We start from the raw sequence: 144,179 nt of genomic DNA, 5'->3' as shown, positions 1-144,179 counted from the left end.
TCTTGTTTACATAATAGCTACTTCAGTCTTCTGTCATGTTTTCATTTTCCCTTAGGGAGAAAAATGCTACTTTCCCCAGGATTCATGAGAAAAAATGAGGACAGTTCAATTAGCACTCACCAGAAGCAAACATTGAAGTGTTCCGAGTAAGAAGGAGAGATGGAGCTAGTGGGAGAGTTAGTAGAGGCTAAGGAAGAAGTACGGTGAGCAATCCCACAATGGTGTAGTCCAGTAAGAGGGGGGCTTGGAGGAAAAAGAAAAATATTTACTTTCTTTAGGACAGAAATGTGCAGATGAAAACAGTTAAATATCATAGACGCCCACTGGCCACAGCTATAAAATTAAGAATCTTTTTTTTTAAATCAGTCTATGACTTTGCAGTCAAGAGTACACAAGGTGGGTTTTCTACCTATTCCCATATCTCCTGTATGCGCTCTCCCCTTGTCATGTGATCCAAGTCCAACCACATTGCTGTATTTGCCCAAGATCTAAAGTCTGCATATGAGGGAAAACATGGGATTTTTGGTCTTCTGAGCCTGGCTGACCTCGCTCAGAATGATGTTCTCCAGTTCCATCCATTTACTTGGAATGATAAGATTTCATTCTTCTTCATGACTGAGTAGAATTCCATTGTGTATAAATACCACATTTTCTTAATCCATTCGTCAGTGGTGGGGCATCTTGGCTGTTTCCATAACTTGGCTATTGTGAATAGTGCTGCAATACACATGGGTGTGCAGGTGCCTTTGGAGAAAAGCGTTTGATGTCCCCATTCCAGAGGAACTAACACAGAAACCTTAAAGCGGCAGAGGTCAACATGAGAAGGGGATCAGGAACCAGTATAAAGATCAGTTAGAGATGAATCTACCTGGGTTGTAACACATTTGTACATGGAAGCAATGCTAGGAATCTCTCTGTATAGCTGTCCTTATCTCAACTAGCAAAAATGCTTTGTCTTCCTTATTATGCTTGTGTCTTGTCTTCCACAAAATTAGAGATAAGGGCAGAACAGGTTCTGCCTGGAAGTGAGGGGGGAGAGGGGAGGGGCGCAGCGGGGAGAAATACCCAAACAATGTACACACGTGAATAAATGAATAATTTTTAAAAAAAGAGTACACAAGGTGGTTATATTAGCTGTGAATCTTCAGAACAGCCTTTGGAGTAGAACCTCTTGGGGAGTCGTGTCGTAAAAGGTGAAACTCAGTCATAAAAGGCAACAGTTGGTTTCCAGTCACCTCAGTCTATGACTCAGGTAGTGAGACAACATATTCTGCTGGTAAGGAAGAGTCAGTGGATTCCATTCTCGGAAGTGTTCAATAACCAGCTACTCGCCAGCCAGTACATCCCAAAAAACTAGTGGGGTTAGGAAGCTGGAGACAGCCTAAGTTAGTCAGGGTTAGTCAGGGTTTGTTGCAAGGAAGAGAAATTGACTGCTATATTAAATAGAAAAAGGAAAAGCATTGAATGGCTATGGAATGACTCACAGAAATTAAGGGAAGCAGAATGTCAAAATTAAGAAAAGAATCAAGGAAGTTCTGGAGATGCAGGTAGCAGGAACCAGTCTGTTCAGGCCACTGTCATCAGGATTCATCAGCTCAGTCACCATCCTCTGGATTTCTCCACATGATATCCACATTCTAGGCAGAGAGCTTATTACCAGAGCATCTGGATTCATTCATCTCCTTCTTATTCAGGGAAGATGGGGTTCCTTAATTGGCATCCCTCCAAGCCTAAAGGTGGAAAAGAAAGTGAAGCTGAGTCCTCCAAAAGAAGAGAAGATTGATGCCTGAGGGCAAAATGCCAGGTGTCCTCCACAATCTTACACCCTTCCTCTGTCCGAGATGGCCACCATTACCACCCTCCACCCACCTTCTACCCACTTTCTCCAGGAAGAGTCCTCTGGTCCTTCCAACCCTGTGGACCTTTCTCTTCTGAATGTACAAAACATAAGTAATGATTCATGTGATCATTCATCCAACAAATAGTTTTTAGCCAAGTATTCTGTTGAGTACTCTTCGTGGTTTGCCATTCAGTGACCTAGGTATAACCTGTTCATGGTTTGGAAATATGACTCAAGAGCACTTATTACTCATTTAGAAGTCTTTGATTCTATGGGTAGGTGTTGGTTTTGGGCTAAATGCAACAACTTGGATAACAGCTCTGAAAATGTTTTAATAACCTATATTACATGAGTACTGATAAAGCCAAAGTATTTGGAAATACTTGAAAGATTAATTTGAATTTTAGGTGATATCAAGCAGCTATCCTTAATTTGCACTGAGTTTATAGTCATTTACCCATTCAATAAACATGTATCTATAGAAAGTCCTTTTTGCATAAATAGATACATACTTTATTAAGCAAAGCTGATATTCAGTAGTGCATACTAGTAAGCCTAGAGCCGATGTGCAAATTGTGAAAGCTCCCATGTTGGTTGGAAAGTGCTCACATGTCCTGACCTTTTTACCCTCTGGACTCCTCACATGTAGCATAGGACAGTAAGAGTTCTTCTCACCTGAAGGGAGAAACTAAGTTCTTCAAGTGGAGAAATAAATGTGGAAGTATTTTAAATGTATTAAATTTATTTCATTTAAATTTATTTAATTTAAATAAGTGTGCACTATTCAGGGCACAGATGAGCACTCAATAAATGCTTCTAATCTGCTAAAATTTCTTTCTGGTGCCTCTTACTTTTTTTTTGGTGGTGGTGGTACTGGTTCTGAGGTTTGAATTCAGGGCCTCACACTTGCAAGCAGGCTCTTTATCACTTGAGCCTTGCCTCCAACCCTTTTTTGTTTTTAATTTTTTTTTTCAAATAGGATCTCTCACTTTTTGCCTAGGACCAGGCTCAGACTGCAATCTTCCTACCTAATGTTTCTACCTATACTTCCACATAGCTGGGATGACGGATAGGTGCCCCCATGCCCAGGTTTTATTGATTGAAATGTGGGTGTCTTGCCTTGAACTGCAATGCTTCCAATCTCTGCCTCCCAAGTAGCTGGATTACAGGCATGAGTCACTATGCCCAGCCACCTCTTACCTTTTCATAACAGGCAACACAAATTTTTCTCCTAATCCAGAATACAATGCTGTTTTAAAATCCTAGTCCTTTGCCTAAGAATTTCTGATACATCATAATACCCTAAAATAGAGTTTCAATGTCAAAATAATCCATCTACTTTTCACCACAAACACTGAAGAAACAAAATGACAAACAACTCTTTGGGGAAGCTGAGAAAAAAGCAATGGTGAAGACTGTCCAAAATATATAACCATTTCAATTTTTCCCTGGAATGCTTCTTCTCTAAACATTGCAAGAAGCAAAATTAGTGAATTTGTACAGAGATCTGTCAAGGCCATGGGCTTAAATTTTGTACACAGAAATATTGACACGTTCCCTCTCTCAGAAAAGGGGAAGGCAGGCCAGACTGATGCATCCTCCTTTTTATTTCTCTCCCTCCAGCTGCCTCTCTGAGCAAATGTGATGTTAAAATGAAGTCTGTTTTTTTTCCCACATCCAAAATATCTCTATTTGCACCCTGGAAATTCTGACGTCAATTGCTTACAAATCCTCTCCTCCCCAAAAAAGTCCCAATTAATTGTAGTTGACAGGACTCACATCCCTAATAATGGTAGGCACAGAGCCTGTCAGCACAGTGTCTGTTGCCATAGTTACCTGTAAGGTATGACAAGGACTGCAGCTCCAGAAATTAAAGTGTCAGGGAACAGAGAATGACTGCATATCACTTAGCTAAATGATCCTGCATGGCATCTTAGCTAATCCTTAGAGAAATGTTTTCCTGCAGGTGAAGCTAAAAATAGGTCAGATGGCCTCTGAGCAAAGAGGCTTCTCAGTGTTCCTCTCCTGGGTCCCAACAGGCTGATAAAATACCCCTTGATAACTCTAAAAAGCAATTTTTCAACCTTGACTTTTTGCAAGTTTTAGGACCACAGTGTCACAACGATTGGCCAATTGAATAATTTTAGACTACATAATACCAACTGTGGCCGCCAACAAAGAGGAAAATGTGGTCAACCAAATTGGTCTTTTACCTTCCTTAAATAGCTAGTTGTATTCCAAAATATTTGTAGAGGGAATCCATCTAAGGTATTATAAGTCTAAGTACTGCACATATTTGATGATCGTAAATAAATTAGCTGATAAACCTGTCCAAGCTGTTTACACATGCAGATGGGCCCACAATTTAAAGATTCTTGGCTGCATTTACTGAGCCTGTATCCCCTTCTATCAAATGAGAAATCATCTATGTAAGGTTGACCCATCTTGTTAGAGCCAGTCCCAGTTCCTCTAAGCTTCTTGCAAAAGAAAACAGATACAAGAAAGAGTCAAATCTCTTTAGAGAAATAATGATAGCTTTATTATTTAGCAAGGATGGAATTAAAGTCTTGATGATAAGAGAATAAAGTTCTCCCTATAATAGACTCCATTGTGCTGTTAACACAACACACACCTTCTGTGGTAAGATACACTTGCAGGGAAGGATTACGCTCGAAGTGGAGTACCCAACATCTTCCCAGCAACTCGCTAGACTTGGATTTCTCTTCCCTCCTTGGGATTGACAAAGATTAACATGAGGAAATCTACCTGCAGTGCTCACCTTAAACTTTCACAACGTAGAGAAGGGTCCAAAAGGATCCACACAGGGAAAAGTGGATTTCCCTGAGAAAAGTGAGGAGTGTGCAGAGTGGGATTTGGAAGGAGCTAGAATGGCTGAGAGGTTGAATAGTAAGTACTTGGGAACATCTGGGAGGGTGGGGCTCTTCTTGGGAATTTTACCCAACCCTTGGAAGATATAAGAGACATATCTGGTTAGAAAAAAAAAACAGTTCTCTTAATCTGTAATATTTCAGGATATTTACTCAATCCCTGTGTCAAAGAACTGCTTAAATGTCCATCACTTTCCAGACTATGTTCCATCTGGACGAGGTGATAGGGATTCATCTTGAGGAGTGAATGTTACTCCACTCTGCAAGGGTAGGAATGGCTCCTCCCCGCTCCCATCTCCTGTGTCATTGACAGAAGCAGCCACAGGGGCAGTCTTCTCTCCCCTCAATGTGAGATCGAGTAAAACCCACCCCTGAGTCCCATGCTTTACCCCTAAAAGAACAGCACGGAGGGTCCCTGACAACCTCAGGGTACACCTACATAAAAATATACAAATAAAAAGAAAATTCTGTGCTAAGTCTCAGCTACACAAGAGTGATTATAAACAATAAAAAATGGAAAACCCTAGAGTCTCCATTTTCTCCCTCATCTTTCTCTCATTTCTCTCACTCACTACATGAAAACACATGAAAAGAGAAAGCTATTGATAGAAATTTAATAGCTAAACCCTCGATTTCAAGATGCAAAGAAGATTTCCTTTTCCTTGTCATGAATCATCCTTTTCTCTTCTCCCACACTGTCTTTTCTGTGGTTATTACGTAGGTTTCCTTTTATCAGCTTTGTTTCTCCATATGATCTCAGAATTTCTCTACTTTTTCTTGTCTCCTACTCTTTTTTCTTCTAATTCCTTTCACAACCCCAGGCCTTCTTTACTGCTGAAAAGCACGATGGTGCTTCCATATGTTCTGATACCAGGCAACAACAAAGCAGTGTTTACCATTTCAGCAACTGATCTAAACCATAACTTTTTAAAATAATATATGTCTAGATATGTGTGCTAAAACTCAACCTAGATCATAAATTCATTCTGCATCTTCAGTTGGTCATAGTATATGCCCAATAAATATTTATTGACAAAATAAATGAATAAATGTTTGCTGATTTGGCATTTTTAGAAATTAAAATCATAAGACCTGAAGTCTTCAAAGGAACTTTCAAAGGTATGAAAGGACTTTTAATTTCAGAGTCCCCAATTAGCCTCCAATTGGAACAAATATTGTAGGAGCACAGTTTTTTTCTAGCAAAAATAAATAACAAGAAGTCACAGTTCATTTAAGATGGAGTAGATATAGCCCCTTGCCACTGCTCCCTGAATGCAGTTAAACTGGGAAGGATGCAACGAGCACCTTTCTAACGACTCTGGAACGTAAAAGGTGTCAGAGGGAGGGGGAAAGAACAGGGATGTCATTACTCACCAACATGTAATGGGTATCACATTTACACTCCAGTTTCTCCTGGTCTGGACTCAGAGACAGTAGAAAACCTGAAAGTACCACTCTAAAGGAAGTGCCCAGGTAGGCTTCTAACCCTCTGTGGGAAGGGAACCCTGCTCTTTGGTCAGAGGAATGCAGGCCCAAGAGCTGTGAGAGTGTATCCCATTGCTTTTTTTCTCTCCATTCTTTAACGACCAGGCTACCAAGGAACAGGCACTTGTGGGAATCGAGCAACAGATTGAGTGTGAAAAATAAGCCCTAACTTTCTATTTCAAAGGGAAAGGGATTTTAGTAGCAGAAATCACAGACTATGGGAGTTCAACAAAGTCATACCTTAAAGTAGTGTACAGGAGTAGGAAGGTAGCTCGTAGCAGAGCATTTGCCTAGCATGCATAAGACCTGGGTGCAAGACCCAGCACAGAAAAAAAAAGTAGTGTACAAACTCCTGGGCTGTGATACATAGATCACATGTATCACATGTAATAAATCACATGTGATAAATATCCTGCTAAAGGCTTTGAGAACTGAACAACAGGGAGGACCACTTCCAGATCCAAGATCCAAGATCCAGAACACAAGACAGACACAAATAGAACTACAAAGACTTTAAAGAATGAATAACCACAGAACAGCCTGGAGAAGGTAGATGGGAACTTGCACCATTGACCAAGGCAGGTTGATGGACTGAAAACCAGGAAAGAAAAAAAATTCAATATTCTCCATCAGAGTTAAATAAAAGTCAATGTCCTATAATATAATTCAAAGTGTTCCAAGACACAATCTAAAAATCACTCCATAATATAAAGAGCCAGAATAATCTCAACATCTCAAGGGGAAAAGAAAACAAATACCAATTCCAAAATGACAAAGATGTGTTACTTATCAAAGACGTTATAGCAGCTGTTGTAGGCAGGCATTGAGAAGTAGGACAGCCACTCTTGACACAAATGGAAAGAAGGAAAGTTCCAGTAGAGAACTAGAAGATATATAAAAAACAGAACAAAAAGGAAAGAAACTAAGTTATAAAATATTCACTAAAAGGGTTTAATAGCATAACAAAGAGGAGAGATGAAAGATTCAATGACTTGAAAATAGATTAATAGAAATTATCTATTTTGAACAGAGAGAAATAATATATTTTTTGAAAGGAGCAAAGATGCCAGGAATCATGACACGTCTGTAATCATAGCACTGGGGAGGCTGAGGCTACTCAAACTCAAGTTTGAGGCCAGCCTAAGTTATATAGTGAGACTCTGTCTCAAAAATCAAAGCTTTTGGGAACTGTGCATTAATAACAAAAGATTTAACTGTCATGTCACTGAAGTCCCAAAAATAGAAAAAATATTTGAAGAAATAATACCTTAAATTTTAGCAAATTTGTCAAAAGACATAAACTTATGGACTCAATCAAGCCCACTCAACTCCAAAGAGGGTATACCCAAAGAAATCTATGTTCAGATAAAATTCATTCAAACTTATGAAAACTAAGGATAAAGAAAAATATGCTAAGCAGCCAGGAAAAGACAATATACTAGATATAGGAGAAGAATTCAAGTGACTGTAGATTCCTCACCAGAAACCATAGAGATCAGAAGACAATACAACAACATCTTTTGAAGTGCTGAAAGAGACGGACTGGTCAGCATAGAATTCTATACCCATCAAATTATCCTTCAAGAGAAATCTGGAATATATTATCAGAAATAAATAGCCAAGAGAGTTTGCAGCAAGTAGACCTGATCTAAAAGGATGGCTAAAAACAGTACTTCAGGCTGCCAGAGTGGCTCAAGTGATAGAGCACCTGCCTGGCAAGCATGAAACCCTGAGTTCAAACCCCAGTGTTGCCAGAAAAAACAGAGTAAAGATAGTGCTTAAAACAGGAGGGAATGTTACCAGAAGGTGACTTGGAGCTTCAGAAATGAAGGAATAGCAAAAGAACTGTTATCCTTAAGTTCTTTAAAATACGTAAGAAAGGTGAAAGAAAAATGTATAAACATGACAAATATGGTTTTAAAGGTATATGACAAGACTGTGAAGAGGGGAAGGAAGAAAGAACATAGACGGAAATAGGTTTCTACATCCCCAGGAAGTGACGAAATACTATGAACAAAACCAAACTCTATATAGGTCATTTTTGCCAAGGTAAAGGTAAACATTAAAAAATGAGAGAAAAAATTTTATATAATGCTGGGGATTGTACCTGCTAGGGAAGCAATCCACCACTGAGCCACACCAGCACCTCCAGCCCAAGAGTAAAGTTGTATAACTTGAGGATAAACAAAAATTTCTTTCTTTCTTTCTTTTTTGTCATTACTAGAGTTTGAATTCAGGTACTCATGCCTGCTAGGTATCATTCTACCACTTAAGCCACATTCCACCACTAAAAATCTCCTAAAACAGAACACAAATCCCTAACCCAAAAAAGAAAACAAAGATGTAAATTGTATTTTTCCAGATTTTTTTATTTAGAGAAAATATTTGTAATACCTATATCTGACAAAGAACTCATATACACGACATACATTTTTTTTTTTTTGGCTAGGCAAATGTTCTTTTTTTTTTTTTCCTTTTTCTTTTATTATTCATATGTGCATACAAGGCTTGGGTCATTTCTCCCCCCTGCCCCCACCCCCTCCCTTACCACCCACTCCACCCTCTCCCTCTCCACCCCCCTCAATACCCAGCAGAAACTATTTTACCCTTATTTCTAATTTTGTTGTAGAGAGAGTATAAGCAATAATAGGAAGGAACAAGGGTTTTTGCTGGTTGAGATAAGGATAGCTATACAGGGCATTGACTCACATTAATTTCCTGTGCGTGGGTGTTACCTTCTAGGTTAATTCTTCTTGAACTAACCTTTTCTCTAGTACCTGGTCCCCTTTTCCTATTGGCCTCGGTTGCTTTTAAGGTATCTGCTTTAGTTTCTCTGCGTTGAGGACGACATACATTTTTAAAAAGACATTAGGCCGATCATAACCTAATTTTCAAAATGAGCAAGATTTGAACAGATGCTTCACAAAAGAAGTTACACAGATTGCCAATAAGGAAAATAAAGATATCTAACATCACGTGACATCAGGAAAATCCAAACCAGAAATAATAAAAAGATACAACTAACCCATAAAATAGCTAAAAATTAAAAGGGCTGTGGTGAAAACACATTATCAGTTGAAACTCTCATACATTTTTAGTGGAAATGCAAACTACCACCACCACCAAGATGGTCCAAATACCTTGAAAATTGTTTGGCATTTTCAATTAAACAAATATTTAACCATATAACCCAACAATTATGAGTAGAAATCTTGCATTTTAATTAGATCTCAAAGCAAGACTCAAGAATAAATGAAAGTGTATGTCCACGAAAAGACTTAAGAATTCATGGAAGCTTTATTTGGGACAACCCAAATGTTTATTGACAGTTGGATGCATAAAGTATACCATACTCAGCCTCCTCAGCCATAAAAAGGGACGCATTACTGATACACTCACAATGTCGCAGATAAATCTCAAAAATGTTCTGTTAGGCAAAGGAAGCCAGACTGAAAAGAATACAAACTGTATAATTCCATTTATATCAAATTATTGAACAAGAGTAACTTAACCTATGGTGACAAGAGCATATTTACATGGGGCTGAGAGACAATGAATTGCCTATAAAGGAAAACAAGTGGGTATAATGAAAATATTCTCTGTGGTAATTTGGATGGTGTTTAGATTGAGTGGACATGTTTGTCAAAACTCATCTAACTACATTTAGAATGGATGCATTTTATTTTGTGAAAAATACACTTGAGTAAAGTTGACTTTAAGATGCTTTTTCAATTGCAATTCTCTTAGGGAACAATTTTTTTCCTTCTCTCCAGAAGGTAAAGTTATATTAAAACAGAGCACTGTTTTAGGGAGCACACAGCTTCACCTTCTGAATGGGGTAGGTATTTTTATTTGAGTTGCTGGCTGTATCCAGGAACACAAATGATGGGTACCTCTGCCCATCTGCGCACTCTTGTCTCTGCCTTTATTTGGAAACATTCTCTATCAATATAGAAAGACTGTGTTCACATGGTGGTGAAGTATTTTTGATTAGTATGCATCTAGCCCAAAGATCCAAAATGCAAGATTCTGTCTCTGAACTCCAGCTGTAGATGGGAAAAGACTGGTCCAGCTCAGGTTGCCGGCTCTCACCTTTACCAGCATAGAGATCAGGGGAGTGGGAACTTGTGATGAACCAGATCAGCACTGTGTGGACTAAAACAGGGACAAGGGGGTGGGGTGTGACCCTGCGGTTAATGGTCCCAAAGTGCCACAAGTTTAAAATTCAAGACAGTTAGTACCTCAACCAAGGCATGCATGCTAGACATCCTCAGCCCACAGATATCTACCATGTCTTCCAAGAGAAAGGATTTTCACAATAATGGAATACAGAAATACAAAGAAAAGATGGCAGGCCTAGATTCCCCACCAAACTGCCCTAAAAAGTACAGAAGAGAAACTCCTTTTTAGCCAAGAGCTGAATGGTGTTTTTGCTCTTTGTCCAAAACAAGCAAAGAAAGTGCAGAAGGAATATTATTCTTTCTCAACCAATGCAATATTTGGGGGAGAAAAATTACTCGTACACAAAGATTCACACAAATCTACATAGCATAATATATTCATAAACACTAGTATGTTATTGCAATTTGGTTCCTAATATTTAGTGAGACTAATATTTTTGTTTCTATAACTGTTTCTCAGCAGCCTGGGATACCCTGGATGGCCTCATTTCCCTAGTGGTCTGTGTCAGGGAATATAAGGGAAAAGGAAAGCAAAGCCCTATGTCATCAGCTGACATTGGTGGGGACAGCAGAGGGATCGCAGGCTAAGGCTGGCAACCAGCCCCTTTTTTTTCACAGAGGAAAATTACCAGGACTCTGCTGAGTGACTACGGGCCGCCAGCAGTGCAGCTTGGTGCTGTCTTCTCATCCGAGACTGAGCAAACGCACTCTATAAACAGACTGCGAGAGAAGCCAGGATTACTCCCTGAGGCAGCACAGAACACATCTGACCAGGTGGTCTTCCACCATAGCCACGGACATCAGACAGACACAAGGAACACTCACAGGTAAAAGCACCACGGGTGCTTCCTAGAACAACCACACGTGGAAGGTGAATGGAATGACCCTTTCAGAGAGAGTAGGTATCAGCTTTTCCATAATACCGTTGTGGGAACACAAGCCCCTGAGAAACCCACTCACTGGCTTACCCAATTGTCTGGCAGGCATAAGCCATCCTTGACTGGGTCTTCCACACATTTATTCTAGGATTGCAGAGTTACCAAGACCCACAGGATCCCATGGAAGAAAGCAGAGGAAAACCAAAAGTGAATGAAAGGTATCATGGGGAGAACAGCTATTTCCATGTATTGCCTGATGCTGTATTAGTTATGAACTTCGTGGGCATGCAGACCTTCTGACTTGTCTCCTGCAATATTCCAGTGCCTGGTAGAGGAGCTGGCTCACAGAGGTGTTCAGACATAGACCATGAATAAGCGAATAAGTCATTACCTCCTTTTCCTCTGTAACCAACTCTGTTCATGAAAAAAGCTGATGTGGGGTTGTGTGGAGGGAGTGTTCACGGAATCCCAGCTTCTGAAGTGTGAACATCCAGGGAAACACAATCTTTTGTCTAGTAGTTAGGTGATGAAAGTAGACTATAATCTGCTCCAAATGTCCCACTGGTAGGAGACTCAGTCTAGTGACCCTCCACATAAACCATAGCTTCAATATTTTACTATTTAATTCCTATCTTCCTTTTGTAAGCGAGAACTTAAGCCATCTCTAAGAAACAGCAAGTGAGGACAATCCCACCAAGACTAGCACTCTAGTGAAGCAGAGCTTAAGGCACCAGTGAAGGAAAAGATGCAGTAAACAAAGACTCTCACTTGAGATCCAACTGCTACCTGACCGTCATTAGCCCACTTGTATCCTACAAGCCCATCCTCCACTGTCTCCTTATGAACCCCCTTCTGGTATTTCCTCACCACCCCAGCCAGATGCAGTCGCTCACGCTTATAATCTTAGATACCTGGGAGGCAGAGATCTGGAGGATTGGAGTTTGAGGCCTACCTCGGCAAAAAGTTAACAAGACCCCATCTTACCCAATAAAAGTTGAGCATGGTGATGCACACCCATCATCCCAGGAAATATAAATATAAATAGGAGGAAACAGTCCTCAGAGTCCAGGTAGGCCTAGGCAAAAATGTGAGACCTTATTCACAAAATAACTAAAGCCAAAAGGACTGGGGACATGGTCTGGTAGTAGAATATCTAGCAAGAGAGAGGCCTGGGGTTCAAACCCCAATCCCACCAAAAAAAGAAAAAAGTTCTCCCCACCAACCACATTGCCTTGCATTAATGTTTTCATTCCACACCTACTCTGGAGAGCCTCTGTGACTGGTTTGTGTCCATGTTTCTATTTCAAGTGAGGGGTGAGCACCTTCCCTCACCTTTGTCCCCTTGGAACTAGGATCCTGGAAGGAGGGCTGTTCCAGGACAGAAGAAAGCTTCCACTAAGCCTTCCGCTCCTCTCTGGGCTGAAACTCCTGCAAGTGGGGCATCTTCTACTTTTAGAGCTAAACACAGGAGCAGTTTCCCAGGAAGACAAGGGCAGCCAGGTTCCACCTGGTTCCACAAGGGTGCTTAGTCCCACCATGACATTCTCCTCTTGAGGCAAGCACATGTTCCAAGCACACCTTTCCCAACGGTGCTCCTACGTGCAGATGACAGCACACAGCACTAACTCCTCACCCCAGCCTGCTCCCCATGTTGAGGCAGGTCACAGCACTACTGTCTAGTCAACCACATGGATGGCCACTTCACTGCCAATACAAAGCCAGCGCCCTTCCAGACAGCTATCAGTCACTACTAAAAGACTGGACACCTGGTTCTCCGGCAAAATGAGTCTTTGGTGGAAGACATTTAAAATCTAGCTCTTGTGTTGGGAGCAATGGAAGTTTGAACGGGCCCCAAAGTCCCCTTGGGGTTGCTGGTTTTCCACTGATCTTCAAGCTGAGCAGGCTGAAAGAGTAGATCCCTAAGTACTGGGAGGGAGAACGAAAAGGAAAATAAACAGAATGAAGAGACAGCTGGAGAGTGGATGCCCGAGTCCCTTCTGAACTTTGTACAGGGAGACCTTGCTTGTTCTTCTCCTTTCCCTGGGAGGCAGGGACAGACAGACACTGTGCTGCCACATGTCCACACTGGGAACCCCAGGTCACTTTTTCTCTCTGTTCCTAAATCCGATAGATTGATCTATAGAGGGACACTTTGTGTTCACTTCCTTCTTGTCGCAACTATTCTCTCTCTTCCACTTCAGTCTCTTCTAACTTCCTCCAGCTCCCCATCCACTCACAGATCTGTTCTTGGCCCTCCATCCATTCTCACCAAAGTAAATGGAAAAAGAATTCTCAGGAGGGGGAGAAAAAGAGCAACTTACTCACTACAGAAATAAACTTCTGGTGTTTATACTTAGAAATTATTTTAAATAATGTCTGTGTTTTAATTCATTCAGTAACTGTCAAATATCCACTCTATATCCTGTCTATGTAGATGATATCAAGGTAAACTGAGTCTCCTGCTATCCTAGTATTCCTAGTGTTATAATAATTTGTGTACCTTAAGGTTTTCAAACAGATAGGAGAGAGGCCAGGCATAGTGATTCACACCTATAATCCCAGATACTTGGGAGGTCAAGGTAGGAGAATCATAGTTTGAGACCAGCCCAGGCAAAGTTAGCCAGACCTTATCTCAAACACAAAATTAAAACAAAAGGGCTGGGGGGCATAACTCAAGTGGTAGAGTGCTTGCCTAGCAAGTGAAAGACACTGGGTTCAATCCCTAGTACCAAAAAAAACCAGAAAACAGATAAGAGAAAGGCATTGTGGGAATACCATGAAATAAGGTCTGAGTTGTCTGTTAAAAGATGAATAGCAATTCTCTAGACAGACAGAAAAGGGAAGAGCCTAAGAGGTTAGATAAGTGATTTAACATAAGTGATTTAAATTAAAAAGTATCATGATCAGGTTTGCATATTGGAAAGATTGCTCTGGCTTCAGTGGCAAGGCTAATCCAATTGGGGTTACAGCAGAGGTGAGAAAACAAGTGAGGACGCTGCTGCAAAGCTCAGTCAAGAGATGGTGAGGGTCTGAGCCACGGTGGTGGCACAGTTTGGAGAAGAGTGTCTCCTGTTTATCACTCTGATACCAAAGTAGCATTTTTCCTCTCTTCTATTGTTATGTGGAATCAGCCAATAGAGAACCTGCACCCTAAGGCAGTGAGTGGGGGTTTTATTTGGTTATCTTTAGCATAAATTTTCTTGCCTTAAGTCAGAACTAAAGTCTTCCACAAAGAGTGATGGTGGCTGTCATTGGTGATGAGGACAAAAACAACCAAGTTAGTCTGTGAGAGCAGAGTCAGAACTATCTTGAATTCCGATTTTCAATGTCTGAATGTTTGTATCCCACAAATTCACATATTGAAACCTAACCCCTAAGGTGACAGTGTAAAGAGGAGGTGATTAGATCACGAAGGCTTGGCCCTCATTGTTTGCCTCTTCCATCATATGACAATACACAGCAGGTGTCATCCATGAGTAAGGGGCCCTCACCAGACACCAAATCTGCTGACACCTTGATCTGAGATTTCCCAGTCCGTAGAGCAGTGAACAATAAATTTCCATTTATTTATAAATTATCCAGTCTAAAGTATTCTGTTATATCAGCCCAAACTAAGACAAGATTGAACATCAGGTTTTCCTTCAATAGGTTGCAACATTAGAAATAAGTAAACCGTTACTCGCTGAGGCTGTTCTTGGCCCCAAGTGGGACGCCTCTGAACACCGCTCTGCCTCTAACCAAGGGACAGAAACACCTGCTGTATTTACGAGGTTGGACTCATATACAGAGCAAGCCCTCCTGGTATGCATTCTTACTGACCCGCCCTTATCTCCACCAGCGGGACCTACTCCTGGCCTTTCTACTGCATTGCCCTTCTCGCTAAACATTTAACAAGTTTTTTACACCTTCTTGCCCTGGCACATTCTGTTCCATCTAACTTGAACTCTTTTCCTCTGTCTCCACTGCTTTGGAAACTTCAGCTCCTCTCTGACTTTCCAGCTCAAAGATCATTGCCTCCTTACAAGTCTCTCTGATTCCCAAGTGGAATTGGTTGTTCAATACTCCATGCACCCATGGCAGATTTTAAATGGAAAGAAAAAAATTATTGAAAGAAATTTCAAAATATAAGAAAAACAGAAAAACAGCAGTACAACAAATAATGAAGTATAGATTTTTTAAAAGCTAATATGGCCCAGTGATTAAGTGATTATCGGTTACTAATTCACAGATTATCAAATTTTCAAAGGAATCTAAGAAGCAAAATGTTTAGAAAAATTTATGCTAAAATGAGAATGGGTTAACATTCTAAAAAGGCTTAAATACTTCACTGTATTTCTGTTGAGTCATTTTATTCAATCACATCATGTATCAACAATGAATAGAAACAGCAAATATAAATATATCAATATAAATGCAGCTTTAACTTAAAGGGAAATAATACAATTTTCCAATGGGTTTTGATCTCATATCAGACAAAGCCATATGAAATATTTAAAATCTAACAGAATATAACTTCAGTCATACTCAAGTGTTGTATGATCCCCAAAAAATGAAAGGTTTCAAGGTTTTTAAAGTGTATAAAATTGCATTTCTTAGGGTCCTATCAAATTCAAAGGTTGGGATTTTAGCAGGGAAACGCATGTCTGCATCTTAAGATTTACTCTAGCGGAGCCCTGGGCTTCTCCCGGCATGCAGGAAAATTAAGTGAAGAACATAACTTGAATTCAAGGAACTGAATTGGGTGGACATTCTCACAAACTCAAGGAATCGTTGACATTACAAAATTCAGTTAGCACACACTCTAAGGTCACAAACAAGAATCCAGACATCCCCCAGACCTAAATCTCAGCTGCTTCCAATACAAATTGCAACAAATCAGGTCTTAATGCCCCAGGTCCTTCCGTTCGTCCTCATGAATATGCTGTCTGCAGGTCCGAGGACGATGGGGTTCATTTCAAGTTGGAGTCGATTCTTTTTCTAGCTGTTTCCAACAGTGCTCAGAAAACGCATCACTGCCATTGTCCTTTTGTAGGGAATGCAGGCTGCCAGGCCAACAGCAAACGTCACATCAACATATCTAATCCAGCTGGACAGGCCCACATAAAAGCATGAAAAAAGAGGTGTCTTGTTCCCACAAAGACTGGGCCCTGGGAAACTCTCCTGGGTACCTCTCCCTTGTGAGTCAGCCATGTTTATGAACCACAAACTCCTGGACCACAAAACTGATTTACATGAAAAGTGCCACCAAAGATGAGCTGGACTCTTCACAAATCTTAGTTACCTCCAAAGTCCTTTCCAGTTTCCCCTAATGTGTGCTCTCAAGGCATCCTGACTGACCAAAAGCAAATCTAGAAGAACCATTGTAGACACTAGGCAAGAAACCTCAGTACTGCCAAAGTGGCTCTGAGAACCACTGGGCTGCACCTTCCCAGACAGGGCCTACTTCCCTGCCCCTCATTTTGCCCATCTCTCTGGACTTTCTCTTCCAATAACAGTGAGGAATTATAATCCTTAGAAAGTTATGATTTGACCAACGGAAAATGCAGACATGAATGTGTGTTTTGTATATACACAGGAGGGAGAATAAAGAAATGAAAACCACAGTCAAAAGCTTATGTCATCTATTCCTAAAGCTTAAAAATACTGGGAAAAAAAATCTGTGCCATTTCTTTTAAAAGGTCTAGCTGAATCACTGCATCAACTTTCAGAACTATATTTTATTGCATTGACTGTGACTGTCTTTGCTTTCAAAATGCATATTTGAGTCCCATTTTAGATGCTTACTATGACTCCCTTGAGAAAGATTCAAATCTTTAAAATTAAAAAAATAATAATAAGATGGAACCCAAAATAAGATGGCCTTGGCCACAGGGTTTCCAAGTATTTGCAGAAGTTTCAGGACCTTTTAGCAAGACTGTAACCCTACATTTCTGGGTGGAGAACACACAGCAGCAGGAAACATTACTCCCAGCCCTAGTGGCTGAGCTCCTGGTGTTTTCACCACCCAGTATCTGCTCAAAACAGGCTCCTCTTCCAGGTCAGATTGTCCTATGGGTCTTTGCTACTCAAAATATGATCTCCAAACCAGAAGCCGAAGCATTGTTTGGGAGCTTATAAGACACACACCTGTAATCCTATTAGTCAAGAGGCTAAAGCAGAGGCCAGTCTGGGCCACATGCCTGGAAGGACAGAGCTGGAGCCTGACATGTTCCTGTTTGTCACAAGCATGAAATCAACTTGCACAAGGAAATGGTGCACCTCTCTCAAATGCACTGGTTGTTTACAGGCTTGAGTGATTTTACAAATGCAATTAAATCTCTCTCTATTTCTGCTTTAATGGCTAGTTAATTTTTTCTGGCAATTTACAATATGCCACTATCTTAACTTCTTAATAGGTGCTATACTATGCAATAAGTAGGGTCCTATACATAGAGTCTGATATTGCCCAATTTTGCCAAAGAGGAAGGTCAAGCACAGAGCTCAAGGTCATGAGCTAGTAACCCAGAATTCCTCCAGGCACGGTGAATCCAAAGCTCCAGCTTTTATCCTCAGCACCAATACCACTGCTCCTACCTGAGACAAAAAAGAACAAAACTTATAGTAATACGAATGAACCTCTAAATAACAATGTTAAATGAAATAAGCCAGGTTGAAGTGCCTTCCACTGGCCACACAGGTGGCCTCTGGGTTCTGCAATAGCAAACATTGTACAATTCCACTCATCTGTGGCATCTAAAAAAGTTGAGCTCATACAAGCCAAGGGTAAAATTGTGGTCACCAGAAGCCCAGGAGAGAAGAGGAGGAAAGGATGGAGAGGGACTGGTGAAAAGGTACAAAGTCACAGCCAGGTAAGAGAAATAAGTTCTGGCACTAGAGTTCTGGTGTAAGAATTAGCAATCTTTTCTCATTTAATTCAAAACAGGTAGAAGAGAGGATTTTGAATGTTCTCATCACAACGAAATGATAGATACCTGTGACAATGGATAACCTGAGCCTGTGAAGGGATCACTGTATGAAGTGTAAATGTACCAACACATCACACCACCCCCATAAAGAGATACAATTATTATCTGCCAGTTTAAAATAATGAGGAGGAGATCCAAGATGGCAGATAGAGTAGGGAAGCAGAATTCCTGAGCTCCATGATTCCAGAAATTACACTTTGAGATGTGGGCGCTACACTTGGGTAATTCTGATTGTTTCTAGCCAAAATAATAACTGCCAACACATTAGGTGCACATAATATTCAAGGACTGACCCTTAAAACAGCTTTTAATTGCACCTAACATCCAGGAAAATCCCAGTATGGCACAGACTATAGGGCGTGTCTGCCTTGGGGAAAAAGCACCCTGGCTGTTTCTCCCTTTTCTTTCTTTCTCTCTCTCTTTTTTTTTTCTCAAAAAGCAGAAGATAGAGCATTAATCAGAATCAAATTCTATAACCCATGTAAAGCCTACCTACACCCTGCTACACTGAACCCAGTCCCAGTAAGTGTCTGCCTTGAGAAAAGTAGAGCACCATTTCTCCCTGCTGACCAGTTTCAAAGCTACTTGCATAAATCTGCAGACCCAATAGGTACCAACACGTGCCACACATGGCTCTCCCACCCATCCCCTGGGAGCACAATCCAGTGCAGCCCCTGGGCATATTGAACCTGCTCCCCCTGAACAAAACTGAAAAACATAAACAGTGAATTGTAATCTAACACTGACAGTGGGGTTGGGGTGGAACACTGAACCTGCTTTAGAGAACAGGGTGAGGCAAGGAGCCCAACTCTCAGTGAAGAAAGGCAGGACAAGGAACAAAGGCTGAGAGTGGGGATGAGGCAACAAGCCAGCCTCCCAAAGTGGGGTTGTGGTGGATCCCTGAGCCAGTCTTGTGGGACCAGGGGTAGTACTCAAAACTGAATTGTCCCACCTTGCTGGGCAAGGAGCTGATCAGACTGAGTTGCAGCAATAAGGCAATGCAGCTGCCACCTTGTGAAAACAATAGATCATACCACCTTGTACAAAGTGGCAGTGAGTTACCTCAGGGCCCAACCGCAGCCTGCACTGTGGACAGAAGGAAGCAAATACTGTTCACAAGCCAGTCATCTGGTGAGACCACTTCAGAGTTTCTGCTTGTAACGGATGGCCCATAAGACCAAGGAAAGCAGAAAAAACTAAAAACCTCCAGCCATCTCTCCCCAAAGTGGTCAGACAAGAGTGGCAGCACCTTTCCCCTCAAAGCCCAGAATATGAAGCACCAATACCAGGACTGGACAGTATGAATAAGCCCAGAACTTTTATCAAGCAGACTGAACTTTTTGTTGTTGTGGTTGTACTTGGTTTTTTTGTTTGTTTCTTTTTTGTGTTATTAACTTTATTTGTATTATTAACTTTACCATTACTATTTTCTTATCCGTATTCTTACCCCTTCACTTTCTCTCCTTTTTTTGTGCTATAATCCATTATTCTCCTCCACTACTACTCTTTCTCCCCCCCTTCTTATCTATTCTCCCCCGTCTTCATCTCCCCATCCTATCTTCCCCAACCTGTCACCACACTATCCCTCCCTCCTACACACTTACCACCCACTGACTAGCCTACTGTACCAACCATACATACCCCCAGCCCCTGCAATCCCTGACAAAAGCACCCTCCATTACAACAGCAGAAATACACCTAAACACACACAAGGGCCACAAAACTCAGCAGCCCCCATATCTCTTCCCCCACCCACATCCACCCCTTGTTTTTCCACCCCCCCTTTTAGCTCCACCCTTACCAGTTACCAAAGTTTCTATCTCTAACCTAACAATCATTAACCCCCCAACTCCCACTGTTAAAAGGTATTATCCCCAAGGGGTTTTCTATATAATATGTAAGAAACTGCTCTGACATTGATCCTGTAGATTTGTTACTGCTAATTTACACCTCCAGGCCTCCTGGAATAGCACACCAACCTAACTAACAACTAAATCAGTCACAACACAAAAATTAAATCAAGGGAAAGAAAACAGGCAAAAACCATCAATCAAGAACATAGTTGCACAGTACCAATTAGTACAATGGGGAGAAGAGGAAGGGAAGGAAACTATACTCCTCAAAAAACAATTCAATGGAGAATTTAGTGGAAAGTGAAGAAAAGGGATACCCAGTTCCTGACCCCAACAAAACAATGATAAATGTGGCTAATAAGCCCAGTGATGCCCACAAAAAAATCTCTCAAAGAGGAAATCATGGAAGAGATCACTGAGAAACTCATGGAGAAGCTATAAGACATGGTTAACCAGAAAGTACAAGACGCACTTAAGAAATTTCAAAATACCACAAATAAAAAAACTTGAGAAGACACAGAAACAACTAAATGAACTCAGAGAGGACATCAACGAACTCAAAAGTGAAACAAAGGAGACTATAAAAAAGAGATATATGAAATAAAGAAGACAACACAAGATATGAAAGAGGAGTTGAACGAAGTTATGGAAAACCTCAGAAAAAAGAATCAAACAGAAATCCTGGAAATAAAAAGTCCCTTTAGTTAAACAAAAGATACAGTGGAAAGCCACTCCAGCAGACTAAAACAAGTAGAAGACAGAATCTCAGAGTTTGAAGATAAAATAGATATTAAACCAAAAACAGAAGAATTCTTAGTCAAACACTCAAGAGCTGTGAAAGGAATATGCAAGAACTGAGGGACTCCATCAAAAGACCAAACCTGAGAATCATGGACATTGAGGAAGGAGAAGGTACAAGCCAAAGGGATACATAATATAACAACAAAAAAAACAGAAAATTTCCCAAATCTTGAGAAATAATTGTCCATTCAGGTACAGGAAGCCTCCAGGACACCAAACAGACTTGACCAAAATAGAACCTCCACACAGCATATTATCATTAAAACAATAAGCACAGAGAATAGAGAAAGAATACTGAAGGCTGTGAGAGAAAAAAACCAAATAACTTCAAAATAACAGCAGATTTCCCAACTAAAACCTTAAAAGCAAAAAGAGCATGGAGTGAGGTATTTCAGGCATGGAAAGAAAATAATTTCAGCCCTAGGATATTCTACTCAGCAAAACTATCACTCAAAATTGATGGAGGAATATAAGTCTTCCACAATAAACAGAAACTAAAACACTATATGACCACCAAGCCACACTACAAAGATTCTTCAAGGAATTCTGAACACAGAAGACAAAAGCAAACAAAACCACAAAAGGACGGGAAGTATTAAACCACAGGAGAAGAAAAGACAAGTAATCAGAGAGTAGCATCAATTCAGCTGCACACAATCAAATCCTTAAACAACAAAAACAACTAAATGGCAGGAATCACCACATACATATCAATATTAGCACTGAATGTCAATGGACTCAGCTCCCCCATCAAAAGACACCCATTTGGCAAACTGGATTTAAAAAGAAGGTCCAACGATCTGTTGTTTAAGAGACCCACCTTATTGACAAAAATAAACACTGGCTTAGGGTGAAAGGCTGGAAGATGATTTATCAAGCCAATGGCTCCTGAAAACAGGCAGGAGTAGCAATACTTACATCAGACAAAGTAGACTTCAAACTTATATTAGTCAAACAAGACAAAGAAGGTCACTTAATAGTAATAAAAGAGGCAATACATCAAAAGGAAATAACAATCATCAACCTATATGCACACAATGTCAGTGCACCCAGTTTCATCAAACATAGTCTAAAGGTCTTCAAAGCACATATAGACTCCAAAACAGTGGTAGTGGAAGACGTTAATACCACTCTATCACCAACAGATAGGTCATCCAGACAAAAAATCAACAAAGAAATCCTAGAACTAAAGAATACCATAAATCAAATGGACCTCGCTGATGTCTACTCATGTTTATTGCTGCACTATTCACAACAGCCAAGCTATGGAAACAGCCAAGATGCCTCACTACCAATGAATGGATTAAGAAAATGTGATATTTATACACAATGAAATTTTACTCAGCCACAAAGAAGAATGAAATCTTGTCGTTCACAAGTAAATGGATGGAATTGGAGAATATCATCTTAAGTGAAGTTAGCCAGGCTCAGAAGGCCAAAAATCGCATGTTCTCCCTCATATGCGGATTACAGACTTAAAACAAATGCAGTAATATTATTGGAAAGTGGCCACACACTAAGAGGCATCAGTGTACAGAAGGGACAGGGAAAGGGACAGAAACAAAAACTTGCATGTGGTTGATATGCTCTCTATACAGGAATGAATATAGTAAACTTAAACTGACAGAGGCCACTATGGGAAGGAGACTAGGAAGTAGTGAAGAGGTCTGGTAGAGACGAACCAATTTGGGTTCTAATATACATACACATAAAAACAACACAAGGAATCTCCCTGTATAGCTATCTTTATCTCAAACTAGCAAAAAAATGCCATGTTTTTCTTACTATCTTTTATATTTTTCTTCTACAAAATCGGAGAACAAGAGGGCAGAACAGGTTCTGCCCAGAGGCGGGGGTGGGAGAGTGGGATGGGGGATGTGGCCCAAATAATTTATACACATGTAAGTAAAAGCAAAAGCAATAAAATATTTAAAAAATAATAATGATGAAAATATGTAGGATGGTCAGTCAAAAAGGCAATGATAAAAGTTCAAGGTCACAGGGAATCAGAGCACACATCAGCTTCAGAGATGTGGGAAAAGTCTTTCCTCAGTCATGCAGAAACAGCTGCAAGGATGTGACCCAGGGTAGCCAAGCTTGCGACGAGGCACCTTCATTTAAAGCACTTTGAAGGAACAGGGAGAAACAAGGCTGATGTCCTCCTTGAATGAAGACTTGATTCTCCTGCCAAGTTCAAAACAACCAAAGACATGATGCTATCTGTTTCTCCACTTCTGGTCCTCACTCTTAAAAGGAGATTAGACAAAGTCAAGTTTTTAGGGGCAGGTAGAAAGAGAGACGGACAGTGGGACAGTGACTAGTGGTTGGAGCCCATGAGAGGGCAGTGGACTGACTGCAGTGACAGGAGCCAGTGGCAGCATTCAAATGCAGTAGTTTTCCTTCAAGCTTGCTAAGAGTAACAAAGGTTCGGGGAAAAGTGAGGATGCTGGGGGAAGGTAAGTCACCCAGAATTCATAATGTGTGCTTCCTGCGATCAGAAAACATCTCTTCAGGATGACATACTTTACATTGGAGCCCTAATACATAAACAGACTTCTTACATCTTCCTTTTAGCAAAAACCAGCCTTATCCTAAAGATCATATTGTCATTGCTTCAAAATGCCTTCCCTCTCCTTGACACCAAAGCAGAGGTCAGGTTTCTAAACAGGTGCCTCTACTATGGAGACCAGAAAAAAAGCAGGAGCAGAAAGAGAAAAAAAAAAAAAACACAGTCGGTGGCAAATGCAAGTTGTTTATGTGAGGCGCTTGGTTGTGGCAAGGCTCCTAGTCAAGTATGAAAATCAAAGTGGTATTCCCAAGCAAGCAGCTGAAGTGCCCTCCACTGGTCAAGCAGGGTGGCCTGTGGATTCCCAAGTGGCCTGAGTCATTGCAGAAACAGGACCTGAAAAGACAAAAGTCTCTGCCAGCTCTCCCTCTTCCATGCCAGGTTCAAAGATGTCGATGAGGCAGCCAATGGCAGAAAGGTAGCCAACACTGTTGCTTTCTTTAACCCAAACTTTCAGTTTTTCTTTAATGTTACAGCACAGGTCTTTAAGTCTTTTAGAAAAAAAATCTCTTAAATAAATGTCGAGCCACAGAATCAGAAGTGCCACATTTGTGAGGCTATCATAGATTTTCTTTGTCTTTTGTCTTGTTTTGTTACATGTGTTTTGTCTTTTCCCTGTTCTCAAGGTTTCTTCCAGGAAATTTTTGTTTGTAATCTGTTTAGAAAAAAATTAAAGGACCCAGGTCTACAGATAAAGATGCAGCAGGTTCTTCCCTCCAGTAATGTGGGCCTCACTCTGGGTACCAAGATCTAGCAGGCCTGAGGGAAAAAAAGAAGGGGTTTCTCTCTGGCCACCTCACCACACTCTTAGGCAATGAGGAAGAAGGCTTGAGTCTTAGTCAAGAGGCTGAGTGGTGGGCACCTCGCTTGCCCATGCAGGCAGAGTCCAGGACACTTCAGAGCTGAGTTAGGCAAGAGGGCAGGAGCTGGGCTGAAAGTCATCAAAAGCCTTTAAGTATCACAGAGACTCCCCAAGGACAGCAATGTCTCATGAGGACTGGCTTTATGGTCAGGGACAAGCGACACAACTTCCAGCAGGGACACTGAAGAGCAGTTCTGTTAGGTCAGGCTGCACCACAGAGAACCAGTAGGACGCTCCTTTTATTTATTTATTTCCAGCTTTATTGAGGTAAAATTGACAAATAAGATTATACTTTTAAAATGTATGTGATGATATAATATACAGAAAACATGAATGATTGTCACAATCAAGCTGGTTAACATGTCTGCCACCCCACTTAGTTATACTGCGTGTGCAGGACTGAAATCAATAAAGGAATAGCTGTACCCTTGTGTTCTCTGTAACACTGTGTGAACTCACTTATGTGTAGAACCTTAAAAAGTCAAACCCATAAAGACAGAATAGACTGATGGTTGCCACAGGCTGGAAATGGAGAACATGGAGAGATGATGGTCAACGTTTTCTCATTTGAAAGCATGAACTTGACGCAGAGAAGGCTTCTAGGCAGTTAAAAGTTAACCCTCCAATGGGCAAATAACCCTACCAGGTTCTCCAATCAAATCACTAAAAATTGATCACATTATTGTGTGTGAAACAAAGCATTTGCTTCGAAGTTCTGACTTCTGCACTATGGCAAAATGATGCCATCTTGTTTTCAATTTGAGTACTATTATCTTCAGTGATTTACCGGAGAATTCTGTGTCCAAGGGAGAAAGTATAATTGCAAAGACCAAGACGTACAAGGGAACATAAACCATCCCCGACTTGGTTGCTAGGCAACCATTCTCCATGCAGCACCTGAAGGATAATATTTAGACTTCCTGATGTCATGCGGCCTAACTTTCAGAAAAGCTTTTCCATTGGCTGCCATGAGATCATAGGCTACTCACTTCATCTCCCAGAAGCACCATCTCTTCATCTGTTCATCCAGGAAGCACGTTTTGAGCCCTCAACACTTTCTAAATCCCAACTTTTCGGGTATAAAAAGTCATATCTTACCAGAAATTTTTCAAATCCCCTCCATATGAATGTCTCCCTATTATTTTAGAAGCTATCTCAATGGCAGAAAGCAGTGGGCTCAATAATACTTTTAATTCATTCATATTTACTCATTGGAATGCCGTCTATACAGATCACAAAAGCAGCCACAAATACATTTGCAAGACATGGGGTTCACACAGTCCAAGTGCCTGATACATGCTCTGATATACTGGCTACTCACGGGATACAAATTTCCCAGTAACACAAAGACCCATCTCTGCTCAGTGGCATCCAGCCATTCAACAAACACCAGGGTACTGGACGCTGTCAGATGGACATTGATTGTCCTCTCCCAAGAAAACCATTTCCCCTGTCTTAAAGTAGCATTGGACACAATGGACCCTTCAAATGGAAATAACACTTTGGCTGTGCTTTGACCATCAAAGACTCATCATGGCTAGGACAGTTTTCAAATCTTCAAACTGTGGGGTTCTCAGGCCATTACAATCAGCAGATTAGGTACAACTTGTAATTGTGTCTGTATTCCCCTCTCCAACCCACAACCCTATAGTCTTCATGCTCATGAAACACTTCTATAAGAAAGGAGTATCTGAAGTTACCTCAGTTAACAGTTTGTTTTTTAAAACAAGCTGTCAATACACCCACTTGAACGAATCTCAGACATAATGTTCAATGAAAGGAACTAAGCTCAATAGCACTCACAGTGTGTGCTTCTGTTATATAAAGATCAAAAGGAAGCAAAGCTGACCTATGACAAGAAAGGCCAGAAAAAGGCTCCCCTTATGGGCTCCTGGCCCAGAAGGTCATGGTGGGGCTCTTTTGGGGGCTGGAAACACTCTAACCTAGATTTAGGTGGCAGCTACATGGTTGTAGACCTAAATAAAAATTTCTCATATGTGCAGTTAAGAAGTGTCAACTTTCATGCAAATATGTCACACTTCAATTTTTACAAATGAAGGGAAAGGCGATGGAGAATTAAACCAAGGAAATGGCTGAAAGGGACAGGTCGGCTACAGGACAAAAGCAGAGAGGCTGAGAGCAAATCATAATGACGTCAGCACTTAAGGATGGGTGGCAACCAGGTCAGTAACCAAGGCAACTGAGAAAAAGCACGAAGAGAAGGAGGAGACTGTGGCATAGGGAGGAACATGGAGACCAGCTGAGAGTAATTCTTAGTACTTTGCAGGTATGGAAGGATGGAGACAAGGTAACAGGAGGAAAATATCAGTCTCATCTGTGGAAATAACATAAAAGAAAAGCTGTATCTTTTTGTAAGTTTTAGAAATTGTCTGGGTAATTCCAAAACTTGCTAAAGAAGCCTCAAGTCTCTATTCAAAAAACGTGAATGTCATGTCGAAGCACCACGGTCAGAATCCAGAGCAAGCAGGGGAATGACCCATCTTCCATGCCAGCAGTCCATTTCCTCCGGGAAGGGAACATTCCCTACCCCAACCTAGTCATTGTGGCCATCTGCAGGCCACCAAGCCCAGTGAAGAGAAGAAAGGGGCTGAGAGAGACATAAGCAATATTGATAAAGACCCTAAGGTGAGTGAAGAGACTTCAGTGGGAAAGAATTAGATCCAAGTGGGTATCATATTAATGATGTGTTCAGTTCCTAGAGAAAAGGTTAGTTCAAGAAGAATTAACCTAGACGGTAACACACATGCACAGGAAATCAATGCAAGTCAACTCCCTGTATAGCTATCCTTATCTCAACCAGCAAAAACCCTTGTTCCTTCCTATTATTGCTTATACTCTCTCTTCAACAAAATTAGAGATAAGGGCAGAATAGTTTCTGCCTGGTAGCGAGGGGTAAGGGGAGAAAAGGGAGGGAGTGGGGGGATAGTAAGGGAGGGGAAGGGGGGAAGGGGGAAGAAATGACCCAAACAATGTATGCACATATGAGTAAAATAAAATTTTTTTTAAAAAATGATGTGTTGAGTTCCATGCTGGATAAGTTTTCAAAGTCAGGGTTTCTTCACTGTGTCTGAAACACCTTGCTTGTATGAAAATATCTTTGCCTTCATTTCTATAAAATTTAGGTTAAAAAACATCTTTGTAAGACATGGATTAAATCCTTCCTTGTATTATGATTTTATGTTGGTAATTCTTTTCCTCCATATTAGATTGTAAACACCATCAGCACCAAAAACAGTTCTTTTCGTGTTGCAGGCACGCATTCCCCAGAGGTTGTACACAACTGGAACCCACTAAGCACAGAGTACTGCAGATGTGCCTGGAGCTCCGCCTTCAATGAGGAGAGGCCCTGAAGGGTGAGGTCCAGTTGTACCAAAACGCACTGCCTGGAGCTGGAGGCAGTCTGCTTCTCAAGGGAGGTAAAAGAAAATTGTTTCAAATTCAGGAAGACATTTCAGGGAAGCAAAGACTGGATGAAGACAGCGCTGTGGCAATAAACAGCAGACAGCGAAGAATACAGACTGAGTTCTGAAGGAGGAAGACAAGGTTGCCTTGCCTTCGGGTCTCATTAGTGGAAACAGCACTTACAGGAAGGTGACATCTTTAAAGAGATTTAGAAGTTTCCTAAGCGATCATGAAATTGCTGGTGGCAGTCTGAGGTTTTCAAAATACACAGAGCAAGCCCTCGGAGAGCAACTCGATTCACAATGAGGACAACACGGGGTCATGGAGCTTGTCTTCCCTTCTCAAGCTCTGAGTCACAAGCTGCTAATTAAGAAATCAGTGACATGCCAGGGGCTCAATATTTCTAATGGGCTACAGCCCTTGGAAGCGATGACTGCTAATACTGGTATATGCAGATTTTAATCTTTAACTTGATTTTCTGAGGTAATGAGATGATGAACGATAAGATGGGTTATTTCATTCTCTGATGGATCCATTGTAAGGGGTAAAGAGGGGATAAACAATTTTAGCCCCTCTCCCTCTACTCCCACCCCACCAGCAGCCATGTTGAAGTTAGCAATCTTCACATACAGATGCATGTTCTTGATGAGATGTGTGAAACTCCACATCGGCCAGACTCCATGTGGCACCAATGGCCTCACTGGATCATGTCAAAAGTTTATAAAGGGTGGCATAAAAAAGATAACTTAAGAACATGAATTCAGAGTCTAGCAGACCTAGGTTGACTACTGTCTCTGCCTCCTACTAGACTCACACAAGCTTCTAAACCCTCCTGAGACTCAGTTTTACTCATCTGTATAATGGTGGTAACCATAATACCTACCTCACATGACTGTTGAAAAAGTAAATGAGCTAAAGTATGCCAAAAGCCTCATGTAATGTCTAGATCCTGATTAAGTGCTAACAGAAATATGCTAATATTATTTTTATTAGCCACTGAAAGTATCTTATAATTTAGCCACATTTCTTTACAGAATATGAACCATTTGTAATCATTACTCCATTCAGGGGGAGAAGGGATCCCTGATGATAACAGAAGACTACAAATAACTTGGCCATATGTACAGGTTTCTACCTTCATGTTTAAAAGACTAATCTTCGATAAAAGCCGGTAAGGACCTAGCAGGGGGTCATGATGTTCCCACAGAGGAGACATTCCTTAACAGTCACATGTCATCATAGGGTTAATGGTTTCAAAACCCATCAAGACCTTTGAAGAGTGGTCCTCCACTAGTCTAGTTCTTTCCACTGCTAGTGGAGAAATCTCTTGGATTGGTGCTGGGATGATGCCATGAAAATAAGGATGGCAAGTGCAGGGTAGGACTCCTGTAATCTGAGTTTGCAAAAATATCATTGAAGTGGCCATTCATTGGGAAGCTCTTGGGTTTTCCTATCACAAAGAATAGAACTATCCGGCCTTGCTTACAAGGGATACTCTAAAGAGAACAATACGAGAGGTTGGCATTTGTTCAACACTGATAGATCTCAAAGGAGGGAAGGCATGAAGTCACTGTCACTTTGTGTAAATGACAAATGCACATAGATATGTATAAAATCCTTTGGTAAGCAGAGTGCCAGCTATTGGGTTCTGACGTAGACACCAGGGTCCTTGTCCCAGGCATCATGCACCAAACTATAAAAAGTGCTTAATGCCTGCGTCATTGCCAAGCCAAAGTGGAAGAATGAAGCAAGGAAAGGAAAAGATTGCCACCTGCTCATGGGCCTTAAAATAAAAAGTCAAAAAATCATTTTGTTCACCTGTGTATCTGTTGGGATCTTAGTATCTGCATTTAGATGGCAAATTGTTGATTTTTTAAAAATGAAGAAGTCATGTTCACAGAACTCTTCTTTGTCTTAGACCTGGAACTCCTTCATTTCTATGAAAAGGGCAAATAATTCTCAATTCGCAGTGTGCTATGCAGAATCACCAGGGTACTTTTGACCAATGACAGATGCTGTAGTTCACATGGACTGACCCAGAATCTGTAGGGATGGCTCCCAATGTTTTAAGCCCCCCAATGTTGTAATGAACAAGCAGCTTTGGGAACCCCTGATAGGACATTTCCCAGTAAGATTTTTTTTGGTGGTACTGGGGTTTGAACTCAGGGCTTCCCACTTGAGTCATTCCCTAGCCCTGGAATAGGCCATTTCCACACCTGGATTTGCAGTGTCTGAATCTGAATGTCATATTCACTCATTGATGCATCTCCTCATAATAGGCTGTCGGGAAGTGTGCCCAGCAAGCTCTGAGGGGATGGCATGAGGCAGACAGTCAGTCCTGTTATCCAGGGGGTCGGTTCCCTGCTGCTCTGCTTCAAAGCTCCCTCCCCCCCTTCCAGGATCCTCACAGTTTCCACTTGACGGGCCATTATGTTGAACCACATCTGAACCTCTTCCCTCTCAAACTGGAATCCAATTTACCCCTTCCCACTCTGAAGATTTTTTTTTTTTCTGTTGAGATTCTTCTATATTCAACATGAGTTTGTCCTCTGGAAATAATTGGAAAATGTAAAGAAAAAGCATTACAGAAAATAATCACCTCAATAATTGCTCAGTAAAACCTATTACTGCATCCACAGAGTAGCTGGTTTAAAAAAAAAAGTTCTATTTTAGCATGTGCACATGTGTGTAAGGGAAGAAGAGATTTTTAATCAAATGTAAGCAATAAATTAACTTTATATTCCAATGGTGGAAAAACAACTTGATCTTGTATCTGGAAGCCTGGAGAACAGGAGTTTTTCATTTGTCACTTTGGAAAGATGCCAAGAGTCAGGAGCTAGGAGAGATGGGGAGGGCAGCAGAACAGTTTTTCTCTTTTCATACTGGTTTTTCAATTGTACAACATGTATTATCATGCCTAAACCTCCCTAAATGACATTTTGAAGGAAAAAAATTCACTTGACTTCCAGTCTTCCTTTGTTGGGAAGACAAATGTCATGGAAACCATGCCTGTGCCTAAAACAAGAGGCCATGGAGCTGATAGAACCGTTTCCATGACTCCAGACAGGGATATTGGTCTCCACACAGAGACTTTTATCAAGCATTTTCCAAAATGAGAAATACGCTTCTCCTGGCTTCCAGCGGTTCTTGACTGAGGCCAATTTTTTAAGACAGGGGACTTGTGGTAACATCTGGAGATGTTGCTTGGTTGCCACAACTTAGAGGTTTATGCCATTGGTATCTATGAGTAGAAAAGAGGTGCTGCTGAACCCCCACAGTGCACAGCACAGCCAAGACAGCAAGAGATAATAGGCCCAAAACGTGGGCATGAGAAGGTTGAGAAACCCAGGTTGAGCGGTCTGCCCAGTAGCTGCAGGTGACATGACTGACCTCACCCTCCTAAATGGCCTTTTTCTTCCTTGGCTCCAGGATACCACACTATGGGGCTCAGGTTTTCTCTGATATCACTGGTTTCCCTGTCTTCAGTCACCTCTGCTTCTCCCTCCTCCCCTCTTGAACATCAGGCAGGCCTCCAGGCTCCGTCCTTGGTCTTCATCTCCTGTTTACTCATTCTCACTCTAGTTACGCCTTTAAATATCCTGCACAGACTTAGGTCTCAGCCTGCACCCTGCCCCTAAATTCTAGGCTTATAGATCCACACTCCTGCCTGGATGTCTCAGAGACATCTCAGACAGCATCTCCAAAACTGAGCTCCCATTCTTTGCCCCAAAAACCTGCTCCTCCGACTCATCTCAGCTAATGGCAATTCCAACCACTGGCTGCTCAAAGAAATAGTTTTGCGGTCATCCTTGACCTTGTTCTTCTGCTTAAACACTCTTTCAATCTATCATCAAATCTACTGATTCAAAAGCTATTCAAACTCTAACCAAATATCTCCATTTATACTGTCCTGACCTCGGCCACTACTATGTCTCACCTGGACCAGGGCAGTTGTCATCTAGCTGGTCACCTGCTCCTTGTCTTTTATCTCATTCTCAATACAGGAGCCAGAGGGATCCTTTAAGTACAATATTGCCACTCCTCTCCATGGCTTCCATCAATCCCAAAGCAAAAACCAAAGTCCTTATTTTTATCCTATAAGGTTTTGCGTGGTCCATCTACTTCAAAATTCCTCCTCCCTCCAGTAGCATCTCTCTCACTCACATCCTGCCTCCTCATTTGGCTCTTCCCCAGTGTCCACACCAGCCTCCTTGGTCCTGTGTCAGGACTTTTGCCTTTGCTGTGCCCTCTGCCTAGAACAGCCTTCCCCTAAAATCTGCATGGCTTGCCCATCAATTTGTCAGGTCTCACTGAAATGTCACCTCCTTGGTGAGGTCTTTAGTGATCATGACATTTCAAAATGTAGCTCTCCACCTCTACTTATTGATTTTAATGTTTTCCCACAGGGCTTCTCACCATCTGACATACTAGTGATTTTTCTTATCTAGTTTGTTGTCTGAGTCTCCTAATAAAAGGCAAGCTCTCCTAAGACTGGGGCCATTTCTTATCACTGTCTCCACAGGACACATCTCAGTGTTGTCCATGGAAAACGCCCGTGTGATGAATGACTGAAGTCAGGTTAGACTTCAGGATTCTAGAAACTGCAAGTGTTTTGCATCACCCCACACCGTGTCATGTTCAGGTCTCTTTCTGTGTCTCCTTATCTGACAATAATCTTTGTACAGGCCAAGCATTGTAATAGGAGCATTTTGTCATTTCCTTTGGCTTATTAGGAGCTCAATTCATTAATAGTGATGTAGCCATATTTATTATTGTCTGTTTAAAAGGTTAAGATATATATCCACGGTTCATAATTTTTGTAAGTCTACAAGAAAAAAAAAATCAAATAACATAGTTTAAAAATGGGCAGAGTATGAATAGGCAAAGACTAGATGCAGAAAAAATACAAATGTCCATAAAAGCAAATGAAAAAAATGATCAGTATCTCTAGTGAGGAACTCAATTTTAATTGAATATTCAATAAGAATGCTTAAAATGTCAATGATATCTTCGCCACGGAGAAGGCTCCATCCTGCTATCCAAACCAGCTCATCCATTTACCAGGAGTCTGGCAGTGGCTGCAAGCCACCACCTGAGTTTTGTCAGTGGACAAGCTGCGAGTGGCATTTCTGCACCATCTTGTGGACATCATGGGAACTGCACCAATGAGAGGCCATTTTCTGTATTTGTGCACATGTGTAAGAAATGCTTCTCTTTACTGATGTCTTCTCCACACCCCAAAAGTAATCCTCTGCTTACTCACTCGCAAGCCTTCAGCTTCCCAAATGCTCCTTGGCTGGGAATGTTTTCAGTTGGTGTTTCTCACTCTTGCTCAGGAAAGACAAGTTTCTACCTGGCCCAGCAAGCGTAAGACTTGAGGCTTTAACTTCTCCCAGATGACCCGTCCCTTAGCGGCCTCCACCATTCAGTTCATTTCCCCAAATCAGGAAACCCTGTGGGTATGATCAGCCTTCAGTATCCAAAGTGGCTGCTATAGGAGGCCAGATTCCAGGGCTGGTTACCCTTTGACCCAAACCCAATACCCATCAGCCATGGGGAGTTCTGTGATGTCTTTTATTCCACTGTCAGTACTCAGGTTTTAGATATAAATACATCTGGGAGATATAAAAGTTTGATATTCAAGCATACAGACCCAAATGACCAATAACCAACCTATAGGCAGGTGTTAGAGGACAGAGGTGAAAGGTCACTGGTCCCCCAGAAGGCAAGGTGTAAAGTGGACATGAAGAACAGGCCTGTGACAAAGAAAGGCCACTGGGTCTCCAAATTCAACTTTGCCTACCTTACTATTTAACTTCCTACTCAGCCTGGCTAGCTGCCTTAACTTGCAGTAATTCCTTCCCTTGTGTTTGGGATTGAAGAGGAGAAAAGGCCAGGCTCATTTTCATTTGTGAGAAGTCTACATTACAATAACTTATAAAGTGATTCCATTATACTCAGGACCCTCAAACTAGGAGAGAGGAGGCAAGGGTGATCTAACCAAGGTACAATGTAAGCTTACTTGGAATTGTTACAATGAATCCCCCCTGCTGTACAATGAATGTATCCTAATTTTAAAAAAAAGACCCTCAACTATACCTAAGGCTGCTGGGGAACGACTGTAGGTGAAGAAGGATGGTTTGTAACCAGCCATATAACCATGACATATGAGAAGTTTCTTGAATCAGTTTAGCCAAGGTTAGAGAAATTGTTATCTATACAGAAAATTAAAGACTGTCATTTTAAGTAAATTTAAACTTTAAGTCACTATATCTGAATCACCATCAGAAAGGGACAGGAAAGGCATAAACATTAACTGAGAGCCTATTTATGGATAGCAATGTCTAGACACATTACATACTTACCTAGATTTAGTAACTCTTCGGGGGCCGCTGTGTGACCTAGACTAGTAGCTTAACTTCTCTGGGCTCCATTTCCTCATCTGTAAAATGGTGTACTGATGCTGTGGGAACCAGTTGGTGACTTCTCAAAAAATTAAATGTAGAATTACCATTTGATCCTGCAATACCACTTCTGGGTATGTACCCAAGAGAAGTGAAAGCAGGAACTTAGGCAGATGTCTGCACACCAGTGTTCATAACTAATAGCATTATTCATAGTAACAAAAAAGGTAAAGCAACCCAAATTCCCATTGCCAGATAAATGAACAAAGTGTGGTTGTGGTGTACACAGACAATGGGTTAGTAATGCCTTGAAAAGGAAAGAAATTCTGATCCATGCTGTAATGTGGGTGAGCCCTGAAGACATCTACCTCTAGTAAGTGAAATAAGCCAGACACATAAGGACGAATATTGTGTGCCTCTCCCGAGGTACCTAGAATAGGAAGATTCAGAGACAAAAAGTAAAGTAGTGATTACTAAGAGCTGCAGGGTAGAAGAGTCTCAGTTTGAAATAACGACATTTGGGAAATGGATATTAAGTATAGTTACACAACACTGTAATTGTGTTTAGTGTCCTTGAATTGTACACTGAAAAAAATGTTAAAACAGGAAATACCATTTTATGTATTACCACAATAAGAGATAAATTGTGTAATAGGTATTTATTAAGAAGATGGATAGATAGACAAGAGACACGCAAGAGAGAAAAATGCTGAGTTACTACACAAAGTCATTTCCTTATTACTCAGCGCCCCTCAAAAGAGTCCAATGCTCCTTCTACTATATTATCTATAGTACAGATAATACAAATATTGTGGATTCATTGAGTTTACTCTGTTCAAAAACTGTGCTCAATAGACCTTGTGAACTAATGGCGATAGTTTTATTGATTATTGGAGCCCAAATGGAAAAACGTTACAATGAGTTTTCTCAGGTATGAAATATAATGTAGAAAGAATCTTCCAACTTCCTTCCTGAGTCAGTTCTATCCTGGTCCAGTTATTTCTCCCAAGAGACCGTGGCAGGACTGGCCATGTCTTTCTTCTATAAGTTCAGTAGGAGTCTCCATAATATATTCTTTTCCCACTTGCGATGGAGAAAAATGACTGTTCTCATCCACTTTTAATTGAGATGGAACATTCCAAGGCCAAGAAAATGCCATGCATTGGATGATGAGTAATCTGGACATCATGGAATGACAGTTTCAGGACATAGCTCTTTGCCAAAAATGTGACCCACGGGACTTCAGAACCATGTCACGTTGCTCCACTTGATGGTGTTTATCTGAGTGAGTGAACTCACTCAGTTGGTTTTCTTTTGAAAGGGACAACATCCAGGTCATGCTAGGTACGAACGGGGTGGGGGGAGAGGAGAGCAGAGGAAAGGCACATGTTCTTGGTCATGCGGAAGAAAGAGAAGAATGTCCCTTAACTCAGAAAACTCTGGAAATTACAAGAGGAAATAAAACCACTTGCCCTAGCAAACCAAAACAAACAAACAAAAGCCAGAGATAAGTGATAATAAAAATCCCAAGTTAGTTTTTTGCTTTTATAATGGAAGCCAAGAGGACCATAACTTTGGAGAAAAGTTAGAACATGAATCTCTTCACATTTTCTTACCTCTTTCAAATCCTGCAGAACTGCAAAGTCAAGACTGAAAACATAAAAAGCCACAACAGAGAGTCAAGTGACTCTCTAGATATTTGAGTCTATTCTGTGATAAATCATGTTTAGGGACAGATAAAAATGTGCAGTGAAGAGTGGTGGAGCTAAGTGGTAAAGCAACCCGGTAGATAAACATGAAGAGTACCTGCCACACAAAAGGTATTGGGCTAGTTCCCACAGAATCAATAAAGAATGAAACAGGATTGCTTCCCCATTGTAGAGTATAATCCAGTGCATTTGTTTAAACAGGAAACTATCCTAGTTTGAATAGTTCAATCAGTAAGTAATGTAGAAAGTGGGAATTTCAGTTCTAAACAGATTATGTGTTCATTTAGCTCCTCTCCCACAGGCGTTCTCATGAAAAGAACATCAAGAAGATATCAAAGGCTATTATGAACTCCCAAGAACAAAGAAAATAAGAGGACGGAGACCGTTACAGATGAACATTCAACAAATGATCAGATCTGGGGGATGGATGGAAGCACAGTATAATGAAGTTATTCAGAGGAAAGCATGGCCTACAATCTTCACAGAATGGAATATGCTCCAGGAAGAGTTCATCTATCTACCCTGCCAAACCCTGATGAGGCTCAGCACTCAGAAACAGAGGGATGGTAAAGACAGTGAAATCAAGGTTTGGAGTTTTGCAGCTCTGCCCTCCCAACCCCCAAACTTCCTCACAATATCTGGAAGCCAGACATGTCCCCACCCTCCTTACTCCCCCATCTAATCATCAGAGAGACCTCCTCAAGACAAATCAGACTCCATTGTAAACATCTCTGCATTCTGGCATTTGAAGGCCCTCAAACTCCCAGAGGCAAGGCCATTACATCCACAGGTCCTCTCCACATGAACGACTAAAAATGGACAAGAGTAACCAATCATTTCAAGATAGAGATCACTTTTAAATGACTCCAACAAACACAAAGATAAATAAAGTTATAGAACTCAAAGAAGAAAACTCTAATTGATAATTGTGCCCATAAAACAAAAGTAAGATGTTATATCAAGAAGAAAAAAACAGAGATCAAAAACAAGAACTGTTGAAAATTGTTAAATGACTGCAAAAAGAAAATTCATTACAAAGGTTGGAGAAAAAAAAAATCCTGGTGATTCTAAAACAGATTAAAAAATCCAAGAGGTAGAAAAGATAATAGACTAAAAGAGCAATGCATGGATCTAGTACCAGACTAACAGAACTTGTAGAAAAAGAGAAGAAAAGAAACTGGAAGAGGAAGAGATTATTACAGACATAATACAAGACAGTGAGATTTCAGAGGTGGATCTGGTCATTGAGGGCTCAGGCTGTAAGGGAAGTCTGCATAGAGGCAGGGAATTTTCAACCCAGCCTTGAAGGATGTGCAGGATCTGACCAATGGGAAGAGGCAGAGCTCTCTGGGTACACAGTTTAGCAAGCAGGAATTTGGGCCAGAAAAGAGCATGGTTGTGTCCATGGAAACTGCATAGACTCAGATTCAACTACCACTTCCCCAGCATAGCATCTCCAGACACTGATCCGGGTCTGTCTGTGATGAACCCAGTGAAATCTGCTCAACCATCTCACAGCTTTCATTGACGGATTAAGACCCCAGTCTGGGAGAGAGAAGAGAGAGAAGTGATGTGTTGATGTGTCACACAGCTAGCTGGTGCTGGAGCACAATTCACACCCATGATATCCTTAGACTCTGCGCCCCTCGCCCATTCATCTGCTGGGGCCGAGAGTCCTCATGAGGAAAAAGAGGACTCTGCAACTAGAAAGGTAAGTTGAGGCTACATTTTCAGAGGCCTCGAATATTAAGTAAAGGAGTTTTAAGAGTATCATTAAGGCAATAGAAAGCCATTGGAAGTTTCTGAAAAGGGAATGACATGGTGACAGTGTGGGAGGAAGGTGGCCTCTGAAGCTACCACCATGGCACCTGCTTGAAGGAATCAGATCTTCATGTGAATAGTGGCAGTAGAAGCCAAGCATATTTTAGTAAGGCTTGGAGAACACATAAGAGCGCTTTCATTTTTGTCCGTTAACCATAATGCACACCCTTACGAGGAGTAAGTGGACACATGCTCTCTGCTTGGGATCCTGGTTTAACATGTTTGTGTATCTCTGACTTTAATTTCTAAAGGCAGCACTCTTCCTCAAAAGCTGGCCTTGGGTTTGAGTCCCCTTCCCCTCCACACACACACACACACACACACACACACACACACACGCACACACGCACACGCACACACGCCCTTAGCCAGTGATGGATGGGGATGGGATTCTCCTTGACCTTGGCTTGAGCTTCTCTGCCATAGGACTTACTCTCCAGGGCCCTCTGCAGGATCCCATGGAGGCTTCTTTTTTTTTTTTCTTTTATTATTCATATGTGCATACAAGGCTTGGGTCATTTCTCCCCCCTGCCCCCACCCCCTCCCTTACCACCCACTCCGCCCCCTCCCTCTCCCCTCTACCCCCTCAATACCCAGCAGAAACTATTTTGCCCTTATCTCTAATTTTGTTGAAGAGAGAGTATAAGCAATAATAGGAAGGAACAAGGGTTTTTGCTGGTTGAGATAAGGATAGCTATACAGGGCATTGACTCACATTGATTTCCTGTGCGTTGGGTGTTACCTTCTAGGTTAATTCTTTTTGATCTAACCTTTTCTCTAGCTCCTGGTCCCCTTTTCCTATTGGCCTCAGTTGCTTTTAAGGTATCTGCTTTAGTTTCTCTGCGTTGAGGGCAACAAATGCTAGCTAGTTTTTTAGGTGTCTTACCTATCCTCACCCCTCCCTTGTGTGCTAGAGCTTTTATCATGTGCTCATAGTCCAATCCCATTGTTGTGTTTGCCCTTGATCTAATGTCCACATATGAGGGAGAACATACGATTTTTGGTCTTTTGGGCCAGGCTAACCTCACTCAGAATGATGTTCTCCAATTCCATCCATTTACCAGCGAATGATAACATTTCGTTCTTCTTCATGGCTGCATAAAATTCCATTGTATATAGATACCACATTTTCTTGATCCATTCGTCAGTGGTGGGGCATCTTGGCTGTTTCCATAACTTGGCTATTGTGAATAGTGCCGCAATAAACATGGATGTGCAGGTGCCTCTGGAGTAACCTGTGTCACAGTCTTTTGGGTATATCCCCAAGAGTGGTATTGCTGGATCAAATGGTAGATCGATATCTAGCTTTTTAAGTAGCCTCATGGAGGCTTCTTTTGTGGGTGCTGCCTACAGTCCCTTTCCTACAGAGGAAGGACTTTCCCGGGAATGCACCTTCATCTGTCACTTTCACTCACATCTTCTCCAGGTCTGTTTTGAGGACCCCAACCTGAACCAGGGAGAAGGAGGTAACAGCAAGAATGTAACAGGAAGAAGGGAAGGAATGGGAGGAGACATTGCTCAATCGTGCGTGATGTGAGACAGAGCATTCCTTCTTTGGGACCCACATTCATGGCACAGTGGCCTCCACAGGCCATACGTCAAACCCGGCACACACACGGCCTTTGGAGGAGACTTGAGATGAGATGCAGCTTCCAGAAATCTGGAAATGTTCCCAAAACCCGGCTATGTGCTCCTGACCCTGTGGATGAGAAATACATGTCTCTTTTTCTCCTAGAGTAATTTAGTTAAGAGGCAGATCCTGGGGTTCCTTACGCCATGGGAAACAATGTTCTCATCCCTGGTGAGTTTATTTTCTGATGAGCCTCATGAGTTCATCCGCTGTTGCAAAGTGAAATTCTACTCAGCTGCTGGTACAGACTTTGGGAAGGCTGTGGCATTTTATTATTCATATGTGTGTCATAGTGAGCCACAATAACTAGTTAGTTTTTCATCACTGTGATGAAATACTTGAGGAAAACAACTTCGGGAGGAAAGATTTATTTTGGCTCATTGTTTCAGAGGTTTCTTGGACTAGTCAGTTCGTGGTGTCTTGGTCCGGTCACTGCAGACGTGAGCCATCGCTGAACATCACAACAGCAGGAGCACATGGTGGGAGGGACGTTTACCTCATGGTGGACAGTAGCAGAGAAAGATAAAGAAAGGAAGGAAGAGGTTGGGACAAGATATACTTTTCAAAGACACACCCCAGCAACCCACTTCTTCCAATCAGGCCCCACCGTCCACATTTGCCACCACCTCTCAAAAGTCTATTCAAATATGAATTTGTCAGTGGATTAATCCATTGATCCACTTCTGAACATCACACTGGGGACCAAGCCTTCAACAAACGAGACTTCAGGGGACATTTCCCAACCAAACCATAACAACAACCTCCACACTCATTGGATTGGTTTACATTTCTATGACGTAAAGTTCAGAAAATCTTCGGCTAAACTGTGTATTGCCTGAGATTTAGTAATAAAATTGGATTGATGACCTTCTCCATCATCTGCTACACAAATATTTATAGAGTGCCGAGCACTCACCATGTGCCAAGTGTAGATACAGGAAATGATAAAGTTGCAAAGGAAAACAGGCATGGCTATCCAGGGTTGTGTAAAGAGACAGAGCCAATAGGATATGTGCAGAATATATGAGAGATTTATCAGGGAATTTGCTCACAAGATTACGGCAGCTGAAGTGATCACTCACAAAGGTGATCTTCAGGCTGGAGACACTGGGATTCCAGTAGCATTGATAAGTCCAATTTTAAAAACCTTGGAACCCAGGGAGCTGATGGTGTAACTCCCAGTTAGAGGCCAAAAGTCTGAGTCTTCATGGAGGGGAGGGCTGGTGTAAGTCCTGGAGTCCAAAGGCCAGCCATCCTGGCGGCCTTCTGACCAAAGTCAGGAGAGGATCTTGGGGGAGAAACCAATTGGCCCTCTGTATTTATCCTCTCTGGGCTCCCATTACTGAGAACACTGAGAGGGGTGTTCCCCACCTAGTCCACCCAGACTCCATGTTAATCTCCTCTGGAAATACCCTCAGAGACGTACCCAAAATCGTGCTTTTCCAGCTTCCTGGGTATCTCTGAATCCAGTCAAGTCGACACCTGAAATTAACCATAACAGCTGGGACCACAGCATCAGTAAGAGAGAAAGACAGTGGGTTAAAAATTACAAACTGTAAACCTGTCACTGTGACACATGCTCTGAAGGAGGATTGAATGATGTGATTACAGTGTGAGGAAGGGAAGTTCAGTGTCCTGAAAGTGACCCAAGTCCTGGAGTGCAGAGCCCGGCAAGATGGGGGAGTCAGACCATGAGGAAACTTAGACACTGAGGAGAGAGACTGAATTCATCCACAGAGCCATGGCAAATTTGTGAAAGAGTGGTAAGAACGAGTGACTCCATTCCTACTGTGTACCCCAGAAAAATGAAAACATAGCTACTACATACAAAACCGTGAACTTGAATGTTCATACTAGCATTCCTCAAAACAGACTAAAAATGGAAATAGTTCAAATGTCCATCAGGTAATTAAGAGAGAAGCAAAGTGGGTACACACCCCTTCAAAGCAATATCATCCAGTCAATAAAAAAATGTAGTACACATGCTACATTTGAGAGACTTTGAAACCCAACTAAGTAAAAGAGGCCAATCACAAAAGAACACTATGTGATTGCATTTATACGAAATTTCCAGAATAGACAAATCCATAGATACAGTAACTGGATTTGTGGTGACCTAGCCTGGGGTGGGGTGGGGGTCGGGAAGTGAGTGCTAATGGGCACAAGGTGTCTTTGGGGAATGGAAATATTCTTAAAATTAGATTGTGGTGATGTTTGCACAACTCTGTTAATATATTAAAAGCCATGAATGTAATTCTTTAAATGGGTGAACTAGATCTCAATGAAATTGTTTTTAAAAGGCATAATTAAATTTCTGATTTGGAAAGATCAGCCTGGCTGTAGTGTGAGGAAAAATGAGAGGAAAATTAAAGTGAACATACCAAGGCCAATGAGGTTTTTCTCTTTTTTTTTTCTTAAGTATTGTGTTTGAACTCAGGACCTCACATTTGCTAAGCAGGCACTCTACCACTTAAGCCGTGACCCCAGCTCAGAAAGCTATTCTTAGGATTGAGGTGGTTGTTGATGACTAATAAACCTATAAAGGTGGTAATAGGGAGGTGAAATCAGTGAACAGTTGAGAGAGACTCCAAGGTACCACACCCAGGAGTTGGCATCTGGTTGGTTCCTGGGCCTAGACGAGGAAGAATCTACCATGTCTCCCAGGTCACAGCCAGCTAGATAAGTGGCTATGTTCACTACACTGGAGCAGAGGGCAAGAGAACAAGCGTGCTCTTATGAACCAGGTTTTTGCAAATCTAACTTGGCAGTACTTTTAAGACCCAAGTACAGATGTCTAGTGAGCAGAGACCCTGGACTGGCACTCAGAATGTGCTGGGAAAGAACCGCATGACAAAACTCAAGTGTGGACAAGGTCACTTGGGAAGAGAGGGGCAGGCTCCAGGAGTCTGAGAAGCTCTGTTTCAATGACTGGTTAGAGGAAGACAAGCTCCCTGGGGAAAAGCTGAAGAAAGGTCAAGACATGCAAGTGGAAAGCCAGGCAGGTCAGAAGAGAAGAACTGTGCTTCAAGATACAGTGGGTCCAGGCCAGGCTCACACCTGTAATCCTAGCTACTCAGGAGGCAGAGATCAGGAGGTCTGAGGTTTGAGGTCAGCCTAGGGCAAATAGTTCTCTAGACCCTATCTCTAAAAAACCCAATACAAAAAGGGCTGGTGGAGTGGCTCAAGTGATAGAGCACCTCCTTAGCAAGCATGAGGCCTTGAGTTCAAATACCAGTGCCACCAAAAAAAAGAAAGAAAGAAAGAAAAGTAGGAGTCCATGACATCCGATGGGGTCACTACATTAAGGAAGACAGAGCCGAGCTATGTTCCTTGGATTTGCTAAGTGATGGGGCCAGAATCCAGACCACTGTAAGCTAGAGAGAATGAGAAGCAGGAAATGGAGGCCAGGCATTTTGAGGGGGGGTTCCTCAGACACAGACTGTGGTACAAGCCACCTGTGCACATGTCAGATTATAACACCCCAGGAAAACAATTGTCAGCGGAGGGAAGGCAGAACAGGAAAGAGCAAGACACCAGCCAAGGTGTGATCCTAGGCAGGGTCCCTCAGGGTGCTTCGGCCTGGCCCTGCTGGGGAACCATTATAGCTTGGAGTGGTCCCAACCTGAGACAGGCTCTCAGGGTTCCCTCTGTTAGTTATCCAAAGTAAATCCTAGGAACATTTAGAAATTATGGGAAGTGCCAGGAGTGGATTTCAGGCTTTTCTGGATCTGCGGAGGGTGGAAGTAAGGCAGAGTGGTCCTAGCATCCCAGGGTGTCAGAAGCAAAGCATGCTGACGGGGAGGTGGGCACCCACAGTGAGAGGGGCCTGAGGACCTATACGGGTGACCAGCACCAACCCACACACCAGATAAGGAAATTTACTCTGAGAAGTTTGCCTCTGAACAATGAGGAGAAAGAATGGTACCTGGAGGGCCCAAGGGATGATTTAACAGAAACAACGCACACGTTTTAAATCAACACAGGGTGAGGGGAGGTGCAAATAAAATCAATGTAAATAGGTTGAAAAAGAAAAGATGGAATAACTGATCATGGAAGACTCTAGAAAGCAGAAAGAGGCCAGGTGCAGGTTGCTGGCCTTCCATCGCCAACTCGCCCATCTCATGACGCTTGTGGGAGACAGTATTTGATGTGCCCACTATGGGCAGCCTTTTTGGGGTTTTTTTATGTGAGCTATCTCAGTCCTGATAACAACTCAGCAAAGGAGAAGGTCATCACCACTTTATAGAAGAAGAAATTAAGTACTCTTTGTAATTGATTGGCTGCATTGACTGGAAACAACAAACAAAGAACCTTAAACAAGGTAAGCGCTTATGATTTTTTCTTTTTTGGTAGTACTAGGATTTGAACTCAGGGCCTCACGCTTGCTAGGCAGACACTCTACAACAAGAGCCACGCCTCCAGTCCCTGTTGCCTTTAGTTATTTTTCAGATAGGATCTTGCACTTTTTGCCTGGGTTAGCCTCAGACCACAGTCCTCCTACCTGTGCAACCCATATAGCTGGGAATATAGGCATATGCCTCCATGCTCACCTTATCTGTTGTGATGGGTTCTCACTAACTTTTTGCCCAGGCTGGCCTCAAATCACAATCCTCTTGATCTCTGCCTCCTAAGTAGCTGGGATTACAGACATAAACCACCATTCCCAGCCTGAAAGTTTCTTTTTTTAATCACACCAAAAATTGTCCAGAAGGCAGCCTGGACCTGGCATGGGACTTGATAATCGGGACACAGGCTTCTTCTGTCTTGCTAATATAGACATGCTGATGTGTGGTTCCCATTTGCAAAGTCACCTTGTGTTCCAAAATGGCTGCTAGAGTTCCAGTCATTACATCCAAATTCCAGGGAGTGACAAAGAGAAGAAGGGGACGTATCTAAAGTATCACATAAGTTGTACATATCACTTAGCTGATTCAGTCATTCCACATTGTATGTGTGTATATACGTTATATCATAGCATTACTTTGTACCTCATACATACACACAGAATTTATAATATACAAAAAATAAATTAAAAAAAATTAAGAATCACAAAATGATTCCACTGATTTCCCATTGACCAAACCTTAGTCTGATCACCACACCTGGGTAAAATAATACCAACATTGTGGTTTGTTAGAGGGACGCATTGCTGACTGAATAACTTTGGGGTTCTGCTACTAAGGAGCAGTGGGGAGTAGGGTGAGCAACCAGCACCCCGAGACACCGCACTGCCTCCCCACTTCTCTCTAACAGTGTCCTGGGGGTGCTGGGAAGTACAACTAGACAGAGAAATGAGACAGAGTTGTAAGAATTTTTCTTACCCTGGTGTGGTGGTGCACGTCTATAATCCCAGAACTCAGGAGGCTGAGATAGGAAGATTGTGGTTTGAAACCAACTTGGGCTCCTAGTGAAACTGTCTCAAGAAACACTTTTTTCTTTTCATCTACTTTCAAGTTTGTTTATTATCAACCAACGCTTATTGATTGATTTCTGTGTGTAGGACACTGTTCTCAGTATAGAGATGAGTAGAAACATCAAATGCCAGTCCCTGAGGTCAGGAGATAGTAGCCTCAGGTAGGCAAAACAAACTCATTGTGTCCTGCAGCCAAAAAAAGGCACTAGCACACTTTAAATTTTGACTCATCCGTTGGAAGGGCTGAGTGAGGAAAATGCAGCCCTGTTGTGCAGCAGAAGTCCTGCCTGTCTTGTCCCTGCGTTCCTAATGGTTTCCACCTGCTTGGCTCCTGCTGTCCTGCTGTTCTCTCCCCACTCTCCATTCTACCCCCAGGCTCAGCCCAACCCCCAGCCTGGAAGGCTCTTCTTTCCTGTCCTTTAACTCTTGGTCTTGTACGTTGGTGCAGCCTCTCTGTTGTTTCTTTGGGTGTTTTTGTTCTTTTCTCTGTCCTGTCCATTATCTCGAATCTCCTCTGCAAAGAACTTGGCCAGGAACTGGCCCAGCCAGCAAGAGCCCTTCCTCTGTACAAGCTGAACTAAGGGGATGGGATGGTTTGGGTGTTGAGTGTCCCCTAGGCTTAGTTCCCAAAGTGGCCATGTTGGAAGGTGCTGTGGACTTTTAAGAGGTGGGGCCTAGTGGGAGGTCCTGGTGTCATTCCGGGAAGGCCCTTAAAGGGGATGTGGGACCAGGTGTCTGTCAGCTCCTCTCTGCTCCCTGGCTCAAGATTCAAACACTCACTCAGGCACATGCTGATGCTGTGATATGGGGCCCAGGTCAGAGACCCAAACCCATGGGGCCTCCCAGACTTGGACAGGGACCTCCAGAACTACAGACTACAAACCTTCTCTTTATTAGGATCCCAGATACTTCACAGAAACAAGTAATTAGTATTCTTATTAGTTGTTAATGAGTTTGACATGATGGTGAAGAAGTAGGAAGGAAAGAAGAGTTTGTGCAATATCAGATGAATTGCACAACCACTGAATTTAGGAGTAACAGTCATCACCATGGGGAAACTTAAAGGTTATTTTTTCCCATTCAGAATTATTTTTAATTCTACAAAATTATGGGGTACAGTGTGATAAATCAGTAGATATATACAATGTATACAGATCAAACCAGAGTAATTAGCATTTCTATCTCCTTAAACATTGATCAATTCTTGTGTTGGAAACCTTCAAATTCCCTTCTTTTAGTCCTCTACAAAATAGAAAATAAGTTGTTGTAAACTACAGTCATCCCACTGTGCTGTGACTACTTATCTCTATCTAACTGTATTTTGGTAACAATCATCCAACCTCCTCATCTGCCTCCCCCACACCCCCAACCCACCTTCCCAGCCTCTGGTGACCACTATTCTGCTCTCTGCCTGTATGAAATCAACTTTTTTGACTTAGGTATGAGTGACAACATGGTACACTTGTCCTTCTGTGCCTGCTCATTTCATTTAACATAGTGTCCTCCAGTTTCCATCTTGCTTCAAATGACAGAATTTTATTCTTTTTTATGATTATATAATATTTCATTGTGTATACACATGAAGATCCCACCATCCAGTATCAGAATGAACTCTCAAGAATGGGATAATTGTTGGTTACTCTAAGCCAAAGATAACAAAACTTCATCCTAAAAATACCACAGTCTTCACTTTGCGTGTGTCAGTGTGCTCCTTCATAATGGCCCTGGCAAGGTGTCGGGCGTATGGTAAGCTGTCAGCTGGAGTTGTTTGATTGACTGTTCCGGGCCGATGTCAGTACCATGCTTGATCACCAGGGCAGGTCCAAAGAAGCAAGGACCAGAGAACTGAGTGGGCTGAATATGGCAAGCATCATGGGTCAGCCAGGCATCGAGGTAAGAATAAGGGGTGCTCTGATTTGTCCCCTCCCAAAACTCATGTTGACACTTAATTGCCAATGTGGCAGTGACAAGTGGTGGGCCCTTTAGGATGTGCATAGGTCCTTAAGAGATGAATGCTGGCCTGTGGAAGTGCATTGTTATACAGCAAGGCTGCCCTTGGCATTCCTGTCATGTCAGCATGCAGCAGGAGACCCTTGCCACCACAGATCTTAGACTACTGACCTCCAGAACCATGAATGCACAAGTGTCTTTCCTGTATAAATAACCCAGTCTCCGGTATTCTATTGCAGTGTAGGAAAAATAGGCTAAGACACAGGGTTTGCAGTTATTAGTCAGCCAAGAGGCTGGGCCCAACCAGGCATTGTGGCACACACCTACAATACAGCACCGGGAGGCTCAAGCTGTAGGATCAGAAGATAAAGGGCCCCCTCGGGTCACAATGAAACCCTGTCTCAAAAAACAAACAAAACAAAACCACCAACAATAAAAAGGCCAAGACCAACAGGAAGGCTCAGGAAGGCCCAGCAGCATTAGCCCCAAGCAGCTGGATTCTTGGAAATCAAGCCCACAGACTGGGCTTGTAAACGTCAGCCTGCCAGGGTTCAACCCAGCCCGGTCACTTGCTCATTGGACCACTGCAAGCCCCTGCTACATCGTCTATACAGCAGGGTGAATAAGGACACTAAATCTGCAGTGAGATTACACGGTGGAAACACATATCAAAGCCTTAGCAAATTCTCACTGTTACCCGCCATAATTATTATTTCAGAATTCCCAAGCATGAGGATTGAGTGTCTTATGGAATAATGCTATAATAATGTTTAAAGAAAAAAGAGCAGGAAGGACTTGGGAGAAAAAACAAAGGAAGATACTAATTTTTTGCAGCACTGCAATTTCAAACAAACAAAAAAGGCCATGCTTTTCCAGCCACCTGTTCTCAGATCCAGCTCAGTTGCAACATCAGGACCCATCCGGGGCTGGAGATGTGGATGTCCTAGGAGGGAGGGAGCCTGTCTTCTTCCTCCTTGCCACCTGTGAGAACAGTGTCCCTCTTCCCAGAAAGGCTGAGTCTGAGCTTCTTGGGAAGATCAGATGCTGGGGAGCTGGGAATGTCGGTAGCGGGGTGAAGCCTCACAGGCTGCTGAGTCAGAAGGTGATGGCAGACACAGGTCCTGCCCTGCTGCTTCCTGTGAGTGCTGAGAGGATGGAGACAAGACACACAGCACAAGGCTGCCTTCAGGCTTTACATCAAGCCCTGTGTGGGCTGTGCTTTGATTGATGGCACTGTATCCATTTTTACTTTACTCATGATTAGTGCATTCCTCAGAAAGGGAGGGACAGATCAGTTCCTCAAATGGGTCAAAGGCGTATGAAATTTCTGTATTGTTTATAATCAGGGAGGGAAGAACAGGTCGACCTTCAGGGAAAAGACAAACCACACCTCTGCATGTACCAGGGCCAAGGGAGCTGTTTTGAAAGATCAGTAAATTGTCTACTCTTTTTAAAATAATGCCTACCTACCCTTTTTGAAATAGAAAAATATAATATCTGATGCTGATGGAGTTTTACATTAAAAGCAGGAGAGAAAAGGGCATAGCAAATCTTTTGGCTACCCACGAAGGTTTTTAGAAAAGAGTTCTTTGGGGACCAAGGTTCCATAGCATGCAGTCACAGAAAAATTCAATGAATCAGTAAATAAGAGAAAAAATCAGATTTACATCATGGAAGTCAAGAAATGCAGAGCATGGAAGGAATTTTCAGAGAATTTTTTAAATATACAGATATCCTCATTATCGTGATATAAAGACAGGGAAGTAGAAGATTGGCATACGGGTGCAGCTGAAAGCTTTCAAGAAATAGAAACTGTAAATGAGGTTAGAAAATAAACGGTTTCGGTTATGCCTTTATAGGATACCTGATAGTCGATATTTTTCTTAGAAGTTAAGAAGTTTGCTAGGATAAAAGAATTTTAGAGCTTGTGGTCCATACTTTAAACTATTCTTTAAGCTTGAATTTTGATGGTCAGAGGAAGTAAAACCATTGTGCAAAGTTCAAAGAGAAAATTGTCAGTCATAATTCCCTGTCAAATATTCTCATGCTTCCTTCTAGAATTTGCTCCATGAAATACTCACGCCACTCACACCACACAAACACACAACACACACAACACTCATACACACAACACACACAAACACAACACGCCCAAACACAATACATACAATACATACACAACCTCCTGCATTTTACATTCAACTTCCCCCGCAAATAATTTGTAATACCAAATAACCCTCAAAACAGAAAAAGCTGTATGAGCAGGTTTCCTGCCTGGATAATCAAGCTGATGGTTGACACTCTGTAACACTTTGCTGTCCTCTCACTTAAGGGACTTCACTTCTCTCCTGTTGATAATTACTATAAAACACCTTATGATGAAGGTCTTCGTGCAAGCCAGCGCACTCCACGATTCTTGAGTGTTTCCTAAGGACGGGTTCCTGGAAGTGTTAAGCAGTGGGCAGAGCACAGAACATTTTCAGCCTCTGATGCAGCTCACTTTCCTAAGCAAGGTGAGCTGTCGATCAACTGATCAGGTTTAAAAACAGATACATCTTCTGGAATACTACCCTGTACCCAACACATATGTACAATTATCTGTCGACTAAAAATTAACTTAAGCCAGGCACCAGTGGCTCACCCTTGTAATCCTAGCTACTTGGGAGGCTCAGATCTGGAGGATTGTGATTTGAGGCCAGCCAGGGCAAATAATTCTTGAGACCCAGCTCCAAAATAACCAAATGGACTGGGAGTGTGACTCAAGTGGTAGAGTGCCTACTTTGTAAGCATGAAGCCCTGAGTTCAAACCCCAGTCCCTCTCCCCACAAAAAAAAAACTTAAAAAGAAAATGCTAGAAAAAAATATAAAGAAGAAAAATCAGAAAGGAATGGGGAGGGAAGACAGAAAACATTCAAACCAGTGCTGGAGAGGTGATGTATATAGGTGATGGCATCTGCACTAAAGCTGAGCAGAGGGTAACACACAGGGCAGGTGGTGTGAGGGCCTGAGCCCTGGGCTGGCCTGGAAAGTGCTCCAAGGATGAGGGTGGGCCCACAGCACGGGGAAGGGGGAAGGAGAGGGGGACTGGAGGCTGACGCTGACAAGCTGGGAAGATAATTCTCTCAGCAGCAGGCATGGGGTGTTTTCTGTGTGACCCTCTCCCATACACACACACACTTGCTTCCTTTCCCATCCCAGGCTGCCTTTGCTCTCATTCAGACCTTTGGTCTTCCTGCCCTCCTCTGTTGAGGTTGCAGACTCCAGATACTTCTAGAGAATGACAAGCCCCAGAAGTGGCCATAAGGGTTGACAACGTGACATGGTTCGGAAAAACACTGGAGCTCTGGGCTTCATCTATAAAAATTTTAAAGCTGGGTCGTGGAATTGTTTGGACATTGTAGTGTAAGTTTTCATTCCTGCTTTGGGGAAAAAAACAGGGCTTTTCATCTATCACAGAATCTATCTTTCACAGCTGTATTCCCTTTTTTTTTCCCAATGGGAAGTGGGGAGTTGGGTAGCAGTAGGTTCTTAGGAACCCCTATTCTTGCCTCTCACTGGGAAGAAACCCTATGACGACAGTGTGGGAAAACCTGTAGCTATAGCTTATCCTTCTGTCCACACAAAAGGACACTTTCCAGAGAAAAAACCTGCAAATGCACTAAACATGGAATAACTTCTCCCATCAAAGAGCCATATTGGAGAGAAACCATGTTTCTATAAAGGTAAGCTGAGATTTCATTTTATTGAATAACAAAAATACCACACAGGACAAAAAAAAAACCTCTCCTTTCTTCACAAAGAACAGAGGACTAAAATAAAAAACTCAGGACTTTATGCCTGCAAAGTGGCACTCTACTGCTCGAGCCGTATCACCAGCCCCTTTACCATTTTGATTTTCAGTGTGGATCTGTCAAGGAGAATGCCTATGCCCCTGTAGGTACAGACACTTTTGTTCCCACATTTCCAGGTGCCACGGGTATTGGGGCTCATTATAAATGGTAATCATTTCCAACCTGAGTGGCCTGGGCCAGAACCCATTGCTTTTCTAATGAGAAAAGAGTCTGGTCTAATAGAAACAGAATATCCTTTCATGTCAGTTGAAAGATTTGAATCACAGAGATAAAGGCTTGAATGTATTGGTCAGGTGCATCAGTATAGCTACCCAGATCTTTTTTTAATTTCCCTTAGATCTGATAACTGGAAGGGGACATAGACTCACCCTCTTCCTACATTGGCTGTTGAAGGGGGAAGCACATGTTAAGGAGTTCTAAATATTAGGGTGGCTTAGAAGGCAGGGCAGAGGGTGGAGCAGTAGGGGTGAGGGCCTTGTCACTGATAAGAGGCTTTTCTGGTCCTCCTTCCCCACGTCTATCCTGTGGCTTACAAAGAATGGCCAGTGTTTGAGTATCTAGATAGCAATTGTGGAGCCAATCTCGGTGGTCTCAGAGATGAAAGAAAATTTGTATAAGGGACCTCAGTTTACTTTTTTTTCTTTTACAGAAAAGGTCTACTTGGAGAATGGTATTGCAATTTAAGGAACCCTGTGAAGGCCACTTCTCTTGGTCACCTAAGGTGTACTGAGGCCAGGCCTCAGTACAAAACTTTTAACATTTCCTTTCAATGTTTTAATAGACAGCCAGAAGACTGCAAAGGGGCAGATCCATCTAGAAAAGTGACAACAATAAACTGGGTCAGTTCCCTTCTTGTCAGTGTCCTGACTGGGAATGACCTTACCAACAAGTCCAGGCATCCCTGTCTCATGACTTCCCCCCATCTGTGGTCAGGACTGGGGAAAGTGAACTGGTTTGGTTAGACCAACACAGTGAGAAGAGAAAACAAAACAAAACAAAACTCTAGGATCCTGCCTTTTATCTAACAGCCTTTAATAAAGGCTACCTTGCTAACAAAGGAATGCATCATCTGTAAATTTAGAGAAGGGCGTTCAGAGGACATCCCAGGGCAATAACAGTACCATAAGGGACGACTAGTGTTAATATTTGGAGGGAAAATTTATGCTGAGGCCAAAAGCATAGGAAATTTTAAATGAGAAGTTTAGACCACAGTAACATCCATTTTGCTACTTCTGGAATTGTAACCTTGAGATAACAATTAGCTTATGAGGGCTGGGTCAGTCAGGCCCAAGGCATAAGGTGGGGCAGGGAACTGGGCTTGAGCAAAGCACCATTGCCCCTCCCATGCCCAGAATGAGCGATCCCATTCTGCAGGCTGTCGCCCTTCCCCCCTTCCTGTGTACACATGCCTGCGTGCGTTTATTTTTCCTCTCATCCATTTTGGGGAAGTGGTGGTGGGCAGCAGCCATCACTATGTGTGGCTGGTGGCCTAGGATGTGTTGAGTCCTCTCTGTGGATTCTCTTAGCTATGGCAGGTGTTCCTGCTGTGCCCAGGAGCCAGCATCCCTGTGCATGAGCCACCAGTTTGCTTTCCCTCCTCCCCTTGTAGGGGCAGAGTTAGGGCGTGAGCGTGGCAGCCGCAGTTTTTTGTAAGCGGTTTGCCTTGCCAAGAGGGCTAGTAAACTAGTTGGAATAACTTAAGTCATAATGTATCATGTTACAAGGTTTGCATGGGAAGCCAGGATCCCAGTAAGCTCTAGGAGGGGAAGACAGATAAAGGACAAGGCAGGACCAGGGAGGGTGCAGAATGGGTGTATTTTCCCAACTCACTGAAGGAGGCCCACAGCTGTTTAGAACTGCTTGGGAAAGAGGAAGGAGAGGCTGAGGGTTGGGGGAAAAGAGAGTTTCCAGGCTCAACGGATGAGGGATTATTGATCATCCCTGCTGTCCAGGTCAATCCTGCCCAAAGGCAGTACTGGAGCACTGGAATCAAGAGGTGACCTCCACCCTCAAGCCATGGTAACCATGAAGGAAGCATGAGAGATCTGATTATCTATTTGACACGGACATGGCTGGAGGGGTCCAAGATTTAGCCACCTTTGGAGCATCAGGGCAGGTTGGGAAGTTGCATCTCCACCCTTTGGGTGACACTGTGGAGTGCCCCAGCCAGAACACCTTTTGTGGCTTTAAGACAAACTGTCCTTTCCACCGGCTGTTTTCGGACCTCCCGTTATGCTGGTCAGATCTTGAAAGAGAGAGTTAGCGTTTAAGGAGAGGAAAAAAGAAAAAGCCTTGGTGCATTGAAGTTGGATTCTGCCCAGGTAGCATTGGCAGTATGGTATAATCCCCCACCTGGCCTCCGAGTTTCCTCAGATTGCCTGCCATTCAGCTGTGGTGGGCTTGGAGCTTTTCCTCAGTTTCCCAAGGGAGAAATACTCCTTAACAAGACAGAGAGAGAGAGAGAGAGAAGGTCAACCTGAGAGTTCCACCATAGCTAGGCCATGGTGGGGGGGTTTTCTCCTGGAAAACAGACTCCACTGGAGTGCCGGACACTCACGGTCACATTCCCAGGCAGCCTTTCCCAGTTTGGCACAACCTATACTGACCTTGGTTCAGAAGAGATTGGGTCCCTTCGTGCGTCTCCAAAATGTTACGTGCCAGTGTTGAGGGTCCTTGCCTTCACAGGCTAGAGAACTGGCTCGTGAGGCAGCTGAATAATGAGCCAAAGCTGGTGTATGAACCAGAATAAATCCTAATAAGTAGGATTTATTAGAGAGAAAGGAAAGGCTACAGTTAGGGAACTGCAGTGGAGCCTGGAAGCCGGTGGCTTACTGCACAGGTGAAGGCTGGGGTTTTTATGGACGTTTTAACTCTGGTTTGGAGGGTTTTCTCATTGGCCTTGCATTTCAAGGGCTTTCTTGGGTGAACTGGTTTGGTTTGCACCTTTACTGGGGGAAGGGAACAATCTTGAGAGCATTTTGCTCATCAGCCCTGTGGCAGATCTGTATCTCTCCTTTAAGATGCAGGAATGCAGGCCTCCATCTCCTCAGGATATAGAAATGGTATTGCCCTCCATGGGGGATGGGATACTCACTCATCTGCCTTAGGTCTCTAGACCCAACAGCCCTGAGGCGCCAAAGGCGGCTAAATCCAGACCCCTCCAGCCATGTCTGCAGCAAACAGACAATCAGATCTCTTATACTTCCTTCATGGCTTCCATGACCCGAGAGTGGAGGTCACCGCTTGCTTCCTGTGCTCCAGTACTGCCCTTGGGCAGGATCAACCTGGGCAGCAGTGGTGACCAATAATCCCTCACACGTTGAGCCTAAAAACTCTCTTTTCCCCCAATCTTCAGCCTCTCCTTCCCCTTTCCCAGGTAGTTCAGGATGAGTGTCCCCCTCCCCTCTTTGTTCTAAACAGCAATGGGCTTCCTTCTTCAGGGAGTTTGGTAAAAATCCCTGCAGACACCAGAAAATGCTAGTCTCTAATTTAGGCTTAACTGTTTTTGCCAAGCATCTGGTTAAACTGGTTAAACAGGTTCTGCAGCCTGCCCTCAGAGAGAAGAAAAAAAAAAAAAAAACAATTAAAAGGCAAAGACCTCACAATCTTCTCCTGTTTTTGCCCATTACCAGAGCAAAAGCCTTCAGACTCTCCCTCTCTTTTCATAGAAAATATATGCCTCACAGGATATATAGGGGGACAGAAGTCTACTTCATCAGGAGTCCCCATCCACACCTCTGCAGGGGTCCTCCCTCTGGCCATGCATGCCCTCTTGGTTACTTTGATAGAGTTATTTTTAAATTACAAGCCTTCAGCCTGTAGAGGAGAGCCAGGTACCTGGGTCACAGGGCAAACAGGCAAGTCAAAATAGATAAGAGATTGGTCAAAGGTCATTTCAGTGGGGTGGCTGTACCCAAAACGACTAAAAATTCTCCACGACCTTAGCCACAGGTGGTAGTGGCAAGAGCAAGGGAGAGATGGATGCCCTCTCCCACTAGAATTTCTTCTTCTCTGGGGAAGCATAGATAAAAGGAGAAACCTCTGTTAAAGTGACCAATTTTCCCTTGTTTCCCTTTTTTAGATGGGGAATCAAGCCTCAATGATCCAGGAAGGATCCCCCCTTGCCTGCTTATTAAAACATTGGAAAGATCTTGATCCAGAAAGTCTTCAGCAAAAGTGACTCAAGTTTTACTGCATGCTGGCTTGGCCACAGTGCCCTCTGGGAAATGAGGAAAGATGGCCAGAAGGAGGGAGCATTAATTATAGTATCATTCTTCAATAAGATATGTTCTGTAAAAAGGAGGGAAAGTGGACCAAAGTTCCATATATTCAACTGTTCTTTTTCCTAAGAGACCACCCAGAATGGCTAAACAAATGCAGTCTAGATGCCCAGACCATGGTAACCCTTTGAAAAAAGATGGAGCATCTCTTGAATCTGATGCTACCTCACACACCAGACATCGTCCCACAGGACTCTATCCCCTTTAGTTAATTCCTGGAGGGAATAGGGCTCACATTCCTTTTAGAGTGAGTGAACTTAAAGAAATAAAAAAGGATTTAGGAAATTACACAGAAAACCCAGATCAGTACATCCAGGCATTTAGAGAAGTCAGTGAGCTGGAAAGATGTAATGCTATTGCTATCTCAGACCCTTACTGCTCTGGAGAAACAGTGGGTACTAGATCAGGCAGTCACAGCTGGAGACAATTATCATCTAGATAAAAGTGGCCCTACAGGCTGTCTCAGAGTGGGCCCTTGCAGGAGGAGGAGGGGGAGGGAGAAGAAAGACAAAGACACAGGATACCTAAAAGGGAACCTCGATTCCCAGTTCCAGGAGATCAGGCAGTACCTAGGTATGACCCTAAATGGGACCCTGAAAATGACAAAGATGAATGGAGCCATAACCATTTTATCCACTGCATTCTTGAGGGTCTAAGGAGAGCCAAGGTAAAACCTCTTAATTACTCCCAAGTCACAGCTGTACAGCAAGGACCCTCAGATATCCCAGTAGCTTTCCTACATAGAACAGAGTCACAGGAAGAGGAATCATCCTAAAAGATAAATTTCTAACACAGTTGGCACCAGATATCCGTAAAAAGCTTCAGAAACTGGTGGCTGAAGACAGCAGAGCTCTAGACCAATTGGTCCATGTAGCCATGTCCATATACTATAATAGGGACTCAGAAAAAGAAAAAAAGGACCTGGAAAAGAAAAAGAGAAAGGATAAACGTTAGGAGGCTGTGATCACAGCACTCAGAGAGGCTTCTCCAGGGCAAAGTCCAAACCCAAGGACGTGCTTTCAGGCCATTTTTGGAGAGAGTGCCCCCAGAGAAACCTACCTCCGGGACCCTGCCCCATTTGTCAGGAAAACATTGGAAGGCACACTGTCCCCGGTTCCCAGGGGAACTGAGCCCAGAACCTCCTACCCAATGACAGGTCCTGGGGCCTCCCATACAGGCTCCTGTGATCACAGTAAAAGCAGGGGAGCTCCGGGTGATATTTACTATCAAAAAGCACAAGGTCACCCTCCTTATCGATACTGGAGCCAGCATCTCAGCTATTCCCTTCTCTCCCGGACCCAGGTCCTCCAAGAAAATTACTATTTGGGGCATATCAGGCCAGCCTCTAGAACGTTATTTCACTCAGCCTTTAGCCTGCTCCTGGGGAGATTTCCATTTCTGTCACTCCTTTTTAATTGTCCTCTGCTATGGTGAGACCTTCTATCTAAATTGGGGGTGCATCTCCTTTTACCCCCAGGAGAGTACTTTTGCTTGCCCCTAATAGAGGAACAAGTAGACCCCATGGTGTGGATGGATGGACATACTGTGGGATGGGCACGAACAGCTATCCCAGTCCTAATTCATCTCAAGGACCCCCTCCTGGTTTCCCCATCAAAAGCAATATCCTTTAAAGCCAGAAGTTAAGGAGAGGCTAATTCCCATAATCAAAGACTTAAAGAGACAAGGACTGCTAATAGAATGCTCCAGCCCATATAATACTCCTATTCTCGGAGTCAGGAAGGGACCTAACAAATGGAAGCTAGTCTAGGATCTCTGCCTGATCAATGAAGCAGTACTGCCTCTCCAACCCGTAGTTCCAAATCCCTATAGGCTTTTAGCCCAAATACTTCCAGGTACTGCTTACTACTCTGTCCTGGACTTAAAGGATGCCTTCTTTTGCATTCCCTTACACCCTGAAAGTTAACCCATCTTTGCCTTTGAGGACCCCACAAGAAAGTCTGGACAGGTCACTTGGACTGTCCTTCTCCAGGGAATCAGAGACAGCCCCCATCTCTTTGGGTTAGCTCTAACCCAAGACTTGGCAGAATGGCAATACCCACAAGCTACTCTGCTACAATACGTAGATGACCTCCTGCTCTGTGCACCAACTGAGCTTGTCATTTCAAGAGCCACTGAATCTTTACTAAACTTCTTAGCAGATAGAAGATATAAAATCTCTAAAAAAAAGCAGAGAGAGGACATAAAATCTCTAAAGAAAGAGATTGACTGTGTCAGTCTAGAGTTACATTTTTAGGTCTTGCCCTGGAGAAAGAATTGAGGTCTCTAGGAGAAGACAGAATCTGTCCAATCCTGACGTTTCCTCTACCTAAAACTCTAAAGCAATTGAGGGCTTTTTTGGGGGGGGTCAGAGGATACTGTAGAATTTGGATCCTGGGATATGCAGACCTAGTCAGGCCCTTATATCAAATCCTTAAGGCAGCACAAAAGGATACCCAACCCTTCCAAAATCTCCACTAAAGGACTCCTGGGTTTGCTATGAGAGACTGACAGCCGTTCACCTGCCAGCAATGGGTCCTGTTGAATTTCACTCAGGGTCCCTTCCCTTCAGGCCAGGTAACTTCTCCTATGCCATGGTTCCTCTTACAGGGGTCCCACAGAAGAACCAGCCTACTATGTCTTACTCTTGGCTTGTGTTCATTTCTCAGACAAAACTTTGGATGTTTAACGTTTCTGTCCCAGACAGCTATAATACCGGTTTGTCATTTGTCAATGAAAGACCTGGGGCTTACATCCCAAAAAGACATTTTTGACTTCATCACCCTTAAAGGGGACTATCATCTGACAACCAGCTGGTGCTGTACGAATAACTCTAAGAGCCCCACTTTTATGGGTTCCCATGTACTTAGGGCTAGTGCTTGTAATGGGAGCCTTGTCTCCGAGCTGACCAAGTCCTCAAACTTCACTGGTACATACTCTTATTGCATACTTACTACTGGCCATCACAAATGTATCTTAACAAAATATATGACAAGATTAGAAAAATCTTGCCTTTCTACCCCCTGTGCCTCCATCTTTTACCAGCAGCCTTAATGTCTCTGACTACTTGTTTCCAGGAGACACTTCCCAGGCACAGGCTAACAACACCCAAGGTATTTTATGCATTGAGAAAGGATATCTGTTTGTAGGAAGGTCATGGAAAAAGAACTGGGTATGGGGGCTGCCATGTCAATACCCAAACCATACTCAAGGAAATTGGGCAATTGCCCAACTGATACCTAATCCTAAACATATCTCGTTTTGGAGTAATACTATAATACAACAAACTGAATTTTCCCAATGAACAAGAACTGCTTCCCATAGGGATAAAAGGGAGGTTACTCTAATAGTTTTAGGGATAACTGCATTAATTGCAGCCATGGCTGGAATCAGCTATGGGGTGATTGCCAATCGTGTAACTGCAAAAAACCTAACTAAAGTAGTAGAGGACACCTCAGCCCAGGTAGGCCTTGCCATTAAGGACATGCAAAGGTCTTTGTTATCCTTTGCCTGTATGGTCATGGGCCATCACCTGGCCCTAGATTTTCTTTTGGCTAAACAAGGAGGGGTATGTGCCATCGCCAATACTTCCTGTTGCACATATATAAACACTTCAGGCATTGTAGAGCAAAGTGCAGAGTACATTCTCCAACAGACTAAGTGGCTCCGGAAGCAATCTCTTGAAACTCAGGTTTCTATACAGGTATAGGACCAAATAAAATCCTGGCTCCCCTCCAGGACTTGATTCCTACCCTTTCTGGGGCCTATAGTTGCCATTATTCTCTTGCTTGTGTTTGGGCCTTGCATTTTAAGCTTACTTGTCAAGTTTGTTTCTTCTCGCCTAGAGTCCATCAAACTACAAATGCCTCTGATGGAGATGAAAACAACCTACTATCGCGGTCCCCTCTAACTCCTCTCTCATGGTCAGCCCTGATGCTGCGGGCCCCTTCATCGTCCCATCAGCAGGAAACAGTTACTGTTACTGAACAAACTTTGTCGTTCTTATCCCTAACAGCAGTTAGAGCGGCCATTGAGAGGGGGGATTGAAGGACAGACTGCAGGAGATCCCAAAATGTGGTAAGTCATCAAGGAGACACCTCTCCTTCCCAGGAAACTTCTGTCTGCACCTGAGAGACATCTCTGCCCTCAGGCAATACTCAAAAAGCTGTAAAACCCAATCCCCAACCCACGGGACCACCGGTTTCAGGGTTCCCCTGCATTCCCCACTATGAAGTCTTTCTCTTCTCTACAAATAAAATCTTTCCGACCTCTGCTGTTGGAGTCTGCCTGTGCTTTCATTCTCAGAGCAGGCTCAAGAACGCTGAGCACCTGAAATTCCTGCGTGTGTCATCTGTGCATCAATAGAACTGTGAGCAAGGTCACATCCCTGCATCGTCATTTTTGTTTTATAAAAATTTTACTTCCCTCAGTAGTTCTGAATGCAGATTCTGAAATGGACAGGCCCTTGTAGCCCGCATGTGTGCATGTTGGCTGGTTGAAACAGAATCAGACTGCTTTTTCCTTACCAGATTACCAAATGTATCTTATTACTTGAGTCAAGCTATGCAGCCCGCTGTTTTCACATGGTATAAGAAACGGTTAAGGTCTGTATCTTACTTATGACCTAAAGGCTCATGAGTTGAAGGACTGGTCCCCAAGTGATTATGCTACTGGGAGGAAGTAGACTCTTTAGGGGGTGGGGCCTAGTAAAAGGAAGTTAGGTCACTGTGGGCATGCCCTTGAAGACCCCGACTCTTCCCTTTGCTTCCTTATCACCAGGAGGTAAACAACTATGCTTTATCACACACTCCCCAATCACTCAAGAACAATGAGCCCAAGAGAACTTTCCCTCAGGTTGATTTTCCCAGGTATTTGTCACAGTGATGGAAAGCTAACACAATCTTTCCATGACAATATCTGCCTTATGCTAAAATCAAATACGTATTTGGTGAGGTAGAAATATTAAGCAGCCAGTTTTAAAAGAGTAACCTGAACAAAGTTAACGAAGAGAATTAAGATACTATTCATTCATGCAAAAAACACAAATAAACAAAACTTAAACTTCTAGATGCTTACATAAAATACCTTGACTGGACTAGCTACAGAATTACATGAAGACATTTTATGAAAGCATGTTAGTATCAAGTTACATACGCCTATTTTGTCAGAACCACTGACTGGCCAGTGCAGGGTTGTTGAAATACAATAGCATAATAAAACTTTCTCCCACAACCACAGGATTAAAAGTTGGCACATTCAGACAACTTATTGCTGCCACATTGCTTCTACCCCACAAATTTTAAAACTGAATTTATTTACAATCTCTTTCATGAGCACTAACTTGAAGATGCCGACAGCAGAGCTTCTGTAGAGTCAAAAACTAAAGGAAGGAATGGAAGGGAGGACTCAGTAAGGATCAGGGTGAAGTCAGAATATAAGAAAGCTTATAAAAAAGAATTTACAAAATCAAAACTTTCCTCTCAGGGCTGTGGGTGTAGTTAAGAGGCAGAGCTCCTGCTTAGCAAGTGCGAGGCCTTGAGTTCAACCCCCAGCACCACTACCACCATCCATGGATGGATTGCTAGGCCAGGAAGGAAAATCCTCACTCCTTTTTCAACAACTAATTCAAGAATGTCAATTAGTCTGTTGTGGTGGTGTGCACCTGTAATCCTAGTACTCAGGAGGCTGAGGCAGGAGGACCTTGAGTTTGAAGCCAGCCTGGGTTGTGATAGCTACTCTATCACCAAAAAAATAAAAAGAATGTTAAAGTTTGACTTTTATAGGGATTTTTTTTTTTGAAAAAAATGAACTGAAGTCTTAGTATCAAAAACTTTTTTAGATATCTTTATTCGTCAAACTTCATTATCAAGTTACAAATAAATAGTCCATACCATGTAGCTATGGAACTTCTTTATGATATACACTTTCTCTGGCAGAAAACAGCAATAACCAAAATTACACTGGAAATGAACTCACAGTAAATACCACATGTAGAAAGGATGCATGACATTTCAGTGTGGTGCCTATGTACACTGTTTAAAAGTTGATATCCCTTTAAAACATCACAGATGTACATAATTTTCTTATAAAAGGAACCCACACATTTTTTCAAAACAAAGTTTAAAAGTTGTATCACAGAGACTAGCTGTTTAAAAACAGTAAAATCTTGGGTATTTTAGTAGTGAAGTTATTTTTAAACACTGCCTTAGAGCTCATGGATACCAATTCCACTACTTAAAAACAAAAGTAGTGTTTAGAAAGTAGATACCACTTTCAGTTTTGTTCTACTGTCAGTAAAAACTTTTTAAGTTTAAGCTAAAAATCAAAATAAACAGCAGGGCTGAGGAGTGGTATGGGGCAAGGGGCCATGAAGCCACATGCTATAAAACTGTTGAACTCAAACATGAAAGGTTTAAAGATCCCTCAGATAGCTTATATCCAGAAGACAATTGTTCTCAGGAACCACTCTTTTTGGATTCGTACTATTTTCATAGATGCATATGAGATTTGAGAATATACTTTGAAATTCCTTAGCACTTTCCTCCTTCAGTATCACCTGGTTAAACCAGTGTTTCTTATAAAATAAGAAACTTGTTGGATGGGTTTTTTTCTTACTGACCAATTTTTTCTTCTTGAAAGAGTAGTATTATAAGACATAGTATTTCAAGTCTCTAAAGGTAGTTCAGGTTAGAGAGTAGCGTGTTTGAAAGAGGATTTTTTAATTTAATTTCATATATTTGACACCTTCCATCTGATATCTTAATCATGAGGAAATAAATGAACTTGATATAGATTAAATAAATGAACATTAGATGTTTCCTAAGAGAAACTTTTCTTCTGAATCACTAAGAATCTACCTATTCATCTGACAGTATTTCAAGTCACATTAACTAGCATCTCTTTTAAAACATTAAAGCTTTTGCTCTAAATACAACTTTCAAAAAGCATTTGAACACAATTATTATTGTAACGACAAACATCAGACACGACTTCTCCTCACCCACCCTGTATTGATTGTAGGCAACAGCACTCTCAACATGGAGAAGCCCGTTTATTTTCTTCCTGCTTTGCTTCTTGGCAGCTTTCCCAAATGTTATTAAAACTTCAGCTATGACAAAGAAAAGGCATCCAGAGCACAAGTACACACGTCTACAAGAAAAGCTGATAAAAACAGAACATCCTATTACTGTACCTCCAGGAATGTGGCTTGTAAGGTGAACAAAACTCCAGGGTCCCGGTCTCTCTCACCACTCCCCCAATCTATGTTCATTCTCTTTCTTTTTAATGCTTAAAGTAGCTCAGAATCAAGATAATAACCAGTCTAGCATGAAAAATGTGATGGCTGTGACTTTTTAAATCCTAATTTTAGCATATCTTCACTGATGCAGTACTAACTCCTAATCCAGAAATAACAACAGGCAAGCAATATATATAAAAAAGCCTGTACATCATACAAGCAATGTTTGTTGGATCACAATTTTTACATTGACAGGAAAATCTATAAATCGCCTTATCTCATTATAAAGTTACATTCTCTTATATTTTAGTGAGAATGCTATTACCAGAAACATTCTAAATTATTTCTAGTATTTTTCTAGAAAAAAAAGGTGCTCTTTTAAAATAAGCTACCACAACTCAGTGTCTCTGTCTCTGCTCTCTCTCACACACAATGAGTGCAAACTACAAAAAACAAAAATGAATTTTAAAATGAGATACAGGATTAAATACCTAGAATAAAAGTAGATTTTTGGGACTAATTTGCTGTGACTAATGTGTTCATAAATCTAGACAACTAAATTTCTACACGTTGTTTTTGTTTTTTAAAATTCTACCCATTCAGAATTGCTCACATTTAGTTTTGGATACTTCCCTGGTTTCAACTAAGTAGAAAACACTGAAGTTATGACAGGAAGCTGCTATCGACTAAATGTCAGCGGTGCTGCACTTCCTGTGTTAACTATCTTCCCTTACTACCAAGACCATATCCCTCTCCTGCCCCATTTTATTCCATGCAGTGCCAACCAAACTACATTTTTCTAATAAAAAATAAATATACAAAGAAGACACTGTCAGGCATATATTCACAAGGTCTCAATTTCTTAAACTTAAGTATGGATATATTTATTTCTCTCAAATGCATACAAGACAATAATTACACAGCCAACAACAAATCTTTTGTTCAACAATGATTTGATTCATAAGCATTAAAATTTACATAATTTCACATCCATACCCTTGGATTTTTAAATACATTAAGTAAAAAAGCCCCAAATAACCAATTTTTATATTTCCCATTTATCCCTCTATACATCCAAACTTTAAAAAGTTACAAACTGAACACTATACAGAACATATAAATCATGTTTAAAAACTCGAGGTTTTAAAATCACTGCTTCCTCAATGACTCAGAAAAATGCTGCTACTGACAAGTCCAGTCATAGGTTGGAATGTAAATTGGAGAAAAGAAAAGAAAAAAAGAGACAGACACAAGTTTGCTGTCTTAACATTTTACTAATCCTGTCAGTTAAAAATGGTGATGTGGTGAGAAGCAACAGCTTAGGTTTAATATGAGGAATGGAGTTTGCCTCATAGTCTGAGACATGCATTTCAAGTATTTCCTATTTGATCTGAGCTCACTGTAGCAAACTGATGCCAAAGGGAACAATTATTTTCTCCCATACATCCGCTCAATGTCCGCCTGGTAATGTGTTTTCAGCTCTTTGCGTTTCAACTTGAAGGCATCTGTCACCAGACCAGTTTCAGGGGTCCACGGTTCAGGGCTCAAACGAATTTTTACTGGAATTTCAAACTTTTCCAGGCTTGCTGGGATGATGGGGGAAAAAAAAAAGTAAAGACATTAAATATGTGCAATTAAAGTTCTTATCAAATAGCATGTAATACTCACCAAAATGCACAAACAAAAATGACCCATGAATCTCTAACCAGTATAATTCTAAAATATACTAGTATACATTTAAAAAAAAGGAGTAAGAACTTTAACAGTAAAAACATTTATTAAAAACCTATCAATAGGAGAACAAGTTAAATAAGTTATGATGCCGGTATAAAATGGAATATAACTCCATCATTAAAATGAGTTAGGTTTATATACATATCCAAAGCACGAAAAAGGCAAATTGTAACACAAGCCGGATAAACTTCCATAGATTTGTTTACCGAAGATGTAAATTGTGCACTTCTAAGAGCTAGGATCCAGGAGAAAGGAAAAGGAGAATTTTACTTTAAAGAGAAGTTATTTCAGAAGTTAAAAATAAAGTTCAAAAGAACCTCACTTGTCAATGAACCAGGGGCAGAATGTTTCCTTACTACAGGGTTCCTAACACACTCTAATACCCAGCAGACTCCTAACATCAGAAGAATGGAGGCAGGAAGGCAGGGATGCAAAGAATCACAGATAAAGAATCACTTAGTAAAGCTTACTTTTAAACATTAATCCAAAAAAATATTAAAAACAATTACTATGTGTAAAGTGCTTCACTAAACATTCTTAGAAAAATGTAAAGATGAAATAGCTTCCACACTCATGCAATCTAACAGAGGAAGCAAGCAAGTAAGCATCTCATTATCACTATATAAAAAAGAACTGTGCGAGAGGAACGGGCTAATCTGATTAAAGTATAACATATTCAGGACGAAATTAACGCAGTGAAACAACATCCTTTGAGCAATGAATGACCCTTAAAAAAACGAAGGAAAGGAAGGTAAAATAGGTCCTATTCAAGAGTGGGTAAGAGTGGGTGAATGGAGAGGAGGAAGAAGGGCAAATATGATCAGTGAACTTTATACACTTGTATGAAAACAACAAAATATGTTGAAATTGCTTTAAGTATGGGGAAGAGGGACAAGGGAAAATGATGGTGGAGGTGAACCGAATCATGATACACTGTAAGCATATGTAAATGTCACAATGAAACCCCCCTGTACAATTAATATATGCCAATAAAAATATTTTTTAAAAGACAAAAAAATGTGGTAAGGTGGAGTGATACCAATGAGATGACAATACGAAAATCCACTTCTATCTCTCCCATAGGGACATGGACTGAATAATAAATGGACCTATTTACTGTCGCGGTGAGAAATCCAGAAGTGTGTTAAGAAGTTCCTGTACTCCAGGCAAGCATAAAACCAACCACATCAAAGTCTAGTGAGAAAATGTGACATTCACTTGCCAGAACCCCTCCCTCCTTTCAGAACAGTGTAGAGGACTAGGGGAAAAAATCCAACTCTTGACTTCTTCCTAGAGAGGAAAAAGAACAGAACTCACACCCAACGTTCTGGCTTTTTCAGCATGACAGAGGAACTGTTATTCTATCTTGCTTGTATGAAGCGAAGTGAAGTGCTCGCAGGAACAGGGTGCCAGGTTGGGGGCTTTCAGGAACAAAGGCAATCAACATGTAGAAAAGGCTGCAGTATCACAGCCAGACGCAATGGGGAGCTCCTGAGTGAAAAACAGCAGCCCACTTCAATTAAGATTACACCCACAAACCCAGAAGGTATCTATATCCCTAGTAAGGATCTGAGATGGCTCCAGAATCTCTAATAGGGTTAATTAGAGAAAGCCTTCCTAGCACAAAACCAGACTACAAGACTGAAAAAAGTAGCTAATTTCAAATCCAAATTTGCAAGAAAAATGGCCTATTACAAAAAGATCAAATTAAATACCCATGAACCAACCCCAAAGAAGCAAGCATGAATTAGCAGACACGGAATTCAAAATAACTTCATCAAAATGCTCTGTGTAGCCACGTGTGGTGGCTCATGCCTGCAACCCCAGCTCCTCAGGAGGGAGATAAAGGGAGGGGAGGACCACAGTTCAGGATAAGATAGGGCAAAGAAGTTTGCAAAACCCCATCTCAAAAAAAGAAAGGTATGGTGGGACACACCTATAATCCCAGCCAGGTGGAAGGATGATGGTCCGAGGCTGGCCCTGAGCAAAACCAGGAGACCTTATCAGAAAAAAATAATGAAAACACACACACAAGGGCTAGGAACATGGTTCAGGTAGAACATTTGACTAGTGAGTGTGAGACCACATTCTGCCCCAGTACTGCCAAAAGAAAAAAAAAAAATGCTCAGTGAATTGACAGAGCAGAAAGAGACAATTAAAAGCCAGAAAACAATGCATGAACAAAATGAGAATAGAGAGATTAAAAAAGCAAAACAACAACAAGAAAGAATCTACAAAGAAGAACCCAAAAGAACAATTCTGGACCTGAAGGACAGACTCAATGAGTCGAAAATTTCACTAGAGGAATCAGCATCAGACTTGAAAATTAGAAAACTCAAACACAGGATTTTTTAAATTACTGAGGCAGAGAAACAAAGAAAAAAAATTCAAGACAACCTGTGGAACCTATGGAACACCACAAGTAGAAAAACGGTTATAAGAGCCACAGAAAGAGAGAAGGGGACAGAGCTCCTGTTTGAAGAAATAACAGGGTTGGGGGTATACTTCACATGGGAGAGTGCTTGTCTAGGATGAACGAGGCCCTCAGTTCAATCTCCAGTACCACCCAAGGGGAAAAAAGCCAAAAGAAATAATGATCCCAACCATCCTACATCTGAAGAAAGACATGGACACAACAACTTCAAGAGGATTAAAGAACTCCACTAGGATAACTCTAAAGGGAACTATACTAAGACATGTTATAACCAAGCTGCCAAAAGCCACAAAGCTCTTCAGTGTGAAGGGAAAAAGAAGTGACTCATCATGTACAAGGGAAGGCCCACTAGACTACCAAATAAAGTAAGCAAAATCAATGTATTTAGCCACGTATGGTGACACACACTTGTAGAACCAGCAAGCTGGGAGGCCAAGGCAGGAGTATCACATAGTAGTCCATGAGTTCAAGACTACTCTGGGCAACACAGTGAGTCCCTAACTCCAAAGGAAATAAAAAAAAAAAAAATCCTAATACATCTCAGCAGAAAGTTGCAGGCTAGAAAGGAGTGTGGTGACATATTCACAGTCCTTCGAGAGTAAAGCTGCCCATCAAGAACACATGGTAAACCTGCACTTAAAAATCAAGATGTTAAGACTTCCCAGAAAACAAAGTCTGAAGAATCATCACAACTAGATCTGCCCTTTAAAATATGAGGGCAAAAGGGTGATAACATAAAATCACACGAAAACCTAAAACTCCCTGGTAAATATAAATATCCAGACAAACACAGAATTAGGAAGTAAAGTAATCTAGATGTGTGAATCACTGGTAAATCTGACATAGGATTTAATAAAAAACAAAAATATAAAAATTATTATTATTTTGTGTAAATGGACACACAATAAAAAGATCACTAGTGTTATCAGTAACATTAAGGGGGTGAGCAGGGACACAAAGTAGTTTTACAGAGACTGAGGTTAAGCTGATATCAACTGTAAACAGACTGCTGTAAGTTCAACATGGATTATGTAATTATAGTGGTAATACAAATTCACTGTATTAAGAAATATTTTCATAAAGAAAACACCTATATAGAATATACACAAAGAGAAGTGAGAAGAGCATCAAAACATGTCACTATAAAAAAATCAACAAAAGGTGGCAAAGGAGGAAAAATTACAAGACATACAGAAAACAACAAAATGGTAGTAGGTCTGTCCATTTTAAGTAATTACCTTAAATCTAAATAGACTAAATGCACAACAAGAAAAAAAATCCAACTGTGTGTTATCTACAAAGAAACTCACTTGAGATTTAAGGACAACAACACATAGGCTAAAAGTGACAGGATGTAAAGAGGAACCTGAAAAGAGAAGGGGCAGCCATACTTCATCAAACAAAATAGATTTTAAGACATAAACTGTCATTAGAGCCAAGGGACACCATATAGCAATAAGAGGATCCATTCTCAAAGGAAAGTACAACAATTGTGCATTCTCTAACACAGACCACAGGTTACATAACAAAGTCTTAACAAACATCTTCTCCGACCATAATAGAATGAAACTAGAAATCACAAGAAGGAAAAATATATAAACACATGGAAATGAAAAGGAAGACGATTTCAAATCAACATCCTAACTTTACACCTCAAAGAAGCACAAAAAGAACAAGCTAAGCCCCAAATCAGCAGAAGGAAATAATAAAGACTAAGGCAGAGATAAATGAAAGGTAACAGAAAAACAATTTTTAAAAAACCAACTAAACCAATGGTTGATTTTTTTTTTTCAGATCAACAAACTGAAAAACTCTTATTTACACCAAAACAGAGAAGACTCAGATAACTAAGATTACAAATGAAAATCAGTCAGCACTGGCAGCTCACATATATAATCCAGCTACTCAGGAGGCAGAGATCAGGATTGTTGTTTAAGACCAGCTCGGGCAAAAAATTGGTGAAACCCCGTCTTAACCAATAGCTGGGTGCAACAGTGTGTGCCTGTCACTCCAGCTGCTGCGGGAAGCATAAATAGGAGGATCACAATCCAGGCCAACTCAGGTAAAAGGCAAGAAGACCCTATCTTAAAAATTACCAGAGCAGAAAGAGCTGGAGGCACGGCTCAAGTAGTACAGAACCTGCCTAGCAAGTTCAAAGCCCTGAGTTCAAAACACAGTCCACCAAACACCAACAAAATAGATGAAAATCAAAATGGTAAAATGAGACCTGCTGAAACTATTTCAGAAGTCAGGGGAGGGGGATAAAGGAGAATGATAGAGGGGATGAATTCAACTATGATATATTTTAAGTACTTTGGTAAATGTCACAATGTACCCCCAAGTATAACAATAATAAAAAAAATTAATTTGGATAACCTAAAAGAAACATAGACTCCTTGAAACACGCAACCTACCAACACTAGTCATAAAGAAATAAGAAATCTGAACAGACCCATAACAAGATATTGAAGCAATAATCAAAAATTTTGTAACAAAGAAAAGCCCAGGACCAGAGAACTTCTGTGTTGTAAGAAAAAATAGTTTATTTTAATGATCAGTCAAGTACAGATACAGAATAACATCCTGGAGAGAGGCATATGAAAGTGAAAGGAAGTTACTGTACAGACCCTCTCCTCTCCTCTCCTTAAGTGGAGGACCACTTAAGTTTTTCTTGAATTTCAAACTCCTTAGCACTGCACTCATTTGAATCAAAATTATCTTTTTACGTATATACTGACACTATCTAAATCCATGCTTTAGGAAAATAAACACAGCACAACCACATGACCAGTTGGAGAAAGAGGGGTCTAACAGCTGTATTTTTTCCTCATGTTCTTATGAATATATAAGCAAATATTTCATTTCTCCATTTTTAGTCCATATCAATCATAACGTATTAATAATAGTTATCTTTATATCACAGTATTTAAGTTATACACTATCAAAGGAAAAGAGTAAAAATCATTACATACAAGGAGTCTGCATTCTTTTATGGGGAAAAAGTTAGTGTATTTTCAGTTCTAAGCAGGATAATTGTATCTTATTAGACAGAAGTATGATCTTGAGATTATCTTTACTTGGAAATCATGCTTTAAGGAGATCTGTATGACTGCCCTTTCACAAGGGGTGGATTGTGGTTGTCATTTTTATGTGTCAACTGGCCTATACTAGAGTCCACCAGTTATTCAATTAAGCACTAATCTAGGATTTGGTGTGAAGGTATTCTGTGTATTCCAAATAATCACAGTGAAGGAACTTAGAGCAGAATGGAGATTTTCCCAAACAAGAAACTCTGCCTATCAAAAGGGACTTTCACAGTGGAGAGTCCAGTTCATTCTTTCTAACAGTTTGTCCTACAGATTTTCAGACTTTACCTAACTAGTCCCCACAATCACATAAGGGAATTTCTTGTAATCTCTTAGTAAGTACATAACCTAAAGATTTTCTGCTTGAGAATGAAGCTGTTCTCATTTTTGTATCATACAGAAAAATCAAACTCAAAATGGATTAAAAACATAAATATAAGAGAGAAGTCCTTGGGAGGTGGATTAGGCAATGGCTTCTTAGATATGGTAACAACAGCAAGAGAAGAAAAAAGGTAAGGTGTACTTAAATAAAATCCAAAACTTCTGTGCTTCAAAGAAGGCCATCAGGAATGCACAAAATGGGAGACTATTTGGAAATATGCCTGATCACAGACTTGTATTTACAGTATATAAAAAGAACTCATGCTCCAGCACTTGGAAGACTGAGGCAGGAGAACTGCGAGTTCAAGCCCAGCTTGAACAACATAGTGAGACCCTGTCTCAAAAAACAAAAAAAAAGTGAACTCATACAATTCAGTACTAAAAAAACAAACAGCATCATTTAAAAGAGGGCAAAGGATCTGAATAAACATTTTTCAAAGAAAACATACAAGGGCCAATACCCACTTTAAAAAATAAAAGTTCAATCAACATCATTAGCCACCAGAGAAATGCCAATCAAACTACAAGATACACATGGTGGCTAGAGTCAAAATGACAGAAATAACAAGTGCTGAAGAAGATGTGGGGAAATCAAAACTTTCATATATCAGGGGTTAGAATGTAAAATTGGCTGTTCTGGAAAATACTGAAAAAATACTATTTTGGAAAAAATGGTCTGGCTATTTTTCAAAACAGTTTAGATAAAAGTTAACCTAAGGCCCATTAATTCCACTCATAACTACCTAGTCAAAAGGAATAAATACATGTCCACATAAAAGCTTGAACATGAATGTATACAGCAGCATTACAACACCAAAAGAGGAACAATGTCAAAACAAATGCCTTTGATTGATGAATGGATAAGCAAAATGTGGCATGTAACTATATAATGAAATATTATTTGGTAATAAAAGAATAAAATATTGACACATGCTTCAACATAGATGAAGTGTGAAAATATTCTAAGTAAAAGAAATTAGCCATAAACCACATATTATATAATTCTATTTGTGCAAAATCTCCAGAATAGGCAACTCTATAGTGACAGAACATCAACTAGTGGTTGCTGAGGAACAGAGGGTTTGGAGGGTAAGGGAGAATGATTGCTAATGAGTACGAAGGTCCCTTGGGTAGTGATGACAATGTAAAATTGACTGTGCTGATGATGGTACAACTTGGTAAATATCCTAAAAACCATTTAATTATACATATTAAGTGAGTTCACTGTATGGTACGTTAATATCTCAATAAAGCTGTGAAAATAAATAATCAAACATTGTATTAGTTTTTAACGCTTCAATATTCTATGTTACATAGTACTGATTCAGATTTTTAACAAATATCCATTAATTAATTAAGTCAATTTAGCATCAGCCCAAGGTATTGGCTTATATACTCCAAAACATAATTACAGTTGATATTAAGGGCTACAATAATGACTCCATTTAAATGCAAATTTACATTTTTCATAATATTATATAAACATATCCAACTAGAATAAAATGCATGTTTATATTATACTCAATGCTTAACTCAAAAGATATAGCTGCTTTATTAAACCAAAAATATAAACTAGTCTTCAACCAGGAGTAAAAGAGAGCATAGAACATACTAGTACAGCAAGCCCAGAAAACAGACTAAAAGGACAAAAATATTCAAGAAACATGTACATCAGTTTTGTGGGAACAGCTGGTCTGTGTGTCCTGAAGAAGGGCCTAAATGGGAGGCTCATGAGCACATTCTTCCATCTACTAATAATAGAGGCACTTTCTGAGCAGGAAATGATGCCTCCTAATCCTTGTGACAGGTAAAGCAGATGTAACAACTCTCTTCCCATATCCGTTCTTAGAATCAGTTTTAACAAAACACTCACCGGAAATAGCAGCTTCAGAAAGCAATTTAAGGACCTCGTTTTCCATTTCACTACTGTTACACAGCTCTTCCCAAGTCCCTTTAAGTCCTTTCTTTTGAGCTAGTTCTGTTAGTTCCTTTTGATTTGGCACAACAAATCCAATGACATAAGAATGATAACTGAAATATATGAAGGATAACTTAGCTAAAAAACAAAATAGTATACCATATTAACTAAAGTTACTAAACTAACCTTGACATTTTGTAACTAACTCTTTAGCATTTAAAAAAAAACCCATGTGCCATACTTGGTACTGGCATACTTACCTCACACAGCAGCCAGTGTTACTGCTGAATCACAATACATTTCAGGGTTTTAGCACTGTTTATTGCTAAATACATGTCAGTTTGTCATTTACTGATAAAAACAAGTATAACTATTGTAATAGTGACATGTACACATTTTTAAAAGAAAATTACAAACATTAAAATATTCATCTTTAAAAAATCAGTAATTCATGGCAACAAGATTACCAAAAATAAATATAAATTTGATTTATATTAGATGTAAAGAAATGTGGCAGTACATCAAAATAGTGATTACGTTCATTTTCTTTTGTTATCATGAGACTGTAGACAGAAGAACTCTGAATATGCCCAGAGGCAGATCCTACCTTGAAGGCTATAAAACAGTAACCTGAAAAAATAGGACAAACCCTAGTTATCACATTCCAGATCTGTGGCACTGCTAAAACAAAACAACAACAAAAAAAAAACAACAACACTAAAGGCTAATTAAAAGGCAGAATCATTTATAAACCAATGTATAGGCTGCTCAATGGTAAAGACTGTGCATGTATTCCAGAATCCAAAGAACTCCAAAATCTGAGATACTTCTTGCCCCAAGCATTTCAGATAAGGGGTATTCAACTGAAGTTCTTGTATAACTCGGGCTGCAGCCCAAATTCTACTGTGAAATTGATTTTTCTAAAACCTAATTTTATTTTCCCATAATAATATGGGAATTATGTCAATCTCTATAGACAGGTTCCTAGACTTCCCCATAAAACACAAAATCATTATTAATGAATAGTGACCACATATACTACTGCAATGCAAAATGTAATCAGCATTCTAATCTGAGCTTCAAGTGGGCCCCTCGTACCGCTGCCCAGAGTCCTAAACAGGCTCAAGCTGAAGGTAAGAGGGTAAGAAGAGAACAGTGAACTGCTCACTGACACTTCTTTACTCCTCCTTTCCTCTAGACTGGTTCTCTGAAGCTTCCCTGTGCCAAGTGACAGGTACTCAGGAGTACCAAAGCAGCTGGGAGAAGGATTTTTTCTTATGTAACTCTCTACCACATAGGACACTACAGAAAGATGTAAAACAGCGAACAGAAACAGAAGAAGAAGGGAAATATCAGAAAGATGAGCTAATGGCTGTAGGGAGAAGGAAGCCATTCTTAGAAATCACAGAGAAGGAAGAAGAGTTCTTAGAATAATTTCACAGAGGCCCAAATAGGTTGGAAATGTTTATGGCATACCCAGTGTTTTAAGTACAAGCAACGTGAATTCCACTTTCTTACCTGTTTGCATATGCACAAATGTTATCTATCAGAGGGAGATTCTTCAAAGCTGCCTCTACTTTCCCAAGAGAAACATATTCTCCTGCCTGTAGTTTTACAAGATCCTTTTTTCGATCTATGCAAAACAAGCAAAAGCAGGGAGGGAGAAACACAGAGAATATTAATAACATCTTTAATGCATATAAAAGTATTTATATGTTCTCTAAGAGACAGGGTCTCATTATATAGGCTCAGAGTGTCTTCAAGCTCACAATCCTTCTGTCTCAGCCTCCCATATGCTGGGATATAGTTGTGCACAAGGCTAGAAACATCTTTTTAAAAGAAAAACAATTTAAGGGAAGGCATCACTGGGCTTCAGCTATATACTTCTGAACAGGTATGTTGCTGGTATGCATTGATACCATGTAGGTGAGGAAGATGCAGGTTACCATTAAGAAGCTCACAATCTATCTGGAGAGAAGCGTGACACAGAAAACACAGCTACTTTAACACAATACACTAGTGCTAAGTGTTGAGATTCTCCACACTGGTGAAATGGCTCAAGTGGTAAAGCGCCTGCTTAAGCCCTGAGTTCAAACCCCAGTACCATCAAAAAAAAAAAAAAAAAAAAAAAAGTCACTAGGCATCAGTGGCTCACGCCTAGCTACTCAGGAGGACTGTGGTTCAAGGCCAACCCAGACAAATAGTTTGAGACACTCTATCTCAAAAATACCTATCACAAAAAGGGGCTGGTAGAGTGGTTCAAGTGGTAAAGCAACTGTGTAGCAAGCAGGAGGCCCCGAGTTCAAACCCAGTATTACCAAAAACAAACAAACAAGACTCTCTAACCTCTACATTTTGGGGAAAAAAATTCCTACAAGTACAGCCTGAGCTAAATTTTAGGGAAAAGTGACAGGTAACCAAGTGGAACAATGCTGGCAACAGCCAGAAGTGTGTCAGCTTCCAAGGCATCTAGTTAGCATGACGACACTAAAGCTGCCATTAACTGAAAAAGACACTGAGAGCCACCACCAAAGGTATTTTTCACCTGGTAATAGTCCCAGTGCTTGAGCTAGCAGTCTTTCCTGTTTTCCTGGGCAAGGAAACAGAACAAGACATCCCTACCCACTAACCTATATATGTCATAGAATTCACAAAACAATTGCTCCCTATATAAGCAGGAAAGAATGACTATGGCTATTTCATAGTAATTAAAAATACCACTGCTGCTGAACAGCTTTTGAGATCTCATAATATGTAGAGCCTTATAATGCCTGAGTCCCCATTATATATTCCAAGGATGATACAGCAGTCTCTAAACACATGGTATCTCTTGCATAAAACCACCAGAGAAATGTTTACTTTCAAGAAAAGATTCAATAGCTCACCAATAATCTTCAAACAACCATCAGGGTCAAACTCTCCGATATCTCCAGTACACAGCCACCTCTGCCCATTTTCATCTTCAAAGAAATCAGCTTTTGTTTTTGCTTCATTTTTGTAGTATCCCATTGTCACATTTTGGCCACCAATAAGAATTTCACCTCGGGGATGTGGTTTATCGGTATTAAAGTACCCACCTAATAAACACAGAATAATTTAGAGCTAATTCACTATCTTTATTCCTACGTTTATCACATGAAAATCCAGAAATTTCAATTTGAGTTTCCCAAAGGAAACAAGGCAGCCACTATGGTTGAAAAAAGTGTATCAAAAACGAAGTGTAAAAGTTCACTTGCTTAACCATAAGCATTTATAACTTTCATGATACTGCAATTCTTACTTTATGTAATACATATGCAAAATAAAAACAATTCTATTTCTTCAGAATTATTTTTGAAACACGCAAAATAAGTACACCTGTGTAGTTTCAGAGAAAATATAGGTTTTTTAATGAAAATGAGCACTTGGTGATTTTATACTCTAAACTAAGAAAGGAAATAAATCAAACACATTTCTAATTTTAAAGTTTAATCTTACATAATAATTAATGCTGTGTGGTTAAAAAAAAAAAGATTATTACCTTCCTCCCAGTTCTTTAATTTGATTTCACAGCAAACTAATGGTGCTCCCACTCTACCAGTATTGTAGTCCCACACTAAGATGCAAAAGGAAGAAAATATATTTGAGAACAGTAGTCAATAAAGTGCTTCATTCTTCTAAATTATTTTAAATGATGATTCATCACAAAGCTTACATACCCCCAGAGAATCATTAAAAATAGAAGTTGCAAACCGCAAACCAGAGGCGGTGTGACCTGCTCTGGCATACTGCTTAGTCCACAGTTTATTTATGTGGTGCTGGACAATGAACCCAGGGTCTTGTGTACCCTAGGCAAAATCTCTTACCACTGAGCTACATCCCCAACCACCACAGTGTTTTATGTTTTTTTCTTCTTTAAAAACAAAACAAAACAAAAACCTGAATTAGTGCCATTTAAAAAAAATCAAGAAATTTTTCATGTAAGTTTGGAAGCTACAGCAACTGACAAGTCCCTGTTAGATGGAAGCACATCTGCTCTAGCTTCCCCAGAATCCTTACTCATCACATTTTCTTACATCAGGGCCCACTTCACTCATTTCAGTGGCCATCCACTTTCTAAGTTTGTAGCCCTACCTTAAAGGATGATGTGACACAACCGCTTACACCTATTCTACTTTTTTATTAAGCCTCACAGCACTGCAGTACCAACCTTCCCAATCTTCCCCCATGTACCACTACCTCAAAGTGAGGCTGCTGTAGTCTCCTCATATCGGCTTCTGCTATCATACCCTATTGAAAATTCATACAGTTATAGCTCAGAGCCAAGCTAGAGAGTAAGGCCGATAGCTACCAACGTCTAGGAAAAGAACCCCCACAATTAATGAATTATGTTTCCTCTTCAAAGATCTTTCAAATCAAAGGCTAATATTTAACAGTTTAATCAACTTGCTGATTAATCATACTATCAGTTTGAATCTTAAAAATAAGAAATTAAGAATCTGTAGAAGATAGAAACCATGTATGCATGCATTTATGATTGCTTATTTATTTCCAGTACATAGGATTTATAAGTACCTTCCAAAAACGTACAAAATACAGAGAACATACTAAAAAAGCAGGAAGATAAAATTAATAATGCAAAATAAACCTGACATAAGAATGATATACAGAAGCACTTGAGATATAACCAGGGGAAAATGTTCAGTGTATCTATCAGTATCTACAAAATACACAGTAGTACTGGGAAGCAAAACAACTCTCTTCTATGAAAGGGATACCTGGGGCACAACAAAATTAACCTGGAAACCACTGGTTAGGTAGTGGCTCCCACCCCCACCCCACCATGATAAATTCTTGGCAATTATATTGTAGAGACCTGAATCTAGTTTTTCTCCATACTTATGTACACCCATAAACATTTCTGAATCTGAGTCTTCATACCTAAATAACTAGAAAAAATCTTTATTTTTTCTACATAAAACAAAATATCATAACTGATATGAGAAAATAAATGTATACAATGTTTGTAACTAAAGCATCTTTTCCAGTTTTTAATATTACATCACAGTTTAACATGGAAAACTCTTCTAGATGAATACTGACTGTTGATGTACATTACACGTTCTATAAATCAACTGTCAATAATCACAGAAACTGGAATTTTCCACTATTCTGCCACTCTTCTCCGATATATTTTAGACAATAACTCAGGCAAAATGCCCAGAGCTGTGTCCAGCCTGATGAACACTCAGAGGACATGTCAAGGACAACACTAACCTTCTGTAATTGTTCCAGCTCCAGTTGACTCAGTGAGTCCATATCCTTGACCAACAGGACAGCAAAAACAGATATTCATGAATCTCTGTGTGGCTGCAGACAGCGGAGCACCACCACACAATAAAAGACGGGTATTTCCACCTAGCAAGCTTCGAACTTTCCGGAAAACAAAGCTAAAAAAAAATTAATCAGAATCATAGAATTTTCAAGGTGAGTGGGATTTTCCAAATCTTAAAACTAATCACATTTTTGTTACATGAGATTTTGAGATTAAGTTTGTCAAAACACGTGACCCACTACTTAAATCTTTCAGTAGTTCAACCGGGTAAAGATATGATTTCCTCTTAAGAACATTTCAAGTAATATTTGAATATTTTAAGTAAATTAAAATTGTCAGATTTAGTTAATAGCAATAAAATCCCTTGTTTATGACCCAAGAACTTATTTTATAAAATAAACACATACTATATATATACATATATATACATACCATAATATATGCAATATATATATATACTATATATTTTGTTAATACTGAAAATCTTATATCTTTATAAAATTTATTAAAACAAATGAATTTTTTGCTTTAGCTTATTTCATCAGAAATATACACATATTTGTATAGAGTAATCTAACTTTACCTGTCACACAGTGGGGTACTTTTCCCTTTTGAAATCTGTTCCATTTTATAATTATAGGCAAGAATAAACAGATTCCGCTGAAAACTACTCATTTCATTCACTTTATTCATGACATTCTTGTAGATCCGATCCATGATTTCCTAGATATATAAAAATGATTTTATTAATTATATCAGCTGCCTTATGTATTTAAATCTTAATATCTGATATTTCTACCAATATCAAAGCATTTTAAAAGACACATTCTATGAGGACCAGAGTTTTTAAATAGAGCCACAATCAGTTTAAAAATGACATTTCTGCAAAAATAATTTTAATAGCAAAAATATATCATTACTGTGATTTATACTTTAATGAAAAAATATTTATCCCCTTACAAGTTAAGTTATATGAATTTCTAAGTGAACTACAAATTTAAAAGTAGGACACTACACTTCAGAAATTGTAATTATACTTAAAGAAATTTCAAGACAACCATCCATTTACACTTGACTTTGGAATACCTATCTAACCATCTGAATGTGAGCATTCAACCGTCTGACAATAATTCCCAACATCTTGAGACACAAGCAGAAATTAAACTCCATATGAAGAAGAGTGGGAAAACCACTGCTGTCCCATTTCCATTATTGTATCCCAGGTGCCCTTCTTTTTTCATATTATATTAGGATGCACAGTGCTTCTGTCTTTCTTTCTCTCTTTTTTTTGGTTGCCTAGGCCAGACTTTTTCTAAGGACACAGGAGGTAATTATACAACTGGTACAGAAGGAAGTAATCTCAAACCTTCCCTTTTATGGGCTTCAAGTATCTCAGAAATCAACAAAATATCATGAAAACGATTTTAAGAAGCTGTTTAGAGAAAGGAGCTAATAATATAAGATATAAGCTGAAATTAAGTTGAGTGTTCAATGTAAGAAAATATAAAGCAAAATAAATCTCATACAGCTATGGAAATATTGATAACCCTACATAAGCCGCCTTGTCAACTGTGGGTGGTGATACTTTAGAACTCAACATTAAAAGGTCAATTCTTACCGGAACAGCTGCCATCAGTGTTGGTTTCAACATGGATGTATCCCCTTTGCTTCCTTTTTTTATTTTTGAAGACTAAAATAGAAAAAGTGATCCATATAAACTGATTCTGATTTTTAAAACTCATGGAATTCTTAGGGCACAAAGGCATATTGTCAATTCTCATTTTAATGTACTTACATTCTAAAAAATACAAGGTGAAGAGCTTACTTTTAAATGATCAACTATCATCCTTATAATATACTGTCATACTGACAGGAAGAAAAATGTTAAGAATAATTCTTTTAGTATTTCAAGTGGAAGACGTTTAATTTACCTGATCCGCTAAAGTCTGTGGTGAAGAGTAGCCAATGCGGCATCCATGAGAAAGACAAACAAGCTCAGCACTCAACTCTAGAACGTGGGCCAGGGGCAGGTAGCCAATGTATACATCTTCCTCACTGAAAGAAAACAGATGGAAGAGGCAAAAGTGAATCATCTTAAGTGAAATTAGCCAGGTTCAGAAAGCTGAAGGCTGCACGTTCTCTCTTGTACGTGGACTATAGGCCCAATACAAATATAGCAATATTATGAAAAACAGGCCATGCTAATGACCAGGAATGAGGGGAGGGGGGATAAAGGAGAACGATGGAGGGAATGAATTCAACTATGATATACTGTAAGAACTTCTGCAAATGTCACAATGTAGCCCAGTACAACAAAAAGAAAAAAAGTAAATAAAACTGAAAAAAGCAGCAGCAGCAAAGATGAGGTGTGCTCTCCGCCTAAAGTGACTATAATATGAGCAAGCTTAAAAGTTCATGAAAGGGCCCTGGGGCATCAACTTGGGCTTCCTGCTGATAGGATATAGAAAGGCACAGACAAGGAGACAAAAACACTGGTAATGTTTAGAAAAAAGAACCTTAGCTAAAACTGAGGAGGTGGGGCACTCACCAATGAGTGCTGTAGAAGCAAAGAGCTAACGGAAAAAAAAAAAAAAAAAAGAGAGATGTGGGGGAAGGGTTTGAAGGACAGAAGAAATCATCAAGAAGATGGTCTCTGAACCCACAGGTGTCTGCCAGGACTTTTATAAAAAAGAGACACCTGTGCTGGGATTTTGATTAAATTATTAATAATAAATTATATTGTAATATATAATATAAATATACACACACAGGTAAATTTTTCAAGAACTGACCCAATCCCAACTTCAATCCTACATTAACTATCTCTGTATGTGCAATTTCTGAGTATAAAAGTACCAAAATCATCCAACCACTGCCCCAAATTTCATCACAATACTGATTCCATCCCTGGAAGTTTCCCCGATAATCCCCCAAACTCCATCTGGGTTCCTCCATAGTATTCTCTATTCCTTCATATCCACTCCTCCCCACCACCACTGGAATCTGCCTTTAAAACCTAAATCTGAGACTATGGATACATAACCTGTTCACTTGAACTGGATTTATATATAAAATTACTTTATGTGTAAGGCAATAATACCAAATAATTAAATAATTAAAGGAATTTACAACTATAAAGTCAGTTAATCGACTTTTTTTTGGTACTGGGGTTTTAACTCAGGGCTTCAGTTTGCTAGGCAGGCACTCTACCATTTGAGCCACTCTGCCACCCCTGTTCTGTGCTGGGTATTTTCGAGATAGAGTCCCCACAACTATTTGCCCAAAGCTGGCTTTGAACTGTGATCCTCCTGATCTCTGCCTCCTAAGTAGCTAGGAATTAGAGACATAAGCCACTAGTGCCTGGCCAGACTTACGTTTTTGAAAAAGTAAATACCCCTAAACTATTTTAAACCTCACAATTATTACTACTTTGTAATTAATTTTAACATTCTTTTTTATTTTAAAGAAGTGTCCACTGTAAACAGACTCTGAAGGGAGTAATTAAACCATATACTACTAAAATGACACTAATAAAGTTAATATTGTAACAACAGGCATTAACATTGAACTAGTCTGTTATTTCACTAGACATACCCCAGTTTTGGAATCCTTCTCGCCATTCCTGTTATACCAGCAATGATGTTACTGTGTGAGATCATGACTCCCTTTGGAAGTCCTGTAGATCCGCTTGTGTACATGATTACTGCAATATCTGAGGGCAGTGGTTTGCTATGAGGTTTGCTTTCTGTATTAAAGAAAAGAAAAAATATATACATTTCTGAGAAATTCAGCCACATCATCAATTTTTTTCATAATCATTTCATAATAAAACTCAAACAAAATACTCATACAGTGGTGGACATGAAAGCAATATAAATCCTATTGGAACAAACAGATAAGCACATAATGTATTAGGAGCTATGAAGAAAAATAAAGACAATGTGACAAGATGATAGTAGCAGATAGTAGATGCTACTACTGAGATGGAGAAGTTAGGGAAAGCCTCTCTGAAGAGTAATTTTACCAAAGACTTGAATAAAATGAAGAAGGGGGCCACAAAAGTCCTGTAATTGGGAGGAGAATATTCCAAATGTAAGTAAATAAGCCAAGTTCAAAGATCCTAAGTTATGAATATGTTTGGCATATGTAAAAACATCAAGGAGGCCGGGTGCAGTGGCTTAAGTCTGTAATCCTAGCTACTCAGGAGGCAGAGATCAGGAGGATGGCAATCTGAGGCCAGCTTGGACAAAAAGTGCACAAGACCCATTGCCTTGTGGCACACACCTGTCATCCCAACTATGCTAGAAAGTACACAGAGAAGGTCTGCAATCCAGGCCAGCCTGTGCAAAAAGCAAGACCTTATCTCATAAATAATGCAAAAAGCCTGGTGGCATGGCTCAAGTGCTTGCCTAGCAAACATGAAGTCTCGAGTCCTGAGTTCAACCCCAAGTACCACAAAAAAAAAAAAAAAAACAAGGAATATGGAGAGTCTAGAGTGAAAAAGAGAAGAGTAACAGGAAATGATGATGAAGTAGCAGCCACGATTACATTTTCATGATCTCAAAGACCATGCCTTGGATTTTATTACTCTGGGATGGAAAGCAAGGTTGTTTTGAACAGAGGCATGTCACCAACTGTGACAAGGATAACTTTGCCTGATGTATGGCTACCTAAGCTAACTTTAGAAAGAGAGGATAGGAATTAGAGAAGCAAAAAGCTATTCTAGTAATTCAACTAAAAATTTAAAAAGGCTTAGACTAGTGTACCTAGAAACTTGCTAAAAGATGTCTCTGTTTCACAATGCTAACATTCTCTTGTTACTCTCAGAGTCTTGGAATACAAGATAGTGTCACCCACTGGCAGTCACAACACTACAAGCTGAAGGTCAGCAGCCAAAATGCTGCAGATGTGGGACAGCAGAAAGACAAAGAAAAGTCACCATTGGTCTGCTTGAAGCAACTACCCTACATGTGGACTGCTAAGAAAAAAGTTTTTAAATCTGTTTCCAAGAAAATACAGCTTTTCTCTCCTCCCCATCCAGAGAGACTTCTTGAAAATGGACAATACCACGTGTCTTCTTCCTTCCCCTGTGACTAGTCCTCAATGACCTTTAGGGCCACCTTTGCCTCCTCTACAGAGTTACCATGAAATCCTAACTTCTGGGATTCAGGAACAGACATGCTCATGCCACTGCCCATTAGATATCAACATTTGAAAATGTCCTACCATCAACTAAAATTCAACATGCTCGAAATTAATGCCATACACTTACACCAGCAACGTCAGCATAACCTGTACCTAAGCAGAGCGAGCATCTACATCTAATTAATTAACTTCTAAGTTTCTAACTACACAGGAAATATAGTCAAGCATCCCAGAAGCTTTTGTAACATCCCCAAACACTTATATACTGTCTAACATCTTATGACGCTTATCTGACAGTCATAACTTCTAGGTTCATCAGGCCTAGATATGCTAGTTGGAGGATAAGAAGTTTTCTCCTCTAGAAAGGCAAATAGATGGAGGACGGAAAGTAAAAGGAGGTGTTTAACCACTCTGTTGATACGGTAATTCACATGAGTAAATCTAACGGCATTACCTGTAAAGCTAACTTTAAACTCTCCAAAGCGATCAAAAAAAGTGAATGATGTAAAAGCAGTATAATTTCGAACAAACACTACTTTTAATAAATTAATGCTGATACTTTTCTTTAGGCCTTTCTTTAATTTAAAGGCCTAAATATACCTAAATATTTAAGAATATTCCTAGAAGAATGTACTTCCAACTGACAGTTAGAAAACTGATACGTCATTTGATCTAACTGCAGGATCAAATCCTGGAATAACTCTGGAGAACATGGTGAATGGAGAATGCTGATAAGGAAGGAGGAAAATGTGACATACCCATGGTGGCCTTTGCTCCTAGGGCCTGCACTGCAGCCATGGTGTGTACAATGACACCCTTGGGGAACTCAGACCACGTTGGTGGCTTCCCATCCACTGTGATGATGTGTCGCAGACGTGGGACCAAAGAAACTATGTCCTGGAGAGACACAAACACTCTTCATGCTCCTCCTCCTTCAAACAGTCCAGATGACAAGGATAATTCATCACATTCGGTACCTTATTAAAGTAATTTCTTGCCTCAAAACATCAAGAGGACAGGAAGCACTGGCATAAAGAGCAAATGTTGGTCCTTTTTTTTGCGAGGGAAAAATACTGGTCTGAGTTTAGCTTGCTACTTCATAGCAATAGACATACTGGGGCTACTTCCTGTTCTTTCGTAAAACTCTTATCAACAAAGTTAATGCTTTACAAAATGGACACATTAACCTAGATCACCCAAACTACAGGAAGCCTAAAAACCCTCATGGTTTTAAGAGACTAAACAGAACATAAAGAGAGAGTGAAGGGAATTCACTTGTAAACTTACAATTAAAAAAAAAAAAAAAAAAAAGGAAAAGGAGGAAGAAGAGGAGGAGGAAGAAGGAGAAAAAGAATGCCTCAGATATTATGTTTAGAGGAACTTACCTAGAAGTTAAGAAATACTTTTTTCCTATATTTTCATGAAATGTCCCCCATTTTAGCATTTAAGATATTCTGCAAAATCATCATTATGCAGTGATTCAGATATAAGTAAATTACTACTTTAAAACATAGTCATTCAAAATTATTAATTTATTTAAAATAATGTAGAAAATAGTTGAGCACAGAAAAAACTTGTAATCCCTTCAATTTAGACACAGGCATATTAACAATGTGTAAAGTTGGTCTATCTCAGTATGAATATATATGAAATCCACTTTTTGTGTCTAAAGACAAAGAATAAACTATGATTATCCCTACAAGCTTGCAAAGATATTAGAGATTTGAAAGATCCTAAAAGAACCAAGGATCAGTAATAAGGCTCATCACAGTATAAATTCTAAAGCATCAGGCACTTGTAATCCTCACCTTCAACTTTGATTGTAAGAGTTCTTTACTAGTAATGATGCTGGTCACCTCTGTTTCATTCAGTCCATGAACAATGGCTGGACCACCTAGGGTAGCATATAATGTGACAACTACAAGGAAAAGAGGAGTAAGTCATATACTCAACACTTCAGGAACTACTCAGGTAAAACATGAACAACACCTCAACATGCAAAAATGCATGTGAATCATAAAGGAGCATTCTCAATACTAAATCATTATAGATACAGTCTATAAGGTATTGTGGTTTGTTAAATGATTTTAATACACTACTCTAGATTACACCAGCTCACCCTCCCTAAGTTTCTCAAGATTTCCAGTTAAGATGAAAATTAAAAAATTCTTATTTTGTTTCGCCTACAGATGTTCTCTGAAACTGATACAATGGAAAGAAATTACAACTTATTTCTAAAATTTCCAAATCTTAATTGTTCACTACTTGGTACTAAAATGTGAAAAAGAATATAAACAGTAAGACAAAACACTGAATGTTAGAATTAAATTATTATCTATCAAGAAAATAGCATAAACAAGTGATAGCACTGCTTATTCTAAAGGAGAAAAATCTAAATGTCAAAACTATATAATAGCTATAAATAATAGCATCAATTTTTATTTACTTTCTGCTAAACTGAAAAAGGTTAGACATAAAATGACTTTGAAAATGTAATTCTTTTAAAGCTTCTCAAAAGAAACATAAGTTAAATCCAAACCTGTGAAAATAAAAAAGCAAAGCTTATTTTTCCCCCAGCAGAGAACATGAATGCAGTCCCCACTATCACAAGCTATACAGTCCAATTTCCCACATCTGGGGAAATCAGCAGGGATCAGCACATCCGGAGTGCAATGAATGAGCCTCACTCCGGGAAAACCATCTTCGTGATCATTGTATCTCCCCTGCCAGGTAAGTATAAAGTTTATTTTTAAAAGTTGAGGAATTAACCACATGAAATCTGGTGACAGTATCTTTTCCATTTTATCTGAAGAATGAGACAACATCTCTACACTTTCAGTGACATTTTGGCACCAAGACCTCTGAACTAAGCTTCTATCTCACAGGCTGAACCATCACAATTGCCACTCAAATAACCAGAACACCACCATCTTGTAACCTAGTACTTTGAAGTTCTCCCAGGTTCTAGCAGGGAACCTGTTTATAGGTCACCTGTTCATACTGACAAACTGATACTGACAAAATGACAGTAACTTCAAAATGAAACTGAGAGTTGGTAGCAAGTGTAGACAGAGTTCAACAAATCCCAGAAGTCCCTATTAGTAGGTTCACATCCCCTTACTACATTTGGCTGGTATAATTTGTTCCACAAATAGTTTCTTTTCCAAAACAGACCAAAAACTGCAAGGCCTAACCAAGAGTTCTCCACTAATTGAATGCAAGGTGAAAATTAGTATCAGAATGTGTAATATCAGAATTGTTTAAGAAAGTATCATCTCTCCCAAATGACATTAAGTCCACTCTTCCAGAAGATAAGGAAGCCCACATACGCTGAAAGTTATACATAAAGCACGCCTGCGCAGCAATCATCCACTCAGCCCTGGTCTCACAGAAGATGGCAATGTTGGTCTTTGGTTTCTGGCCCAACATCTGTAAGCCATTGCCAAAATTAAAGGCTCGAACGAAGACATCTTCATAAGAGAGCCAATTATAGTTTCCAAGAATAACCTGATAAAATAAAACATAAAAAATACAAATACCTTTTAATACAACCGAAGTATTAATTTCTAGAAAGTAATCAGAATGTGCCCCAAACTTTATAATAAACCAGAAAGTTACATATGCGTAACGTTTTTCCCAATAAATGCTAGAAAATAAGTTTCAAGTGAAAAGTCTATTTTAAAAATTAGTTTTGTGATATTTCTATGACAACTTAACTCTTGTACTAAATCTTTAAAATAGGGGGCTTTATTTTTGGTTTTTAAAAATATTCAGAGTTTAGCCAAGCATGGTGAAACATGCCTATAATTCCAGCACTTGGGAGGCTGAGACAGAAGGATCCGGAGTTTGAGGCTGATTTAGTGGGAGAGATAATCAGCAAGAGGGACAGAAGGAAGGGAGGGAAGGAAGGGAGGGAAGGGAAGGAGGGAGGGATGAGTTCAGAGTTTGATAGGTTCTAAAAAGTCAACTGTCTGGCCAAATTTATAATTAATTATAAATTTTCTTTACTTAAATGATTTAAGGGTTGACTTAAAATTTAGTCTGGTACTAAGCACTACTGATGCCAAAATTTCACCTTCCCTCTACTTAGGAATTTCTAGATTTCAGTACAAGACGGCATACTATTATTTATAAATAAAAATTGGCCCTACTACCCAAGCTCATAAAAATATTTATGGCTATCCAAAGTCCCATGTAAAGACTTAAATGCTCACTGGTAATCCCACAGTATTAACATTTTCTTTGTGTTTATCAGCAGGGAAGGTAACATCAAGTTTGCATTAGTAATAACCTCCTTTTAAAGCTGTTAACATTTTCATATTTAGGAATTTTCTTCAACTTAAATGGAACCATACATTTTCTATTACATTTAAAAAATATATAGTTCTCAAATACAGCTGTGTCGTTAGTATGTCTCAAACACCTTGAAATCATCTGACCAGAGCCTGATGTGGTAGTGAACACCTGTAATTCCAGAACAAAGGAAAGTAAAGCAGGAGAGTCCTGAGTTTGAAGCCAGTCTGGGCTATATAGTGAGACCCTACCTTAAAAAACAAGTAAACAAATAAGTCAATCACCTGACCATATTCATTTCTGAAAATGCAAACAACATTCCACAGATTGTTAGAAGAGGTTGAGTATAAAAATGGAGAAAGATAAATGCTGCCCTCTAGTGTCATAATCAATAAGAGGTTTAAGAAATAAATTTTTATTTGGATGGATAACGCAACACTAGATAACACTTATTTAATGGTTGTGGTCCCAAACTCTCACCTTGATCTGCACCCCCACAAAATACTCGGCACTGGGAGCCCCAATTACTTCAAAAGGAGCTCTGTGGGGATGAGAATACAGGTGAGAATTTGGCCAAAGTGTGCAGGAACTGGATTTCAATTATTAAGAACTGTATACTTCAAAGATCAGAATGAGATACCATCAACATTCTAGAAGCTAAATGATAGGCTTTATAAATTTCAAAACATATACATGTTCTAAAAAAGCATTCGATATCTATTCCAAATATGTAACTGTCATGATGATGTCATCATGTGGTAAAGAAATCAAATCACAGCTTTAATTCAAGTGTAAGGTTTCCTCAGATGTAGAAAACAAAACAGAAGATAAAATCTGAATTTCATTAATGCTTTAAACTACCAGGTCTTCTAGTAATTATCTTTCTCATGAAGATTACATTTTGAGGGCCCTATTCATCACATAATTTTATCTGACTCATACTGCATACTACTAAAATTTCTAATCCTAACTTTTCCCTATGGTCAGTTCAACCTAAGATTAAACTCATTAATTTAGTCTCTGCCCATATAATTAAACACTGCTACAGATAAACACCCAACCTTATTAAATCCAGCACCACAGATTTCACCATCCCACAATCTTATGATACTTCTCTAGTATATTCATTTTCTCATCCTGTGAAGTTGCTTTAAAACCTCCCCTCACTTAAATACCCTCTCTTCTCCAGTTCTAGGTGATCATCTTGCCTCATACTTCATTGAGGGTAAGAGATTAAACAGGAACTCCCTTATTTTCCTACCATGAAGTTTAATAACCTACATACATTTGCACTCATATTCTGTAGTTCACAAGATTGAGAGTCCCTGACAAAAGTCAGACTCCCAAGGACTTTACTTCAAAAAGTTTCCTAGGTTTACATCTCCAGTTCTGACCATCTGTATATCCTGTCTTTACCTGATTGTTCAACAAAGATGTCTAACAGACACATTGAACTTAGTAAGCTCCAAATGAAGTCACTTCCCCATTTCACAGACATATTCTGTCTTTCCAGTAGCATTGAGTCCAGAAACTTTACCCTGGCTTAGCAAGTCCTAAGAGACTAGAATCTGAAAGCCTCTCTCTTCTCTGGCTCACTTCCTGTAAATACCACCTCATTCTTTCTTCTCCTCAGGCAGGATAAACTAGAGCAAGACAACTTAAGAAGACCCTATTAGGGTCTAAATACCTTCAGTTGTGTGCCCTAAGCACTTTACTCACTCATTAACTCACTTGCTCCTGTTTCAGAGCTGCTACTCTGACCCACTGCCCAGAAAGTTCTTTACACATCTTTAAAAAACTGGTTCCTTTGTGTTCAGGTCTCAGCTTAACCTTAACCTGTTCAGACAGGCTTTCCTTGACTATCATCAGTTGGTTTCATTTCTTTATACTAGTTGTACCTGTTAACTTACTTAACATCTCTCTTCTGCCCGAGCAAACATAAGACCCACAAGAAGAGTAACCACTATGCCTCGTTCATTATTGCTAGAGGCACTTAGGAATAACTTTTTGAATATGTGGAACAGATAATATAATTAAGCACAAATTCAACTCACTTTAGCATGAAGAAATCTTCTCATCCCTTTCCCTAGTTCTAGCACTGTCAGTTTTTTAAAAACTGGTTTTAAAAAAAGTAGAAATAAGCTGGGTGCTGGTGGCTCATGCCTGTAATCCTAGTTACTCAGGAGGCAGAGATTAGGAGGACTGCAGTTCGAAGCCAGCCTGGGCAAACAGTTCACAAGATCCTATCTCGAAAAAACAGGTTCTGTGTCCTGACAGTGCCATTATTTGAATGAATATCTCCCAGTCTCAACAGTTTCCTTCTGATAAATGTAGGGAGGAAGTAATGAAGATTCCTAAGATCACTTTCCTCCCTCACACCTAATTGTACTTTTATCCTATGACAGGTGTGACACACACGTGTAAATATCAGTGTTATCATCCAGACTGCCCAGAATACAGGAACTTAGTCCTTCAATTTTTTTCAGAATATTAAAAATTAGATGCTTTTGATAATTTTCTTACCTCAAAAGCAAATTATAAAAATAAAATGCTGATGACAGAACAATTATAAAAGTGCATAAATAACCATACAGGATTCTAAATAAGGCAGTCTGATAAAGGTCAAGTTTCACATAGCTGAGTTAAATCTCTTTAAGTACTAGGACTTGTTTCTATTTAAAATAGAACATTTTCCTGTCTTTGTCAATAAACTGCCCCTAGCTCCATTTAAGCTTTCTCTCTGCACTTTGTTTATAAGGAACTAAATCAGACTCCTGGGTTTTTGGCTTGTGCAATTTGGTACATGATGTCCTTTAGCAAATAGGAAGTATGGAGAAGAACAAGTGTGGAAGGGATGCCAGGAGGAGAGTGACACAAGAGCCAAACCACAGATCCTGGCCAAAGCCTCATTACTTTTATTTAAGTTATGATGTAAATGCGCTACCAAGCCAGAAAGTCAGTATTATACACAAGCAAACAGAGTGAAAATGTGACTCTGGAGGAAGAGGCAACACAAAGGTGGCGTTGACAGAGAGAAAAAGAAAGCTGAGTCAACTCACAAGGACAAAAATGAGCATTTCGATTACCTTACAAGGTATGTATCAGTGAAACCTGTAGGCTCTATGATTACAGAATTCCTCTTACTCTAATATGTGTAAAACATGTACAAAAGATTAAAAGTATTTCTGATAGCTTAAAAAAGACATGGACCAGTTTTGTGCTCTTTTCTCTGATACTTCAGTTCTTTGCAATTGTGTTCTGTTTTAGGCACACACACTTTTTTTGGGGGGGGGGTAGAGTTGAACTCGACCTTGCACTTGATAGGTAAGCACACTAGCCATAGCTGCAGCCCTTTTTGCTCTATTTTGTTTTCTGGATAGGGTCTCACACTTTTGCCCATGCAGCCTCAAACTTCAATCAATCCACCTACCTCCACCTCCCAGGTAGCTGGGATTACAGGTGTGCACCACCTGCTTAACCCTTGTACACATGCATTTTAAAGTTGCTCTGAAATCCAATCACTTCCTGTTCTTCCATTTCATCAAGACACTGTTGCAATCAATTTGCTGCTGGGAAGGGTGGAATCAGGTGATACTAAGACAGATTCCAGTTGCTTTACTGTGCTATGGTTTTATAAAATTAAATGAAATTTGAAAGAATGAGATAGTAGTCCTAAAAAAGCTTGACAAGCCTCAAAAACATGGCAGCTTCTGCTCCATGTATCTCAGTTTATGCCACCCTGAGTCTCATCTTGGTGAAGCTGGTGGCCACTCTATCTTGGGCATAATTAGAGAAGAATCCTCACCACTGCCTTGTCTTCTGCTCACTGTCCCTAGGAATTCAAAAAGACTGTTAGAATAAAATGGAAACAAAGTTTTGAATTTAATTACCATGAAGGGGCTGGGGGCACAGGTCAGTATCTGAGCACTTGCCTAGTGCGTGCAAAGCCCTGGGTTTCACTCCAATACAAATCAAATCAATCACTAATTTGAAATAAGGTTTGCATAGCTTTGTTTCAAAGCATTCTTACACCCAAAAGTGTTACCTCTGAAAGCTGAAAGGAAACTTTTAGATATTGCTACATCATTAGCATTCTCTCCCAATTAAAGCTTATCTTCAAATATGGTGACTATCTTAATGAAGATTCTTCATCAAAACTGTCTTCTGACTTCCCTAATGTGCCTGATCAGTTGGTAGGCATTAAGATATGCCACCTAATACCCTATCATGAAAGATGCTGTTACTGCTACAATATAGTGGGTATAAATAAGAAACCAAGCAGGATGGGGTGGGAGCCTGGCTTGTTTAAAGTGCAGCTGACACCCATGCTCCCACTTGCAAACCACTGCCACAGTTCCCATACCAGCAGCAAGGCAGGCTTTCTTCTCCAGGAAGGCTAATAGAAAATGCCAGATTCATTTGTTCCACACAAAACTTTAAAATTAACTCCTTTCCAATAACATAATTCTAGACAAGAAAAATAGAATGCTTTTGTCAGAGTATGTATAGGGCTTCTGAACAAAGTTTGATGAACCAAAATGCCAATTTAATGGCAAATATTAATAGTAGGTAGATCTTCTGCCACATGGAACCTCAAAATTCTCCTAAACTGAATAAAACCTCATAATAATGTACTAAAGACAGAAAACGGTGCTGGCTAAAAATGGTCTCTCCTTCTCACTTTTTTCCTAGTATATAAACTTCATGCTTTGTGGAATATTGAATAAATACAAAGGTTCCAAGGTCAAGAGAGACAGGAAACGGCCACATGTGCTTAGGTAAGTAGGCAGGCAGACAAAAGCATGCAAGTACATGCACAATAAAAACTTCCCCTGTATCCCATCCTATCTCCTGTGTCCACCATATTAACTGACCACACTTAGAGAACAACAATGACAGCTCTAGATATTTATTTTGTCTTGATTACAATCATATGTAAATTAAGAACTTTCTCACTGGGAACATGTCTCAAGCAGCACAGCACCCACCTAGTGGGCATGAAGCTCTCAATTCAAACCCCAGCACCATCAATCAATTAATCAATAAAGGTTTCAAGTTCACTATACAAGCTTTTCTCCTTTCTACAAAATTGTGAACTAGTCTGCTGCCAGCCACATAAAACACATATTATATGTAGGGGAAAATGGAGAAAAATTAAGCTTCCTATAAAATAGGCATTCTGTCATATACACGTATATATATATGCTTAAAGTATAAAAGAGAACAATCTTTAAATTCAAATGGAATATGAGATCCAAACAGAAAAGTGAATTAATTTTCAAACATGAAAAGGCAGAAGAATAGAAAATTTTAGGATATAAAAACATAGGGTGGCTGGGTGAGTGGCTCACATCTGTAATCCTAGCTACTCTGGAGGCAGAGATCGGAAGGATATCAGTTTGAGGCAATAAAAATGTGGGCATGGTGGCATGTGATTGTCATAAATAGGAAGATTGCCATCCAAGCCAGCTAGGGCATAAAAGCAAAACCCTACTCAAAAAAATATCTAAAGCAAAAAGGGGTGGGGAGGTCTCATGCACCAGAGCAAAGCAGGAGGGAGGATACAAGAACCTAGTAACTTGCTGGGTTTCCTGATAGGCCTACCTCGGGCAGTGCCCCCAGGTTCCCCAGGTCTCCCAGTGTCTCTAGGCCCTCCAATGCCTCCAGGGCCCCTAATTCCTCCATACATACTAGTTCCTCCAAGCCCCCCAGTCCCTCCAGGGCCCCCAGCTCCCACAGGCCTCCTACTGCCTCCAGGACCCCAGGTCCCCTCAGCCCCTCTAGTCCCTCCAGGCTCTTCAGGTTTCCTGTGGAGGGTGATGCAGCAGCACCAGCTGGAAGCACTGTTTGAGAGGACCAAGTATCTAACCTACCAGGACCGCATGGCTCTGGTGGAAAGGCTGAAGCTGCAGGAGCACCAAGTGCAGGGGTGGTTCAAGAACCGCTGGGCTAAAATCTCTCAGCAGCGTCCCCAGAAAAAGCTACAATCCTCTGATGCGCAGGGCCAGGAAGTCAGCCACAGAGCTCAAGCTGGGCACCCCAACCCCAGAGTCAGTCCCTCTATCTCCACTCCAGCCAATGCACATTCCTTGTTCCCTGGAGACCCACGTTTGGGCTATCTCCCTCCATCCAGTACCTTGGATACATTCCCACTAGAGGAATCCCCCTTCTCCAGCTTGGGTCAGGCCTGAAGGGTTCCTGGGCGTAGCACCCACAATAGCATCCCAGAAGCCCCACCTGGCGCCCCAGTCGCAGCCCCACCTGGAGCCTGGCCTCAGAACTCTAATGCTTCAGACTTCTCACTAAACACTGGGTTATTACCTGAGCTCTTCTCACCCCTAGACCCTGACATGGAACAATTCATATCTACCATGACATCTGGGCACCAAGACAGAGGTGGCATTGCGGACAAGGATAACTCAGGCCCAGGACATTTCTAAACCTTTTTTTCATTGCTGGGGAATCGAACCTAGGACCTCATGAGTGCAAGCTCCATCACCCAGTCCCAGGTTTCTGAATCTACAGATCTGCCTTCAGGACACTATAAATCCCACGGAGTCCAGCAGGCCCTCACCCTGGGTCTCCCCACCTTGCTGGATGTTATCATTTGTTGTTTTCCCTATGCAGACACTAACTGTCCCCACTTTGTCAACTGGGCCACATGGGAGCATTCCAGTGGGTTGTGGAGCTGCACCTGGGTGCTAGGATTATAGGTGTATGCTGACACACCTGGCAAAACTTTCAACTGTTTTTGGATCCAGGGCCTTGGATATGCCAAGGCAGGCCTCTACTACTGGGCCACCCCAGGGCTAGGGGGCTCTTATAACTTTGTACCCTAAGAAGTTTTCTTAGAGAGGGTTAGGAGGTGCTAGGGATGGAACCCAGGACCTCCCACATGATAGGCAAGCACTCCACCACAGAGTTTCCCCCACCCCTTTTCTTGTTTCAGTGTCATATCCCTCATGTTTGAGATGTGGACATTCACAGGGGAATTGAGAAGTCTTGTTTGGTATCTTTTTTAAATTTTTTCTCAGAATCAGATTTTGTATAAATTGATGCTTTTTAATATGAAATTGTTTTGGCAATTAGTATATTATAGCTATGTTCTGTGACTTATTCTTTTTTACTGAATAAATTTTTTTTGAGGAGAAAAAAAGGGAGTGTGGGGGGTGTGACTGAAGTGGTAGAATGTCTACTTAAACAAGCACAAAGCCATGAGTTCAAACCCCAGGAACAATCTCCACCCCCACCAAAAAAAGAAAAGTTGATAAAAATAAAGCTCTTAAAACATCTTGGCTCATAAGAAATACTAATGTTGGAGATAAGCGTTATCTCTATATTACAGATGAAGAGACTGAGACAAGTTTGTTAAATAACTCTTCCAAGATCACAGAACTAGGAAGTGACAAAGCCAAGATTCAAGCCTACACTTGGGGTCTGAAATACAGGTTCAAAATTAACCACAATGTTTCTATGTCTCTAAGGAGAGCTTTTTCTGTCTTTCAAATCAACAATGGAAGGTTAGTGGTAAAAAGAAAACTTTGTAAACCATCTAACTGCCATAAGCAAAGAATCAAGACATTAAGCACTCACTGCAACTTGCATGAAAATCAGATACAGCAGGCCATATCCCAAGACCTGATGCCATCATCAGCACCCACGGAACAGGGTTTCCTAACTCAAATTACCCAGGATGTTCTTTCCCAAGCCCTAGAAGACATCCAGATTCAGAAGAGCCCCATAGCAGAGAACGTTGCCAATGCCTTTCTGAAAACTCAGGACAAATCAGTCAGATGAGTATAAAGAGAGGACAGCACAGTCTAGCCCCCTTCAGATACTCTCTCCTGCAACATCAGCAAATTCCAGCTGCGTTTGCCCCTTGCCTCCATTTCTACATGTACAGAGGGAATTCAAAGGTAATAAAAGACCATCTTACCTTTTTAAAAATTTTTCCATTTGGTTGTACTTCATCTTCCTCATTTAAAATTTCACGTGTTCCCAAGAGTCTTTTGTCCTTAAATTTGTTTTTTGCATACATAAAAACTTTATCTAGTGTATCACATCCAGGGTACAATACTGAGGCCAAGCCATCCAAACTATTAACAGATCTGTATGCAGAGTCAGGTTTTGAATTTACAGGCTTTGCTTTAATTTGGTTTGATTTCTCTTGTCTTGTCTCAAATAAAAAGTAAAATGGAATGTATGTTAAAATAGTATAAAGTGTTATTATAAAATGTATGAAATATAAAAGAATGGGGTTGATGGTCTGTTTTAGCTTCATGGTAGATGGTTTTGAAGATACGTGGTTATTCATAAGTATTCAAAAAGTAGAATTAGCAGATTTCAACAAGAATCTAGAAGGAAAAAACAAACAAACATCATTTTAAAAAATTCTTCATATTAGTTAGGCAAATGAAGATTTTTTTTTTCCCAGTCAGGAAGGAGTTAGTATATAGGCCCCTACAATGTCTTAATGTTTCTAAGAGACTAGTTTATATCATATCTATTAACAACAGGATTGCACAAAAAAGTTTCCACAACATACTATAACACGTGGCCTTTCCAACCTAGCCCTAAGCATCCATGCACACTTCCAGTGGTAAAGAGGAAACAAGCCAAGAGAGGGGGTGGGGGGAGGCGGGTAGGTGGGGAGGGAGGGAAAAAGAGAGAGAAACAGAGACAGAGACAGACAGACCAAAAATTCATCCATTTCCTTTTCTTTAGTGTCCCACTACATTAAAGATGACAAGTACTTTGCATATATGCCACACTCTCCTATTTCATGACTCTAGTAGGAACCATTACTAAATAATAACTGTATTCTGCCCCAGTAAGCCCCAATCCCACTCTAGGCAGTAGCAAGTACTTGCAAGCTGGCAAACATGAAAAATTTATTTTTCGTAGTGGATCGAGACATGTCAATTTAGGCAGGTAAAATTGTGAAGCAAGGCAGAAATTATGCTCATTCTGTGTACATTGTACTCAGATTTTCTGAAGCTTTATGTATTAGATACTGTTCTAAGTACTGGGAACGAAACAGTGAATAAAGCAGCCTAAGTCTCCCTGCTCTCATGGAATCCACACATTCACTGAGAAAGGTGGACATGAAAATGTGCCTGTAATGTATTTAGATATACACATATGCCCGCTTAGAGGTGTAAATGCTGTAAGGAAAAATAAACCAAGGTGAGGGAAATACATGGTGACTGGGATGTTCTAGTACATGGGTGGCTGGGGAAGCTTCACTGGCAAATAGTACCTGAAGAGACTTATAAGGAAGTGTAATATATGCCTATGTTCTGGGGGAAGACAAGCACTCTAGGCAGAGGAAATAGATATTGTGTGGCATGTTACCCTAGACACCTCCAAATTCAGGACTATGATTTTGCCCAAGGGGAAAGTGGCTGGTATTTTTCATCTCCCACCCCTGAGCTCCATGTTGCAAAACTTTTCAAGTGTGGCAAAGAAAGCCAAGGAATCCCTTCCTTCACCCAGGGAAACAGCTCTACCCTAGGCAAGCAGGCCAAGAATGGTGAGCCAGATTACCTTTGCTCTGTTCACTTTTTAAGGCAGAGGTTCCATGCAAGAAGAGAAGCTCCAAATGGAGATGAGTAACTACATCTATAATATCACACACCACTCAGAGACTTAACTACAAGGGTTCTGAACAGACCAAAGAAGCAGGCCATAAGGACGCAGAACTCTCTAACAACTTCTACAAAATGGAGATGCTTATACCTAAATGGTACTGTCAAAAACTACAAAGAAAAAAATTTTTAAATAACTTTTTAAAAAAACTAGACTTTGGTGGTGAGCAATTACAACGAGTCTGATGACTATGATAGCATCAAGTGAAAGAGTAAACCAATCAGAAATTTAGCAGAGAATCAAGGACAGAGCTACCTAAGAACACTCCTAGATTCCTAACAAACCTAAAGGACTGTCCTCTGGCACAACTTGTACAAAAAGCATTTTAACTGGACACACTGCAGAACAATTTATGGTCAAGAGCTTTGTCCAAAACACCTCACAATCAGTGAAGAATAACTGCTGGGTGTGATACCAATAGACAGACTAGGCACAAACTTTACAAGGAAAACAGTTTTGATAAACTACTATTACCCCTTGAGGAGGGCAGTTTAGGGTGATGGTGTGTGAGCCCAAGGGCCTAGATGTCAAACTTAATAAATATCAAAGCAGCTATTATAAGTATGTTCAAGAAAACTAAAAGCAACCACACTTTAACACATTAGAAATTCAACTCTCTTATGAAATAAGGAACGTCTCCAAATTTGCTCATGCATGGCTAGTGAGAAGCCAGACTCCCAACTGAGCGCCAAGTTCTCTACCACTCTTTGACAGTGTATTATGCAATATTCTGAAGACCAGTCCAGATAATAAGGATTTTTGTCATAAAAGTCATGGAGAGCCACTGAAAAGTTTTTGTAAAGAAAAAAAAAATGGAACAATGAAAATAAATCGTCCTGTTACTTCTAGGACATCAGAGTCACAAAGAATAAATGTACCCTAATAACTCCCAAAGGATATTTCTAACTAAGTAATTCCCTCTGAAACTTAATTTTGCATGTTGGCGTTTTGAATGTCATAGTTTTAAAAATTATTGTCATACACAATATGATCATGTGTATAGAAAACCCCAAGGAACTCACTAAAAAGTTATTAGAGTACAGAGTTAAGCAAGGTTGTATGATACAAGTCTGTGATAGTACAATACAATAATACAGTGTGTATTTGATCTTCATTCCTGGTACAGCGCTCCTAAAACCCTTAGAATTTTTCAGTGAGTAAAGTAAGGGTCTTTTGTTGTTTATAAGCCCCTTTCAACCATGCCTGAAATTTTATTAATGAAGTGACTCTTGGTGGATGGGGACTGGCTGCCAAAGAAGCCAGCTACATAATTAAAGAAATGGAACTTTCAGGTCTACCCTCTGACCTCTGGGGAGGGGAGCGAGGTTACAGATTGAGCTAATCACCAATGGCCAATGATTTAATAAATTGTGTGTTGCAGCACTTCCATAAAAACCCTGGAGGGTGGTGCACCCCAAATGCACAGGGTCAGAAGCTCCTGGTGGGTCTGCACTCAAAACCTTTCCATATCTCAATCTATGTACCCTTCATCTAGATATTCATCTGTATCCTTTGTAATATCCCTTATAATAAACTAGTAATAACAAAGTGCTTTCTCGAATTCACTATGGTAAATTGTCAAACTTAAAAGAGAGGGTTATAGAAAACCTCCAATTTACAACCATGTCAGACAGAAGTACGTAATTAGCAGCTAAAGAGGGAAGGGCACAGTCTCGTGGGACTGAGCCCTTAGCCTGTACAATTGCTGTTAGGATCTGGGTAGTTGCTGTTAGAACTGAACTAAATTGTACACAGTTGATTTTCAGAGAACTGGACAATTACTGCTTTCAGTATCTGGTAAGACTCTTGCTACCCATATTTCCCAATTTTTTCTTGTCAATTCTTATAGATGTATTCCACTACATAAATTTTAAAGATTTCACATTTCTGTATGATGAAACAATTTTAAAAAAGAAAACAAGGCCAAGCACTGGTGGCTCATGCCTATAATCATAGCTACTTGGGAGGCAATTCACAAGGATCGCAGTTTGAAGCCAGACTAGGCAAATCATTCACAACACCCTATCTTGAAAATACGCAACAACAAAAATAGCTGGTGGAATGACTCAAGTGGTAGAGTGCCTGCCTAGCAGGCCTGGAGTTCAAACCCCAGTACCACCATAAACAAACAAACAAAAAAGTAAGAAAACAAGACTCAAAAAAGAGTTAACACCGGCAAAATATGCAAAGACTGCCTATATAATTTTAAAAGTTAAGCAACACAAGGAGAACTGAGCAAAAAATATGTATGGAGATGACAAAAAGGAGTAAGGGTAGGTGTCTAATACGTAATGATAATGTTAGGGAGGGAGGGAGGGAGGGAGGAAGACCATGGGAGGTGATGGTCTTAGCAGAATGCTTAAACTGAGATTATAGAGGGTATGAGCTAAGGTGAATGTGGAGGTCTAGGTTATGACCATAAAGGGGGGGGGAGTTCCTCCTAGCCCCTGATCTCTGAAGTATGTGGTCAATTAAGGTCAGGCTAATGAGAACTGAAAGACTGTGATATTGAAATTGCAAATTTTCATGATAGGATACTACTAAGGTTACACAAAGCCTTGTGTTACAAGTATTTAAATATTTGGTGAAGTGGGTGCAGGAGTAGATGACTATTACAAGAAGAATAGTGAGTGGTACAGTCTGAAGGCAAGGTTTAAAAAGATATAGCAGTATTGTTTCTGTAGCAAAAAAAACAAAACTGGAAAATGACCTATAGCTCAGTTAATCAAAGAATAGCTTTAGAACTAGGGATCCCAAGATGGCGACTGGAGGGAGGAAGCAGAAAGCATGATTCCTGAAGTAAAATCTTGGAGAGACACTGAAGATACACCTTGCAGGAAAACCACCAAAAAGAGGTAAAACTCTGACTCCTCCACACCCCCAGCCCGTATCCCCACTCCACAGTAAACGGAGAAACCAGGAGGCTCCCGCACCACCAGACGCCAGCTCCTACCAGCTCGAGAGACGCAGACCACCAGGTGAGCTATGCAGCATGTGGTACTCCCACAAACAACCCTGGGCCAGATCAGCACAGCCCCCTGGACAGAATGACCTCCACCCAGCGAAAAAAGAGAAAAAAACAAACTGAATAATAAACAACAAAAACAACAAAAAGACAGGTAGCAAAGAGGGCGGGGCACTGAGCTCTGAAGAGTGGGGGAGGGGCAATCCCTCAAGAACTGTAAATAAACAAGCTGGCCTGAGAATGCAGGAGTGGTGGTCCCCACCCAGCAACCTTGGAGCCGGAAAGCTTGTAAAAGTGTCCAGGTGGGTTCCACTGGAGGGCGGGGAAAGGGCACTTCCCACGAGGTGGCCAGAGAAGGTGGGGGTAGCACCACCTCCCCTAGTGTGCTTGCAGAAGGGAAGGCTTTAACAGCAGCCGTTGTGCCCAGCAGAATTCTAAATACACATAGCCTGTGGGGCTCCGTGAGTGTTAAGCTCATTCCTGAGATCTGCAAACAATGAAACCTCCAGCAACAGCTGGCTGACAGCAGCAGGTAGGTGAGCCACAGCCTCAGACAGACATTCACAAATCTGTCTCCAGATTCTTTTTTTTTTCTTCTTTTTTTCTCTTCCTTTGATGAGACAACAACAGAACTAAAACTGGAAGCTGAAGGACTAGCTAAAACTACTGCATTTGAACTTGGGATTTTTGTTTGGTTTTGTTTTTTTGTTTTTTGTTTTTTCTGTTTGTTTTGATTTTTGGTTTTTTTCCCTTTGATGAGACAACAACCGAACTACTTCTGAGACACTATCTCCAGGATTGGAGGCTGAGGGCCTAACACCAAAATTATTAAGACTGAACCTTTACTGCATTTGAACTTGGGGTTTTTTTTCTTTTTTAATCCTCTCTCTGGCTCTCTAATGCCTGTTTAGCTTACCATTGATTAGTACACTATCTCTCCCTGTTTATTTCTTCGGCACTGGTTTTTTTTTTGTTGTTTGTTTGTTTAATTGTTTGTTTTACTCTTTTTCTTTACCTTCTTTACTTTCCCTCTGCTCTCACCCTTCCATTCTAGATATCACCATTGTTATTATTACAAGCTAGACAATACTGAATTACACACAGTACAGGGACAGTAACAATAGCAAGGGCAATGACAGGAAGATGGAAAAAAGAGGGAAACCAGTTTCCCCCGAGTAATAAATTAGTACAGGAACCAGAGGGAAATGAAGGAAACAGATACTCAGATCCAGACTCCAACAAAATGAAGATAAACTACGCCAAAGAACACAATGAAGCCTACAAAAATAATCTAAAAGAAGAAATACTACAGGTACTCAATGAGAATTTTATAGAGATGATACTGGATAGGGTCAACCAAACTGTACAGGAGACACTCAGGAAATTCCAAGAAAACAAAAATAGAGAATTTGAAAAAGCACAAGAAGAAATAAAAGAAACCATAGAAGTACTGTATAAACGCCAAAGTGAAACACAGAACATGATTAATTAAGAGATAAATGAACTCAGGATGAAAACAGACAATATTAAAGAGGAAATGACTCAGGATATGGAAAGGCTCAGAAAAAAGAACGAAATAGAAATGCAAAACAAAACGGAAGGCCAATCCAGCACAATAGAACAAGCAGAAGACAGAATCTCAGAATTCAAAGATGAAATGGTAATTAAAGGAAAAACCGAAGAACTATTAAACAACTCAAGACCTATGAAAAGAAAATGCAAGAACTCACTGACTCCATCAAAAGACCAAACCTGAGAATCATGGGCATTGAAGAAGGAGAAGAGGTGCAAGCAAAGGGAATATGTAATATATTCAACAAAATAATTACAGAAAATTTCCCAAATCTAGAGAACTCTATGCCCGTACAGGTGCAAGAGGCCTCCAGATCACCAAACAGAACTAACAAAAATAGAACCACCCCACAGCATATTATCATTAAAACAAGTACAGAAACTCGAGAAAGAATATTGAAGGCTGTAAGAGAGAAAAAACAAATAACATACAAAGGTAAACCCATCAAAATCATAGCAGACTTCTCAACAGAAACATTAAAAGCAAGAAGAGCTTGGGGCGAGGTCTTCTGGGCACTGAATGAAAATAACTTCAACCCCAGGATACTCTACCCAGCAAAACTATCATTCAAAATAGATGGAGCTATAAAAGTCTTCCTTCATAAGCAGAAACTAAAACAATATGTGACCACAAAGCCACCACTACAAAGGATTCTTCAAGGGATTCTGCACACAGAAAGTGAAACCCAACATAACCATGAAAGGGCAGGCAGCACCAAACTACAGGACAAGAAAAAGCAAGAAAGTAGAGAGTAACCTCAACTTAGGTACACACAATCAAACCTTCAAACAACTAAGACAATAAACGACAGGAATTACCACGTACCTATCAGTACTAACAATTAATGTTAGCGGACTTAATTCACCCATCAAAAGGCACTGTTTGAAAAAATGGATTAAAAAGGAAGATCCAACAATTTGTTGCTTACAGGAGACCCATCTCACCGACAGAAATAAGCATAGGCTTAGGATGAAAGGCTGGAAGATTTATCAAACCAATGGCCCCCCAAAAACAGGCAGGAGTAGCAATACTTATCTCTGACAAAGTAGACTTCAAACCTACCTTGATCAAATGAGATAAAGAAGGACATTCAATATTAATAAAAGGGGAAATAGACCAAAAGGAAGTAACAATTATCAACCTATATGCACCCAATGTCAACTCACCCAATTTCATCAAACATACCCTGAAGAACCTAAAAGCATATATTAACTCCAACACAGTCGTCTTGGGAGACTTTAACACCCTACTATCATCAACAGGTAGGTAATCCAAACAAAAAAATCAATACAGAAATCCTAGATCTAAAATATACCATAGATCAAATGGACCTAATTGATGTCTACAGAACATTTCATCCAACTTCTACACAATATACATTCTTCTCAGCAACCCATGGAACCTTCTCCAAAATAGATCATATCCTAGGGCACAAAGCAAGCCTCAGCAAATACAAGAAAATAGAAATTATAGCATGCATTCTATCTGATCACAATGCAATAAAACTAGAACTCAACAACCAAAGTAAAGACAAAAAACATGCAAACAGCTGGAAAATGAGTAATTCATTGCTTAATGGACAATGGGTCATTGATGGAATAAAAGAGGAAATTAAAAAGTTCCTGGAAGTCAATGAAAATGAAAATACAACCTACCGGAACCAATGGGACACAGCAAAGGCAGTCCTGAGAGGAAAGCTTATAGCCATGAGTGCATATATTAAAAAAACTGAAAGATCTCAAATCAATGACCTAATGATACATCTCAAACTCCTAGAAAAACAAGAACAAGCAAATCCCAAAACAAGTAGGAGGAGAGAAATAATAAAAATAAGAGCTGAAATCAACGAAATAGAAACCAAAAAAACCATACAAAGAATTAATGAAATAAAAAATTGGTTCTTTGAAAAATAAACAAGATCAAGAGACCCCTGGCAAACCTGACCAAAATGAGGAGAGAAAAGACCCAAATTAGTAAAATCATGAATGCAAAAGGGGAGATAACAACAAACACCATCGAAGTCTAGGAAATCATCAGAGACTACTTTGAGAATCTATATTCAAATAAATTAAAAAATCTTAAAGAAATAGACAGATTTCTAGATACTTATGATCATCCAAAACTGAACCAAGAGGACATTAATCACCTGAATAGATCTATAATACAAAATGAAATTGAAACAGCAATCAAGAGTCCCCCTAAAAAGAAAAGTCCAGGACCTGATGGATTCTCTGCTGAATTCTATCAGACCTTTAAAGAAGAACTGATACCAACCCTCCTTAAACTGTTCCATGAAATAGAAAGGGAAGGAAAACTGCCTAACACATTTTAGGAAGCCAGTATTACACTTATCCCAAAACCAGGCAAAGACACCTCCAAAAAGGAGAACTATAGGCCAATCTCCTTAATGAACATTGATGCAAAAATCCTCAATAAAATAAATGGCAAACCGAATTCAACAACACATCAAAAAGATCATTTACCACGACCAAGTAGGCTTCATCCCAGGGATGCAGGGGTGGTTCAACATACGAAAATCAATAAACATAATAAACCACATTAACAGAAGCAAAGACAAAAACCACTTGATCATCTCAATAGATGCAGAAAAAGCCTTTGATAAGATCCAACACCAATTCATGATAAAAGCTCTAAGAAAACTAGGAATAGAAGGAAAGTACCTCAACATTATAAAAGCTATATATGACAAACCTACAGCAAGCATTATACTTAACGGTGAAAAACTGAAACCATTCCCTTTAAAATCAGGAACAAGACAAGGATGCCCACTATCTCCACTCCTATTCAACATAGTACTGGAATTCCAAGCCAGAGCAATTAGGCAAGAAGAAGGAATAAAAGGAATACAAAAAGGTAAAGAAACTGTCAAAATATCTCTATTTGCAGAAAATATGATCCTATACCTTAAAGACCCAAAAAACTCTACTCAAAAACTCCTAGACACCATCAACAGCTATAGCAAGTTAGCAGGATATAAAATCAACATAGAAAAATCATTAGCATTTCTATACACTAATAATGAACAAACAGAGAAAGAATATATGAAAACAATTCCATTTACAATAGCCTCAAAAAAAAAAATCAAATACCTAGGTGTAAACTTAACAAAGGATGTGAATGACCTCTACAAGAAAAACTATAAACCTCTGAAGAAAGAGACTGAGGAAGACTATAGAAAGTGGAGAGATCTCCCATGCTCATGGATTGGTAGAATCAACATAGTAAAAATGTCGATACTCCCAAAAGTAATCTACATGTTTAATGCAATTCCCATCAAAATTCCAATGACATTCATTAAAGAGATTGAAAAATCTACTGTTAAATTTATATGGAAACACAAGAGGCCACGAATAGCCAAGGCAATACTCAGTCAAAAGAACAATGCAGGAGGTATCACGATACCTGACTTCAAACTATATTACAAAGCAATAACAATAAAAACAACATGGTACTGGCACAAAAACAGACATGAAGACCAGTGGAACAGAATAGAGGACCCAGATATGAAGCCACACAACTATAACCAACTTGTCTTTGACAAAGGAGCTAAAAATATACAATGGAGAAATAGCAGCCTCTTCAAAAAAACTGCTGGGAAAACTGGTTAGCAGTCTGCAAAAATCTGAAACTAGACCCATGCTTATCACCCTATACCAATATTAACTCAAAATGGATCAAGGATTTTAATATCAGACCCCAAACTCTAAAGTTGGTACAGGAAAGAGTAAGAAATACTTTGGAACTAATAGGTATAGGTAAGAACTTTCTCAATGGAACCGCAGCAGTTCGGCAACTAAGAGATAGCATAGATAAATGGGACCTCACAAAACTAAAAAGCTTCTACTCAACAAAAGAAATGGTCTCTAAACTGAAGAGCGCACCCACAGAGTGGGAGAAAATATCTGCCAGCTACACATCAGACAAAGAACTGATAACCAGAATATATAGGGAACTCAAAAAACTAAATTCCCCAAAATTAATGAACCAATAAAGAAATGGGCAAGTGAACTAAACAGAACTTTCTCAAAAGAAGAAATTCAAATGGCGAAAATGCATGAAAAAATGCTCACCATCCCTAGCAATAAAGGAAATGCAAATTAAAACCACACTAAGATTCCACCTCATCCCTGTTAGAATAGCCATCATCAGCAACACCACTAACAACAGGTGTTGGTGAGGATGCGGGGGGAAAAAGGAACCCTCTTACACTGCTGGTGGAAATGTAAACCAGTACAACCACTCTGGAAAAAAATTTGGAGGCTCCTTAAAAATCTAAACATTGATCTACCATATGATCCAGTAATACCACTCTTGGGGATATACCCAAAAGAATGCGACTCAGGTTACTCCAGAGGCACCTGCACACCCATGTTTATTGCGGCACTATTCACAACAGCCAAGTTATGGAAACAGTCAAGATGCCCCACTACTGATGAATGGATTAAGAAAAATGTGGTATTTATACACAATGGAATTTTATGCAGCCATGAAGAAGAATGAAGTGTTATCATTCACAGGTAAATGGATGGAATTGGAGAACATTATTCTGAGTGAAGTAAGCCTGGCTCAAAAGACCAAAAATCGTATGTTCTCCCTCATTAGATCACGGGCAAACAAAACAAGGGGATTGGACTTTGATCATATGATAAAGTGAGAGCACACAAGGAAGTATGAGGATAGGTAAGACACCTAAAAAATTAGATAGCATTTGTTGCCCTCAACACAGAGAAACTAAAGCAGATACTTTAAAGCAACTGAGGCCAATAGGAGAAGGGGACCAGGAACTAGAGAAAAGGTTAGTTCAAGAAGAATTAACTTAGAAGGTAACACACATGCACAGGAAATCAAAGCGAGTCAACTCCCTGTATAGCTAGCCTTATCTCAACTAGCAAAACCCCTTGGTCCTTCCTATTATTGCTTATACTCTCTCTTCAACAAAATTAGAGATAAGGGCAAAATAGTTTTTGCCGGTTAGTGAGGGGATGAGGGGGAGAGGGAGGGGGTGAGGGGAAGGGGGGAGAAATGACCCAAACATTGTATGTACTTATGAATTAAAAAAAAAAAGAATACATCCATACACTGGATTATTATCACCCATTTAAAACAAGTTATATGTACAGTAGGCCTTCTACAACCACAGTTCTACATCCACAGATTAAACCAACCATGGGTTGAAGATATTGTCAAAATTTTTAAATTGTATCTGTACTTTGTACAGACTTTTTCTTGTCATTCTTCAAACAGTAAAAGTTTAACAATTATTATTTACATCACATCTACATTGTATTAAGTATTACAAGTCATTCAGAAATGATTTAAGCTACAGAGGAGGATGTGTGTAGGTTATATGCAAATATGCCATTGTAAGAGACTTGAGCATCTTTGGATTTTGGTGTTCATAAGTATAATGAAACCAATTCCCTACAAATACTGAAAGAAGACTGTCCATGCACTGACCTAGAAGAAATTCTGTACCTTGCTAATTCTAGTGTTCATCTATAAAAATCACTCAAATGATACACTTCCAGAGTATATGTGAAGTTGATGCTAAAATAAAGTTTTAGGTTGCGACTAAGGAATATTATTTATTAGTATTATAGTCACACAAGCTATATTAACTATTTTTGAAAATGTACTGCAAATTCTCATATGAAAAGCTTCCAGTAGAGATGCATATGTTTAGTGACCAAAAAATAGGGATTGAGAAGGATTACAAGCTTCTGTGTATTAAAAGGTTCTACCTGCTAAGGCCTGGTTGCAGCTACCAAAAAGGAAGACATTTCAAGATCAAGAAAGATGCAGCATAGCACCTCAGTCCAAAATGGTAGGCTTGTGAAATTAACCTCCATAAAGACTGGGCAAAGGAAATTTGCAAATGTTCACAGAAGAGAAGAGGTCAATAAAGCCATTAAATTCACAGTATACAGCAAGCAGTTATTTTATTCCCCCCATACCTCACTCCCATTACAATAAAAGGACCTGAGAGCTCAACTTCCAAAGCAGGGAGAAAACCAAACACTGCAAAATGTTCCTACAAACTTAAAAGGCAGCAGAGGAAAGGTACACTGCAAGTCAATTTAAGTCATTAGAACATCAAGACATGATAACGTCTGGACTAGATAAAGTTTCAAGTGACAATTAGGAAGACAGGCATTTTAAACACATATACATTCCAATCTCAGCTCTGTCACCAGTTGCTATGAGATCTTAACATGGCCACAAAGTCTTACTCTGCTTACCATTTATATCAATGAAATTCAGGCACTGTATATATCAATTTTAAGAATATATACCTACTGATATCTAGAGATCCCAAAACAGACTTAGTAGTACTGACAGCCACCAAACAATAAAGATTTAAGTGACCTAAGCAATTAATCTCTGCCTTCTATAAAAAGTAGTTGGGGGATGGGGTTAGGGGAAAGAGTTCCCTTGATTAAAAAAAAAAAATAACACTCAACGAGATTTCCACTATTCATTTCAAAAATTCTAAGAAGCTCCAATCAGATCAGACAGTCCCCATCATGAGTAAATGAATAGATACAAGAAAGGAAAAGGAAAAAAAAACCTTTAATTCCTTTTCAGTTTTGAACCATGTGAATGTACTATCATGACAACAATAAATACTTTTCTAACATACAGTAGAAAGACAATACAAGTGGTCCATGAGAATGTGCTGGTTTGGTGGACTGGTCCAAGATGGGATAGGCTCAGACCTGGGTTAACTTTCCAGTTAGGGAGACCTAACTGTAAATTAGTTCAAGTTAAGGAGAACCACCTGCTTGCCCTCACACATACATCAGATTTAATGCACTGGGAAAATTCTGATTTCATATGTTCATCTGACCTCTTGCATCTGTCCATACAGCTGAAAGCACAAGAGTCAAATAATGTCTCTTGAAAGGAAAACAGATGTTTTTCTAATAAGTAAACATGTGAAGCCTAAGGCCCACAAACAAAAGCAGCTAAGTGGCCTTTTTACACACAGAATATCCCTTTGCCACACCTTAGTGTTAACAGATTTAACAAATTTAACTGGTGCCTTGTATTTTATATGGTAACCTATTTCTATCCCCAGTCCTAGACAGTGTTACAATTAATGAGGGTGACTAACTACCCTGGTTTGTGAGAGAGTGGATGGCAGGGTCTCCCAGAACACAGAACCTTCAGTACTAATAAAACCAAGGAACGTCCCAGGCAACAGGGATAAGCTGGTGATGCAACAATTAATCATTTCATGAAGTCAGCTAACTTACTGTGGCCTTGCCTCTACCACTGATTAAGTTTGGTCTTTTTTAATTAAATAACTTTCCTGTACCTTATGTCCCCATCTGCCATAACTTATCTAATGCACTAAATCAAAATAAGGATAAAATGTATGTGAAATGCAGTAGATATGTCTGTAATCAAGTTACTTTGGAGGCAAAGATTGTGAGGATTGTAGTTCAAGGCTAGCCTTGGGCAAATAATTTGCAAGACCCTATCTCAAAAAAGTCCATCTCAAAAAAAGGGCTGACGGAACGGCTGAAGCAGTAAGAGCACCTGCCTAGCAAGCATGCGGTCCTGAGTTCAAAATCCAGTGCTGCCAACAACAAAGAACATTGTGAAAACATATATAACCATGAAATAAGTTACCTCTATCATTATAGCACCTTCATTTGTATTCCCAAAGGGTAAGTAGCTATGTATAAGGTTTAAAGATACAAATACTTTCTTTTAGTCAATGTTTAGTCTTATATTTTATTCATATAATATTAATCACTTTTTCATTTTTCCTTTTAAAATTCTTTAGTGTTTTCTTTTCCCATAAATTTTTAATTATTTTACCAATAATAAAGCTTTTCCTTAACATGTTTCAAAATCAAAGCTACTACATAAGAGAAATAGTTGTCTTCCTTCTCCTCTTCTCCATTCTGTGATGTACTATTTTCTGGCCTCTCCAGTTTTAAGTGTTCAAAAAGTAGACGACATTTTTTAAAAAGACAATACAGGGAAAAAATCCACCTCAAATAGTTACAAGAACTATGTGTTCCAACTCTAAGAAACCTTTTCCTGTTAAACCAAACTTCTTGTCCCCATCTCCTTCCACACTTGTAATCACTTTCACATACAAGTGAAAATATTCTGAATAATTTCCCTAGTGCAGGTCTATACACACAATTAACACTTTCTGCTACCAACTGAATGGACCTGGCTCAAGTGGTAGAGCATTAAGGCCTTGCAAGCATTAAGGCCTTGAAGTTCAAACCTCAGTACACTCCCCCCCAAAAAATGCTATAAATTATCTTTACTATTTCAATTTCATTGTAAATCTAAAATGTTGATGCATTCTTAGCTATGAATTCAAAGTTTGTAACTCCCATAACCCACTAACACTAAAAGACATTTGTAGAGTAATATGCTATGTTCCAATATATTCACTTAGCCATTTCAAAGCACTCTTCATGAGACACTTGCATACGCATGTTTATTGCAGCACTATTCACAATAGCCAAGTTATGGAATCAGCCTAGGTGCTCACCAACAGATGAATGGACAAAGAAAATATGGTATATATTCACTACAGATCATTATTCAATGAAAATTATGTCATTTGCAAGAAAATGGATGGAACTGGAAAATCATCACGTTAAGCAAAATAAGCCAGACTCAGGAAGACAAAACCCATGTCCTCTCTCCTAATGTGGAATCTACATGAAAAAAAAGAACATAAAAAGGGGACTACGGGGGGTAGGAAAGAGAGGGTGTGTAGGGAGAATATGATCAAAATACTTTAGATGCAAGTATGAAAACATCAAATTGAAACGTACTTAAAAATTTTGCAAGAAAAGTTAAAAAAAGGGGAGAGGGAGGATAAGAAAGAGTAATAGAGAAGATGAATATGATTAAACTATATTAGATGCATAAATGGAAATATCACAATGAAACATCTCACTTTGTACAATATACACTACTAAAAATACTTTTTTGAAAAAAAAAAAAAGAAAAGCACTTTTCTTTGGCCATGTATGTCCCTCAAAGAGAAGTAAGCAAGGGATGTCAAACATAAAGTGAAGGCACATCAATGGGCAAAGTATCATCCTTTTTCCATCATACCTGCTTCCTAAAAAGATTGTAATCTTCAATATGCACAGAAAATGTTTGAAGGCCACACTTCTTATTGCTAAGGGGTAATTCCTAGCAAAGGAACCACAGGAACTTTTGCTTATACACTTCTATATTACCGACAGTTTTTTTTTTTAATAATAAACACATTATCTGTGCCATTTCTTTTTAAAATCATCTGAAAATGTAAAGATTAGTAAATTTCAACTGATGTGAACTAAGATTTTGAAATGATCTTTTGAAACAGAACATAAACGTCAATGATCATGATGCTTACGTATAAAACATTCACTGCTTTTGTATCCTTGAAGCACTCTATCAATACATGCTACTCCTTAATACAGTCTTAACCACTTTTATTTTCACTTCATAGAATGCTAAAAAACTTCAGGTCACTTCATCCTTAAATTCTTTCCCCAAACTTCACAAACTGTAATTCACTTCAGAAGCCACCATAAGGTATATGTGTGTTTGGGGGGGGGGGGAGGCGGGGGAACTGTGATAAATTTTTATGCCCTATGACAACTGTAATTGAGAACCCTTTGCAAGTCAACAAAAAACCCAATGCTGTTTTCCTAACCTTGAATTGTAGAATTTGTTATACTGTTATTAGAAATTTTCAGAACATTTAACACAAATTTAAAATAATTATCACATGTTGAAATGGCAACACCAATCTAATTAGCGATGATAAACTTTGTAAAATAAAGACACTACAGAGTTCAAATACCTTGTATAGATATTTAATGATGTCCAAACTGAGTGAGGAAAGAAGGTAGAAAACACTGCTAAACATCATGATTTAAGGCTCAATAGGTTGGGATGGAATTAAACTAAGCATTAAACTACTTTCTCAAAACTTTCACAATTTTACAACACAAAATAAAAAGAATTTCAAAATTCTTCATGTCAGTTTAGCTATAATTGATTTTAACCTATATTTTATGCTTAGAAATACTTCATAATGAAAAATTTATTACCGGTTAGCAATGGTGGGGGATATTAGTGCCTTCAAGATATGCTCTTTTGAATCAATACCTGTCCAAACACACACAGGAAGATGAGTATTAGTGATATGTTTATTAATCAAAGCCAAATATGAACTTTCTCTGGAATTTTTTTCTTTTCGCAGGTACTAGGGTTTGAACTCCGAGCCTACACCTTGAACCACTCCACCAGCCCTCTTTTCTGATGGGTTTTTTCAAGGTAGGTCTCGCAAACTATTTGCCCAGGCTGACTTCAAACTGTAATCCTCCTGATCTCTGCCTCCTAAGTAGCAAAGATTACAGGCGTGAGCCACTGGCGCCTGGCCCTGAAATAAAAGCAAAATATCTTCTAAAACTCACAGGAAATTTTCTGTAACGATTTTCTGAGACACCACTATTACACTAGCAAATGACAATTTAGTATATAATCCTTATCCAAAAAAAAGTATACTCACTACACACCAATTAGAACAGTCAAACTCCAAAATACTAACACCATCAAATGCTGGCAAAGATGAGGAGAAAACAGGAATTCTCATTCATTGCTGGTGGGAATACAAAATGATACAGCCACTACGGAATAGAGGTAGGCAATGTCTTGTGAAACTAAACATATCCTTAACATGTGTGATCCAGCAATCATGCTCCTTGGTATGTCCCCAAAGAAGTAAACACATGTTCACAAAAAAAGCCTGCACGTAAATGTTTACAACAGCTTATTTACAAGTATCCAAACTTGGAAGCAACCAAGATGTCCTTCAACACATCCAAACAATCCAATATGATTGAACGCTTAAAAGAAGGGAACTTTACAATTCATAAAGCCATGAAAAGACATGGGAGAAACTTAAATGCATATTACTAAGGGGAAGAAGACAATCTGAAAAGGTTACATACTGTATGACTTTAACTACCTGACACTGAGGCAAAGGCAAACCTATGGCAACCATAAAAGGATCAGTGGCTGCCAGAGGCTGGGGTTAAGGAGGGATGAACAGGAGGGATGAACAAGAGGGACACCAAAGAGGAAAATCATCAGTGAAAATACTGTGGATAACTGGGAACTCTCTGTACCTTCTCTCAGTTTTGCTGTGAACCTAAAGTTGCTCTAAAAAATAAAGTCTATTAAAAATGAAGTATATCCAAAACGACAAAACGATAGTGTAAAGATTGAGTCTATTTACTCATTAGGATGATGGTAAAGAATAAGATTATACATGGTGATATATCTATAAAACACATTATCAATGATTTTCTCAATTACCCACAGAGCAAATAGGTTAGCTATCATCAACGTAGTCATTAAAAAATTTTTAACATCAGCCTCAATTCACAGAGCTATTAAGTAGAGCTAAAAGCTAAGTATTCTAAATCAAAATTTCACATATCACACTGCCTTATGATTAATTTCCTCACTTCCTGCAAGGCAAGAGATATACAAGGGAAAGAAAAAGTAGGCCTAAAATCACATATATCTAGGTTCAAATTCCTGCTCTATTTCTTAGTAGCTATGACTCTAGACAAGTTCATCTATCCATCCAGGAGGGAAAACATCCTATAAATTTTCTTGCTATTTTTTGTGCCAGTTTCCTCATATATAAATGAGAACATCACCATACTAAAAAAGAAAATTCACATGCATATTTGCAGTATTTCTATAAATAAAAAAGACAAATGACAGAAGCAGGCTGTGTATATCAACAAAAATTCACAGAAAAAAATCCGTATGTCCAGTAATTATGGAAAAAACGTTCAGCCTCAATAGTTATCAAGAAAATGCAAATTAAAGCACTATTAATTCACCCATGAGATTTTTTTTTAATGAAAATTACAAATGTTGACAAGGACACAGGAAACAGGGTAACTCTTGATACTTTTGGGGAACTAACCAATCGGAAGGCAATTTGGCAGCATCTAGCAAAAACTGAAGATGGAAGTTCCTATGACTTAACTAATCCCTCTTAAGAAACTTGCCTAGAGAAAGTTAGACACATTGGTACTTACTTTGGCCTACTTTGTTTTGTTAATTAAATGGTCTGTTTTAACAGTCCTAGTATTTGACTGTATTTAAATGAGAAAAAAATGTTCAGAATTTCTTCAGCAAGTATTTACTAAATGCCTACTCAGCTCCAGACCCAATGCCTCTCATTCTGACAATAAGATCACAATACACTCAAAAAGGTCCGAGTCTGCTATAAAGCCTGACAAGTTGTTTTAATATGGCAAGTACTATTAGAGAAGTACAAAGACTTACAAAAACAGGAGGCAAATGCAATCTTTTGTCTACGAGAGAGAAGAGTTCAAAGAGGTCACTATGAGCTGAGTGGATGCATGTATTTTTGTCCAAGAACAATAACCACAGGCAGTAATAATAGTATTTGCAGAAAGCACAGAGGTATACAAGCAAGAAGGAAATTAGAGAAAACTCTAAGCACTTATACTAGGCTGAATAAATGATCTCAAAGGTATCAGGCAGTTTCTAGTCCCTGGAACCTACAAAGGTTACCTTATTTGAAAGATCTTCACATTTGTGATTAAGAATTATATGGCAGGAAGATGATCCTGGATTATCCAGTAAGCCCTAAATACCATCAAAGTATCCTTAAAAGAAAGCAGCAGAGATTTGACACACAGAGAAGACAATGTGAGGATGGAGCAGACAGCTTTGTTGAAGATACTGGCCTGTAAGAGGGATACTAGTAGAAAATGCCAGCAGCCACCAGAAAGTAGAAGAGGCAAAGGACAGATCCTTCCCTAGAGCCTCCAGAGGGAGCAAAGCTCTGCTGAGGTGATTTCAACCCACTGCTAGTGATTTGAACTTCTGGCCTACATTAACTGAAAGCAAATACATTCCTTTTATTTTAAGCCACCAAATTTGTAGTGATTCATTGCAGCAGCCCTAGGAAGCAAATGCAGATATTCTCTGCCACTGCAAATGTATGCTGTGCTGAGTGGCTGAAATAGCAGCCAAGTCTCTGGAGAATCCTAATTTTCATGCAAGAGAATGACAAAATCGTATCTCTGTTCCACAGTGTTAAACCTGGTGGCAATATGACAACTAATTAGTGGCAAAAGAAACTAGAAACCAGGAAACCATTTCAGAACTAAAAATCTAGACAGAAGATAAAGTTCCAAATCACCATGTGTAAGGTAAGCATGTGTAAGGCCCTGGGTTCAAGCCCTAGCACTGCTTTAAAAAAAAAAAAAAAAAAACACTGGGCGCTGGTGGCTCACACCTATAATCCTAGCTACTCAGGAGGCAGAGATCAGGAAGATCGCAATTCAATGCCAGCCTGAGCAAATATTTCTGTACACCCTATCCTGAAAAAACCCAACATAAAAAAGGACTGGTAGAGTGGTTCAAGGTGTAGGCCTGAGTTCAAACCCCAACACCACAAAAAGAAAAAAAAAAAAAGGGAGAAATCAGGACCTCAACGGAAGTAAATAATGTGGGAAATTTCAAATATGTGTAGGTAATTCTCAATGGAGGAAAGGCTATTATACTGTGAAATAAGATTAGGATGCTATGTAGGAATAAAAGTTAAAAAAAAAAACTTGGAAATTAATAATAGCAGCTGAAATTAAAAAGTCAATACAAGTTTATAAGAAAAGGAGAATGAGAATATCTCCCAGAAAAGGCAAAAGCAAAGAAGTAGAGATCAAAGAATTTGAATCCAAGTGCCACTACAAGGAGCTCTACAAAGACAGAAAAAAGAGAATGCAAGGCACAAATTACTGAAGCAGTCTCTAATACTGGAGCTGAACTCAGGACCTGGAACTTGCTAAGCCAGAGTTCTACCACTTGAGCCACTCTGTCAGCCCATTTTGCATTAGTTATTTTTGAGACAGGGTCTTACTTTATGCCCAGCCAGCCTAGTCTGTGACCCTCCTATGTACATTTCCTCACACTGCTGGGATGACAGATGTGCACCCCACAACCAGGCACTGGGGTCTTGCAAACTGTTTGCCTGGGTTGGCCTAGAACAGCAATCTTCCCAATCTCTGCCTCCTAAGTAGCCAGGATTACAGACTTGAGCCACCACGCCCAGGAAGGGAAATTTAATTCCCCATCAACTGCAAACAGACTACAGAATAAAGAAATTTTCCAAATTTTTGGAAAGTAACAACTCCATTTCCACAAACACACTCTCCTAAGAAATTACATTAAAAAGTCCCTCAACCACAAACATATACTCCTTTGATGAAAAGTTTTCAAGACAATTTTTTAAGACAGAATTGATGTGAAGTTTACGTTTTTAAGAGCAAGTATATAATGCCGATTCCAAAATTAACATATCATACATGACAACCTCTCTAGTGAGGATCAGGAGGGAAAAAAAAAATAACAGCACACCTAATCCAGCAGAGTTAAAAAATAGTAATAATTAATCATATTCAAGCACGGTTTGTTTACAAGTACAAAGCTGCTTCACCACTAGGACTCCATTATTGTCCTTCTCCTGTATTAATAGGGTAAGTGGGAAGGGAAATCCTAGTTGCATTTTTTTAAGTATTTAAGAAAAGTATATATAATTACTAACTTTAAAAGAAACTTCTTACTCAGAAGCAAAAGAAAACTTAACTTTTTTAAAAGAACTATATCAGAAATCCACAGGAAACATCACACACAAAAGCAGTTTCCACTAAAGTAAGGAATTAAGACAAGGAGACCCACTACAATCGTAAGTACTGCACACTGCAAGAAGACTCTAGCCCTGTGTTGTCTAATGCAGCACCCACTAGCCACAGTGCTACCCAGTACTTGAAACATAGCAAACTGAGATATGCTCTAAGTGTAAAATACACATGGAATTCCAAAGACTTAATATGAAAAAAGATTATAAAGTTTCTCACTAGCAATTCTTACATTAACTATATATTTAAATAATATTTTAGACATAGGCACCAAATAAAATATTAAATAAAATTAATTTTGTCTGTTTCCCTTTACCTTATTTAAAATACCAAGTAAAAATATAAAATTACATGTATGGCTCACAACTATGGCTGTATCTCTTCTAGACAGTGCTTCAGTATACCCAATACAATGACAAGAAAAAGAAAAGCAGCATGAATATTGGAAAAGGACAAAGATCATCATCACTGAGTGCAGACTGGCTGTCTGACAAGAAAATTCAAAACAATCACCTCAACCTATCCAACCAGAGGGAGAATTCACTAATATATCTAGACACTAGGCAAACAGTAAAAATCCATAGTTTTTCTTTATAGAATAACCAGTTAGAAAATGACAGGGAAAAAGATCAAACTCACAATAACAAAAGCAACTTTATAACACTTCATGTAATATATGAAGTATGTTAGGGATGAGGTGTGGTTCAGTGACAGAACTCCTGTCTAGCAAGGCAAAGAGAGAGGGAGAGAGGGAGAGAGGGAGAGAGGGAGAGAGGGAGGGAGGGAGGGAGGGAGGGAGGGAGGGAGGGAGGCAGGGAAAGATGAAAGGAGGAAGGGAGGGAAGGAAAGAGAGAGTAAAATGTTACTATGACAGACACTAAAAAAAACCCTGAATATTTAGAAAGATAGACTTCATCCTATGTAGAAAGCACAAACATAATTGTCAAAATTAAACTATAAATCAATCAAAATTATAGGATTTTTCTTACTTGCTTGTTTTATATATTTACTTAATATATTTTTATGCAGAAAAAAATGCTAAGATTAACTAGTAAAAATTCAGAGAAAGATGCATTTTGTTCTAGTAGAAACCAAAATAAACACTAATTATTCTGGTACAGAATTTTAAAACAGTCCCACAGTCATGGGACTTTTGAGCTAAGAAAAGTGGCATTTGAGATCAGTAGATAAAAAGTTATTCATTATGTTGCACGGGGTCAAACGTCAGAACTGAGTTGATAGATGAATGAAGTCCTGGAAGGATGGGGATCAGATTCCTGAAGAAAGCAACCAGCCTAGTAATACCTCTCTTCTCAGCTCCATGTCCCCCAAAATAGAAAAAGGACTTATTACTGATATTTTTTTCTGACTCTAAAACAATTTCCAATGATATCAACTGCAGCTTGCAGAGCCCATACTACCTGGCCTGGGACTCCATTATGGTGGGAAGCATTGGTTCTGTGTGAATTATATGGTGTCACTTGGCACCCATGTCCATGTCAGCAGACGACAGCAAACATGGATGTCCACAGGTATCCAGTAAGGCTTGTATCAAAAATATAAATGTGCAGGCCCAGTATATTTTTCTCTCCAGAACTTGGAATTGGGATACAGAACTAAAAAGAAATAAAAGTAAAGGAGACTTGTCAAGCAAACTCATGCATAGTAACTATGGAAGGAGATAGAAATGAAAGTGTCACAGATAGAATGAGATAGGTTTTTTAAGTACAGAATCTGACCAAATGTACTTTAGAATAGCTGCTTGAATTAACATAAAAAACCAGTAGGGGTTCCACTTATCTGTTCACTACAACAGCTCAAGTGAAGAATGAAGATATGCAGAATTTAAGACAGGACGACTTCAAGACTTCTCTGAGGCAAAATTAATAGGACCTGTCTGGTAGGATGAAGAGTAAGAGCTTTGAAGATTAATGTCAACATTTCCAGCCTGAGGAATCTGTGGCCTGTGATGGAAATGAGGAACACAGGAGGAAGAGCAAGCATATATATGCTACATAAGTACGGGACTGGATTTTTTTTTCTTTTTTTTTTTTTTTTGGTAGTACTGGGGTTTGAACTCAGGGCCAGCATTTTCTGTTTACTAGCCAAGAATTCTACCAATTTGAGCCACACGTCCAACCCTTTTTGCTTTAGGCTATTTTTCAGCTAGGGTCTCACATATTTGTCCAAGGCCTGGCCTCCTACCTTCAGCCTCCCACTCAGCTGGGAATACAGACACTGGATTGCCTGCCTTGTTGTTTGAAATGGGGTCTTGCTAGCTTTTTGCCCAATCTGGCCTCAAACCACAACTCCCTCAACCTCCCTCTCCCAAGTAGCTAAGATTACAAGCTTGAGCTACCATGCCCCGCTAGGGTAGGGTATTAAGGTTGTGAGAAAAAACAGAAAAGATAAGTCAGTATCCTATCACAAATATAGGGCTGGAACTCCAGATAGAGCTAAATATGTAGATTTTAGAGTTATCACTGACTATTTCACAGATCATAGAACTTTTCAGAAGTATTATTTTCAGTTATAAAAGGACTAAGAACAAACACTAAAAGAGCCAGCAAAGAAAGGTAGAAGAACCACAGAAGACCCTAGACATCAAAGGCAAGTGTGTAGGAGTGTCAAAGGCTATAAGTGATAATGATTAAGTACAGCAAACAGTTTGACCTGGGCTGAAAAAACCCACCACTTTCTTGCCTTCATTACATATAACTCAACCAAGGCAGCTATTCAAACAACATATTTATCAACAATAAGTCTATTGCTTCAGAATAGAAATAATAAATGTATACTGGCCATTTTGATTGCTGGCTTTCCAATTTTTTTCTGGAATTTTGCTTAAATCTTCAAATCTCAAATCTTACAAATGCTTACTTGGCATCTCATGTCCATTACCATGCTAGACACTCAATATGAGTACCTCCTATTTGCTGGGCAGTATGTGCAGCAGAGAGTAAAACACAAATAACCCCTGCCCTAATTGGGCTTGCTTTCTAATGGAGATAAAGTGAACAAATCTACTCTCCTTTACAGAACCCAAAAGAAACGTATTATATCCTTGACTTATCTAAAAACAACAGCACATCATACAATCAGTACTTCATAGTTACATGAAATTAATAAAAAAAAAAAAACCTAGAATTAGTCACCTATAGGTAGCATGCCTATTCTCTGACATCATATAACAGAAATAAACCTAATTACCTTAAACACCCATCTGGTCAGCTCCCAGTGATCTGTGTGTAAATTATACGTGTATCAAGGGCAATTCCTTCATGTGAATTCATGTCTGGATGATGTCCCATCCATGGGATTTCTACCATGTAATCTTTCAATACAGGATACTGTCTCAGAATGTGACTTTCATAAAGTAACTCAAATATTACACATGGCAGTTTTAGTATGTCTACTCTTGTCCAAACAAACTGCAGGGACCAGCTCTCTAATTCAATATGCTTGGATTCACTGCCTAGCACAAACTAACCCAAGCTCTTCAGCCTCACTCAGTTCATCTCTACAGTTGTTCTCCCAAACTAATACACATCCCTGTATCACAAAAGCTCCCTTTGTAAAACCTGGTGGCATTTGAAACAAGTACCTGAAACGTCCCCTAAAGGGTAGGTGTCTCTCTCTCTCTCTGTCTCTCTCTGTCTGTCTGTCTTCTAGCCATCTAGAGGTGAGCTCTGTTCCACCATGTATTCCCCACAGCCCAGAAACAATGGAGGCAAGTGATCACGGACTGAAACCTCTAAAACTATAAGCCAAAATCGATCTTTCCTCCTTTAAGTTAATTTTTCTCAGGTATTTTTTCACAGAGACAGAAACCTAACCTGTAATACTGTGTACATACACTATTTTTCTAACATAGTAGAAACATTGTAAGTCATGCACAAAATACAGAAATTTAATACAGAGAGAATTTCTAACATTTCTTCTAGTACATCAAGTACCCTGCAAGAAAGACAACATTCCTATCTTAAAAGAAATTTGCAATGGTCACAAAGCAAGATGAGGTAGCGCCACATGTGGGGATTTAAGTAAGTCACAGTGTGGCTCCAATGCTCAAGTTCTTCCTCACTCCTCTCTGCCATTCCAATCATTTTTTTTTTTTGGTGGGGGGAGGTGGGACTGTTTGAACTCAGGGCTTTGTGCTTGCAAAACAGGTGCTCTACTGCTTGAGCCACACCTCCAGTTATTATGCTATTGTTATTTTGGAAATGGGGTCTCAAGAACTATTTGCCCAGGCAGGTCTCAAACCTCCTGATCTCAGTCTCCCAAGTAGCTAGGATTACAGGAGTTAGTCACCAGCACCCAGCTACACTCCATCTCTCTTGTACTTGGGGTGTTCTGATCTCCCTCTCTGACCTCCAACCTCACCCCAGCAATCATTACCTCCCACAGCTCTTCAAGACACAGTTGGATAGAACAGGCAAGTTTTCTTTTCATGCCTCAGAAAGTAATATGCAAACTAACATTTTTAATTTCTTAGCAAAGTGCGTAACAGCTTGAGCAGGCATAATTGTACCTAAGTCTCAAAACCATACTGTGATCACAGTCTTATTCCACCAGCTCTTTTACTCAATCCTCCTATCTCATCTAGATCCCAGATCCACTCCTGGCCAAATCTCTATTGTTGATCACAGCAGCCCAATCCCTTCCTTCTTATATTCTCTCAATTCCTGGAGACCACATGGTTCTTTTGCTGTCATCGTGGAGTGATTTTCCTTTACAACTAGTCAGCTCTTCCTCATGTTCCTCAATAGATTCCTCTCCCAACCCTCTTCTCCCAATCTCTCCCACCCATTTCTACTGCCAACACCTTTGGGAAGGGAAACTTTCATGATTTCTTACCAGCACTACTTAAAAGTAGGCCGTTATTCCTCTATTTCACTCCCCCAAGTCAATCTCCCCCAAAAAGTTATCTGCTATTTAATTATCAGTAATTTAAAATTATATAGGTATAGGGAAAATATTTTATAGCCTTAAAGTCATAATTACCTCATGTTCAAGAATCTATTGAGGGCTGGGCATCTAGCCCAGTGACAGAATACATGCCTAGAATATCCACTGTCCAAACTCCAGCTCAGATATCACTTCTTTATGAAGTCTTTTAACATCCTGTGGTTATCCATCCTTCCTCTAAGAACTCAAACACTTTGAATACTCCTCTATATTAGTACTTTTCACTATGGATTCTATGTTTACTGTTTTAGTCTCTACTTCAAAGAGGTGACATTCTAATGATTCATCTTTAGAAAATACTGAATCTATATAGTCAATAGATTTTTGTTGATTTGATAGACTATTTTTTGGGGGTAGGGGGTGCTTAATGACTTGAGACAGGCTCTTACAAGGTAGCCCAGGCTGACCTCAAACTTGCCATCCTCCTGCTTCTTCCTCTGGAGTGCTAGGATTCCAGGCGTCAGCTACCACACTTGGCTTGATGAATTAATTTTTAAGTGGGGGAAAACAAAAAGAAACGTCACAGAAAACAAGAGTAAGTAAGGAATTGTATGTCTCTGCTTCTGAAACAACTCAAAGTGGGGTAGGAAGGTAAAGAATCTGGCCAGTTAGTCTCTTAATTATCAGTTCAGCGAAACAACCACTCATTAGTTGGGGAACGCAGCAATCACCATGGCTATCTAGATTCCTAGATATGATCACTTCTATGTTATAATGTGGTATAATTAATCGCCCTCAATACTGCAGGCATTTATTTCTAAAGTCACCACATAAAAGTTAACTTCAGATAAGGAAGAATTTGCAGAATTTTTTCCTAACATTTTCTAGAACCAGATGTAAAGGAATATAGAATAAAGAATAAATCAGTCAGTGAAAAGTCAATATATGTGTGTGGGGGGGGTGGATATATATATGTGTGTATGTATATATGTGTATTATAGTTTATATATATATTACATATATATAAAATATGTACATGGGCAGCAGTGAGGTTTGAACTCAGAGCCTCACACTTGCGGGGCAGGTGCTCTATCATTTGAGTCACTCCATTAGTCATTTTTGCATTGGGTATTTTCAAGATGGGGTCTAATCAACTATTTGCCTGGACTGGCTTCAAACCATGCTCCTCCTGATCTCTGCCTCTTAAGTAGCTATGATTATAGGTCACTGGCACCCAGCAAGCCAACCTGTATTTTATTGAGTTAAAATCCAGATCTCAACTGATACTATGTAGATGAACTCCCTATTATCCCCATCTGAACCGTAACTAATGAATATGAGAGGCTCCTCCCCTCATCCCAACACTCTCTAAGGCTTCCCCAACTTCCACCCTGGTAACTGGGGTCTTCAAGGTTTTTTACTCAAAGGAAAATCCCACTCCCTCTCTTCCCAACTCTTCACAGTACCCGTGATGGGGCAACAGGAACTCTGAGGGGCACTGTTTTCTGAGTTAGTTCAGGGACAGCTAGCAGAAGCTCTTACAGCACAAATGCTAACTGGTGCATTTACAAGCATTTAGTACACACCAGGCACTGCTAGTCACTATGAATACACTGTCTTTACCATTAGCAAGTTATATGTAACAGAGGCAAATCAAAATCTAAAATTTTATTCTTTCCAATTGTGCCTCTCCATTCAAATTTTCATGCAAATGAAAATTCTGTATCCTTCAATTCTATGGTTTTTTTTTGCTTTTTAAGTGAAAATTTTAAATCTAGAAATTTTCTGGCCTTCAAATACTTCCTTAAGATATAGCTAATGAGTAAAAGTATGGCAATTATTTAAATTAGACCTAGACTGAGACTGATTAAATAAATACTCAGGTTGCTAAGAAAAAAAAAAAATTGGTGGTACTGTAGTTTCAAACTTAGGGCCTACCACTTGAGCCACACCCCAGCCCGTTTTGCTTTAGTTATTTTTCAGATAGTATCTTTTGCTTTTTGCCCAAGCCAGCCTCAAACCATGTTCCTGCTACCTAAGCCTCCCACAAAGCTGGGATTACAGATATACCCCACCATGCCCAACTTGTTTTTCAGATAGGGTCTCATTAACTTTTTGCATGAGCTGGCCTTGAACCACAATCCTATCTCTGCCTTCCAAGCAGTTGGGATTTCAGATTTGAGCAACCATGCCCAATCTAAGAAATTTTGTAAATTATACCAAATGCTAATAGTATGAAAAATCTTTCTCCTGGCTTTCAATATGTAAATGAACATACAGGTGCAATGTACGTTCGCAAGCTTCACATTGTGGAGGGCACAAAAATAAGCACCACCACTCTAGAAAGCAACTCTGTAATTTTTATTAACAGCACTAAAATTTTTCATAGCTTTTGACTAAACATTTCATTTCTGGACATTAAAAAAAAAGATGATTTGAAAGCTTCTACTCCAGCTACTTATAACAGGGTTAAAAAAAGGAAATAAGCAAAAATCCAGTAACTGATAAATGGTCAAACGCAATATAACACGAACATTTACTAAATTATTATACAGTTAATAACATGGGAATTGCTCACAATATGATAAATGAGGAAAAGCAGATTAAATATATCTATCAGCATACATACAAATACACATTGAGACTGAAAACATCAAAATATTAGCAGTGACTGTATCTGAAATGTAGAATTAACACTGGTTTTTATTTCATGTTTGTATGTATTCTTCTAAACTTTTTCACTGAAAAAAAAAAAAGGTATAATGAAGAAAATCTTTAAACAAATATATAGCCAGCAGCAGGTGGTTCACACCTTTAATCCTATCTACTTAGAAGGCAGCAATCAGGAAGTTCGTGGTTCGAGGCCATCCCAGGCAAATAGTTAGAGAGACCCTATCTCAAAAAAACCCAACACAAAAAAGGGCTGGTGAAGTGGCTGAAGTGGTAGTGATTTCTACAACTTTATAGGGAAACAGTACTAAAATCCTAAAAACTCAGGTCAGTTTATGATTTTTTTAAACAAAAAACTACACAGAACCTGGAGAATAAAGACATTAAAACACTTCATTTCAAAACACACAACTACAGGATTATAAAGTATTATGTAATATAACTGAGAAGTTTCCCATTGGCCTTAATTCATGCAGTGAGCAAAAATACCAAAGCCAAGACAGTAAATTATAATTAGAAATATCATAAGTGTGTATAGATACTTTAATACTGCTACGATAACTTTGGTAAATTTGAACATACCTAATCATACAATTCAAACCACAAGAAAAATTAACTGCTTTCATATTTTATAATATAAAATTTAAGCTTTTGGTAGCAACTGAGGACCAAAGCAGCAAACCAGCCTGATATAGTTATTGCTAGTTAGCTGGCCCAGAACCTCCATTTCCCTAATTTTCCCCTCTACTCTCAACAGATGGCCTGTAAGAGGAGAAAGCACTTTATTTTTACTTCTACCTTCCATCGCTTGCTGTGACCTGCTTACTTTTGTGTCCAGTTTCATCTCAGACAGCCTCCATAAACTCCTGTCCCTCTAGACTTGTGGATTTTCTCCAATGCCAAGTCTCCACCTCATTCCAAACTGCTTCAAGCCTCAGCCTAGTAAGCTGCCTACTGACCCTGATCTCCCTACCACTGTCCACCTTCACCTGGATGGGTTCAATGCCACTTCCTCAAAGAAGCCTCCCAAATGACTTAGTCTGATACCCCACACTCAGCACCCTAAATTTTGCCTTCACAGTACCTATTGCACTGTGTACTTAATGCCCATCTTCCCGTTCTATGTGCCAAGGAAGGACAATTATCTGTCATACATTCCTTCTCTGGCACAGCACCTGGCAGGAATAGACATCATGTGACTGGACAATGTGGGCATGGACAGATGGACAAAACCATGCATTACAGATGTTGAGATTAGTGGTAGAGTGCCTTCCTAGCAAGCTTGAGACCCTGAGTTCAAACCACAAAACCACCAAAAATAGTAACTAGCAATCCTAGCTCTCAGGAGATAGAGGCAGAGGATCCCCAAGTGTCAGGCCAACCTGGGCTAAACAGCAAGTTCAGGGCTAGCTTGAGCTACACAGTGAGACCCTATCTCAAAAAAAAAAAAAAAAAAAGGTCAAGTGTATTACTGGATGGATGTGTGGCTCAAGGAGCAGAGCATTTGTCTACAAAGCACAAGGCCCAGAGTTCAAAAACCTAGTACCAGGGGATAAAAAGTACTGGGGATATAGCTCAGTGGTAGAGTGCTTGCCTAGACTGCCCAAGGCCCTGGGTTCAATTCCCAGCACTGGAAAGAAAAAAAAAAGAATGATTTAAGTTACAGTCTTTAATACAATGTTTTAATTTTCTTTTTATAAAAGTTATATAACTCTCTTAGCACTAGTATATATTTTATAAACTTCGGCACTTTGGTAATCCTAAATTTTGAAGCTTTCCTTTGTGAACATTTGACCTACTTAAGTTTTTCCAAGGAATTTATACCTTTATATACAGTAAATACTATGTTCACCAAGAACAAAGAAGGAAAGAGAAACAACACCAAGCAGCAGTATTCCCTACTGACAATGACCCAAACTGGACAAGTAAAAGCACAGGCATGAAAAACCAATATTCTACACCTGTGATACCAATGAAACAAGATTTCTACCACTGGAGAACTAATTCAATCCTTAAAAGTGAACAAGTACAATTACAACGGGCTCTGTATTATCCTATGACCCCATATGCACTGCATCTGCTCGCCCACCCACTTTGGACACCATCTCCTTTCGAGCCTCACTTGCCCTGGGTATTTTGGCCCCAAAGATGACTGATCCAGGAGGATTCTCTGGCATCCGTGTCCTAGATGAAGATGTCCTGAGCACAACTATTCTAAAGCTCTAAAACAAGACCCACCTCTCCCTGCATTCAGTGCATTCTCTACTCCTACACTCAAAGCTGCCAGCTAGAGAGTCTGCCAACCAGGATCAACATCACACGTGTATGGACCAGTCTTAGTTGAGGCCTCCATGGACAATGCCTAGCAGCCCAAGTGACAATTACTTCATGTGTCTTTCACATAGCTCTTACCGAATTCTATAAAGCTCTAAGTCCAGAACTTTACCTCTCCCTTCACTCCCCAGTCTAGCCTCACCACCTAGAAAATCCCTCCCCTAGCTCTGAGGAGATCCTTGCTGTCACACTTCACATTTTTAGAACTAATACATAAATTTCTTAAAAACAACTCTCCATTCCACTTCAATAAGCAGTGCTCCTCCACGGTAGTTCCACCTGTCGTCTTTCCAGATTAGATGGAAGCCAAGTCTACCATTTCTAGAACCCTGCTCAAAACTTCAAGCATCCAGTAAAATTCCCTTTCCCTTATTCTCCACAGGTCCCATCTGCTACCAAGTGATGATTCTAGTTCCTTTCATCCATCCTTCCTGCCCAGGCTCACTGCAGCTTCTACAGTTCAGGTCCTTCCTCTTGTCACCTGGCAGATTCAACTGTCTCCTTAACTCGGCCCTCATCAGTAGACCCTGCATCCATGCTGCCAGTGAAGCACTGCCACTCCTTAATAGCACAGATTTCACCATGTCAACCCCTACTCAACAACTAATTCCCTCCTCATCATCCAACAGAAAAAAAGACAGGGAAGAATTCCAAACTTCTCTGTCAAGCATTTAAGGCCCTCCACAACTTCAAGGCAACTTTCAACTACCCCTCCCACACTCCACACTTTAATCAATTGTTTGCCTCTCTGTCTCCCTCACCTGCCTTCTCTAAATTTGTTCACTTTGCCTGTTAGCACTTCCTAAAATGTCCTTTCTTCTGCAGACATCGAAAAAACAATGCCTTGGGTTTTTTGTTTGTTTTTTTTTTTGGGGGGGGGGAGTTTAAACAGGGTCTCATTATGTAACCCAGGCTGGCCTCAAATTCACATTCTTCCTGCCTCAGCCTCCCAAGTGCTAGGAGGCCATCACACACAGCCAAATTCTAATAATTTCCTAACATCAAAATTGATTAGGCAGTCTCTTGATACCCAAACCTCCCCTGGGCACCTCAGCCTGATCTTCTCCACCTGTTCATTGATTCCTCAGGGCACTCTACGGATACTCTCTTAGGGCATCCATTTTTCCTATGTAATTAATTACTTCTGAATTTATGTATCTCAAAATGGAATGCTGGTAAGCTCTTGAAATCAGAGTGAGGATCTGCCTCATCTTTGGCTCCATTTATTTATTGGCACTGCCTCTGAGATAAATGGTTTCTGAGAATCTTATTTATTGAGATGTCCCATGCAAATACTCCAGTGATTTCCATGTAGTAAACACATAAAATATGTACAAAGCAACTGAACATGGTGGCACACAAGACTTACATGGACTACACATCAAGACACTGTCTCAAAAAAATTATTAAAGATAAATTTAAAAATAAAAAACAAAAGGGCAACAATAGTGATTTATGTAAAGGAATGTTAAAGAAGAATGTATCTTGAAGTGTTTATGTTCATGTACCAGAAGAAAATTCTTAAATTCTCTCAATGTTATTGCTATTTCTTATGTCTTCTCCACTGTAAAAAAAAACTAGAGTTTTATTTAGGGCAATAACTATGTATAATTAAGATAGATATAAACATTGTTCCTATATGTCATCATAGCCTATCTTAATATATAATCATGCCTTCGTAAGTCAATGTGAACTTAAGCCAAAGGATCATGCTGGAACCAGAGTCATGAACCTAACTGAATGGGATGAAACCCACCACAAATTCAGGCAAGTCACCTACACTCCCCTGTTGCTTCAGTTTCCTCATCTATAAAATAATGATGGAAGAATCTATCTTAGAAGACTAAGAAGAAAATACGAATAGTACCTAATTACAGGATACTGAAAATGTGTTAGCTATTACCTTTATCCCAAAGACCACTAGTTTAGAAAAAGAAAAACTCTGTATTAGAAGAACACAAATCCAATTACTTTCTGCATCAAATAGGGGGCAAAAGTTGACCAGGACAGGACAGGGGGAAAAAAAAAAAAAGGCAGCTTTTCACCTCTTGAGCAATCAGTGTTAAGAGCGTAAGAAAAAAATTCATTTTTCTATCAGTGTTATTCCATACTGTCCAAACATCTTCGATGTATACATAGCTGTGCATGTACGCGCACACACACGCGCGCGCACACACACACACACACACACACACACACACGCACACACCAGGTCCAAATTCAAAGTAAAACATTCTATTTCTTGGCTCCCAGTTCACCTGGTAGAACTCCAGTTCATCTTGAACTAGCTTGCCTCCACTGCAAAATCTCCTCTTTCCTCCCCTGCTCTGTGCCCACTTGGCACCATTTCTGTATTTCCTAACAGCTTCCACTGCTGTTAGCTACACTGATTATACCCTGTAATAATGCTCTTATGTCTCTTCTGTTATACCTTAACGTTTGTTCATATACTTTCTCTCGTGAATCTAAAGCTCTTTGAAAACAAAAATCATCTCTCCATCACGTCCAAATTCCCATGGTCCCTTGCAAGACAGGCACTACATGGATATATGAATGAAAGAATGTATGTCCTTCTATACCATTATAACTGTAACTATTCACAAACAAGTAGATGGTTGTATTTGGAAGTCATTTATCCAAAAAGGTTAGTTATTTATGATCTTCAATTCTAAAGAAATGATTGAGCCCAATGAATTATCCTTCAAAATGGAAACATTAGTGCTATACAAGTAAACATATTCCAGTAATAACTGATGCTAAAGCTTGAACTAAAAAGAGTAACGAAGGCACTTCAAATGTTAGGAAGACGGAAACAGTGTGAAACTTTTTCTTTAGAAACCAAAAATAATCACGTAGGGAAGGAATCACAAGACTTATAACTTACACCTTCTTTTTTCAGAAAAGAGAAACTACAATCGAATGGCAGCTCAAAGTACATATGACCCTACTGAGGTAGATGAAATCAAGACTAAACCACCAATTACATCAACCTCACACAATGCTTCTGTGGTGTGGCTTTCTGAAAGATTGAGTCATGAGTCAACTAAAATTGGACTGATTTTTAAGAATTTAACCATTTAAATTTAAGGAATTTCAAGGAATGTGCTTAGGATTCCATGATAAAGAACTGGCTGATTTAGATAGGATCAATTACACACCTCTCTTCTACAGCTACACAAGAGAGGTCCCTCCCAGCTAAGGCACAGGCCTCACTCAAGCTCCTCTCCTGTCATGAATGTTGCACAAAGACCCCCTTCTAATCTATATTCAACCTCCTCTCAAATGAGCCTTCCCTTCAACACTTTAAGCATGCTGAAATCAAAACCCTTCAAAATAGTTTCCTATATACTCATTGTCCCTATTTTCCTCACCTCCTATTTGTTTCCCGAAGGTCATGAATGATCTCCATGACGCTAAATGCAATGGATGGTTCTCAAGTCTCCTCTAATAGTAGCATTCCACAGTACTGACTGCCGTCCCATGTAGGGACATCTGCTTCTGGCTGGCCTCTAACTTTCCTGGCCACTTGTGTGATGGTATAATCTTAACTGACAACTTGATTGGATTAAGGAACTCCTGAGAGATTAGTAAACCACACCTCTGAGTATTTCTCTGCAAATATTTCCAGAGACAAACAGATCAGGAAGGCTCTGGCCTAATCTCCCCATGAATTCATAATATAATGTCATTATTGAAAGGTGGTAAAAGTAGGAGGTGGCATCTTTGGAAGGAAGTAGTTCATTGGGGGTGTGGCGGTGGGGCTGTGTCTTGCCCTCACCTCTTTGTGTATTCCCCCCTCTCTGCTTCGTTGCCACCATAATGTGAACTTTTCTTCTCTTGCCATGCCCTCCCTGCCATGATAGACTAATATCTCTGAAATCTTGAGCCGAAGTAAATCCTTCCTCTCTTACGTTGTTTCTGTCACAAAAGTAATAATACACCGCCTCTCCTATTTCCTTTGCAAGATCCCCCTCCTCTACCCCGCCCCATCCCAGGCCTCCTTTTGGTATTCTGCAGGCCCTCCATTCACAATCTCAGTGTTTGAGATACTATCTCTATTTTGAAGGCTCCAAAATAGTAAACATCCAACCCACTTCTGAGTACTAAACAAAGCAACTCAACAGAAGGCAGTTCCAACTGAACATTTTCAAAACCAAAGTTATGCTCTACCCATATTCAAAACCTAGCTCTCTGCAGTAAGCCCCCCGTCAGTGACTAGAATATGCACTACCCTCAGTCACATGAGTCTGAAACCTAATAGTCACTCAACACCTCCTCTTTCTACCTCATATACTATTTATCACCATGCTATGAACAACTTTACATCTAAAATCTCCACTATTTCTGTGCATCATACCAAGGTTTTTAAAAAATCAAATGAGCTAACATATGCAGCATTTTGAAAAAGAAAAACACTTAAATTTGAGTATTAGTATTCATTAAAAAGAAATCTCGAAAGCACGGACTGCATCATGTTTATATTTGTTTTCATTCCACATGGTACATACACCTAAGGACAGTGTTTCGAAGCTGGCATTCAGTAAATATAATGTCATGAACTGTTAGCATTGTCTTCACACATGTTCCACTGAAATATTTATGTATTTAACAGTTTATACTTCCCAATTCATGCTATGGTTTGTGGGTTTTTGCTTTTTTGTTGTTGTTGTTTTTGTCTCCTAAGAGCGGAAAATTTTAATTTTCTTGGTGAAGTGTAAACTACAATGGATACTTTTGATAATTATGATACTGCTTACCTAAAATTAGAAAAGCCTGTCCCCTTTAGCTTAGCTTTCCTGGAAGGGGGGAAAAAAACTAAATCCTTTTGGGGAGCAGTGCTGGCTCTTAGGCAGGCACTCTACCAGTTGAGACCTACCTCTAGCCCTTTTTTGCTTTATTTTTCAAATATGGTCTTGCATTTTTGCCTGGGATGGGCCTGAGACCTTGATATTCAATCCTACCTCTACACTCCCAAGTAGGTGGAAGCACAGGTGTGAACCACCAAGCCTGCCTAATCCAGATCTCATATAAAAGATTCTTACTTCGAAACTGTTTGGGGGGGTGGGGAGTGTTAAGAAGTACTACTACAGGAAAATTTAAGCTTTCAGTACCCCAAGGACTTTGTGTTTGCAAAGCAGGTGCTCTATCCCCTGAGCCACCCCTCCAGTCCTTTTTTTTTTTTTTTTTTTTTTTTGTGGTACTGGGGTTTGAACTCATAGCCTCATGCTTGCTAGGCAGGTGCTCTACCACATGAGCCACTCCTCCAGCCCTAACAGAATGACTTGAAAAAGTTTCCTACCTCGTTTATGTGTCTTTCAATGTGAGCTGGAAGGACAATCTGGATGAGAATAGAAACTGAAATGAAAAGAATTATCCTTGCTCAAAAGTTCTCAAACTCTTTATGTTACGCACATTTAATCACAGCTCAGAATGCAAGATTGTTGTCTAGTAACATCTCACATTATCGATTCAAAAAAGGTCTCTAAATTTCCGTCTAAATCATAATCTTCATTCACTCAATATCTTTCCTTTATTGCATGTTCTGTGTAACTTGTAATCCCACATTTATCTGCCCAATCAATTGCTTGAAGACTGTTTCCTGAGTCAGGGCACAGATCACACCAATTCTGTCACCGTTGTGTTCCCAGCACTCAATAAGGTGTCTGGCATATAACCGCAGTCAAATGGCCAATTAACTGAATGAAGAATAAGCTAGTCATTTTCCCGCCCTCCTTCCCTTCAAGGAGGAGATTTTAGACTCACTTGAACTTTGTCACTCAACCCAATGTCTTACAAATCTAGTAACTGAGCCCCCCAAAACCCCAAAGAAGGTGACTTGTCACCTTAACCTTTAGGTCCAACGGGTCACTCTGCCCTATTGTCAACAATACCACCATCCCACAGAACCAGAATCTTTAAAAGATCTACACAAAAAATACACACCAGAGTGACCAGATTAGCTTCCTCATCCCTACATGTGAGAACTGCACAGGAAAATGCCAGAAAACAAAAGAATAAAGTTTGTGCAACACACTGAGCGGTCCCAACACCTCCTCCCTGTAATGGCCCTCTAACACTTTCCACAAGCAACTCAGCAGCACCCCTCAACAACTCTGGGAACCAATGTGAGGATACAAAATAGGCTGCAATGATTGTGAGGGACAGCATCATCAAACTACAGCTCTCCCGGGTACCCATATCAAAACCCACCTTGGAAACTATTCTGCCAGCCAAGGTGGGGGCTGCGTAGGACAGCGGTCAGATGTAAATGCTCTGGATTTAGGCAGGCCTATCCGAACCCCAGCTTCTCCTCTCACAAACTGAGATCTGGAGCAAGTTCGCCTGTCCACAGTGCAGTTTCTCTAGCTTTAAAATGGGGATCCCACCATCCTGAAAAGTCGTCAACAGTGCGAAAATACGGCGCCATCAAGGTCTCGGTGCATGACATGCAATAAATGCTTGATAAATGTCAGCTACTTGTCATTCTATTCAGCTATAATCACTTTCACAAAGCCTAGTCCCTCTCTGGCTTCCATATAATTTTCAAGACGTTGTTCTGCCCTTCCTATTTCGGAGGGGCCCTCCATACAATAGCTTCAAGTACAGGACCGTCCAGACAAACCAGTTCCATCTGTTTGCCTCGGGGTTCGCATCTGGGAAACGGGTCCGCTGGTGGTGAACCCTCCCTCAACGTCCAATCCCATGACACACCAGTGCGCGATTAAAAAGCGCTTGCAGAAAAGTAAACCCACAGCTCTCACCCCAAACGTCGGGTGTCCATCCCAGCCCCACCACCACCACTACCACCACCACCACCACCGGAGCGTGCAGCACGCACAGCACAGCCGAGGGCGACCCAGCCCCCCTCCCGCCCGGGTTCTCCGAAATCCCCGGGCTCGGGTGCCTCCCACGGCCACTGCACCATCCCATGGGAGCGGGCGACCCCGCCCCCGCCCCTTCCCCGCAGCACGGCCAGGGAGCCGGTGCATCACCCTCGGTCCCGGGCCCCCGCGCCCGCGCCCCCGCCTGCGGCTCCCGGCTCCCCTGCGCCCTTCGGCCAAGGCCCCGCAGGCGGCTCCCGGCCGCCGCCCACCCGGCCCGCCGCGCCGCATCTCCCCACCGCAGCCGCCGCCTGCGCGCACACCCGCGAGCCGCATTCCCCCGCGACGTGCGGCAGCGGGACCCCGGGCCGGCGGCGTCCCCCGCACTCCGAGGCGCCTGTCTCTCGGGCCCACGTGGAGGCCGCGCCCGCCGACCGACCCCCTCGGCCCCCCACAACAGGCGCTGCACTCACTCGCCGCGGTTCCTCCGGCCTCGGGCCCACGCAGGCCTGGTGGCGCCCGGGAACATTCACACCCCGCGCCGCCCCCTAGGGACCCTCGCGCCGCCACCGCCGCACCGTGAGGGGACGCCCGTCCGCTGTCCGGTCAGCCGTCTCCCCGTCCCAGCCCGGACCGCGGCGACAACCGCTGCGTCGCTCCCCGGCGCCGGCAGAGAAGCGTCTGTTGAGCCGAAGCCCGGGACGCGCACCCCCGGCCGGCGCTCGTTGCTTAGGCAGAGAGGCCGCCGCCCATTGGCCCGCGGGCGGTGGCGCGTGCAGGGCTGGGCCTATCGAATGCCGGCCGGGGAGCGAGGCGCTGGCGGCGCGGGGCGGGGCGGGGTTACTACGGGTCATTGCGCGGAGCCGCAGACAACCGGACCTGGCCGCAGGGCCGTGGGGCGGGGATGGAGTCGGCGGGCGGCGAGGGGGCGGCGAGGGGGCGGCGAGGGGGCGGCGAGGGGGCGGCGGGACCGTGGCGGACGAGGGAGGGCAGGGAAGGGAAGGGAGCGGGGTGACGTGGGAGGAAGAGGGTGAGCAGGAGCGCCGTCCCGCCCCGCCGTCCCCGAAAAAGGACCACAGACGCGCCCTTGCTGCCCTAACGCGCAATTCTTACTACGGAGCCTGGAGTAGCTTGCGCGTTCTTGCTCGTCCCTCCCTGCGCTAGATTCGCTATCCTGTCTTTGCACAAATTAATGGCACATCGTGCAAGAGAAAGGACGTTTGGAAGTGCCTGAGCGGGAAGAGGCTCAAAAGCTCAAAGCCTGTGTTTTTATTGCCCTCGTGTGGGTTTTTTTAACCCAGCATGTGACCTGGGATTTTTCACACACCCCCTTCCTAAATGCTCCCACAACGAGAGTTTGCTATTGGTTTTCAAGAGCTCCAAGTTATTTTTTGAATGTTCTTAGGAACCGAAAAGGGTGTGTGTTTGGACTTGGCCATTGTGTCTCGTTTGGGACACTCCACGAGGAAAAGAGCGTCCCCTGGAGACCCCCACCGGCAAGCAAAACGCAGGGGGCTAAGACGGGAACTCAGCGTGCGAGAGAAGACCCGCCAACCGAGGGGCGCGGGACCGGCCGTGTCCCCTCCGCCCACCGACCCAGGAATTGCTTGTGGGTCCGCGCCCCCTCCGCCACCGACCGAGGAATTGCTTGTGGGTCCGCGAGCTGCCCTCGAAGTGGGTGAAAGGTCGCCTTGCTGAGCCAGCCTCAGCTAAAGCAGGAGCTCACTTCCCGAGAGAGCCCCAGGCCAGGGCGGCCAGGAAGACACCTGACTCACCAACCTGTCCTCCACAGGAAGAATGCCATCTGTCCCAACGCCGCCAAAGGAAGCAATGGGAAGCAGCCTCTGCTCTGCAGAGATGCATGCCATAGGAACGGTCCCAGAACGGTTCCAGAGCCACCAGAAACCCTAGAGAACTTGCAGAAGTGGAAACGTCTGCAGGAGGAAGACCCGCTGACCTCCAGGAACAGCTTTCTTCATCAGCTCTCTATTATGGAATATAGGGTCATGGGCACATGTTTAAATTTGAAAGAAAATATTCTGTGGAATTAAAATGCTGAATTCTCATCTTCTTTGCTGTTTAACACTGAACCTAAACAGAAATGTATTTCTACTCTCCAGGGTTTGTTTGGGGTTTGTTGTTTTGTTTTGTTTCTTTAACCAGGCAGTTGGGTTTTTTGTTTTTTGTTTTTTTTTTAAGGAAGGTTTTCAGTATTTCTCACAGCTTTTGAGAGTTATGGAATTTGGCTCCCTTTTTCTTCTTTTTATAAAAGTTCAATTCAAAAAGTGTTACAGTCAACTGAATGAAAACATCTATAGAAGCAAGGCAACCCCTTTTATCATTTCGTTGTTTCTCCCAATTATAGGGACAGTGAGGGGGGAGTTCTTTGTAATAGGTAGGGATAACTAGTGATCTGTTTCGTGTGAAGGGTTACAGAAATCATCTGTGACTGTATCATAAAACACTATGTGAAGCTGAGCCCTGGTGGCTCACACCTGTAATCCTAGCTACTCAAGTAGCAGAAATCAGGAAGAAGGTTCCAAGTCAGCCTGAGCAAATAGTGACACCCTATCTCAAAAAACCCAACATAAAACAAGGCTGATGGAGTGGCTCAATGGTAGAGTGCCTGCCTGGCAAGCATGAAGCCCTGAGTTCCAATCCCAGTACAAAAGAAAAAACTAAATAAAATTCTTTGTGAAAAGCTAGCATTTCCCATTTAAATACATTACACAGATCAGCTGATAATAAATTTTTAACAGAAACTTTTTTATTCTTTTACCTCCAAAGGTTTGGGTGTGTTAAGGCGACAAACAATATTGTTTGTTTGAATTAAGATGGCTCTGAATTCAAGGATCAGAACACACAACACAAAAACAACTTTAAAATGTCATTTGTAGCCCAGCGCTGGTGGCTCACACCTGTAATCCGAGCTGCTCAGGAGGCAGAGATCAGGAGGATTGTGCTTTGAAGCCAGCCAGGGCAAATAGTTCATAAGACCCTATCTTGAAAAAAACCCAACACAAAAAAAAAAAAAAATGCTAGTGGAGTGGCTCAAAGTGCAGGCCCTGAGTTGAAACCCCAGGACCACACCAAAAAAAAAAAAAAAAGGAAACACACAGTAGGATCCAGCCAGAGAAGAGAAGTGTGTGCCCTAAATGCTGTTTGTGTTAAAGAGGATCATGTTTCTCAGAAGCCTCACAAGAGACTGCTGTGCAGATTGCATGGGTGGCACAGCCATAACCTAGCTGCAAGGGAGGCTGGGAAAGTGCCAGCAGAAAGCAATGAATGTGGGAAAGCCTAGCCAGCAACATCTGCCACAGACATCACCTGAAATTGTCCATTTCTGACTAACAGTTGCTTAAACAATGAAACAACAAAACTCATTATCTTCCTTAGTAAACTGTCCATAGGCAGTGCCAGGGTTATTTCAAAAGCTCATAGGTCACCAAGGTCCTTGCTCCTTCCATCTCTTTGCCATTCTTAGTTTCCCTGTTATCTCTGTCTTCATGGTTATAAGACCTGCATGGCTGCAAGCATTATCTTTTATAGAACACATCCAAAGCCAGAAGGAAAAGGTGACTTCTCCTCACAAGTCACTATGTGCTTATTGAGGAGCTGAATCTTTCCAAAATGCACTGAACCCATTTCCCCTAAACCAGTCACTGGCAAATGAAATTACTCTAATAAGCTTAGCTCAATCATAGATCTACAATGGCTGGGGACTGGTTTTTAAAGTATCTACCACTTTCTTTTTTTGATGGGACTGGAGTTTGAACTCAGGACTTCATGCTTACAAAGCAGAGAGTCTACTGCTTAAGCCACACCACCAGTCCATTTTTGTTCTGGTTATTTCTAAGTAGGGTCTCATGAACTACTTGTGCAGGCTGCCTTCAAAACCTGATCCTCCCTATCTCAGCTTCCCAATTAGCAAGGATTACAGGCATGAGCCACCAACACCTGGCATCTGCCACATTTTGAAGGACAGGGCCCCACTCCAACAGAACATCATCCCCAAGCTGGCCCCTTAAGTGATCTTTTAAGAGCACTTGTCAGTGATGCAATTTAGGGTAGGACCCATAGACTCCATAGTCACATGGCCATTATTGCTCCTCTCCCATAAAGTAGGTCCTTGATCCCAGCCTGATGCTATGCAGGACTCTATAATGCAAAGCAGACACTTGGCCCTGGAATTGTGGTGCTGGCAAGGCTCAATGGGCAGAAACAGCACATTCAGATCCAGGTCATATAAACTGCCCCAGTAAGAAGGACTCCCTGCTGCAGGTGGAGGGAGAGCCCTGAAGTGGAGGCTCACACATCAGCACACAATACACGTAAGCAGCCAACACTGTCAATGACGGTTGAGGATAATTTGAATGTGTTCCACTTTAATGATTAAAAACTGACCAGCCTCCTTTTAATAACTCTTTAAGTTCATGAAATATTTTAAATCCCATTTTAAAACTTTTTATTTTCCAAGCTGGAAATCCTTTTTTCTTACAGCTCATTTCCAAATGATCTATTTTCTATCCCTGTAGTCATTTTCTTGCTCTTTTCTCTCTCTTCATCATTTGGAGGACAAAACAGAACCCCTAAATTTCAACAAAGACCTGAAAATAGTAAAATATATTGTAAGCATCTATTCCCAGACCTTATACATCAGAATTCCATTAAAATAGCCTAAAATTAACTTTTTAAAGGAACAACATGTGCATTTTTCTTTCTGGCTCATTTTGATTGATGATAATTGCTAGCAAAGACAGCGAGCACTTTTATAGCTCCAAAAGTCACTTCAAATCTATAAGTGAATATATGAGCTACTACATAAACAGTCTTTTATCTTCTCTGTGATTTATCAATTAATTTGAATGTCCTTTCCATCTTTTTTTTGTGTGTGTGGTACTGGGGTTTGATCCTTTCTATCATATATGTGAAGAACCCTGCACTCATGAACTTATAACAAACTCTCCAAAATAGTTGGTTATTCTATTATTTTAAAGATTTTCTGTAATATGCACTTAATATATTTGATTAAAAGAAAATCTAGATGTATCTAAATTAAATCTGTCTGCATGTAACTAAGAATGCAAAATAATAGTGACTGGAAAGTACAGGGTTTTTATTCCACATAAAAGAAGTCTTGGCCAGGCACCAGTAGCTCATGCCTGTAATCCTAGCTACTTGGGAGGCTAGGTCAGGAGGACCAAGACTCCAAGCCAGCCCAGGCAAATGGTTCTTGAGACTCCATCTCCAAAATAACCATGTTGCTCAAGCCTTAGAGTGTGCCTGCTTTACAAGCATGAAACCCAGGATTCAAACCCCAGCCCCAGCAAAACAAAACAAAAAAATCTCATAGTTGTTAGTCCAGGCCAGCATAGCAACTCCATGAAATCATCAGTAACTCAAGATGCCTCTCTGCCTTTCTGTTTTGTTATTTTCCATGCATAACATCCATACTCAAAATCATAAAGTAAATGCTGGAGTGCCAGCTCTAACATCTGCATCAGAAAAGTAGAGGAGAATACAAAAAGGATACAACTCCCAGTAGTTCCTTTATAGAGTGTTCTACACACCTCATCTTAGATCTCAGTGATCCATGTCATCACACACTAGGAAACTGGAGCATACAATGTCTTAGAAGCACCTATTGCCGTCTCAAATCAAAGTCTATTCCTAGTCATGAAGGAGAAACTGTTCATCGAATAATCAGTCAACAGTCTCTGTTGACCTATGTGAAGGTGGGGCAGCTGAAAGCAGAACCAGCATGTTGGGCACTGAAATACTTCCCTTAACTCCACAATATTCAAGTTCTTCCTTAGAACTTGTTTGTTTCTCCCTTTGATTAAGAGATTTATAAACACAGAGAGCAACTTTTCTACATTTTTCTAATAAACAGCCCTGGTATACATGTGAAATAAAGGAATCCCCAGAGTGTTCTGTTCTCCAGAATCACCTGCATTCATTCCTTCTGGAGTTCCCCCTGCACATACTGCTCACCCTTCTATCATTCTTGCTATTTTTCTTTAGATATGCGAGAATTTCTCTGTATTATAACAGTATTTGGAAGCCAAGCCTGGAGTCAATGCACTAGCCAACTGAACATTAATTCAACAAATATTTAAGTGCCAGCAGATGACAAGGACTGTGCTAGACACTGCGGATATGTCAACTCACTGAGCCCAAAAAGTTTCTGACTCCTAAAGGGTCGTCAGACACTTGCATAGGATAACTGGGAGAAAGGAGCCGTAGAGAAAATTTTGGACAGAGTGGTCAAGATAGCTCTGAGAGGTGACATTTAAACTGTAATGAGAAACTGGCTGATATTTATGGCAGGAATAAATGTTGCTCTAGCCTTAGAGAGCCTCTCCCAGAAACTAGGAACTAACTCTTGGGATCCTGTGGACTTGATCTGGTATTTTTAGGAATCCTGCCCAATTTTCAGAATCCATACACATAACACAGAATACATTCTGTCATCTAAAGGACCATTAGATCTTGAAATGTAAGGCACTGAAATCAAATGCCAAGTGCTCTGTGAACAAAATGACTTCTCCCAATCTGTTTTGTTTATACTGATGGTTTATCAGTTAGGCCTCTTCAGGATACAAGAAACAGAAATGCAAATTAAACTTGCTGAAGCAAATGGAATTTATTAGCTTATAAAATTAAAGGGCCCAGGAGTATATCAGCCTTCGGGGTCATCTTGATAGAGGGCTCAAGAGATAGCAGAATGAAGGATGCCTTCATTGCTCAGTCTGCTGCCTTGGTGTTGGTGTTTGCTCTGTCCTCAGGTTTCCATGGCAGCAAGATGGAAAGCAGCATTCCAGACTCCTATCCCATTGGAAATCCAAAGTCTCTTCCCAAAAATCTAATTTCCTTTTGTGGCGTTATGTGCCCCTCCTTACCAAGTCATGTGTCCTGGACATTATAATTGTCCAGGCCTGACTCACTCACTTCGCTGGGATCCTAGGGTGGAGTTTGACAGTCCACACCCCCAAAACACTAAGGAAATGTCATTAAGGAAGTGGTATACATTTCTCTTGAGGAACTTGGAGTGCAGGTACTAGCAGACAGGTGAAGAGAGAAAAAAATAACAGATGGCCACAAGCTTGGTACTTTTGGGGCTGTATGATGGTCAGTTGTATTTCTCCTTCTCTAATTCCATGATGAGTTATTTAAGAATACGGAGTGTGTTGCCTTCATTTTCTTATCCCCAAGGTCTAACCCATGCCATAGTAGATAAAATGCCTTGGCCAAGTCAGTCCATACACATGTATGTACAGTATTCATACATATTTGGAGATTTGGTACATATACCAATGTTAATGTTGACAGTACTTTTAAATCTGTTTTATATCAAATTCTTTCTTAAAAGCTTAACTGAAAGACTATCCGCCTATATCATGACTTCAAGTATTTCTTCTGTGGTATTTATCATTCTTCCCTTAATGAATTTATTCCCATTTTTTCTTAATCATATATTTCAGTTCATATGTGATTGTCAGTGTCCTAAGTCTTTTTTTTTTTTTTTTTGTGACAGGGTCTCACTATGTAACCCAGGCTGGCCTCAAATTCACAATCCTCTTGCCTCAGCCTTTCAAGTGCTAAGATTACAGGCTTGCACCACCATGCCTGGTCCATGTCATAGTCATCTAGTCTCTGGTACTCAAACTATACTGTATGGGACATCAGTGTCAACATCATCTGGCACTTGTGAGAAGTGCAGAATCCCAGACCCCGCTCCAGGCGCATTTGAGTCAGATCTGCATTTTAACAAGCTATCCCGTTGATTCATAGACACATAAAAGTTTTAGAATCTCTGGCCAGCTGCTTTGGATCAGTATCACTCACTGGAGACACACTAGGAATACACACATGGCAGCCAGAGAAAACAGATGAAGTGAATTTTAGTAATATATTTTGTACAACCCAATATATCCAAAATATTATCATTTCAACTTGTAGCCAATTAAAAAAAATTATTACTGAGACACTTTGGGGGGGGTATCTTTTAAACTCAGTGTTTATTTTATACTTACAGCACACCTCAAGTGGACCAGCCATGATCAAGTGCTCAGTAGTCACCTACAGCTGGTGGCTACTGTACCCATCAGCTCTGTACCATTCATGAATGGAAACAGCAGACCGTGTCTGTCTCACTCACTGCTGTAACCCAGTGCTCAGCACAAGGTCTACCCTGAAACAGGCAGGCAATAAGCATTTGCTTAATTAATACATTTGAAGAGAATGATATTTAAAACATTTTATAGCACTGACAATACACAGAAGTCATTTTAGGTTTTTCTCTTTTGTTCCTTTCAATTTTTAATTTTTGCGTTTGCATTTTTCCTACCATTATGCAATCTAGAATACCCTTTGCAATCCAGAAAAAAAAATTTTTTTGAGGCAAGGACTCTGTATTTCCCAGGCTGTCCTCAAAGTCACAATCCTTCTGTCTCAGTCTTCCAAGTGCTGAAAATACATGCGTGTGCCACCATGCCTGGCTTATGCATTCTATATTTTTTGTGCCACCATGCCTGGCTTGTGCATTTTATATTTTGTATGTTTTACATTTTTTCTGGGTGATCTTTAATCCATACACTCTCCTCTTCTTTAGGTCGTCATGCCTTGCTTCAGTGTTCAAACTTGGACTAACTATGAAGTCAAAGCCTTAACTGCCAGTTCAGTGAGGAGTACCTTGTTTACCTCACTGAGGTACAAAGCAACTTTTGATAAAACTTGGGAACATCTAATGGTGGCTTTATTTGCTTTGTTGCTCAGAACATGCTCCGTGGAGCAGCGACAGCAGCTTCACAGGGAAGTTTGCTAGAAATGCAGACTCTCAGGCCCTTACCCACATCTAATGAATGAGAAGCTGCACACAGCAAGATTTTAACAAGGTGACTTTTGTCTGCACATTCAAGTTTGAGAAGCACTGACTTCGCCTTATTGTCAGCTCCCCTCTACTGCCAAATGTAGCTGTACTTGCTGCTTACATGGAAAGCCAGGCAGAGAGAAGAAAACAACTGCTGGAGACAGATATAGGATCTCTGTATGGTGGAACACTAAACAGGGCATAAATGGAGCTTCCCATAGAAGGAGGAAAAGCTGGAGCAAGGACAATAGGAGGACAGACCTGAAGTTCATCCTATTTGCTGCTCCAAAAAGCAAGAGGTCTTTCCATACTCCTAGCATCAGGCCTAAGTTGAAAACAAACTAACAAAGTACGTAAATGTCTTGAAGAATCCAGTTCCTCCCTAAGTAGCCCCTAGCCTTTTTATAAACAATATTCTCCATTGTCCCTATACACACTTCAAGTGAGTGGCAATGACAAACACAAGGTTAGAACCTGCCTGGAATCTTCCTTTTATAGCAGTGGTGTCAATTTAAGAAAATCAAAGTAATTTACCACATACTGGTTTTAACTACAAAATCTCAAATTCTCATCTACCCACTTTTCCATCAGCTACTTTTAGCGAGCGCAGAAAGAAGAAAGCCACCAAATGGACAATTAGTGATAATTTGTTGGTTTTGATGAGACACCCCAATATAGCCCTTGCTATTACCTCTATTGAAGCAGCTCTGAAAAGTGATAATTTCCCTCAGTACTTAAGGATATATTTTCCAGAAGGAACAATGTGACAAATGCACTCCCACAGGGGGTAAAGAACCCAATACCTAACATTTGAAAGCTTTATTTTAATATATACACTCAATTCAAGCTAGAAGATCATATATAAAAGATTGTTTCCAGCATGGAGAGCTGTAGAATTGTCTGTCCAGGAACCCTTCCATCTCCCCATTTTTCTATTCAAATCTACCCCTTCACTTTTGGGAAGAGCTCTTACCTATTCTGTGTGTTTCTGGAAGAAGTACATGTCATAAAACCTTGTGACCATACAGGCCACAGAAGTGAATACAAGACCCAGATTACTGATGGGAAGAGCCCTTTCCCCCTGGTCACAAACATTGGTTCAGAGAGTCATCACATGATATCAGAAGGACCAATCAAAGTCCATCTCTGACATTTTACATCTGTATCTTGAGAAAGATCCAGATTTGGAATCATGTATACCTGAAATTTACTGAGTTCCAATCAACCTTCTCTCAGAAGCCTTTGGACCAACACACACAGAGTGGAGCCAGGGAAGAGATGAGGGGGGAGATCCCCAAATGCAATATTGAGGTCAGCATCTACCCCTATTCTTTCCAGTAAAATGAGATAATATTTGTGTGTGTGTGTGTGTGTATGTATGTGTGTGTGTGTTTGCTTAAGCTAGTTTTCACTCATTCACACCTCAAACCTCCTGACATACAAACAAGAAACTAGAAAAAAGGCTTGAAAAATAAAATTGATTGAAGCTTAAGAAGATAGCTTGCTACTATTGTGAAATTGCAGTTGGGTTTGCTAAACCAACACTGAGGCGCTATGCTAGTTCCTGAACGTGCTTTGCGTGTATTCTATCATCCCATCGCTGTAAAGCAGGAATCATATTTCAAGGACTTCTTTTTCTTCTTCCCCTAGGACAGACAAGCTCAGGTTTCCAAGTGAAGACAGCGAAAGAGACATGCATAGTAGAATTTTGTTTTACTCAGATCTCACTGAATCACTGATAACTACCCCATGAAGCATTTTCCTATTTTACAGAAGAAAACAATTAATCCTTGTTACATACCTTCTTGAGATTCTGAAATTAGTGGAAGGTAGAACCTGGACATACACCCATAGACCCAGGTCTATCTGGTTCCCTAAAGCTCACGATTTTCTCTATGGCACGGCATTACTTTCCAGAGCACAAGGCAAGAGCGGGCATAGCTCAGTGGTAGAGCATTTGATTGCAGAGCACAAGGCAGTATTGTCAGTCATCTTGGTGCCATATTACATACTGCGACAAGGCCAATATGCTTAAATACTTTGGAAGTGTATTCAGCATTCTATAAACCTCAGGGTGAAGAGCAGGTTAGATAAGTAATCTTAAGATTAAGCCTGAATTAAATGAAAATCCAAAATAGAAAGAAAATGCAATCCTGGTCCTCCCTTACCCCCTGAATATTGACTACTGGGAGAGGAAAAACTAAGAAAGAGGAGGAACACAAGGCATAAAAAAGAAAAAAGAGAAGGATAAAGAGAGGGAATTTTTGTCAGATTAAAAAGAACTCAAAACAAAAGTCATCTTTCAAAGACCATCTATCCCAGGTTATGAAATTAACATATAGGGAGGGAAAAAGGTAACTAACTTGATTTGTCAAAATAAATAAATAAATAAATAAAAATGGTGATTAAAAAAATATTGAGTTTAAACATCAATTAGGAATAGAAAAAATTGGAGTCCCATTCTTGCAACTCACACAACCATCCTACCAGCCTTGGAAGCTCAGAAGCAGGTTAGAAAAATTGGAAACTCATGAGGTTTACTTTTGACAGGGTTCAGAGTGCCACACCCATACAAATGTTCCATACCCACCTGGCCCAGTTTTCCCTGTTCAGCTTTCTGTATAAGGATTTCTTGCCCCCTCTCTACTCTTGCCCATCCTGTATCTTATTACTTAAAGAGGTATTTTTTTGCTTTCAGAACTTAATCTTTTAGGGGTTTTGTTTGGCTGATTGGTCTGGGGGTTTTAAGACGTGGTCTCATTATATAGCCCAAGCTGGCCTCCAACTCATGATTCCTCTGCCCCAACCTCCAGGGTGTTTGGGATTACAGGTGTTTACTACCACATCCAGCTCTTAATCTTTTAGTCATATAACACTGGCATGGAAAAGCTCCTAAAATATATAGCTACTTTACACATATAAATGCATGCATAGAGAAAGAACTAAAAATAGGTACCAATAATGAAAAGAGGTGGGAATAGTGAGAAGAGACAGTGAAATGAGGGCAAATTTTCACCTTTTGTTCCATGTATTTCTGTATTTTTAAATAAGTTACGTTAAGCACATGCTCTTATGTTAGTTATAAAATTTTTTAATGAGTTGGGAAAAGCATAAGAAAAATTAAATGTTAGCTCACCCTACCCTTCCTAAGAGGTCTTTTTAGAGAGGATTCCTAAATACCTAGAGGACTGTAAAAGAAAGGTCAATTTCAGGTATCTCTAGGTTTGAATGACAGAGTGAGAGGGATGTATATTTTTGTTTTTGCTGTAGTGGGGTTGGAACTCAGGGCCTACACCTTGAAC

The 144,179-nt window shown here is 40.3% G+C and overlaps 1 protein-coding gene and 1 non-coding gene across 6 annotated transcripts; both read right to left on the bottom strand.

Moving 5' to 3' along the window:
• Positions 1-60,625: 60,625 nt before the first annotated feature.
• Positions 60,626-132,740, bottom strand: Acsl3 (acyl-CoA synthetase long chain family member 3). Of its 5 annotated transcripts, none has more exons than XM_074071842.1 (15): positions 132,584-132,740; positions 94,276-94,693; positions 85,376-85,553; positions 83,855-83,964; positions 82,805-82,943; positions 80,496-80,646; positions 78,833-78,956; positions 78,520-78,591; positions 77,485-77,624; positions 76,844-77,016; positions 75,108-75,182; positions 74,473-74,664; positions 73,106-73,220; positions 71,543-71,700; positions 60,626-63,620 (listed from the first exon to the last, which is right to left on the bottom strand). In XM_074071842.1, the coding sequence occupies exons 2-15, from the start codon at positions 94,651-94,653 to the stop codon at positions 63,463-63,465; spliced, it is 2,163 nt and encodes a 720-aa protein (XP_073927943.1). In that variant the 5' UTR covers positions 94,654-94,693; positions 132,584-132,740; the 3' UTR covers positions 60,626-63,462. The 5 variants fall into 5 exon arrangements, with proteins under 5 accessions (XP_073927943.1, XP_020041742.1, XP_073927946.1 ...); XM_020186153.2 differs by having other exon boundaries at positions 132,479-132,717; XM_074071845.1 differs by having other exon boundaries at positions 60,626-63,616; positions 132,479-132,717.
• On the bottom strand, positions 84,622-84,784 carry LOC141422745 (U1 spliceosomal RNA). The gene has a single exon (XR_012447491.1). It is a non-coding gene; the product is annotated as a U1 spliceosomal RNA (small nuclear RNA).
• Positions 132,741-144,179: the final 11,439 nt, after the last annotated feature.

The sequence above is a fragment of the Castor canadensis genome, chromosome 4, assembly GCF_047511655.1.
Source record: "Castor canadensis chromosome 4, mCasCan1.hap1v2, whole genome shotgun sequence".
In the NCBI taxonomy this organism is placed as follows: domain Eukaryota; kingdom Metazoa; phylum Chordata; class Mammalia; order Rodentia; family Castoridae; genus Castor; species Castor canadensis.
The sequence above is the reverse complement of the archived record's forward strand: the minus strand, read 5'-3'. Positions and strand labels throughout refer to the sequence as shown.

What these genes read in the sequence shown, in the direction of transcription:
- Acsl3 (XM_074071842.1), bottom strand. Translation starts at nt 94,653, where the DNA reads ATGAATAACCACGTATCTTCAAAACCATCTACCATGAAGCTAAAACAG. An exon ending in TCTTACAATCAAAGTTGAAG is followed by an intron (nt 82,944 to 83,854) that starts GTGAGGATTACA and finishes GTGTCTCTCCAG; the next exon opens with GACATAGTTTCTTTGGTCCC. An exon ending in AGTACCCCACTGTGTGACAG is followed by an intron (nt 77,017 to 77,484) that starts GTAAAGTTAGAT and finishes ATTTTTTTTTAG; the next exon opens with CTTTGTTTTCCGGAAAGTTC.